Here is a 126280-nt window from a genome sequence, read left to right as displayed (position 1 = left end):
TGCAGAATGCTTCGTAGTTTTGAAGCATACAGAGGCACTGCAATTCTTTCTTATTCCTTGATCTAAAGTTTTCTGCAAGTTTTTTTTTTTTTTAAATTTATTTATTTATTAAAATATCTGGGTTGGCACACATACAAATTTTGTATAGTGACTTCAGATGTGGATAAGTTTTGCGAACACTCGTTTGTTTTACTGGCTTCGCTGAATTTTGCGATGAATGCATCACATTTATTGCCGAGTCTTCCAAATTTTTCATACTGTTAATGCATCAGCAGTGAATTATTCTCCTCTTTCCTCAAGTACACTACGGCGATAAACAACTATTCACTAAAGACTTTGCTTAAATTTCCACTCATAATAATTTAAATTGCGAAAATCTCACAATTAGTACCCAAACTCACTAATCAACACCACAATTCTTTCGAAAACGCGCCGTAGTAGTCAAAAGTGGGTGAAACTAGTCGACATTTCCGTGACGTCAAAATTTCGAAAAGTGGGGTAGGGTTTGGAAATACGCGATCCAGTCCAATCATGGACGTAATAATTTGACAGTTTCATGTGATTTTAAAATTTTTGAACTTCTTTATAGAGTTCGTAACAAGACGGTAAAGTCATCTCTGTTCGTTAAATCAATTCCTGTTTGTAAAAATAGCCTTTGCTGTAGTTTTGCTGTTTGCTTCGTGTTTAAATTGCAACAGAGTCTTGCTGCTGCTCTTAATTTTCGATAAAGATCATTAATTCAACTCAGAACTCACCGGACGTTCAAAATAACAGGAGCTCCGGCACCTAACCGTGTTACGGGTCTCTGAGCAAACCAGTCTGCTGAGGTTCTCAGTATAACCACTCAGAGAAATGAAAAGTAAATTAAGTATATATTGATTATCACAGATCCTTGTTGGGCACTTCTTTTTATGAAATTAAAAAATTGCAGCAAAAACTTCTTTTCATCTCATATTCAGTGAGAAGGAAGACTTGGAATTCGAGACTGATTACTGATATCATCCATTTTCTTCACTGGAAAACAAATCTGCAGATACGAGTTGAGGCCCTTAAGGAATAAAAAAGCTGTTTCCTCTTCCCAAAGTATTATATATGTGTCTATATATATGTATTATATATATGTCTCCAGACATAGTAATGCATTTACAACAACTTATTTTGGAACGGGTAAATTTCTTGTTCACGAAAGTGTAATGTGCTTGTTTAGTAGAACTATGTTAGATACCTGGGTGCCTGGGCTCAAAGCCTTAAACCAAATCGAATATACTTAAATTTTCGAATGGGTGCAAGGCAATAACTTAAGGGCATAAGAATTGGTGGAAAACAATTAAGTGATTCCGAAAAAGCGATAATAATTTTGATTTTTAAAACTGGTGATGAACAAAAATAGGTTAATGCTCTGGTCGTCTTGCGTGGTGTCGTATCAACAACGACCTAGAGTAGAGAGTCAGTGACCAAGGTGTCGATGGTTCCAATTAACTGCGATTTATAGCACGATAGAGCGCGCGCCATGTGCCAATATAACGCTGCTCAAGATCGTCTAATTCTTAGACCATAGAAAAATCTTCCTATGGAAAAGAGCACTGCAAGAGTTTTGGACTATAACGTAACCAAATATGGGGCTCGAAAATGGTCACTTATAGAGAACGTGTTATGTTTGTTCTCAATTTACAGATCAGCCCTTGAATTCGGGAAATTTTTTCCTCTGCTACCCATAGAGTTTAATGGCTGTACTTATGTCAGCCTGGGATCATGGTTACTCAGTGTTTGATTCTTCTCTCTATGCTCTCATGCTTTTCTCTTGTCTCTTTGCGTGTTTCTAGTATTTTTTGTTCTTATTAGCGTTGCTTAAACCATATTATCTTTTTGCCCTTTTATGCTTGTAAAAGAATAACTTTTTCTTGCTGTCCCTTGAAATAGTACAAAAATATGCATCTTGCACGAACTGCATTGTATTCTTCCTTATTCGTAAGTACTAGGCAATATGAAGAATATTTTGAATGACTTAGTTTACGCAGTATAGCCTACAGTATACTTTATTCTATAACTGTTCCATTTAAAGTTAATTATATTTATGAATTTTGCACTAATATTCTGTTTTATATATAGTATTTAGGGCTTAAATTCAGCAAGAAACCAGCTCGAGTTTTTGAGTGAAACCGTAATATTCCATTTGAATTTCCTGATAACGCGAAATCAGGTATTTTCCTGTGTAACTAGCAAAATAACCAGAAAATTTATCTTTAATTTTACTTAAGTGTTGAATATTTTTATTTACTTTCTTCCATTTAAGTTAATTTTAATTCTCGTTATTTAAGTGTTTTATCTACTTAAATTTGATTAAATTTAATTATTCGTTAATTATTAGTTCACTAAATATGATTTTATTTACTCTTTTGCAAGAAAATTGAAGCACTATGAAGGAAGGGGTTGGTTTCGATGAAATTGAATATGTGTATAGCTCACACACAGATAATATAATGATTAAAATATCAAGGTCATAGTACCTGTTCACGGCTCACAATCACCCATTGCGTGTTCAAATTAGTAATTGGTCGAACCGCCCCTGGCGTCGATGCATGCTTGAATTCGTCGAGGCAAGGACTGGTAGAGGTTCCTAATGTCATCCTGCAACACATTCTGCCTGGCATTTATCCGTTGTCGCTCCAGATCTGCGATATTTTGTGGTGCCCGTATCTGGCGGCCTACCATGTCCCAAACATGCTCGATTGGCGAAAGGTCTGATGATCTTGTTGTCCAAGGAAGAGTATCTATCAATCGCAAGGAGACAGTCCAGAGAAATGCGAGCGGTATCTTGTTGGAAAATGGGCCCAGGATGACGTTCCGTGAAGGGTAATGCAACAGGCCGCAGGATGGTATCAGCATATCATTAAGCTGTTAAAGATGTACGGAGGATGACTAAAGATGTCCCACTGTCGTAAGAAATAGCGCTCTACACCATCACACCAGGGGTTGTGCCTGTATGCCTTGTATGTAAAACAAACGCTGATTGGGACCGCTGGCCCTGTCCTCTCTCGACACGAACGCGGTGGTCATCTGCTTCAAGAGTGAAGCGGGATTCATCTCTGAACACTACACGGTGCCAATCTGATGACAGACGTGATGATCGGCTGCGACACCACTCCAGACTACTCCGCCGATGTTGTGGGGCCAAAGGCAAACATCTTAAAGGCCTCTGTGAGAGTAATCCCGCCTCAGTAAAGAGCCGTGAGATGGTGGACGGTACCACGCGAAGTATAGACGTGGCTGTAGTGCGTTGAAGAGTCGACAATGATACCGTTGGGGCGGTTCGGGCCTGGCGAACAATCATCCTATGTTGCCTCGCATTTGTGTTCCTTGGCCTTCCGGAGCCATCATTTCGACGGCAATTTCCTTGTAGCAACCATTGCTGCCAACATCTTTGCACAGCAATATCTGTACCCTGCAGGTGGCGGCCTATTGCTCGGTATGACCACCCAGCTTCACGCAAACCTAGAATGCGACCACGTTCGAAGTCGTTTAGTTGTCTGTAAGGCCTTCGATATCGTCGTAATGGCATCTTTAGTTGCTTCTTTACGGAATTAAAAATGGCAGAAACAAAAAAAAAGGTAAATTTTCCGCCTCTGTTACTGGTTTTATACTTTGCGAAATGCGCAATAGAAATACGTGCGTTGATCGCAATTCCTGTTCATTAGCCTTGAAACGTTGATCATTTGCATGTTCGATCAAGACGTTTTTGTATACCAAATTTCATCACAATCGCAAAAGTCCTTTTTGGTGCTTCGATTTTTTTTTTTTTTTTTTTTTTGCAAAAGAGTGTATTTACCGATCGTAATAAATAACCTTTCATAGGACTCTAATATTTCTAACTTTAAAAACTAAGCCTTAGCTCAAATCATTTCTAAAGGATTGCATTTCATTTGACAAAGAACAGGAAATAATGACTTCGAATTCTAAATACATTTCCTTATAATAAGAAAATTTCTGCAGAAGGGGGAGTAAACTTTAACTTCAGCTTTAGTTACAAAAAAAAAAAAAAAAAAAAAATCTCATTTATTATTATCAAAGTATATTTCTCCCAATTTTTAAAAATTTTACTTGAGTTTTTATGTATTGGTTAAATATTACCTCATAAAATTAAGCACTTTATAAAATACCAAATAGAATTATTTCTGTTACACTTGAGTGATTTCGTGTTATAAATCTTAACTTTCTATTTTACTATGTATTTCGTAGATATTTGCGCGGCTTTATACTTGTCATCTCCGTCTCTTTACTTTTTTTTTTAGCACATGCTCTCTCTAACAGAAGTAACTGAGCCCTCAGCAATAGTAATTTCTACCCTATTTCTATAAAGCGTAAAGCTGAAAACTCATTCTGGCAGGAAAACGTAGGTAGGAAAATAAAATCTTATAGGAAAGGCTATCTTAAAATAAAAATAACTATTAGAAAAATAAAGTAAGACACCTACAATGAAATATAATCTTTGTAATTTTTCTATAGAAAAATAGTTAAAGAGCTTAGCTGTAAAGAAGGGATAATAAATATTAACTATTGGCTAGGTTAACATTTAAACTTGGAAATCTGTTAAAATTTAAACTTGGAAACTATTCTAGAGAAATTTTAAAATTTTGTGAAAAAACGTACTGTTTGCCTTTAATTTTCATTAATTATCATTTCACTGTTTTATCAAGTATCTTTTGATTTAATTTTAATTATTCACAATTTTTTCTTTTACTAGATACCTTTTATTACTGTTAAGATATTATAATCGATACTGAAGTTTTCTGAAGTTACTTTATGCTAAATTTACTTCCTCTTCCGTAGAAATTTTCCCTCTGTAAGGAAAAGTATTTAGAATTCCAAGCTGTCATTTCCTGTCTTTTTATAAATAAAATGCAATCCAGTAGAAATGATTTGAACAAAGGCTTAATTTGTAAAATTACAATTTACTATTATTGTCAGGAAAGTATTATACTATATAGAAATGTGCAGTTTTTAGTTCAGAAATAACATTATATTACAGTGAATTATTTATATTGCAGTGTTTTGTCATCTATGTGCCTCTATTTGACTATTTTCGAATTTGACTCGAGCAATTTCGAATGTCAACAGAGCAGTTTTGAGTTTTTTTTAATAATGCAGTAGTTTTAGAAATTAGAATGCACGACTAGTTTTCTTTGGGTAGATGTGTTTTTCATGTTTATTAGAAATTAATAATACTACATTTAATCTATTATTTTAAAATAAAAATCAATTAATTAAAACATTAATTTGTTCAGCAGTACGAAAACTCAGTAATTAAAATTTTGATTAAAGATAATTCGTTTATATACTCATATAAACCTGAATTTGACGATAAAGAGTAACTGAAACCAAGGCTTTAGAGCAGCGATTCTCAACCGGTGGTACGCAAGAAATAAAGTGTTTTTAACTATTAAATTAAAAAATTAAATACCCATTCATAATGTTTAATTTTTTTTCTCTCTAATAGTCGTAAATTTATGCAATCTGAGCTTTGTTCAAGGTCAAAAGCCGCTCATAGACTTTAGTAAAATAATCCATTTTTATTTTCACAAATATTCTTTTAGCCTCAGATATAACAAAATTTGTTATAAATGATGTTTTTAAAAGGAATAATAGAAAAAAAAATGTTGTATTTAATAGGAAATTAAAATAAGTTCCTCTAAAAAGATAATAGTATCTCATTAGCACTTTTAGAGTTGATCGATTTATTAGCATGTCTGCACTTTATGCTTCCATCATTTCCGGGCTCATATTGCTCTATTTTCAATTACAATAACTTTTTTACGTCGATTTGCTGTATTTAATCCTTTGAAGGGCACCAGTATATAATATATACCGGTTGTTTGTCAATTTTTTAACCTCAGAAAAAATTATAATTTCTCTACACCAAAAGCTATAATCGTAAGTTTGTAGTGTTTCCTTTCGATACTAAATGGCAGCACCACCCTATGAATGCTCAATATTTTGCAGTTATGAAATTAATATACCTCGTTCCAAGGTATCAGTTTAAAGATTGATAAATTATATTGGAAGGAAAGAAAAAATTCAAAATCTGTAAATATATGACGTGCACATGCTGATCCTTTTGTATTTACTGCATTTCAATCAAAACTGATAATAAAAAGATTATGTATACGTTTTTAATACCGGTATACAATATATACCGGCACCCCTACTGAGGGTACCTTGCCAATAGATGGCAGCACCAGGCTTCTCTACTGTGAGAGATGGCAGCATTTCTTTACATTATAATAGTTTATGATGTAACAATTTGTTTATGATTAATTTACAAGCTGTTTAGGATTCAGTATTATGTTCATGAAGGGATGGGGAGTTTACTGACTCTGCACTAGGACTGAATACAAGTATATTTGTTTCTTTTTATTCATTTTTTACTCTGCGCGAGTTTCATTCCCCTCTATTTAGCTAAAATTTTAACCTCAGCAGTTGACCCTTTCTCTAGAGAAAGACTCACCGATTTCGAAATTGCCATCTGGGGTAAAACTTTTACACAATTGTAGGCGTTAGATGTGGCATGTTAGTCCCCAAAAGACATCCTTTGCTTCCTGTTTTCCCAAATCCTAGAATGCAAAGAAAATGAAAGGTGATTGACAACTGATTTGTCATTGACGCATGCAGTGTCAAGCCTTCTTCCCTTTGTGTGGTGTGATAAGATCACACAAAGAGAAAGCTCACTTAAAAATACGGGAAATGGAATTGCACTGAAGGTCCATCTCTTAGTGTCATCACAAAAGCTGCGGATTTGAAAGCATGCTTTTATTCTGATCGTCTTTGTTAATTTCAGATGAAAGACTAGGGAACGCAGGAGGAATTTATTGTTAGGTTGTTTTTGAAATAAATTTCACAGTTTGTGAAATGAGGCAAAATATTTCTAAGGCCCGTTGTAGATGCAAACTAGAATTTATCCAAAAGTTGAGAAGGAGCCCCTAGGAGGCCAAAGGGGTTGAAAACCGAAATAAGAGCTTTTAGGTGTATAAAATAATAAAGTTGTTTAACGGCGTTTCTTCCTGAACAAAAAGATATATTACAACCTATATTTACAAAAAATAAAAAAGGGGCCTTTACGGTCCTTGATAATCTAAAGTGTGTGTGCGTGGGGGCGATTCTTCGTATCATAGCCTGAACCATGGTTTTTTTTTACATATTATCTAAAGCATAAAATATAACTTCAAAAATGCAACATACTTTCTCATGTGAGACCTACTGTTTCATTTTTTAATTTTTAAAATTTTTTGGCTGTTATATCTCTTTGTAATATTATACTAGTTCAGTTACAGCATGGTATGATTTACGCATGCAGTGTCATATTTATTAATTTTTTTATAAAATAATAATATTGAATTTAAATCAAGTTCAAAAGCTTTTTACCCATATTTTACATAAGTATGTTCAGCCGGGTTGCATCATCAAAGTGCATAAAAACATAAATTTTATTTTTAAAATTTTAAATTTCTACCGAAATTAAAAAAATTTTCGTCTTTAGACTTGCATAACTATATTCAAGCACCCATCTCCACAGATGCACATCAAAAAATACGCAAAATTAATTTGAAAATCAAAAATTAACAATTGGCACCTACCTGGAAAAAAAATGTCTTAGAGGGGCGCCGGTATAAAATATATACCGGCTCTCAACAAAATTTAGGATTTCGCTCTAGATATTTTTTTAAGTTTCAATTTTGTGTCTTTAAGGTCCATAAGTTATAGTTCATGCAAAATTTTACTACAATTTAAATTATTTTATATACCGCTCCTCAAAGGGTTTTAAGGAACAAAGGACATACTTTGATTAGATACTCAATCATCGCAAACAACATATTGAGGTTGAGGGTCCATTTCATCTCCATTCCAAGTAAACCCAAATTACAAATAACTTTCATTATATTTTCTATAAGCAATTTTTCTTTTCAGTTGTCTCAGTGCTGGTAGACAGTCCTGGATCCATCACCCGGGAATCATCACTTTTCCAGTCAGTCAAACCTAGTCATTTTTCGATTTTGAAAATCTAGGTTTGTTTTATTTGTTTATTTTTATTTATTTTTTTTTACAAATATTTAAATGCATAATGTATTACAAGTTCTTCAAAACCAAATGACGATATTCTCAAAATCGCGTAGAAAATTAAGGAATACAAAGCAACAGGAAGGCAAAATACCTGCTGTTAAAAGCCATCCTGAATCTAAGCATACCAATTTAAAGGAAAAAATCTGAAGAATATTTTAAGAGGAAATTATCGGAGTTCAAAAATAGTAAGCAAGTAATGAAAGGTTTTGTTACTTCAAGAGAAAAAGCCTTGGAAGCTAGTTACTTAGTAAGCCTAAGAATTGCGAAGACTGTACAGGCTCACACTATTGGAGAAAACCGCATATTAACAGCAGCTAAATGTATCGTTTTAACATTATTCAATGAAAAAGCGGCTAAACTTAATAGTATTCTGCTATCAAATTAATACAGTAAGTCGGCAAATTCATGAAATGGCAAATTCAATAAAAGAAACACTTTTTCAAAAAAATAAAACATAGTATTTCGAATTGCAGTTGAATGAAAGTACTGATATAACGAACTTTGCTCAATCATTAGTTTACATGAGTTTCGAAGAAGATAAACGAATTGACAAAGAATATTTATTTTGTGAATCTCTTCATGATGCAGCAACTGCAAATGAAATTTTCAAAGTAATTGATCATTTTATATCTGAGAATGATATTCCTTGGAGTAAGTACATTGCCATATGCAGTGACGGAGCTTGGGCTTTAACAGGAAAACATTCCAGTGTTATATCTCAAATAAATAAAGTCGCACCTGAAACTAAATTTACTCACTGCTCCATCTATCTTAAAGCTTCAGTATCTAAAACAATACCCGAAAACTTGAAAATCATTTTGAATTAAGCTGAGAAAATTGTTAATTTCATTAAAAGTCGAGCTTCAAATTCAAGAATATTTATGATATAATGCCAAGAGATGCGCAGTGAATCTGAAACGCTTTTGTTACATTCCGAAGTAAGCTGGTTATCCAGAGGCAAAGTTTTAAATCGTCTTTTTGAATTTCAATCAGAAATTCAAATTTTCCTCTGTGATTCAAAATTTGAATTGGAAAATTGTTTATTAGTGAATTATGGTTGGCACGTTTAGCATATTAGCTGATATTTTTGATCCTAAAGTTAAATGAATTAAATTTACGATTACAAGAACAAAGCGTTCATTTGATAAAAAAACTTGAGCTAATAATTAAAGAATTAGCTAATAATATTTTAAGCTTTTTACCAATTTAAAAAAGTTTCCTAACCGAATATAATTTGAAAACAAAACAAGAATTAGCATCCGACATTAAAAATCATTATTTTTCATTGATAAGTAATTTCAACATGTATCTTCCCGAGGATTATGAAAAAGAAAATTGGGTTAGAAATCCATTTTGTTCAAATGTACCTGAAATGTTATCTCCCGAAGAAAAAGAACAACTGATAGAAATTTCCTGTGATCGAAATCTAACTGAAGATTTAAAAAATAAAACACTTGTTAACTTTTAGATGAACCGGAAAAAAGAATTTAAAGGCATTTGAAATAAAGCTATTAAATTTTTATTGCCTTTTTGCACAACCTATTTGTGTGGACAAAGATTTTCTTCTATGTTATATTTGAAAAATAAATACAGAACAAAATTAAAAGTGGATCCTAATTTACGGTTAAAACTAACTGAAATAAGATCAGACATAAAGAAATTCATCTCTCTTAAACAGGCCCAAAGTTTACATTATAACTCAAATTTTGATAATAAAATGGTAACCAATTTTTAACCGAATATTTTTTATGTGTGCATATTTAATGCAAATAGCCACTATTTTGTGCAAATTGCAATATATGTATATATATATATATATATATTACTTCTATTGAGAAACTGAAAAATAATCATTGTAAAATACAGTGGTGGTGCTAAAGTTTATCAATTTTTGTTTAGATGCTATGCGTTAGTCAAAAAAAAAGTTCAGAAACACTATTGAGGTATTAATCTTGGGGATTCCGAGGATGGACGGCGAGGTAGACGGTCGCTCGTCTAACGAGCTCCCGCCAACGCAAGGCAATTCTGGGGACTTTTGTGAAAATAATGTTGTTATTGATCAAGATATGAGTGAAATCAGGGATCAGGCTCCCTCTGTGCAATCAGCGTCGCCAGATGACGAGCGCATGAATCTAGTGATACAGTTCTACGACCTGAAACAACAATTTGAGGCAATTCAACGGCAGAAGAGCTTCATGAAGCGAACTCCTACTCCGTTAGATGCAAGTGGATACGACCAGCTCGACTGGGCGGGTAAGTCACTTTTTCACAAGATTAATGACATTGCTAATGCTCTAGATGTACCCATTTTTCACCTTCCCTCAACCAGAGAGGAATTTCTAAATATATTGGAGAGCGAGCGCTTAGCCAAGATGGCTGCCGCTCAATCCGCAGAAGATCCTAGAAAGCAGGACTTAGAGAAGAGAAGGGTTAGCTCATAGAGCTTTTCCCCCTGAAGCAGAAAGTGAGAAGTGATGACGTAGCCATGATGACACTGATCGCGCCAATATAATTCACAGCTTGGAAATTAGCGTTTTTGAACCAGCGTTTAAAATGCAGTGGCGTAGCGACGGGGGGTGCATGATGCCCCGAGCGCTGCTCCTAGAGGGGCGCCAAATGGTTTCCAAACAATACTTTCCGGAAAATTTCAGTTTTTATTTTGATCGATTTCTGGAAAATATATTTAAAATTAATAACTATTGTAATATAATTAATTATTTATTTTCTTGATTTGTCTGATAAGATGTGTAATAAAATGTTTGCAGTACATCAACCAAAACGTTCTTTCTGACCATTTTATTTCTCCAAAGTAGAGATATATTTTTATTTTTTTAAACGAAATGCAGGTATATCTCCCGCTTTTTATTTTAAAACGATAACACGACCTTGTCCCGAATTTCTCAAACATATCCAGTTTCCAAAATCCGATTCCATAATCTGGAAATAACATTTTTTGAAAATCCTAACGCTTCCGCTACAATGGATTGCGTTTGACTCTCCTGTAAACGACTGATGGCCTTCCAGTCTACCGATTCAACTAAGTCATCTTGCTAAAACATCGGACTGACTGCTACAAACAGTCAACTCTTTTTCAATTGTTGCCCACCAGCGGCCGAGCGGTAAAGTCGCTGAACACTGGTAGTTCGGTCCGAGGTTCGAATCCCGCGAACGGGCTGGCTACATGGGTGTTTTCGTGGTTTTCCCCATGTGTAACGTGTATACGAGCCAGTTTCCCTTAGAAAGTCCTCCACGAAGGCATCCCTCCTCTTAGGCAGATAGCCCTCGTGTGCTTTGCCATAATTAAATACACCACCACACCACTTTTCAATTGTTTTTAAATCTCCTACTACAAAAGGAATGCTGCAGGTCGCTTGTCACTCCTTATCTTAAACACATAGTTTTCGACGTCACAGACTAAATTTGCCTATTCCCAACTTTGTAAACAAAATAATTTTCCTTTATAATCTATTCTATTTCCTTTTGTTCAAAAAGATTGTCGATTATATGGTTATTTCATACCGAACCCACAACATCCCCTAATTATTTTTGAGCAGTGAATGTGACTGCATGACGTTACTCCGCAGTAGAAAAGAAACGGAACCTAAAACTCCACTACAGATCTATAGAGAAAATGTTTTTCCAAACCTAAGAGTCTCACTTCAAATACTACTTACTATTTCATTATCAAATGCTAGCTATGAACGTTCGTTCAGCTAATTAAAATACATTTTCACATATTTATAATCAACAATGGGACAAGATTCCCTAAGCCATCTAGCATTTTTAAGTGTGGAAGGAAAAAAATTTGAAAGGATCGACTTTGATGAAGTAATGATAAATTTGCTTTTCAAGACTTTGATGAAGTAAATGACAAATTGGTGGAAGATATGCTTTTCAAGAGGGTTTGTAGTTCTGAATCCAGGTGTTGTTCATCCGCAAGGGCAGCAAAGTTTATTCGCGAAGGAACGGCTAGTTGTTCAATACGAGACAAGGTGTCTGCAACAATATTCTGCGAACCCTCAATATAACGGATATCTTTTGAAAATTGCCCTATGAAGTCTAGGTGTCTCATTTGACGAGGAGAAGCTTTATCCTAACGCTGTTGAAAAGCATAGGTTAAGGGTTTGTGATCTGTTACGATCATGAAAACGCGTTCCTCTAGCATATGTCGAAAATATTTGACATCTTCATAAACTCCTAACAATTCGCGATCGTGAGTGCTGTATCTGGTTTGTGCTGGTGAAAGTTTTTTTTAGAAAAATGTGAAAGTGGTCTCCATAATTCTTGATCTTTCTGTTGTAAAACTGCTCCTATAGCTGTTGTTGATCCACGCTGAGCAACGTCAACGTGGAGAGACATTAGGTTATTTTTGGGAAGCAGAGGATATGAAAAATATGCTACGCCTTCGCCGGGAATCGAACCGCGGACCTCTGGAGTACCGGCCCAGCGTGCAGAACCACTACACCACGAAGGCAGGCTAGGAAAGAGGGAAAAATACCTTATAAACGTAGAGTGATAATAGTTTAGATGCGGAAGGATACTGCAAAATTTGTTGCCGAAATTAAATCATGTTTGCATTTTTGGAACACTTCGCGGGATTCTGTGGTCCAGGTTATGTAACACGTTTATCGTTTTTCTTGCTCCAAACCAAAAAAGAATTTAGAGGAGCTTGTATGGTCGCTGCATAAGGTAAGAAACGTTGATAAAAATCGAGCATAGCAAGATTCTTAAGTCCTTCACTGAAGATGGTACGGGTATATCGGGGATAGCGGTGACTCTGTCTGGAAGCGGTCGAACACCATCAGCGGAAGTTTCATGACCAAGAAAGGATACTCTCGGTTGGCCAAAATTGCATTTAGAAGGATTAAGACCGACACCGTACCTTTGAAAACGTTCAAAAACTGTTCTCAAATGTGGTAGGTGTTCTTGCTCTGAAGAGGAGGCGATTAAGATATCATCAAAATAAGGTACACAAAAGTCGAGGCCGATTAACATCTCATTCATGAAGCGTTGGAATGTTTGAGCAGCATTGCATAAGCCTAAAGTCATGACCCGAAACTCAAATGGTCCAAAAGTCGTAATAACCGCAGTTTTTGGAATATCAGCTGGGTTAACGGGCAATTGGTGATACGCCCGCCCAAGATCAAGGGTTGTAAAAATAGCTCTTCCCTCTGAAACTTGCATACAGTCTTGAATGTGAGAGACTGGGTAACGATCAGGAATTGTAGCTGCATTTAACCGACGATAATGGCCACACGGGCGTCAGTTACCATTTCGTTTCCGAATTAGATAGAGCCCATAAACTTTTTGAAGGACGGCAAATTCCCTGTTCTATCATGTATTGAAATTCTTCTTTGGCAGCTTTAAGCTTTTCCGGAGGTAAGCGTCTTGGTTTAGCTGCAATTGGAAGTTCGGTGGTTTCAATATAATGTAGTACATCGTGCTTGGGTTCGAAAATACCTATAACTGGGCGCGTATTTGTAGGGAATTCTCTGAGGAGTTGATGCCATGGGGAGTTACCCGAAATCAGTTTAATGCTCAAATCTTGACTAATGCGAATTACTCTCGGAATATATCAAACGGTGATTCTTAAGATCGACAAGCAGAAAATTTTTGAAAAACGTCAGCGCCACTAATAGGACTTGAAACAGTAGCAATAATGAATGGCCATTGGATGTTGCGGCGCAATTCTAAATCAACAGATATCAGGCGTTCATCAAAAGTTTGAACAGGAGTTCCATTTGCTACATAAAGTTGTAAGTTGGTAAGGCGCTTTTGTTCGTGAAAATGTGGTGGAATGACAGAAACATCAGCCCCGGTGTCTACAAGAAACCTCAAGTCCGAATTCTTTTCGATAACGAAAAGGCGTGCAAAATTCCGGCCGCTAGCGTTCACAACTTCGAGCAACGGCCCTTCTCGTTTCCCTGGTCGTTATAACGACACGGTGGGCGGCATTTGTTTGCCTTGTTTCCAAATTTGTGGTGGTTAAAAACAAATACTCGGGTTATGAATACCCGGCTTTCATAACGTTTCCTCAGTGGGCTACGACGCGTATTTCGACCACGTGATGTGGAGCGGTTGCGCTGAAATGTTTCAGCTTGATGGCTACTAACTGAGCAACCTGTTTGGACAAATCATCAATTTGAGCCTGTAACGCCACAATAGCAGGAGCCTGCACTGCGTTTATTTGAGCTGGAATTGTCAGCTCGTGAATTTTATCAACGGTTTCGGGAAGATTTTTAAGTGGCTTCGTACTGGCTGCTAAAATGGTTTGCATGTTAGATGGGAGTCTATTCATCCATATTGTTTTGAGAATGTTATCCGTTAGGTTACCGGCGGCTAGACATTTTACATTTTAGACAGCGATTGAGAAGGCCTCATATCACCCAACCGTAAATCGTGCAATAACTGCTTGATTCTGTCTCGGATTCTTCATAAACAGAAATTAATTTTTTTTAAAGATTTGTATTTGTCCGTCGCCGGTGAATTCAGAATTATTTCACGAGCTGATTGCAGTACCTCTGATTCTAACGCGGCGATCGCTGTATAAAATTGAGTTTCGTCGGCAGTAATGTGACTCAACTGCGCATAAAATTGAATGAACCATAACGATGGGTCTCGGCGACAAAAAGGCGGTGGCTTGCGACTCGCGAAAATTGTAAAGCAGCATCGTTGTCATCCACTTTAGATCAATCAAATATGCACAGTAATAATATGTATAGAAAAATAATCACTATGTATATAGTGACACAGTTTCTTGGTACTTGAAATCAGAGAAATTGGCGGCTCAAATACAGTAGACGATACATATATCCGCTGAAATTATGACAGAAATATGTTGAATCGCCGGAATGCGGCACAACGCTTGAAATGACATGTGAAATGTCTTACTTGCATCTCATCACACTGGATAACTTACTGCTGCTCAGAATTTTGACATATAAACTCCATATTCGTGCAACATTGAAGGTTGCTATTCGTAATAAATAAGTGTCACCAATTATGGTAGTACAATCTTTTGAGACAGATCGTTAAATAATTATAACAATTGAATAGAATAAATATTATTTTGTTTTTGGTTGCTATGGGTTACCAGACTGGCAGAATTGAGTTGTAGTAGGCAAGTTGCGACATATCTATTTATCTATAATGTATATTAAACATTTAATTGTTTAAAAACTGTACTTTTTAAAAACACTTATATAAATATGTAAAATAAATAACACCTTTTTAACTAATTCTAGATCATCGTACGTCTGATTTTTGTGCCGACACAGATGCATTTCCTAATCCAAGGCTAGTAGTTAGGTAGTGATTATTCTTAATATATTTTTGAGTATTTTATGGCAGATTCAGCATTTTATTATTATTTGCATTATTTTCTTATTGAGAATATATTCTATATATTATATTACTGAAAGTTTTTAAGGGGGGCGCCAAAAAAGGTATTTTGCCCCGGGCGCCAGTTATACTTGCTACGCCACTGTTAAAATGAGCTGTGTGTGAAAGATAGCTATAATTTGGAAGAGGCAATGTTACTGCTTTATGCATTTTAGACTGAATCATTAAAAAAATTAATAATGCTTACTCAATTTTAAAATAATAGATAAAATGTGCTACTCTTTTAACATAAAGTTCCGTGGTTTTTTTTAAATTTTTTTTGCAGGTTTTTTTATTTAATGCACGTTTATTTCTAATCATTTCTTTATTTGCATGCTAACTGAGAGAATTTTTATACTGCTTCTAAGATAACTATAATAGCAGCTATTTAAATTTACTCAAAAAACAACTTTACATTGACATAGGTTTAAACATATATGACATATATGGCAACATTTCTGCTAACCTACGTTTGATTTTTTGCCTAATTGTAAATTTTAGATTGTTATAATTCTCTTCCGATTCAATATAATAGATATTTTTAAAATAATTTTGTAATTTATACTTATATCTATATTACAATTAAATAAATGTATATAAGATTGTTACCTTAATTTTGACAAAATAGCTTTATTCAGAGTACCTAAAACAGTTATTTAATTTTTCAAAAGTGTGAGTAAAGGAAGCAAGTCTTTTTATGCCAATTAATTTGATGTTTTATACTATTATATTTTATCTAGAATACTAATCTAACACAAAATCTAATCAATAATTAGTTACAAAGGATACAATAAGAATAACTTTAACGAGTACTTAACAAAATTAGTTTGTTAAATACTTGTTATTCTTGTTGGTACTATTCATAATACCGAAAATATTATCGATTAACTCATAGAAGTCAGATGCTTCTGATTTCCTGTGGGATAGAGTATACCTTTTGCGGTACTTTTTGAAAATAATGTTTTCTCTGGAGCGAATTTTTGTCTCTCGTTTCCCTTGACCATTAAATAATTTGGTTTTAGTTTGTGACACAATTTGATTTCTTCTCAATCTCTATTTAAAACCTCTTTAAAAATATCAAAATTTAAAACAGTTACATCTTCTAAAACAAATCCTCTATCTAAAACGCGGTTTCTCAGTAATTTGAGGCAGAGCGCGAAATGAGACCTCTGATTAAAACAAACTGCACATTTTGAAAAGAACCAACTTAGTCCAGTTTAGAGTCATAGCAGAGTTTTCAATCTATATGCATTTCGTCGAAACAGAGAAGGCATATTTTTTCTACAGAATACAAATATTCGCCTCTTTCCTTCTTTAGAGTAAGAACATTACTTTGAATTCTTGGACTACACTAAAATTTAGAAAACACTATCAAAAATAAAATAAACACCATTTCTTTAATTTGATAATACTAGGTAAAGATATTCCTAGATTTCCAAAAATCATAGCTTTAAGATGACAGAGCTCTTATGACGATGCAACCTGAAATATTTTCACTAGTCCATCTGATTTTTTTCTTCTTTTTCAGTAATGCATTAATCTGTGTCTTTATAAAAATAGGCTTTAGACATTTTTCCAAATTCTCCGATTTGTGCTCCCCCGACGCCCAAATTTCGCTATTTGAGATTTTAATTTCTGATACCAATTTCTGTCTAGATGTCGTCCACCTTCTTTGTCGCTGAACAAACATTTTAAAATTTTTTCTCTATTTTTCAATACTTTAACACAATTTAATACAATTTTCTAAGGATATTATTTTGTTCTTCAAATTATCAATGCATTCTTGTTTATCCTTAAACATTCAGGATGATCTACATTTTCATTTGTGAGTTTTATTTCAAAATCATTAAAATTTGATTTATTATTGTCATCATCAATTTCGATTTATTATTGTCATCATAATTTACTTTCGGCACAGCATTCCATTTCAACAGTTTCTTTTTGTGGCTATCCAAACAAGCGATTTTTCATATCATCTTCATAAACACTGCATAGAAAATGTTCGCTGCAGATTTTTCCGCTCTTCACATTATTAGAAAACAGATATATATATTATTAAAATTAATTTGGGATATGTAACCTCTAGAAAATCGTCTCGCAGCTCAATGAAACTACTGTTTTAAACGCGGGAAATCAGGACAGGTGGCATCACAGTGACGTCAGATTATTGCCTGTTACGTCCCCCCATTAGGCTCGCGTCGGCGAGGAGTCGAACAAAGAAATGAGCTAGCCCTTCTATTTATCCCTGATAGAAAGCAAGAGGCATCTATTCCCACGCACGAGGTGCGAGGGAAACCGGTCCAGTCGACGTCATCGCGGAAGCGAAAGACGCAGACAATCGACTCTGACGGGTTTATCACCCCCGCGGCTCGAAAGCAAGGGAAGGCGCCTATTGTGGATCTCACAATAGATGATTTGGCTCAAAACGCTAAAGAAGCAAATGCTAATATTCCAAATTCCAAATTGACAGCCACTTCAAAAAATGCTACTCCTAAAAAGGAGAAGAATACTAACAAGTATGAAAAAATTAAAAATTCATTAATCAGCGATCAAACCAATGACGCAGAAATTGCTACTGCAAGTACTAGTGAGGGAGTTAATTCCGAGCAGGCACGGAACGTACCCCCCCACCGCAGTCTGAGATTCCGGCAATACATCTCAAAAGCAGCAAAAACTGGAAGACACAAGTGTCTTTCATGAGAGAAATTGCCCCTAATTTACGGAGCATCCTGACTGGACCCTATCTCAAAATTTTTGTTCAGACAGAGCTGGAGTTCAGGGAGGTCACCCGCTGGATGAAGCAAGCCGGCATTCAGTTCAAAACTTTCGATCTAAAGCAGGACCGGCCAGTCAAAATTGTCATCAGAGGCCTCTCTGTTGAAACAGACGTCGGGGATATCAAAGAGGAAGTTGAGGCGATGGGATTTAAAGTGCATCGCATCGTTCGGCTTACTCAGCCTGGCTCGAGACACCCAATGCCACTTGATTATTTACAAGTTATCCCACACCCCTTCCTCGACCATCTGTTTGCCGTCACTGACATGTGGGGCACAGAGATCAGCATTGAGCGTTACCGCTGCCGCAAGAGCCCTACTCAGTGCTTTCGGTGCCAGGGCTTTTTCCATTCTTCGGAACTCTGCACCCTTCCAATCCGTTGTGTCAGATGCTCTGGACCCCATTGGGCACGTGAGTGTATGAAAGGTTTAGATGTACCTGCCACTTGCTGCAACTGCGGTGGAGATCATCCTGCTTCATATAAATCTTGTCCCCGCTACCCAGGTAATAAACGGGCTCGCGGTAAAAATTCCGCGCCTAAGACTAGGGCAGCTGCTCAGACAGCCCCCCCCCGCAGGGTTCTTCTAAGCCCCCAGCAACTGCTGAGACAAGACGTCCCATGCCTGCTCCCCCAAGCAACGTCAGTTCACCATCTTATGCACAGATGGTGAAGAACACCACCGAGCACGGATTCAAATCCACGGATCCAAGACTGCCGGTTGCAGAAGCCCCTGTAGCCCCAGCAGTGTCAGCCACAGCAGAGTGTAGCAATGATTCAGACGATGTCTTTGCATCTACACTAAAATGCTTAATTGAAATCTCCCGTGACCCAGCGGTAGACAAGCATATTCTGCTCCTTGCCTTCAAAAAAGCAATGCCTAAACTCAGGCAAGCAGATGCTTTAATGAGGGCATTTTATATTTATGAAAGCTGTGTTGAGCTTTCAACCTAATTTGGCTTTATTAGACCCATGTCTTTTGTTTTTCAGTGATGAACATTTAATAACGGCTTAAAATTCAATTTTATGAATAACAGTTCAAACACCACCAGAGAACTGACCATTTGCACGTGGAATGCCAATGGATTAACATCAAAAATTCACGAAGTTCGTGATTTTGTAGTAGAGCACGATATTGACGTGTTTTTAGTCCAAGAGACTCACCTTACCCCAGGGAATACTCCCAAAATTGGGAATTATGACATTTATTGTACTGACAGGGTGTCACAGGGCAGAAATCCCTGTGGTGGCACTTGTATCTATGTGAAGCGTTCGTTAAAGCACCACATGATACCGTCCCCTGATTTAAATTTTTTGGAAGCGACAATCATCAAAATTTTCCTTCAAAATTCCTCCCCGCTGACAATAGTCTCAGCTTATCTACCTCCACTGTCTACAGCACGTGGAAGGCCAGCTTTTCCTGTCAGTGATTTTGATAAACTTTTGAATATTTCAAATCACCTAATAATTGCTGGTGATCTAAATTCACGCCATACCGCATGGTTTTGTTCTAATAGGAACAGGTATGGTATTAGTCTAAATTCATGGTGCCAGAGTAACCATGTACAGATCATAGCTCCTACCCTCGCGACTTTTTACCGTGTTAGAGGGTCCCCTGCAGTTCTTGATCTGGCTGCCTTTTATAATATATTTTTTCGGCATGAGATAAAAGTGATTCAGGAATTGGACTCTGATCACTACCCCGTTTTGATAAACCTAGATATTCAAAATCGATACTCAAAATTAGAGGAGCAAGACTCAACAAATTGGGACGACTTTAGATTTATTTTGGAAAAAACTTCACTCCCTCCCATCAAAATTTCCAGCAATTCGGACTTTGACAGGCATATCAAAAGTCTGGAGTCTTTACTGAAAGAAGCGAGAGCTGCGGCTTCAAAACAACGCAAACATCCAGGTGCTAGGCTCCCACCTGAGACTAAATTCAAAATTAAGCAGCGAAATTACTTGCGAAGAATCTGGCAAAGGTCACGAGATCCCAATATCCGTGCCCAATTTCGCAAGATACAGAACGAGATAAGGACCGAAACCCGCTTATTGAAACAAGCGGAGTGGAAAACATTCATTGAGTCCCTAACGACTGAAGACAAATCGATTTGGCGCGCAGCCGCCCGATTACGCAAACATAAAACACACATTCCGCCCCTTCAAACGGCCGATGGCGCACAGATGGCCTACACTGACTCAGAAAAGGCGAATGTCATAGCCGACAGCCTTGCAACTCAATTCACAACAAACCACGACTCCTACTGTAACCGCCCGGTTACAAAGGGGCGCATACAAGCACGGGTTAAAGATTTTTTAACACTACCTACCACATCTGAACTCAGGCCAACGGACCCTTCTGAAGTCATGGTTTTCATAGACAAATTGAAACTTGACAAGGCACCTGGCATAGATTCTATTTCGAATCGCATGATCAAAAACTTCCCCCCTATGTTTATCGTATGGATCACGGTACTCATAAATTTAATGCTCAGGAGAAGCTATTTCCCCGACTGCTGGAAAATTGCAGCAGTCGTCCCCATTCCAAAACCGGGACAAAATTTAAACCTGCCCGTCAATTACAGACCCATCAGTCTGTTATCTTCTCTCTCTAAGATCTATGAATTTGTCTTACTTAATCGCATGAAGGAATTCTGTCGGGATCAAAATTTACTAATCCCGGAACAATTCGGCTTCCGACCTAAACACTCCACGGTACACCAGTTACTCCGTGTAGTGGAATTCATTCATGAAGGCTTTCGTAAGCGAGAGAAAACTGGAATTGTCTATCTAGACGTTGCCAAAGCCTTTGACAGGACTTGGCATGACGGGATTATTTACAAGCTCATGCGGCTTGGTTTTTCGGCTCATCTCATTAAAATTATTAACTCGTACTTGACCGGACGCAGTTTCCGCGTGCGAGTTAACCACGAATTCTCCTCTCCACGCCCAATCTATGCTGGGGTGGCTCAAGGAAGTCTCCTCGCCCCCGCAATCTTTAACCTTTATGTAAATGATATTCCTAAGGCCCCAAATATCGATCTTGCGTTATACGCAGACGATACAGCCATCATTTCACAACACTCCAACACTCTCCAGGTAATCTCACAATTGCAGAGTTACCTTTCGACCTTAGAACTCTGGCTCGGTCTGTATAAAATCAAAATTAATGTCGCAAAATGTGCTGCCACTATGTTCATCCGAAGAAACATCCCAAATTTACCTAATTTAATGCTCTTCGGTGAACCCATTCCCTGGGTCTCTTCTTACAAATATCTAGGTGTTTTACTAGACTCAAAATTAACTTGGCAGCCTCACATCCGCAAAATCATAGCGGGTGCGACTGCTGTCAAAACCGCCCTACGCCCCCTTTTAGCTAGTCATAGCGACCTGTCAACTGATAACAAAATCTTGCTCTACAAATCAATGATTAGGCCGATTCTTACGTATGCGTGTCCCGTATGGGGCCCATGTGCACTGACTAACAGAAAACATGTCCAAATTTTTCAATCTAAAATGCTTCGGCAAATTCTAAAAGCTCCGTGGTTTGTACGGAACGAAGAGATTCATAACGACCTCAAAATTATGCCCATTAAGCGCTATATACAGCGACTTTCGGAAAAAATTTTTCAAAAATATTCAATGTGTTGCAAATCCTGTGCTTCATATGCTACCCGTATACGATCCTGCTGTTGCTTCTTCCCGAAAAAGACCCAGAGCGGTTCTTAACAGGGAATATTCAGCTCTGACATTTAAACGGGCTAGATATGAGCACACTGATAGCCACGTGAATAACTACCTCTCGTTCCTTAACCCCCCCGCCTCTAAAGTTCTTTAATGCACACGGCATTAATTCGAGGAACCTCCTTTAACGTTTCTTTAATAAGAAACATCACAGTCAAATAGGACTGATTTAACATACTTTAATCTATCAAATGCAATACAACTGAAAAAGACTTTTTAAACTTTAACTTCTTTCTTCCTTCAAAAGGAACTTTCTTAGGCGCTTAACAGCGTCCTTTTGGCTTTTAAAAACCGCATTGAATAGCGGTCAAAAATGAAACTTCTCCCTCCCAGCTGATCACTGGCAGAACTACTTTTTCGACCTGTAAACAGGTTCCCCCCTACCTCCCACCTCGAAGAACGCGCATCGGAATTCCCCTGCGTATTCTTCATCTGACGTATGCAAAGAAAATGATTATCAAGGTTCAAGGAAACTTCACCTTTTATTTTTCTAGTCAAAATTTTTCTGTCTGCCCCTATCTAAATTATTCTGGCCCTTTTTCGGCACAAAATTAAGACCTGAGTTTTTGGCCTTTTTTTGACTCAGTGTGAAGGCACTTACTCCAAGTCATTTGGCTTATCAAAATTCTTACCCTATTTGACAATCCCCTCTTTCGGATGATTTAATTTCCTTTGAAGATGTGGAGGTAAAGGCGTAATTGCCTATGAACTCCGTAAATTGCACTTCCTTGATCCTTGAAACACTATTGAAGAGTACTATTGCTTTGGAGTGTCGCACGAAGTTGAATATGATGTAATGGATGGGATGGCATCCAAGGGCGCAGGGAAGTGCATTTGCAACCCCCTACACGAAAGAGATTCTTCTTCTTATTATTATTAACCTATAAGAGTCAGGCGAAAAATTAGATCTCTCCAACTCCCGATGTTTACCGCGATTAGCATGCAAATGTGCACTCTCTTTTAGGTTATCATGATATATTGTGCCCCAAAGGCAATTAAAGTATGCAAAGTCCTATCTGTGGCTCTCCGAAGGGTAAAGTGGAAAAGGGGCCCAAAAACTTTACAGGTCAGAAGGAAAAGTAAATATAATAAACTTGTTTCGACTTTTGGACACCGTGTGAGTAGGACGTGTTTTAAAGGAATTCCGTTGTGAGCACATGTTTTCTATATTCTGCACTTGTAGTGTTTCGTGGTGAATGCCTTTAAATTTGCTTTCGAAAGTTTTTTTTTTTTTTTTTTCGTGTGTCTGTGTGTGTTTTGTGATATAAGTTACGGAAAATCAGGATGTGTATGATTTAGTTTCGGACAGTGACGATTATTGTAGTGATCTAGAAATACTGTCAAAACTGCTATTCCTTCTAATTGCCTTGGGAAACATTACTGGAGTCCTGAGTAGGAACAGGGAACTTATTCAAACTATGTTCTTGTGTGCGTAGAAGAGACAACACCAATAAGAAGGGTTAACTTTACCCTTTATTTCTCACAGCGTACAGCTGCTCCCGCACTTCGGGATACAGAGACCAGCACTTTTGGTATAAAACGTAGAAAATAAGAAATAAACTAACTTAACTAAATAAGAACTATACTTAAATGCTTTACAGAGACTATTAACGCGAAGATTGGCCTTTTGGACACTACGTATTTAGTGAGCGAAACGCAAATACTAAAATACATCTTAGTAAACAACAGCAGCAACTAAGTTCTGGCCTTAAAGGTAGACATGAATTGGCTGAAAAGCACATGCGTGGCAGGGCCACAGGAAGGCTCTCTCTCGACTGAAAGCCGCTACTTAAGTACCTTTATAGTTTGCAACTAATTAACATAATATTCCTACTCGCGCTTATTCTGGCCGGAAATGGAAAATCAAAGATGATAGCAAAGTTTTAAAATAAAATAAACGCTAGTAAAACTTAAAATCCTTACAATGGAATCTTCAGATCGCTAAAAAGGAATTCGACGCTGTTGATTTTCTTAATGCTAGTAGATTTGTAAAAAGCACTATGGATTTCTGTGAAAAACTTCATAATATTTGTGAATTAGCTGTTAAGGAAGATCATAATGTGGATACTATGTCTCAAAGACTCTTCCCTGAAACTCAAATTAAGGAAATGGGAGTCAAACGCAAGAACTTATTAGGTAAGTGCGAACATTTTAAGGCACGTAATTGCACTATTGTCGATTCTGTTGTTGTAAATTCTAATCTTAAGGGAAGTTGTGTTTTAGGTAAAATGTCTAATGATAGTGATAAGAATACTAATAATGTAGTGAAATGTGCTAGTAAACTTAGTACCTCTAATGAATTACTGTTCTCTGATGTTATTAAAAATGATAAAGAAGTTGTTATTCGAGAGTTAACCCTCTGACTGCCCTAAGGAGGAAATTAAAGATGAGTTGCAGAAAGCCTTAATGTTACTAATGTGAAACAAACGTTCAGATTTAAAACTTGTGTTCCACTACCTTTATTTCAAGTGCAATTAGCTAATGTTGAGGGCAATGATAAAATCTGTGAAAACAACAATTTACTATGTTTTTATGTTAAAATAGAACCATACAAATACAAATGTGGTATTGCTCAATGCCAAAATTGCAAACATTTATAACGTTCATCGGAGGAGTGCAGACTTGCTCCGAGATATGTTAAATGTTCACTGCCGCATAAAACTGTGGACTGTGAAGCAAAATTCATTGAAAAATCGACGTGTTGTAACTGTGGTAGTGACCACTCAGCCAACTTTCGTTTTCGTCACAAAAAAGCAAGTAATTCGAAGAACTCGAATGTTAAGAAACAGAATGTTTAGTCAAACAATTCCTACCATATCACTTAGAGTGATAGGAAAATTCGAACTTAATACAAAGGACCACACACAATTTCCACCGCTCCCTAGAGCAGTTAAACTCAACACTAGAAGCCAAAATAAAATTCTTACAAATAATATCTCCTCTACTTTTAAGAACATTTTTCAGGTCATTAGTGAAGTAAACAAAACCTTTAGTGAATTTTCTATTTTTGATGTAATTAAAATAATCACAAACCGATTGGATGAAATTCATGCTGCACCTACTCCCATAGACAAAATTTTTGTCTTCTTTACCACATTAGAAGAAATTTTTAATGGAAATTTATCTAGTATAAATGGAAAATTGACTTTTCGCATTTTCGACTTCTTTTGAACCATCTTTCGACGTGTATATAATTTAAATTTTGCTCTAAAACTTTGACTACTTTGGGCTATCAGTTTATGATGTTATTTTGTGTTTATTATGCTAAAATTATATATATTATGTGCCCTATATTTTCGTAATTACCTGTGCTTGTATTTTTCTCATGTTCATCACGTGTCGCTAGCTCGATATTTTTACCTACTCGATATACATGATTACTTTATGGTCTTCTGACTTTTATGAAATGTTCTTTACTTTTATGGACTTTTGTTTAAACCTTAGAACTTTTAATTTTGTATTTGTATTGATATATAGACGGAGGTAAGGTCATTTGTCCCTAGGTACTCCGGTGATGCACCTTTCTATTCAGGAGGCTATCATAAACTTGAAGAGAAGCACTTCGCAAGGATGTGGCGCATTTATCGTGTCCAAGTGTAGTTGAACGTTGAACCAATCGTTGTGCAGTAGTGATCTGAAGAATTAAACTTCGAAATAGTCAAAAAGTTTCTACAAAACACAGTGCTAATTGTTGTTTTTCTTAAATAGATTTCAGTTTCTTAAACTGAGAGATAAAGTTACTAAAAAATCCAGCAAATTGACCTTCGGCCTTGGATCGGGGGTATACTTTTTTTCATGATCAGTCACAGTGTTAATAATAACATCTGCGCAATTTTCTTCATTGCTAGCAGAAACGTAGTGCCAGTCCATCTTTTCCACCGCAGGAGAGCTTGCATCAATTCAAATTTATTCACTGTCTTGGCAAAAGGACATCCTTAGGAGGGGTGTCAGCATGGCTGGATTCTTGGGGAGAGCACAATCTGTATCATCGGTTCCTAGTAGAGGCAGCAGAACTTCCTCTGGCGGGCAAATCATCGTCATCGGCTTCTTGGAAGGAGTTCTTTGGGAACTTTCATTCTGCTTATATCTGGAATTCTTTTCCCCGGATTTTAGGAGGATGAGCAAAATCAGGATCTCATTCTTTACGGTAGGATTCTTTAAACTGTTTAGTTTCAAGTTCCTTGACTAACCATCATTTTAAGAAATCCAGATTCCGCTTTCTGCAGAATAGCATGTTCCCCAGGCTTTTGAAGGCTCAAGCGACATTTGAAGTTGCTGTTAATTTTAGCAAAAATTTAAGTATCAGAAAAATATCGTAACTTCATCATCATTACTAGGCTACTTTTCACTATACCAAGACGAGCAAGGAGATTTTGCATGACGAACATTTATCGGAAAATACACTGAAGTCATGTTAGCAACAGTATGCACGAGGCAGAAACATCTCAGGACACAACACCGCAGGTACGAATACAACGCGAGAGCGTAAAGAAACACAACGTATGGTTTTGGTTTGGTTTATGTGAGTATGGCAAAACCTCGAGAGTAAGGGCAAGGATGCCATCGTGGAGGACTTGCTAAGGGAAACTTGCTCTTATACATGGAAAACCACAAAAACGTCCATGCAGCCAGTCCGTTTGCGGGATTCGAACCTCGGACCGAACTACCGTTGTTCAGCGACTTGGCTCGGCCGCTGGTGGGCTAACTTTCACGTATGAAGGTAGCCGTTTGAAACGAATCGATTACTAACATGAAATTTGTTTTTTGTCTTATTATTCTTTTAAACTACCACTTTTTTATGCAAAGTCTACTGGGCAGATAGTTTTAATCTTTTATGCCCTTCAAAGACTCCCATAACTTGTCGCGCAAATAACCAACGACGGAAGAAGGAATGGATTTGTTTTACACCATCTGGGTTGGAGATGTTGTATATAACGAGTTAATTATTTATTATTCCAGGAGTTACCTGTACACATTGAGCGTCTTTTTATCAATACTCTTAGGCCGAAAAGAGTTCCCCTCCTGAATCTTATGTAAAACTAGCACTGACTTCGTCCGAAAGTTTTAGATGCCTTTCTTAGAAACGGAGAAGTGATGAGAAAATTGTTGAGAGATTGTGATGAGAAAATTCTTATTTGAACGAAGTGATTGGTAAAACTCTTAGTGATAATTACGGAACCGAAAGTTGGAAAAAACAATAATTCGTTGAATTTATTCAAATATTTTACATAATAGATTAAGGAAGTCGACAGTGTTGAGGTTGCCAAGCTCAGCTGCATATCGCTCATTTGGCTCAAGCTACACGTTCCTTTGGCTTCCTTATTTCGGATCTAGCGTTTCTCCAAATTTGGATATTTGGATTATTTACAAAAGCAACCTAAAAAGAAGTTATCAGTAAGGGCACTTTTAAGATAATACATTATAGTTTTGCACTGTGTGCATGCCTATTGCCAGCTATGTGTATGATGCATTAAGAAATATTAGATGAATCTTTTAAACTGTAAGTTTTCAATTTCTTTATTAATAAAAAAATCCCTTTCTATACTGCCTGCCCATGTGATAAGATCATAAAATCGTGATAAGATCATAAAATCTTCGAAACAATTGTAGCTATAACCATGTTTTCAGTTTTACAAAGATAAAATTTAGTCACTCTTATTATTTAAATATTACTATTGCAAATTTTGAATTTCTCTTAACAAAAAAATTGTCTAATTTTAAATACTCCACATCAACAGCACATTGTTAATATTTACCCTTTGTCTGTCGAGTAATTTTCTAAAAATGCCTTTAAAATTGTATAAAATTTTCACCCAACTCCTCGTAAAATGTCGCGAAAATTTCCATAGACCTTTGAAAAATGCCAGCTACTCTTTTTGTTATATTTCCTTCTCTCTCAGAATTTTACGTCAATGATACCGACTTGTGTCAGATGTGGCGGAGGCCATTCAATTAAAGAATGCCCTGACAGATAAAATCCTGATAAGCCCCTAAACTGTGCGAACTGCGGGGGACCTCACACATCTAGCTTTAAGGGTTGTGAAAAGTATCCCAAGAACAATAGCAACACAAATAATATTGTCAAAAACAAAACATACTCAAACCGTATCATAGAAGGTAAAAGTTATGCACAGGCCATATTATCAGGACTCTATTCGGAAACAATCAATGAAGCAAAAACAGTTTTTGGTAATCTAGCAGAGCTAGTAAAAATCATTAAAGGCGCTGGCTTCTTGCAATTAACACAACAAACAAAACAAACAAAACAGACTATTCAAACCAGTCCAGAAAATGCTAAAACACAGACTTTAGATCATGGGTCAATACAGGAATAGTCGGGCCCCTATTCAGTTCATGACCTGGAACGCGCATAGCGTCCAGAATAGAATTACGGAAACTTTTTACTTGTGTATGATATTGACGTTGCACTCATCACAGAAACGTTTGCGACTCCTTGTTACAATATGAATATCGCAAACTACAGATGTTACAGATTGAGTCATACAGGTGGGGGGGGGGGGTCGCGATTTTTGTGAAAAGCACCCTACAATCTTGCCTCATCAGCGAGGATCGCGATAACGGATATGAAGCAGTTACAGCCTCAGTTCTACTCCCTTATTATGGAGTTGTCTATTTTATTGCACTGTATAATCCTCCGAATAATCTACTTGACATAGAAAAACTTGCTGAGCTTCTCCCAAATAATAAACATATCATCCTGGCTGGAGATCTGAACTCAAAAAATACAGAATCGGGCTGTCGAAGAACTAACAATAATGGCGAAGTCCTGCTCGAGTTTATTAATAACTATCCTATTTATTTTTATGCACCTGCAGACTATACTTACCTCCCAGATAATCCCAGAAGAGGAGACATTTTAGACATTGTGCTCACAAATACCGCCATTCCAATGTATTTAGACGTTAAGTTTGAATTAACCTCCGACCATGTGCCGGTTATTGCAATTTTAGGAACTAACAGATGCGAAGAAAACAAGTTTAAAAGAGTCACCGACTGGCAGCAATATTACACCCAATTGTTAGAGAACCCCCCAAGTATTAGCTCACTTAAGAATAAAGATGACATTGATAATGCGATTGAAATTCTCAACAATAGTATCCTCGACACTTACAACAACGCTACCAAGAAAATCCCAGTTGATAGAGACCATTTCCGGCTACCCAGAGAAATCAGAGATATGATTAAACAGAGAAACCGATTGAGAAAGAGGTGGCATATCTCTTGGGACCCAGAGGTCAAGAAAGAACTTAACAGACTTAATAATAAAATCAGATGCAAGATTCGGAAACATCGGGATGAGGCCTGGAATAATAAAATTGAGAGTTTCAATGAGTCTGGAAATGACTTCTGGTCTTTCGCGAGAAACCTTAGACGCAAGCTTCCCTGCAATAAACCAATTTATAGCAACAGCAGAATCGCGCTTACATACAAGGAAAAGGCCGCCCTTATGGCAGAGCACTTAGAGCAACAATTCGTGCCGAATCAAGACCCATGTGACCCACTTTTCTCCTATAATACTAGGCAATTTATCAAAGACTGGCTGGAAGGATCCGGGGCCAAAAATCGCACTGAATATACATCTCCGATGGAGGTTAGGAACATTATAAGAAAGATGAAAAACCGGAAATCCCCTGGTTATGATGAAATTACAAATGTTGCAATTAAGAATATGCCTATTAACACGGTCACAAAATATGTTAGCATTCTCAATGCCTGCCTGGAAAATAACTATTTTCCCGAAAAATGGAAAAAGGCGAAAGTCATTCTTCTACCAAAGCCGGGAAAAGACGCCACCAAACAGGAGGGATACCGACCGATTAGTCTACTCCCAGGACTAGGTAAGATATTCGAAAGGGTCATCTACAAAAGAATTGAGCCGTATATGGAAAAGCTCCCAATGGAACAATTTGGTTTCCGTAGAAATCTATCAACGACAAAACAACTTGCTCGTCTATGCGAATTCATCGGATCTGCTTTGTTCAGACATCAAAGTGTTGCCTTACTCATGCTAGACGTGGCGAAAGCTTTCGACCGCGTCTGGCATGAGGGGCTCATTTTCAAGCTCATCACACTTGATTTCAGTAGAGATCTCATCTTACTTATCAACTCCTTCATACGGAACCGCAAATGTTTTGTAAATTTTAGAAATGAACACTCTGAGACTAAGTATCTGAAAGCCGGAGTAGCACAAGGTTCTATTCTTGGTCCTATTTTGTATTTCTTTTACTTCCCTTCTTTCCAAAGAATTAGCTATCAGTTAGTTATAAAGTTGCACATATTTTGCAGAAATTTAACTTTAGGGTCGTTTATTCTTCCACCAATAAAATTCCGAGTTCCATACTCAAGGCCCCATTCCGGATATGAATTCCTGGGGTATTTATAGGATTCCTTGCCAGTGTAGTTTAATTTACATTGGCCAAACTAAGAGAGCCTTAAAATTTCGCGTCAAGGAACATGAGGCGTATGTTACAAAATAGGAAACACAGAAGTCTTCTGTTGCCCAACATTGTTGGTCCGAAAATCACACTTTTCTGCTGCCAAAATTATTAAGTGAACAATTTTTCTGCTGCCAAAATTATTCAAAAAACATCTTTCATTGGAGAAGATTTTCTAGAGGCATTTCACATTCAAAAAAAAAAAATCTTTTTGTTCTAGTTAACGATCCTAATTCCAATCCATCTTTGCCTTCGGCCTTTAAAGAAATTATGTTTTAGTTCTGGTTTCATCAACAGATGATGCCACTAGCTTATTTTCTGTCCAGGCTTTCTTATCTTATCTGATCATTATATCCTATCTTGTTCATTTGCGCTTTTTCAGCAGAGGATGGTGGTTCGGTAAAACCATCGAAACTAGTCCTGTGAAAATTTGAAAATATAACGCTGATTTTAGTTGTTTGACTTCTGAATTAATATTTGTTCGGCGTGTTATTGTGTCTTAATTATAAAAAAAATATTTTTTTTATGCACATCCTATTTCAACTAATCTTTTGAACAAAATTTTAACTTATACTGAAAACGCGATCGGCGATTATCAGTGCAATTTTAGGAAAAGATGGACTATTGAGCAGATTTTCAACCTAATTCAGACTTTTGAAAAATGCAGAGAATTAAGTCGAAATGCACAATCTTTTTTTAAACATACAAGAAAAACTTGTTGCACTGGTGACTTTGAAACCAAGTTACAAATTAATTTAAAAAACTGACCTTACAGGACATCTTGAGGTCAAGAATGAAGTGAGACAGGGAAGGCATTGGCATGCATCCTATTTAATATTACACTCACAAACATTCTAGGATTAATACTAGACGAAATATGTTTAATACGATATTCAGTTACTGGCTTATGCAGATGACATTTGCATTGTTACCTGTACTGTTTCTGCTCTTAAACAGGCATTCATGGCATTAGAAAAAAATACAGAAAGATTTAACTTTTCTGTTACTTTAAATAAAACTAAATATATGCTTCATTTAAAATATTACTTACCACCTAGTCATTTAGAAATTAGCAGATATAGATTTGAAAAAGTCTACTCTTTGTTTTCTCTGGGAGCAGAGATGAATTGCAAAAATGGAGAACATCTGAAATACTTAAAAGAATCTCTGCTGCAAATATATGTTTACATGGCCTGAAGAGTTATTTAAAATACAGCTTTTTCAAGGTAAGAACTAAATCATTACTTTACAAGTCTTTAAAGTTCTGTTCTGACTTAAGCGTCAGAAGCTTGGGCGTTGATTTTACGTGATGAGGAAACTTTGGGGATTTTTGAGAGAAGGATATTGTGTTGCATCCTTGGTGAGGTCTGTGTGAATAGATTGGGGAAAATATCTAATTTAGGCTACACAAGATCTACCGACAACCAATTCTTTAAGCTAGAGAGATTTAAACTGGCTGTAATTCGGCCAGAATGCATGAAGATCGGTGTTGTAAGAAAATCTTGGAACCACATTTCAGGGTAAACCCTCGGCGAGATGGATCAATCGTTTGAAAATTACCAAAACATTCTAAAGGTCAAAAGCTGGAAAAGCATTGCAAAAGTAGAGATGCCTGAAGAAAACTTCTGGAGATAGCCAGGGCCCACACTGGCCTGTCGAGTCAATGAAGAAGAATAGTGAACTATTTCTCTTAAAGTTGTCCTCCGCGAAGATCTTCCTCTCTTTAAGCAGATAATCATTGTGTGCTTTACAATAATTCAAAAATCTTAAGCATAGAAAACATTTATCATAGCCGAAGTGAAATGACGACGACAATATGTTTTCCATTTGATGCATCAAATTTAACACATATCTCTTTCTATAGAACACTATTTCGCGCATATTGCCCTATGATAATAATAATAATAATAAAATAAATAATAATTAAAAAAAAAAGACTCAAATTTATTTTTACCCTAAACAGTATTTTCAATATTAACAGTATTCTCAATATTAATCACAATTATGTATTCATATATACAAAGTGTCTTAAAAGGTCGTTGCCAAACTTAAACAACTGGTCTGCCATACCATGACAAACCAGATTTACATAGAACTTGTGTCCAAAAATGCGAATGGTGACCGCTAGAGGGCAATGTTCGCAGGCTTATGGGACAGTGGGAAGTGTGATCATTTCAGGTCAGAATGTTGCAGGAGAAAGATGAATCGGTTTACTAATTCAGTTTTTTATGGATATTTTGTGTGACATTTCATGTAAAGAATGTTGCCAGTTCTAATAGTTTGCGTTCCAGGAGCTATGCACTGAAACCTCTGGTTTCAGCATGATGGAGTGCTTGCACATTTTAGCAGCACTGTGCCGAAATACCTTGAGAGAACATACCCTGATCACTGGATTGACAGAGGCAGACCAGTAGCATGGCCACCGCGATCCTCCGACCTGACTCCCCTGGATTTCTACCAAATTTAACATGCTGTAGGGATACATGAAACCCATAGTGTACAAGATGACAGGAACATCGGACATGGACCACATTGCCACGTGTCCATAACACACCTGCCCTATTCTGAACAGGTCTTTGAATCCATGCGAAACACGTATTGTGGCGAATGGAAGGAATTTTTTAAATATATTTTCTGAGATTTAACCATGTTCTTTAATAAGTTTAACACTTCTTTTGACAATCTTTTCTTTCCTCTCCTCATTCAAACACTGTCCTCTAGCTGTCAGCGTTCGCATTTTCGGACATAAGTTCCTATGTAAATCTTGTTCGTCATGGTATGACAGACGAGCATGTTAAATTTGGCAATGACCTTTTGAGACACCCGTGTATAATAACAAAGGTTGCTGCTAACGATTATGATTCATTTTTATATGAAATTTTATATCATCCAAATTTATGTTAGCATTATTTACCACAAAACATTCGGAAATATGCCTAAGAGGAGTTTCTGTCTGGTAGAGAGTTAAAGAGAAACAATTCGAGAAAAATTTAGAAATTGAATAATTTTAAAAATGTAATGAATCATAAAAGAGTAAAATAATACTTCATGCTCTTTTATGGGTGTTAAAAAAAAACAGACTCATATTTTTTTTTTCAGCTGTGTTCGTTCGTCAGAGAAGAAACTTTCCATATGAAGCTGGTTTTTAAAATGTTTCACTATATTGACAAGTAATATGAAAGCAATGTGGGATTTTTTTTCCATCACATTCAATCGAAGAGCTGGAAGGATGATTAACACATAATGGGTGGCTGAAATTATTCTGCTTTACCTACCGTGAATTCTGCAATGCCCTGTAATGAATACTTGCTCGCTGCTTTTATTTTTCCCATACGCATGGGAAATTTGCCAACGAGGTTTCTTTATCTTCACCACTTTTATTTTACTCATATGCATTGGAAATTTGCATTCAAAGTTTTTTTCCTTCTCAACTACAGTGCTCATAATTCTAGCATTTGTTTGGCCACTCTTTGTCAGGCTCACTGTCCCCTAGACTAGTATTTTTGTGATTTTCACCGACTGAACATGGTTTGTGACCTCATGTTCCATGGTAATTTTTCATTGTCTTGACACCTATTATCACCCATCTGAATTTGTTTGTCGAATTCAGCACCATCCTGCACACATATTATAATTAAGCATTATAAGAGATATAAGTTTTGCATTAAAACATTCGATAACATATAGCATTTATTTTTTATTTTATTCATTCCATTGTAATCTTGCATTCAGTATTCCTTTAATTGTTATAAATATAATAATAGCTTAATACATTAATAGCATTTTTATTCATTTATTCTTTATACGAATAGCTTAATCAAGAAAACCTTTGTACGGAAGAACGTGTTTAGAAGATCACATGTAAAAATATGGTAATTCCTTTATTGCAATGTGATTGATGAAAATTCAAATAATTGAACTTGGTAAGCATTTGTTACAAACTCTCTGTTAGTTTAGGTGAGGAATGTTGGGAAACACCTATAAAGCATGCACCATTACTGTGTGTGTCTGTGCAATATTTGAAATTATTGATATGTCCGTGTATTATGAAAATGTTCATGTAGTATTTGAAATGTGGTACACCATGGAAGTGATTCAGCAGAAGAGTGAGGATAAGTTGTACGGTAAGTTGTCATACAGTATTGTCCCAAATATGTAAATTTGACAACACATTTTTCAGAGTTATAAGCATTATAAAATAAGTTATAAGAATTATAATTGTTATAAAAATGAATTATATACCATAAAAATGATTTGAAACAAAAGTGAGGACAAGTTATAACAATTATTTGAAAATGATGTTCTGCAAAAGAGAGGCTAAGTTAAAAATATTATAAGTGATTTATGTTATCATCCGAAAAGTAAATATCCTCTAAAAACAAATCCAACAAATATAACTATCCTCAAAGACAATCAAAACAATTTGTTCGGTGGTTCGGATTTAAAACAATAGACGATAAAGGTCTCACTCTAAACACACAACAATTAATTAATTTACAAGTTGAGGTTATTGAAATAGAGCTCTCTTGACAGTAAATTATTAGGGCCGGCAATTCTCTTACAGGTATTTTAAATATCTGGATACAATCAAAATTCTAATTGTAACTCGGAGATGCAGGGAAGGTAGAGAGCCATCTATAGGCATTTTGCAACACTCCCCACCTGAACTCTTAACAAAGAGTTTATAACAGATACTTACCAATTTTAATTATTTGGATCAATCACACTGTAATAAAGGAATTACCATATTTTTATATATGATGTTCTAAACAAATTTTCCCATACAAAGGTTTCTTGAATAAGCTATTAATATAAAGAACAGATGAATAAAAATACTATTAGCACATAACAGTCAGTTAAAAGACTACTAAATGCAAATTGCAATGGAATGAATAAAGTAGAGAATAAAAAGAAAGATTCAATTTTATGAACAACATATTGTTAATTCTCAAATTCAGTCATTGAGCTTTAAATTTCAAATTAATTTAACCGGTTTTCTTATATAAGTCCAGTGTCAGTTTTGAACTCAAACACGAGAGAACTTTGCCGTGCCTTCAGTTTCGAACATTAGAGAAATGCCTCCCTTCCTCTTAACATATTTCTAGCTAACCTAGAAATATGTGGTTCCCAGCGACCACATATTTCTAGGTAAGTGCTCTTCATAGAATAACATTATGCCATATAGTTTGAATTCAGTTGCCTTTGAATTTTGCTGGCACATATTAGTGGACCTTAAATTTAGTAAATATTGAAACCATTTTATTTTAGGCAACATTTCCAAAAAATTTAGTAAACATTTTGGGGCAACATTTCCAAAAATTTTAGTAAATATTTTGCGGCAACATTTCCGAAAAAACTATTTAACACGTTTGGTTGATGTTTGAATTTTTCCAGGATGGATTTTCTCGATCCTGATGAATCATCCTTAGTTATTCTAGCTGGAGGAAGGAATAGCTAATGTTTTGCCAAACAAAAAATGTGCAGAAGTGAGTGGAGAGTGTTCTTAAAGTTCACTATATAAGCAATGGGCCTATAATTGATCATGGCTTCAGTCTCACTGAATACTGTTTCGAGTTCATTGAGATATAGCGATGAATGACCTACGATTTTTTTATAACTTGTTTTGATCATTCTGATCATTTTCATCCAAAATCCCCCCATACTCCCCTTTCATCTATATATTTCCAATGAATACTGTAAATAAAGAAATTCTTTATGGAGGGATCAGAAATAGAGTTCCACAGTTTTTTAAGTTTAATGTCTGCGCACTTGTATGATTTTGCATTAATGCTGTATACTGCTGAACACAGTCCTCTTGGAGATATAAATCGCCTGAAAGCTAACACGAATGCTTCATTATTCATGGAAGGTACCAGTTCTAAATGGATGGCATGAGTCACTGCACTAGTAAATACTAGTATGTGATGTTTATTATTGCTCTCTTTAGAGAAAAATGGTCCGGTGCAATCCAGTTATGGTGAACGGCGATGTCTGAAGTTTTCATTCCAGAAGGAAGGCAGCTATGTCTTGATCTCCCAGGCGAACACTATATCTTTTGCAAATCACACATCTGCTCAACAAGGATTTAATTTGTTGTCTCCCTTTGATGATGCAAAATGTTTCACGCAGATGCATCAGAGTGGAATATCCTTTTATGTGCTTTGAAAATTTAACATATCGAAGTTTGACAGCAGTATCCATAGGTGCTTGGCAGATTCCAGGCAGTATGCAAATTGTATTCTGTTTTTTAACGTAGAAGTCCATATTGGTTGATTTCTGGATTCAGCGAAGGATTTCTTTTTTGAAATATTGAAATTGTTTTTAATTCAATATTTTTCTGCATTCATTATTACAGAAGTAGCTAATGATCTACAAAGTCTTTTGGATGTAGGGTTAGAACTGTTAATGAACCTATATATTCACGCCGTTAATTTGGCATACCTTATTTAATTTGCTAAATTGATTTAAATTGAGCAATTAATTAGAATTTTGTATGATGTTCTTGTTGTTGCTGGTAGCTTGCAGGATACTGACAGTTCTACAGACATCTCTTCCTCATTTGTCTCCATTCTTGGTGTCTCAGGCCAGAAATTTTCAGGCTCCAGAAGTCCGTTTTGTCATAATGGACTCGAGATGATGGTTTCAGCTCATTATCTTCGAGACAGTAGGTTTGCAGTGTTATCTTTTTCACTGCAATGGGACCACAGGCTAGCATTGCAAATTGCCTGGATTTCTGCTACACGGTTGCCAACAAATGGCTTCAAGACATTTGGTGATTTTCTTATCTAATAGAGCGTTATTTGGGAGTCACTCCAAAACATAATATTATTGCTTAACATAAGCAGGATGTGTTTAAAATATTTAGCAACTACAATGGCTCCCATTAGCTCACATCTAGGAAGTGTTAAAGATCTGAAATGAGCTATTCTTCTTTTTGCCATTATGAAACTGGTTTTAATTTCCTTATTTTAATCAGCATATTCCAAAGGCTCTGGATGTAATGTTACTAAAATTACACTCAGCTATGTGTAATTAATGTCATGGAAGAATTTTCTATGGAAATCAAGAATTTTTAAACATTTCATTTCCACACATCAGGCCATTCACCTTTTTTAATATCGGTGGGAAGTGTAACATCCCACTCTAAACCCAGAAGACAAATGTCTTGTAACATGAACTTAATCCAAACTACAAATAGCCAACAGGGTCAAATATTTTGCACTCTTTTATTGTTGTTTTCACTAGTTCGAAATGACTCCTGAACTGCTTTCATGTTTAACTTGATTATATCATTACTAGGATCTCAAACCATGTCCAAAAATTTTTTTTTGTTTATTGAAATTATCTTCCATTTTAACTTCATCCATAATGAATTTGAATAAAATGAAAACAAGTGCAGATTTAAATACTTATTTACAATTCAAAATGTTCAATTTTCAATGAATTCTCATGATCACACAAATAATGAGTTTACAAAATGAGAAACTTTGGGAAAATATTACATTGTATCAATATAAGAAATGAACTTTTGAGGATAATATTGCCATAAATAATATAATAAATATTTCAGAAAATAAATTACATATTTTTTATCCAACACACTATCTTTCCAGAATTAATATTACATTCTCTCAGTATATATTGTCATTTGAAATTTCATTAATCTTTATCAGATGCAAGTTTTTTATTATATTTCTGAAAAGCAGTGTGAAATGAGGAATCTTCATATTCAGGCCAGGAAGAAAACTGGTTAAAAAGCATGAGGATCTGTTTTGGATTCAGGTCTCCAAATCTGGTGAACACATTCATACCTTCTTTTATTAATCTTGGTCCACAAAAAGGTATCCATTTCCTAAATTAAGAAATGAATCATAAAAATTATGCAAAATGTTTCTTGCCTAAATATGGAATGTCTAGATAAATATCTAAATTTTCTAAATTCGGAGCATACATATTTTCATCATATCATCAAGTGTAACAAAGCCTCCTTTCTCCCTAATTAAAGTAACAAAAATGTTGTAGAATGAATAGAATCAATAGCAAGAAACAAACAGATAATTCTATCTCTCAATCTGAATTGGTCACTTTCTGTTAAAACCACAAGAAATGTGGAATCTCTGTTGACTAACATGACTTGCCATAATGAAAGAGGGCATCCAATTTGGAAACTTTATGGTATGATGAATAGCGTGAAATTGTTGTGCATATTTAATATACTTCAAAAAAGGCCTATTATGTATGTGAAATGGAGATTTTTTCAGCCTGTTTCTAGTGTTTAAAAAAGGAGTTGATAAAACACATAATTATGAGGAAGTCCAACTTTAATGATGATGACAGAGAAAAGTTATATAATGTTTTTCATGTAATGATATTATTTTAGTTACTACACAATATATAGTACATATACAGCATGTTTCAAAAAGAATATATGTATTTTGAATGCAAATATTTATTAAACTGTATGACAAATGTATACGAAACTTTACACACATATGTACGAACCTCTCAAGTTCAGATTACAGACGTTCAATATGTCCTCCATCAGCGACACGAACCATATCACATCAATACTCAAATTCCTCCCATACTCGGGCAAGTATGTCCATCGTCACTCATGTTATAACAGTACGGATCCGGTTCCTCACCTCTTCCTGGTTCTATGGGAGTGGCGGTACATAAAAGTTTTAATGAAACCCCACAGGAAGAAGTCACAGGGTGTCAAATCCGGTGACAGTGAAGGCCAGCTGAGACAAGCTAAGTCACCAGCTCCTTGACGACCAATCCAACGGTTCGGTAGAGTTTCATTCAGATAATCAAGCACTTGGCGACTCCAGTGAGGGGGTGCCCTGTCTTGTTCAAAAATGAAGTTGTCTTCGTGCAGCCTCAGAAAGAAACAGTTTTGTAACATAGCGAGATACTGCTGACCGTTAATCGTGTTTCCATCAAAGAATGGGCAATAAACAGATGATTTGGATATTGCACAAAATACACTGATTTTGGGCGAATCTTGTACATGTTCAATAGCTGCATGTGGGTTCTGTAGGCCCCAAATCGAACATTGTGTTTGTTTGCATGACCACTAACAAGAAAAGTTGCTTCATCACTGAACACAATGCGTTGTGCGAAAGTGTTATCATTGCCAAAGGCATCAATAATCTTGTTACGAAATGCCACATGTTTGCGTTTTTCATCAGGACGCAGAGCCTGTAACAAATGTAACCTGTATGGCTTCATAACCAACCGATGTCTCAAAACATGCCAAATTGTTGTTGTAGGCAGTTGTAACTCCCGACTGGCAATAGCAAGAAATAGTTGATTTTGAAGAAATAGTTGATTTGATGTTGAAACGAGTTGATTTTGAAGGACTACGTTGGAAAGCAGTTTGAATTCGTGCAACATTTTCGTTGGAACACGAGGGAGGCCAGGACTCATTCGGAGGATCAGTTTGGTACCTAAACTTGAAACGTCTTTGCACTGTAATCATGGAATTGCACTTCACAAACTCGAGAACACAAAATGATTTCTGCTGTGGAGTAACCATTTTAAACATGTGACGGTTACCACACAAAACAGAAGACAACTGACATCTAGCGGCTATTAACATAAACTATTTATTATATATTTGTTTCGCCAATAGTAGAGCCGAAGCGCAGTGATTGATAGTTTGAACAAAATAACACTTTGTAATACATATATTCTTTTTGAAATATGGTGTATTTTATTGTAAATTGCCTGGAGTTAATAGATAGAAAATTTACAATTGACCATAAACAATATAAACATATAGGTTGTAGCTATTAGTTACAGCAAAGCACTCTACAATTACTACAGCCAAGATACGAAAACAGATTTACTAATATAGGCTTCTGATACTTAGAAGTTTATTGACGGTAATTTCTATAAAACATTCCATTTAACTTTATGTTTTTCAAGTTTTCTTTTGTTTATCACAATTTTTCAAAAGCATATATTCCTTCATTTGTTATTGTCAAAGTCAAGTAAACATTAATTTGCCAACATCTCTTTAAAGAAGCCAGATGAAAAAGAAAACATGAATTTTAATTCAATCACACAGCAGAAATTAAAATAATTTGAGTATTAAATTCAATAACACCTCAGTTTAGAAAAGTCTCAGTTAACTGATGACTCCTACCAGTCTCTGACTTATATCAAAGACAGTGAGGTAATGTTCCTCTTTTACTATAAAAATTGAAATCAAAAAGCAGTTCTTTATATTTTAATTCAAATTTCATATAATTAACTCTGTAAATGATTGCAGTTTAAAAAAAAAAGTTCTTGAAAGGCTATATTTACAATGCATTTCTAAATCATGAGAAAATGTGCTAAACATTTTCTTTTATTTAAAAGAATTAAAATTATGAAGCAAAAGATATAAAGTAGACACAAAGCTTATGACTAGATCAAAGTAGCCACACTATTCAAGCAAATTAAAATGAAATTTTTTTTCGTCCCTTCTACTTTTCTTTCCTATTTATGTAAATTTAATTTTGTGACTTCCATTTCATCGGAAGTAATGACTGTAGCCTTTTCTTACATAGAATTTAATTAATTCATCGGCTGATCTTGAAATTACTTTTAGCCATTGGATTTTTAAAAAGTAAATATTCCTAATTTTTCAATTTCTGCAAAGACATTTTAATGTTAAATAAAGCATATATCTAAACCAATTTCAGAAAGAAATGGACCAAGTGAACTTATTTTAATAAATATCTTTCAACTAAATAATTTAGGGAAGAGATTGTTTTATCTTTGAATTACTATTTGCAAAATTATATGAAACAGTAAATATTTTTCAGATTATGAAAAATCAGAACTAGCACATATTCTAATAAGAATTAATTATTAGTAGACATACTAAGAGAAAAAAAATTATAAGTTGATTCTTAGCTTACTCCATAGTGGGAATAACAAAGGCTGTCCTTTTACCAAAATGATTGCGAACAAAATAGTAGAATTCAAGAAGTTTATTATTGTCAGTGACTAATTCAGGAAGATCAGATACAGGTGTAAGTTTTACAAGGTAAAAGTGCTGCAGATCACGCATCTGAAAGTAGATAAACATGGGATAAGGCCTGATAAAGTACTAATATAAAACTCTGAATATCAAATGATTTTTCTTGCATGATAAAATTATGAAGAATATATTATTAAATAACAAAATAATTACTATAACATAATCAGGAAATAAATATTTTAGTTCCCCTGCCGGCTTGGAGATACCTTGAGTAAAATCATTGGCCCAGTTAGGTGGGTGGTGTAAGTCGTAGAACAGATGGTTCTGTAGCTAGGTGCAGGACGACATCAAGTTTGATAGGTAATGTCCTGATGTGACATGCAGCCCGTGTAGTACTGGTGGGAGCATTTTGAGGACCAGTCAGATCTTCTGGTGATCAGATCATGCCCCTCACCAAACACCGAGAAAAGGGAGTGGTGACCTCTTGGGCCTGGCAAGTAGGTGGGGGCTTTTGGAGCATTTAAATGTCTAAGGCGAATATTCAGAGTGGTACCCAGATTTCCAGACATACGCCAATTCACATTCTTATGAACCAGGTTAACGGTGTATCCTCTCGCTGACTAACAAGGGGTTCTCAGTAGCAGGGCTCTGGAGTCGGTAGGGAAAATGACCAATTCCAAACATATACACATGAGTTAGAGTTTATTTTTTAATATAAAAGAAGTAATAGATGCTACAGGGAAAAAAAAAAAAAAAAAAAAAAAAAAAAAACTGATGGCACAGCAAATTATTTATATTAATTAACATTTATAATGAAATGGAAAAACTGTCATTAGTTATTTCTAAGAAACAGTATAGCTTCAGCAAGATCTTTGTTGGAGGAGCATAAACTGAATTTGATAAACTTCAGACCTGAGAAGAGTCTTTCCACACTCACTTGAGTAGGAGGAAGAGCTGTTACTATTAGGGCTACTTCTTTTAACTTTTCAGGATAGATTTTTATAAGTTCTAAAAGAGGTGTCTTGCAAGAGCAAACATATTTCTCTATTTCTTCAAAGGCCCTGTAGAAATCTTGTTTTTATTTCTTCAGTTTTATATCTAAAGGGTCTTGGTTCTTTATTTTCATTTGTGTTGCTTTTGCCTTTTCAATATTATCCAAACATATATCTCAAAATCTGAAATCTCTAACATCACTGAAAGAGGATAATAGAGACTCAGTTGCAATGTCTGCTGTTTGATTGTCCTGATTTGAATACTCCCAATTGTTATGAAAAAGTTCATATATAGCTTTCTTTGTCTTCTTAATTTGTTCATCATCTAACCATATTCGATGTTTTGGATCTACATATATTGAACGCAGCAAGATCTCATTGTTTAGCACACTAGTTTCTCTTTTCTTCATTGAAGAAATAATTCCTTCTGCAACAAACCCTCCCTTTCAGAAAGAACAAACATCACATTCTTCCATTCTCGCCTCCTGTTAATTCTTCAGATTGTAGCTTTTTTGTGGCTATATACAGTGTAGAAAGAAGAGTTTCCAATTCTGAAAGATCGTTCTACATTCTTTCTGTTAGTGAAACATTAGGGTTATCTACATCTTCTAAAAAAGTTCTTAATTCTAACAACCTTTATATCATCAAATATGTACTTCCTCATTGTGTTGCTTGATCAATAATTGCTCCTTATCCTGCTCTCTTCCTAAGAACAGCATCAATTTTGGGAGTTCTTGCTGCTATTGCTGCTTACCTAAATTTAGCAAGCAGATTTGTAACTAAATAAAGTAACTAAATGAATCAGTCTAATCACTAATGGCAAATATCACATCCATCCTCCTCCCTTAAATTTATTTATTAATATGTCAATAAAATAGAAAATAACTATTTATTAATGTATATAGTCCATTCATAAAATAATAACTCAGTTTGTCATTATTTTGTTTTTTAATTCACTTTAATTTCATTTCAAATTCAAACTGTCCAACAAAAACTGGAGTAGGAGTCTACATGTTTTTATCGACTCCAGCTCAAACTCCTTTTATCCCAAAATCTGCTCAACTCCAATTCCGACTCCACAGCCCTGCCCAATAGGCTGTGGCTCCCTTAGTTGCAGGAAAAATGTACAAATTTTGATTAATATAATGTGTATCATACCAGGTAAAAATTACATATTTTCTAATTACAGGCATAATACAAGAGTTAAATTCTGTGGGGGGGGGATCTGATTTTGACATACAGATTTCAGTATATTATTTGAAATGATACAGAACTGCTGTAAATATTTTATCCTTTTTGACTGTATTTTTGTTTCTCTATATTGCTGTAGTATTTTGTATCATATTATTTATTTATTTTACTTATTTATTAATTTTAGAATGGTAGTTTTATTATTATTATTATTATTATTATTATTATTATTATTTTGCATAGAATTGTAGATACTTTTAGTTCTGAAAGCAATGGCTATGGAATTGTACAAATAGCTCAACGAGAACTCGAGATATAGGAGGTTTCATTCCTAAAAGACTTTGCAACATTTTTTGCTGCCAAGGTGGTGATTCCTTGTCAACTTGGTGACTTTGGGAAGATTCAGAAAACACATTTTTAAATCCTTATGACTGATTCTTCCAGAAGTTTCCACAGCCTATACTGCAAGTTATAAATACGAGTTGGGAAAGCTAGGGAGCTTAGTTGTGAAACTTGAGGCTGGTTTACACTTATCCAAATGAGCCTCGAGTGACTTTCGATGAGCTCCTAATCCGAGCATCTCAAACTGAGTGAACAGACCTGCACTCTGATAGATTGGAAGTTTGTGAAGCAGTTTTACTAATTAAATTCCTAACACACACACACACACACAAAAAAAAAAAAAAAAAAAAAAAAAAATTGTTTGGGCATTGTCGCAGGAGTTATTACTCAAGTTGCCATGTGTTGATAAACATGCAGTGATGAAAGCAAAATATAATAAATAATGATTCACCAGGTTGATGTTAGGGATATAAAATGTTAGTAGGTGTAAAATTAATGATGTTTCTATGTAGAATGTTTCGGTTTGAGATGTATGTGAAGCAGATACGCAGTTACGAAGCCAAATTATTGATCGCACAAATTTATGCTAAATTAATTTTTCTTTGGTAACAACAAAGAATTAATTAGAAATTAAGAATCGGGACTCTCAAGATGTTTTATTATTGGAGGAAAAATCAAATGTGCTTGCGTAAACCATACAAAAACAAACCAAAAAAAAAAAAAAAAAAAAAAAAAAAAAATATTGGTGGTGGTTTTGAGGTCCGGATTTTAGACCATTCCGAATATTGGACATCCAGATTTCTGACTTTGTACTGTATATATAATGATAAGAAATATTTATTTTCATATGCTTACTTACTAAAAAATCTTAAGAACTCTTATTTTGTTATAGAAAAAGAACAAACAAAATATATGAAATTACAATATTTGGTTGCTTTTATAACAAAAATGAAAAAAATGTCAGATATTTAATAGAAAAAATGAAAAATAGAAAAATTTCTTAGAAAAGAAAATTGAGACCTAATCTTAGCAAACCTACAATTGATAATTAATTCTGAAAAGTATTTTGGACAGAAACACATGGTAAACATTACCTTCTTTGCTTTTCTATACACAGGCGATGGAAAAAATGATTCAGAACTAAACTGAAAATAAAACATATTCACATTATTATTATGGACTATATAAAAAAGTTTTAATTAAAACTTACTGGTGTTGTAATACTTTTAATACTTTTGAATTTTCTAGAAATATAAATATGTTAAGTTCAAAATTTTAAAAATCAAGTCATATTAATAATAATAATTTTACTTAATGTAAAAGAATTTTGATTTATAAGAATTGTTTGAAAGATAAAGCTATGCCAATCAACAATATAGTAAAATAATCAACAACTAATTTTAACAGTTAAAAATAAATTTAAAAAAAAAAAAAAAAAAAAAAAAAAAAAGAGGAAAAGCATGCAGTTTATAAATGTACAATAAGGTAACGTAACCCCCAGAGAAAAATGCTTTTTATACAAAATTCTGGGAATTATAGGAACCATATTATACAGGATGATTCTAAATTATTTTTACAAATTAAGAGGGGTGATAGTACTCACCCAGATGAGCAATAATTACCATAGAACATAGGGGTGCATTCCACTCTGAAAGTCAGAAAAGAGGAATATCAGAACTGAACTTACAGCAGTGTTGGGAGAGTGAATGAACAAGACCAAAAGTTGCACAATCAGTTTAGTGAAAAACTCACAGAGGGTGCACAAAACGGATAAAACCAAAACTTGGCTTTCGAGTGTTAATTCGAGCTCGGACTTTGATAGCAAACACTCAAATGCACATCTTTGGTTGGCAAGGTCTCAATCTCGCAAACAATTGCAACAAGTTAATTTTCTAATCAAGTGCTGAATATTATCAACTAGCTCCAACTTCCGCTGTATGACGAGATTAGCATGAAAAGTTCATGCTGTGTTCTGGCTGTCAGAACTTCATGTCCCATAGAAGAGCGCTTCAAGTAGAATGAGCACAGCAAATTAAGTCCTGCAGGACATGATAAAAGATGGCAAAGGGAAAAAAAACTGCTACCTTGATACTTGATATTGAGCTCAAATTAACACTTGAAAGCCAAGTTTTTGGTTTTATCCATTTTGTGCACTCTCCGAGATTTTCACTAAACTGATTGTGCAACTTTTGGTCTCATTCGTTCACTCTCCCAACTCTGTTGTAAGTTCAGGTTGGAATTCTAATATTCATCTTTTCTGCCTCTTAAGAGTGGAATGCGACCTTATGTTCTATGGTAATTATTGCTCATCTGGATCAGTACTATCAGCCCTCTTAATTTGTAAAAACAATTTAGAATCATCCTGTATATATAATCCTTATTAGACTCTTTAAGCATACTACTTCCTTGCTTTATTCACGATGCAATATAACTGAAAACAGGAGACATTTATCTGTTGAACTGTTCAAATATTTTACAAATTACCTGAATAATGGAAGATTTTCTTTTACAATTGAAAAAAATTGGTTAGTAACATATGTCCCCACTGGCAATTTTTGAAAAACAAAAAGTGTTGCCAAACACTATGATTTAGTGCCAATATTGCATAAGTATGATGCACAGATGTGCTTACTTAAATCAAAAGACTACAGGGTTTGGCAAAATGGTGCAATAATCACAAAGGAGATAAATGCAACTGGGGACTTGCTATTGGAATGATTGGTGAGTTTTAATGATTCTAATATAACTCAAATAATATTTTTTTGATATGCTATATTCTCATCGTTTAATTTTCTAAGCTATTATTTTAAATGCCTTTCCTATCAACCTCAGTTTATTTCCCAGCCAGAATGCAAATTTCCAGCATGCACGATATTCAAATTAGGTAGAAGAAGGAAGTATTTAAAAGAAGGTTTTGGAGGGTGAAATCAGACTGTGCTCCACCTGCTGAAGGCCTTTGCTAACTTCGTTTCTCTAGCGATTAGAATTCTGGGGCATTGAGTTATTCTTGCCATTAGGCTTGTTTATGCCAACTTCGAGGCAGAGTCAGCTTGCACAAAAAGTTAAACTGTTAAGCCATTAATTTTTAAATTATTCATTACCTTTTGATTTAAACCAAATGTGTTGGCATTTGCAAGTACGAGTTGGTGATGTTAAACTTTATTTGAATTAATAAAGGGTTCTTTACACTCTTCTCCTGACTCTGCAGTACTTTAAAGGACTCGATGATAATTCACGAAACAGTCTTCAAAGTTGCGTACATTTTATGATAGCTAAGAAAAACACATGACGTTATATCCAAAACATGTGTCTGTCTAATAAAGGAACTCTTCATTCTAAATTTTCGTAATAGAGGAACTCTTCATTCTAAATTTCACTCAGAAGGATTTACAAAAAGTATGAGCAGTTTTTATTTATGATTTTTATATGCCATATCTATAATTTGTATCTTTTGATTCCAGGTAAATGAAGAATGATCTGTTCCTTCAGATTACTGGCAGAATGATTGGCACAAGTTTGATGAAATCTCTGCAAACCTTCAAAAAGCACCTAAGTATTTAAAAAAAAAAAAAAAAAAAAAAAAAAAACAGAAATGATTTTGAAAAAAGGTTACATTACGCTCTAAAACTGGCAGCTGAAAACTATTACTTGCCTCTAACAAAAGATTCTCGTTATATTAAGAATATATAGTACTCTAATTTTCTCATAATGATAATTAATTTTTATACTATTATTAAAACGGATATTTCGCAAATTACCTACAGATTCTTAAGCAAAAATTTTAATACAAGAAAGATTCCAATGAAACTAGCATATGAGAGCATACAATAAAGTAAAAAAAAAACTATTACCTTCATTCTCTACATTGAAGCAGCAACATTAAGAAAAAAAGTTATGTAAACTGAAAGGATTGCAAGTGTAATTAAAGCCTACAAATTATATTTTTAAGTGTCCAGCTCTAATCAACAGCATGTGAGAAGAGTTTAAATGATATGAAAGACTGATCAACAGCAAGTTTTTTTTTAATGCTATATGATAATTAAGAAATTAAATGGTCTTGTGGTTCGGTAGTGCAATGTCTTGAGTTTCTAGAATGGTGCACAGTGATGCTTACACTATGCCAAGTGAATTTAGATACCATATACCAAGTTCAAGAGATCTAACAGTACCTACACAAACAATTAGAAGAAATTAATTAGAAACACAAACAATTACCCAATCAATGGCTACAAGCCAAATAATCAACAACAAATTTTCAACAAGCCACTATTCTTGAAAGCTAATTATAGTGTCTCTATGCAGCGATACATACTAGACAAGAAGACAAACCTTTTACGCGATGAATCTAGCTTTTGTCTCACGAGTACAAATGATCAGAGATTAGTTTGGAGACCATGTGGAAAATGTTATCAACACATCTTCATGAGAAAATGTCACACTAGCCATGCTTCCAGAATAATACAGTGAAAAGTCGTTAATTCGCACACCCATAATCCGGAATGATCTATAATCCGGACTTCAAAGCTACAAACTTTCTGCGCAGACGCATGCGCGTAAGACCCTTACGGCTGCGAATATGCATGTGCGCGTGCACAAAATACGTTTACGAATGCACGTTTAATGTGTAACGTACGGTATAAGCTAAGCTAAAATTATCTAATTCAGTTAATGTTGCACATTGCGTTGTTCCTTAATCTTCGAATTGGATTTGGCTTATTATTTTTTGCACACTGTTAGAGCAATTTTATAAAAGTAAGCTTGAACTTTCGATTATGTCAAATAGAATTTCTGATATATATTTACTAATATGTAAAAGATCTACAAAGTGAAAGTATGTTTCGAAAAGCATTAAACAAAAAGTGGAATTGCTGCAAAAAAATGGATAAAGGCATATCTTTTGTTTATCTAAACTTTAACATTTGTTTATCTAAACTTTGTTTATCTTTAACGCCGCGGCGCACAATTTATTGGAAGTTGGTCTGTCAGCACTATCCTTATCTTCAGGGCAGATGCTTTTATTTTATTTGGCTTATAATTCCTTACTAAATGTAGTATTTCATCTCGATGTACTCCGTCCTTGATACGATTTAAATCAAATTCCTCGTCATTATAATTTGCTTCCGATAGCGAAGAAAGTGACAGAGGTTATTGAAAACGAAAAAATTTCGATTCACAAATTAATCGGTATTCTCGACACAGCAATTATAGGACTTGAACAGCGGAACATTGTAGCTGAAGAAGAAATTATGTCTGTTTATAGAATTAAAGAGAATGTATTATCACATAAAAAACGAAGCAACTTAAACAACTTACATTGAAAGAAATGTTTAATAAAGTAAACAAATATTAAGCTTTTTTTTTTTTTTTTTTTTTTTTGTAAATTTTGATACCCTTTAGATCATAATTGTTCTTTATTTCATAAATTACGGTTTCATATTTTTAATTTTATAATTTCTGCATGCTATCTTACCAGATTTAAACTAATGATCTATAATCCGGAATCGCCGAAGTCCCAACGAGTCCGGATTAATGACTTTTGGCTGTAGTATGGGATGGCCTAATATATGGTAGGAAGACCTTTTAAGTCTTCTTCCAAATACACTGGCAGCTCCATGTTATGAAGCTCTGAGAAGGGAGCCAATGGTATGATCATTCATACAAGATATCTCAGGATCCATTTTTCAACATAAAAATGCTAGACTACATGCTGCTTATTAATCAGAATTATTAGTATACTATTTCTACTTCAATAGATTGATATTCTGCCCAGTTATGCATGTACCATTTATTGCACTGCAAATTCCTTTTATGCATAACATAAAATGTCACATAGAAGAATAACAATGCCCTATTTCAGGCATATCTGAAAGCTAATTGCCTAAAATTAATGTTTAAAGTCCATACCTTTCAAATATACTTTTAGAGCTTGTTGCTACTTTTTGTTTTGAAAATAGGCTTAGCAACTACCGGTTATTTTACGGACATTTTTGTGTTGTGAGTAAATTTTTTAGAATTTTTGAAAAATGGATGTATAACAAGTAAACAATGGGAGTTTTTTTTAAGTAAGCACAATAGAAATTTCAAGTAAGTGTATTTCTTAATGCATGGGATGCATTAGAAGTTATAGATCTTTTATGAAACCTGAAATTGCTACTAAAAATTAGGAAATAGAATAAAGGTAAAAAACTGCTAAAATCTTTGTTATTACATTAGGGAAGAAGCCTTTGACAATTATAATGAACTGTGAAAATTTTAGTTAAATAAAAATTAAATTGCGTGGTATAAACAGAAATGTGCAAACTCCATTTATTTAGAGCAACTTGAATTTCAGAACTACTGATGACACTGCTATGTATATCAGTAACATAAAAGTCTTTTATTCATTGTTTAGCTCAATCAGGAGAATGCATTTCAGAAAAGATGGTAATAATAATTATACAATGACTATAATAAATGAATGAAAATAGATATTTTCATGCTTGGGTTTTAATGCCTGAAATTTAAAGAACTAAACCTTGAACTTAGCTCAATAAAAATGGTAAAGTAAACTGATCATGGAATCAGTAATCTATATGTCAATAACTGTAATACAGTGCTTGTAGCTACTCAACTTAAAACTGCAGTAAAGGCAACTAAAGGAAATAACAGTTCAAATTTCACAGAAAAGAACTTTCTAAAATGTGAACTGTAGAGATTAGAATGACAGTACACATCTTGTTAAAATGAAAATGTCAAACACCCAAAACTATTATTATAGAAAACATGGTCAATTAATGATTGAAATGCTTTTACTGTGAAAAAACAGGCCACAGAATGAAGAACTGTTTTGTTTATAAGTAGAATTTAGAGAAAGTGACCCCTATAACTGAGAATGGGGATTTTTGGATTACTGATTTGGGAACAACTCATCAAATATGCTCCATTGAATATTTTTTTTATCATATAATGCTTTCGCCTAAAACCCTCAGAAATGGAATTTGCATGTATTCTAAAGGTATGGGTAAAATAAATGTTGAAATCTTGTTAATGGAAGGTGGAAATGTAGTGATCCTAAAAATGTATAATATATACCTGATAGTGATCAAAATACTTTTTTTCAAGGCTCAGCTTTAAGCCATAATTTTATTGAATATGCTTTTTAAAAAGTTCATGAACTCAGAACTGCAAATGAATGATTAGGTCATCAACATTAGAAGCATGCCCAGAAAGTACTAAAGAAACACAGAATTGAAGCTAACAGACGTCATTTAAAAATATAACACATGGAAATGCAACAATATATTCTAAATAAAAAACAAATGAGCAAAAACTTGAAATTTATGGATAGCACAACTGTATATAGTAGATGAATACAACAGTAGACACAAAAGTTTATGCAGTATTAACCTGATGCATGTAGCTGCTACATTAGTTTCCTTTTAAGTACAAAATATTTTCTTTTATGACAATTCTATTACCTTACCTTCTTAAGGCATTTGATTTCAAAAAAGAGACTGTATAAAACAGTTGACCATCGATACATAGAGAAGTTTTCTTTGGGTTCTGCTTGCATGCACTGTTGAGAGAAATGTTCACAAATAAATATAAAATGCTTAACAGAAGATTAGTATCTAATACACTGGAATTCAAAAGTTAAGCAATAAATGGGAAAATTCTGCAAAATTAAGATTAGGCAGCTACAGAATTTGTGTACTTAACAGGTGTGGATATTTGGAAACTACCTTGCAGAAAAAATATTACATATACTGAAACATTTTATTAACAAAAAGGTTTTATGTATAAAAATGATGTTCCTACATCAAATTTCAAAAGGAAAACTGATTTTGCCACATTGTGAAAAATGAGCACACATCACCATTTGAATAATTATATATGAAAGGCAACAGCACATTCAGAAAGTGGTGAGTGACAGTCACAGGAATATGGCCCCTTTTTTAAATATTGTTTCTAAATTCCATACCTGTAAAACCAATAGCAAACAGAAGCAACTGCATCATGAGATCACCAGATGGATGTTTAAGGATCCTAGCTATCTGTTCTGGTTACAGTGCAGTAGAGAGATCACATTCTTGCTATACATGTTCCTTCATTTTTTGCAACTATAGTCTTGGTACTATCTTTATAGATGGTAATGCACAAGATTAAAGGGCTATCACTATCAGCCAGTAATTAGAATAGGATGGAATAGCCACTGAGATCACACGATTTGAATACCATCAAACATGCAAGGAACATGTTTAGAATTTGTTTCATTTCCTTCCGTGACTCTGCATGGGATTTTTATGAATTAAGAATATGCTCTATGAATGGGTATGAATATCCCAAATCACCAAAGATCTTATTTTTGGCAGGAGTTGATACTATACAGCATGTGTTTCCAACAGAGTTTATCAAAACTACAGTTCTCCATTAATACATTTTATTGTTTAATTATTTATTTTCTTTGAATTTCTCATTGCTAGCATCTCTCGTTTTACCCTATGATTTCCTTTGATCTCTTGTTTTACCCTATGATTCATGAAAGTACTTATGATTCAGTCTTATCCTATAATTCATGAAAGTTTCACTGAATTTGAATACACACTTGCTTTTTTATTCACTTTTTTTTCCCTTTGATGCTTAACTTCTGGACATAAGTGTACATGAAGATCTTATGATATAGTAGATGAATATAATATATTATTATTAAGATGACAGTCTTTAATTAAATGATAAAGTAAAACTATTCTGTAGTATTTATGCAAAGAACACCTAATTGACACCATTTTATGATTCATTTATTTCATTGTATGTGGATGTCAGCTTTAAGCTTCCAAGATGATATTTTCCTCTAGGCTTAATGTACTTTTTATTAAATGATTATATTTATATTAATTATCACACAAATTTGCAAGTCTGATTAGGTCATTCAAAACCTTGATTATTCACTGATTTTTTATAATTAAGATACACCTTTATAAGAGTTTAATTAAATATTATTGAAACATACTTTTTGGTGGGGGGAGGGAAGAAAAATACTTATATTTTCAAATTTTAATGAGTTAACGAATGATTTATCAATTACTAAAAATTAAAACATTATGTAAAATGTTTTTAATACTACGAGAATAAATTTCCTAAATATCTCAAAATATATACAAAGTGTTTCAAAAAATAAATTATAAACTTTCTGGAGAGGTAGACTACAACTAGACAAAGGAAAATCACACAGCAATGTAGGGTCGGACATACTTTCCTTATGCGGAAGTGGTGACACAAAACACAAGAAATGAAAGACAAGAAAAGGGTGAGAAAACATGTTTATTATGCTTAGTACAGCTAAAATGTTGGGAATGTTAAAATATTGCATTGGCCAGCAAGATCTCCAGACCTCCCCAGCATTGACTACTTCCTCTGGGGTTACAGCAAGACACTGGTGTACAAAACCTCCATTAACAGAGCTCAGGAACTTGTTGCATGCATCATGGCAGCTGCTGGAGAAGTCTGGGACATGCCTGGTATTTTCCAGAACATCAGATCTTTCATCCACAGGAGATGTGAGCCTGCATCATGGTTATGGGAAGTATTTTCACACACGTTTCGTGACAACGATTTTTTTTGTTCTTACTGTCTACTGTATTAAGCCAAATAAACAAGTTTTCTCACCCTGTTCATGTCCTTCCTTTCTTGTGTTTTGTGTTGTCACTACCATGTCAAGAAAGCATTTCCGAACATGCATTGCTATGTGATTTTCCATCATCTAGGAATACATTACCTCTTCTAAAAGTTTGTAGCCGATTAGCCGGAACACCCTCTATATATATACCTAAATAGATAGAGGAAGCAATAATTTCAGTATCATTCGAAAAACAAATTTACAGCCAAATAACTGAAACCGACTTTAATCAATAAGTTACCTACCCCCCCCCCCCAAAAAAAAAAAAAAAAAAGAAAGAGAAGTTTCCAACATCAAAAAACTAAAAACCTTTTACTACAAACTTAAAATTTCTACTCCACCTGACTGAACAAAATGCTTTAATATTTCTTCTCTATATAAACTTTAACCTATATGCTTTAATAAGACATTGATTAAATTCAGATTTATAGCAAAAGGAACCAAAACTTATACGAAAAATACTGACTACTTATTTGTGATACAACTTAAAAAAATTAGTTCTTTTATTTTTAATTCAGATGGCCTAGATCACAGTTTCTGTTGGATTATAAAAAATAACCTCCCCGTTATTTCAGCAATTAAAAATATCAAAATTAAAGAAATTAACTACCATGATTTTGAAAACCTACATCATTCTTCTTCTAAAAGAAATTTATAGCAGGATGATACTAATTTAAAACTATTTGCCACTATCTAGAGATACATAGACGATGCTATTACTTTCAATAATTTTGTTTCTAATGAAAAATTTCAAACATACCCTTCTAGCTTTAAATGTAATAAAACAAATACAAGTCAACAGAAATTGATTTTCTTGATCTAAAAATTATTCAATACAATAAAATTAAAATGTTTAATAAAAGAAGAGAACTTTCAAACTTAATCTTTAGTGTATGTTGGTTATTTTTAGGCTATTAATAAATTAATAAATTAAATGTAATAAAACAAATACAAGTCAACAGAAATTGATTTTCTTGATCTAAAAATTATTCAATACAATAAAATTAAAATGTTTAATAAAAGAAGAGAACTTTCAAACTTAATCTTTAGTGTATGTTGGTTATTTTTAGGCTATTAATAAATTATGATGGACTTTTCTTAAAACTGTCAATAGAGTATGAAATTAGAGTTTTTTTAGATTTGAAGAACTGTATATTTTGTATTTAATTGTAAATTACTCTAATGTAAGTAACTTTGGTTACTTTCTTTTTAGTAACAAAAAGCCATTTAATTTCTAAAGCCCCCAATAATGCTGAAACTAGAAAATTAATTAATTATATATATAACAATAATAAGAATGAAAGAATAATCTTATTAAACTTCCTATACTTCAAATAACATTTCTGGACTGCGCTATTTTTAGATAAATCTATGTCGCATGGCTTGAGTAATGCTGATGACGTAGCTAATCGGGAACTTGAACTCAAACTTTTAGGAACTGAAACCTTTCGACCTAAAACAAAACATTCCACTTTGGTGAGCTGCCACATTGGATAAATGCGCATTTCACTTGTATCTCTGTTGCTACTTGGATACAATTTTCCTATCGCAATAGTATTAAAAAATTTAAATGTTCAAGAAATAGACACGATTAGAGTGCCAAGTAAACTGTGGCCACAAATGTCAATTTAAATAAAATTGGAATTTAATCTGCCTTGACTGCCCAGTTTCCTATTCATTTGGATTAGCATCTTACACAATCAAAATTCTTCCTCTTCAATATGGATCTATGTTCTACTCCAAAAATCACTGAGATATATTTCTATATCTCAGTTTTCCTACACCAGTACTTCTCTAATTTTGTACGTCTCAGCCTCTTTCTTATTACAATGAGCCAGTAGGAATGGATCTACAGTGCTTCGCAATCAGTATTTCTGCATCAAGCTGATTAATTTACTTCTTTTGTTTCACTGACTCCTGATGCAGCAAAAGATGTAAATTTTACTCCGCTTCTGATTTTGGAATAGTTTGCCCCCTTTTTCTTGCAGTTTGCCACTGTGTTTCTGGTATTCGGTTTCTGTATATACACATTCTGAATCAAATATAGGATGAATTTTTAATGTATTATTTTTTAATTTATTTTGCATTATTACCAACATACTTTAGCACAAAATTAGATTAGGATTTGAACTGCTTTTTATTTTGTATTTATTCATTGCATATATATATATATAACTTTAACTGTAATATATAGATATATAACTATATCACTTCATTTTCCTTGTATGTGACTGATGTTATTTCTACAGCATTACTACTGATGATTTTACTGAGATGTTTCCATCTGTACTATATGTATAAATCTGCACTTCTGCCTAACAGCAGTTCAATTTTTGTTCAATTCTCTATTCCATCAAGCATGTTCAAATAAAAATTAATTTAAATTTTTTAGTCTTTGCATACACAATTCTCCATCTCTAAAATAATTATTTAACAGCAGCAGAATTAACACTACTCAACCAAAGAAAAAAATTATTTTAAAATTTTTAACTAACTTTTCAATTTACAGAATTAGTTTACAATGAGGAGGGGGGGGGAAACGTATACTAAACTATATTACAAGATTTAATAATGAAATTTCAGTTAAAATGTAGAAAATAAATGATAATAAACCATATTTATTATATTTATACAAAATACTTTACTGAATAAAAAAAAAAAAAAAGGGGGGGGGGAAAGACTTATGCTTATATATGAATAATATAATTTTTATGTTTAATTTTTCTTTTGTTTCTTTTCATTAATGCTTGAATACAGTTCTGTTAACTGAGTTTGTTTTTCACAAATATTTTTTAACATTTCATTAGATTTATTTAAATGATTAAAGTTTTTTGTAATTTCAGCAAGTTCATTTACTTTATTTTCAAGCACTTTAATTTCTCTTTCAAAGAAAGTTTTCTTTTCTTTTAGAAAATTCATCTGTTTATTCTGCTTTTTTTTTTTTTTTTTTTTTAATCTTGAACAATTTTTATTTTTGCCCCCTGCTCTTCCAAATATAACCAATTCTGTGAATGAGCTGATGAAGCTCCCTTTTTCTCTTTTGCAATTCATACACTGTAGATCGCATCAGCACATAATCACAAACTATGCACTGGGTAATGTACGGATTTTCTCTAACATTTTCGGTTTCTTTAATTTTATTGATACTAAATCCTTGTTCAACAGATGCTTGCCCATGGGTAAGAACAAAAATCATTTTAAAATGTTCCCTATAACTTGAAGTAATTTTCATCAATGAATGTGTGCAAAAAAGTATCTAATCTCATTTTCCTGACATCATAGGTTTTAAATTATGTAAGGTACGGCGGGACAACATTTTTGATGAAATCGGAATAGTCCAAAAGAATATTATAACATTCTTTTGCAATCTAACCATTCTGGAAAAATAAATCAATATAATTTTCATTTTCCTGTATGCTTTTGTGCTGTTTTGGGCCATATACTTTGGATCCATAGAACAGCATTTCAAATTAGTGAATAATTAACATTTCTTTATAAGCTTTTCAAGTAGTTGTAAAACAAAAGTTTGGGAATCGCATTTAAGAGAAAGATAATCTGTAGCTGCGATTTCTTTTTTGCAAGTGCTTATCAGCCCTAAACTAATTTCGCTTATTTCATTGACAATAAATACCTTTCTCAAAGAAACCAAAGTTACATAAATATTTCAGTGATGAATTGATTTTTAGTATGTAGTCTTCTTTTTATCATTTTGAAATGTTGCAAAAGTTGCTATACTAATTTTGTATAAATAAATAAAATTAAAAAAAAAAGGGTTCATCACTTTGTCTTTAATTGCATCTCTTATTACTTCATACAATTTTCAAGTTATTTTTACATATTTTCCACTAGTTAAAAACCTCAGATAAATACTTAACTAATTGAAACAAAGAAATGTTATAATATTAGATCATGTTTACCATAAAATGTGGTAAAAATGAAATTCAAGAAAGCTGTATATATATATATATATATATATATATATATCTAAAAAGAAAAGAAAGTCGCAGTAAGTGGTAATGGTCTTGCACTGCTAAAATGACTAATTACTGTTACAGCTACATTCAAATGTGATCCACAAATCTTTGTGATTCTGTGATTTCTCAGAACAAGCATAGCTGTATAACAAAAATACCTCACATAGCATTCTTATAATTATTAAAAATTACAGTTTAATTTAGAAGTAGTGAGAGCAAATTCAAAAGTTTTGAGAAATAAAACCCTATTCTCAACATCTGAGGTAAGAAAAAAATATTGAAAGAGAAGTTATAGTACTGAGACATAAAATAGCCTAAACTACAAAATTATACTTGAAATTTCACTTTCTAGAAATTACAGTTAATATTGGTTTTTCATTTCCTTGAAAACCATAATTTATTTAATTACTTAAATTCATTCAAACTTGCAGCAATTTTATTAGTATTGTTTTATACTGAGTGGCCATAATATAGAGACATTCCTAATAATCTACTCGTCCACACTAATTTTGTTCAGATTAAGCGACAGGATTTTCAAGTTCTGAAGTGATCTTTTCGCTTTGTCTTAGGAAAACTGAATCAGGGCCGGATTTATATATAAGCTATATAAGCTATAGCTTAGTGCCCTCACTTTCTTGGGGGCCTGCCAAAAAATTAAAATGTAGTATAAATAATATTAAAATATATTATAACAGACTTATAAAGGGCCTCATATCTCAAATAGCTTAGGGCCTTATCAAGTCTAAATCTGGCTCTGAACTGAATAGAATTGAGGTCCGAGGGTTGAGCTGACATGGAAGCAATATGAACTTGAAAGCATGCTCTTAAACAAACCAATTTGATGTTTCCAGTAAGCTTCTACATATGCTAAAAGCTGTTTCCAGACATATCCAAAGGACTCCCAACAGTTAAGGAAAACAGTTATTTATTTTCATACTACTTGCAATGATAACTAGTTCTTTTCAAGAGCAATTTCTAGCTGTTATGTCACTGGCAGACTGGTCCACATGAAACAAAAAACGGTCTTTCTAATATTCTGGCTGCTCAGCATATGTATATAGTATTTACAACTTTTTAGTTTCTGTTCTGTTTAAAATTTTTAGACTATTTTACTTACATTTAAATCATTCTGTAAACCTGTGACATATAGTAATATAAAATTGTTTATTAGATTAAGATTGTACACTTTTAGAAGAAAACATGGATCTGAAGTAAAATTGCAGAATAAGCACATGCACATACACACACACACATATACATAGATAGACAGAGATCAATTTTGTTACCTGATACTCTGCTTTAGACAACATCAGAAATAATTCACAACGTCCATATGAAAACAACGAAGACTGTGCAGGTAAAGCAGTAAGTAAGTACCGCAGAAACTTAATACCCCTTTTATTTGATATTATAGAAAAAAGTCGAAATGGAACACCTAAAAAATTGTTTTTCCTCATATCTTATTTTATACCTTACATAAAACATGCAACATAATTAATTCACTTAAAATTTAAAAATATCTACTTTGAATGAAAGTATCATCAGTTTATAAATTTTTTACATTTTTAGACTTCACATGAAAGTTTATAAATATACCAAATAATTTCTAAAATTTAATTAGTTATACCCATTCAACAACAAACATTAACTGATTAACTCTGCTTTGAAAATTAACTGATTTTACTAAAAAAAGACATTACTGAGGTTACTATATAATCAGAAAGAATGCTGTCATTACACATTTCTTATTTTGTTAATAATTAGATTACTGAAATGGTAGTGTGGTTGTCTTATGTTCAGCTGCATGTGGCGCAGTACAGTAGACAACTAAAAATCTATTAACTTATATTCTATGCAGCCTATTAGATATCGACAGTGAACTGTTGATGGTTTTGTCAACTTTCAGCAGCATTTCTCTCTCTCTGTATTGAAACAGGTTGCCATATTTTATAAAATACCACTTGCATAACTGTCACCCAAAACTGCTTAACTTGTACCAATTAATTGAAGAATAAGCATATGCTGTTTCATTCGAGCAAGATTACAAAAACTGAAATTTTTGTATTAATCAATGGGCAGCAGATATTTAGGATAGCTATTTCAGGCTATATTTTGTGCAAATATTAACATTTGATAACATGTTAGACAGATACAAGAATTAAAATTTTTCATTATGAACTAGAACTTATAACATAGCACTTTTTTAACAAAAAGAATTTTGGAAAAAAAAAGTCAATCTGAACAGATCAAGAAAAGTTTCTTAAGTTGCTGTCAGGGAAAAGGGACTCAAAATTAGAACATCCCAAGTTTTAAAACAAACTATTGTAATCCTGTGGTTGAAAAATATTTAAAAAAAAAAAAAAAAAAAAAAAACATAATATATTTTCCTATATAAAAATCAAAAGAAATTAATTGTACTTTTATTTATTTATTTACTAGTCCTTTTTTCCCTCCAGTCTAAATCTAAAGATTTTACATTTTTATTACAACCCGAAATCCAAGCATCGCATCTTCGTATTGCATAGATTAAAAAAAAAAAAAAAAAAAAAAAAAACAGTATATAAATCTAATGAAAAATCATCAGCTCTAACTAAACTCAATTTTATAAATAACACAGGTAAGAAAATACAAACAATAAATACATACGATTCTTTAAAATATTTTTTTTCATTGTATGGTTTTGAATCATATTGTTATCACTATTATACACAATAAAATCTACAAAAATTCAGAAGTAAATGGTTTTCATGTAGTTGTTTTTGATGAAATGAATAACAAATAACCATGCATGGTCATCGACTCATCATTGGTTGCAAAACAAAATTACATAAGCTTCTTCCAATATTAATGCTATAAGAGGTGATTCCAAGCCAAAAAGTAAGATGATCAAACAGAAAACTAGAAATGGGACAAATCTTAAATTTTCTCAAATCTGAGTCTTGAAAGGTTTTTGAACATCCTGAATACTTCGTGTAATAATAATAATAAGATGAAGAAGAAGAGGAAAAACCTTAACTTAATATGCAATAATAAATTAATTAGAGCAAAACTTAAAATGTGCATTTCTTAAAACATTTTTTAAAAAAATATATCTGTATTTATCAAATGATATTTCCCAAAATATAATTAAAATTCTTGACCTCTTTTTAGCATAATTTTACAGGAAGAATTAATGGTTCATATTTTTTAAAAGTTTTGAGATTCTTTTCAAATCCAAGCAAATGTACAGATTTGAGAATGATTTCAAGAGTAATGGAGAAAAATACTAAATATGGAATGGTAAATTTTCTAGTGCTATACGCTGAAAACTTTTAGGATACATGATGATTTTGGTAATCAAAGTACTACTGAAATAGCAATAACTGCTTTTTCTTTTAATGAATGTCTATCAGATAACACTAAAACTAATTTTCCTAACGTTTTGAGTTAAAGTATTTCAATGATTTTTTTAGTTAAGGATTCAAAAGATTCAAATGAAAAAAGAATAGATTCAAGTTTTGAATTGAAATCCTTTTCCAAGATTTGAATGTCTTTTCTCTAATGAAATCTAATTCAGACATCAATATTTTGATGCTTTCCCATTTTTTATAATTTGATCTCATCATGCAATTCCTTCATAGGAAATGAAATCTGCATTCTTCACAGACTCGACCAAAGCTGGTTTACATTTAATTTTCATTGGAAAAAACAAATTTTTTTTTTTTTTTTTTTTTACATCTAAATAGCTATTTGAAACAACTAGATCCCTCAAAGTATCCTAAAGCATGAAGACTTACATTCTTGATTTAACATTTACCACTTAACACGGTGAGCGCGGCGTCGGTCCCCAGTGAACTTTCCGTGCAGCCGGCGTCGGTCCCTGGAATTTTCGTTTGTCTGGCACCGGTCCACAGGACCGACAGTATTAAAGTTAAAAAATAAATATAGTCTCAATGAAATGAGATCAAATTTAGTTTTAATGAAATGTATTGAAACATTCTAAACAAAAATACGGCTTAGCTCGCTGTTGGCTGAACGGAAAGGACAGTAAATTTGACGCCACACTCAACGTGTTAAAAGAGCACAATTCAAAATAAAATAGTAGGGCTTTGTGAATCTCATATTTGACATGAGTGGTGTACTATGATATATAATATGAATAGGACACAGATTTCTGAAAAATTCAAAAAACTTTTTATTTTCTATTTAAGTTAAACTAACTTTTACCAAGTTCTTTTCATGCTCATAATATTGCAATACTATGAATAATTATAACAATCTCCTAGGGTCAGAAGTGATTTTCTTTTTTTTTAATATATGATCTCACCCCCCAAAAACTTTACTGATTATGAGAGAATTAATTACCTTTCAGAAAGGAAAGACAGTAGTAAACAGTTGAAAAGATAACAAACACATCTTTTTGTAAAATCTGTTCTTTATGATGAAATCACTAAATTTATAATTTAAAATTCCAGGAGTTGAGAAACCAAAAATCATACATAATACAATAATGAGGGATATACACTGCTTACATCAGCAATCTGGTTAGTATGATGTTAAAAGAACTCATATGAAGATAGTATTATATACTTTATTAAACAAAATGTAGTTACAATATATGTTGGTTACCCAGTATTTATCGATATAGTGCCAAAAATGCCACCCATAATTTTGATTCTTGCATGTATTTGACAACCCTAAAATATTTCTGTAATCTTCAAAAAAGATGAGAATTTTGTTTCTTTTTCTTTTCTTTTCTAGTTATTGTTCTAGTTTTCTTTGGGAGGGGATAATAATGAAAGGTGGAGTTGGCTTCTTTTTTATTTCAATATATCAACCTCAACTTGAGTTTGGCATCCACACACAAATAATACAATGTGTCTAAGTATCAACAGAGGGGAGGAATAAGCAGCAACATGGAACAATTCATTATCATTTATCTTTTTACTTGTTAGGTTGATACAGATATGGAAGTAGAGACAAATTGCAGAGTATAATAATCTGTTTGATGTCACTTTGAATGTGATTTTCAGAATCAGATTTTTAACATTGCACCAGAGGGTTTTTTGAAACACTCACTACCAACTATGAGTACACTAGTTACACTAGCAACATACTCATAGTTAGCAAAACAAGTTTATGTCAGCTATGAGATAGCTCATTACTGACTGCTATACTTGAATCACCAAGTACGAGTATTGCCATGGCAAATGCTTGCAGTGTTTAAGCGTTTAGCATATAGGAATGAACTAATACACTTGGTGAACTGAAATGAATCATTTATTTCTCAAAATGTAGATACAATTAACTAAATGTTAAAAATTCAAATCCATTTATTGGGGAGAGTCATTATTTACTTGGGAGATCTTATAAATAGTCTGCTCAAATTCTTATTCAGCAATTCTTGGAATATAATGCATTACATGTGCAGGAGTTTTGCATAAATACGCAGGAGAGATGAGTATTATTTATCTAGTCATCTTGTATTTGATACAGGGAGCAAAAATATTATATGCGAACTATGAGTATACCCAAGTGAATTTCTTTACTGCTAAAAGTAATCTGCCATATCTATAGTTAAATAACAATAAAAAAATCAAAAGTATGAAAATGTATAAAGGGTCATGGCACATGTGAACAGACTCATTCATTTCAGCTTTGACAGTGGCTGTCTTAAGTTTTTTAATGCTCTTGATGAGCTCACAGTTTAACAGTATGCTTTTGAATTCACTCCAGCTAACACGACTTCTTTTTTACTTTTATTATTAAATATTGCATTCTTCTCAGTTACACCACATAAAATTCAATAGTGAAATCATAAGACTTTTAACATCAGAAAATTTTTAGAATTTCTGATTGAGTGTTAAGTGTTGCTACACTTTTTTCAGTCTTTCTTGAGTTCATCATGTCAATGTTAAGTTTTCTTAACAAGACGAACTACATTTCTTTTTGTCTTTTTAACATTATTACTAAAAATTACTTTCTTCACATTTATTCTACATAAAATTTAACACTAAAATCAAAAAATTTTTTAAAGTAGCACATGTTTAGAATTCCCAATACAGTGTTAAATAATGCCGTTAATTTTTTTCCAGTTTTTTCTCAGTTCTTGATACCAATGTTTAGTTTTCTTAATAAGATGACTTACAGAAAATTTTTTTTTTTGTCTTTTTAAACATTACATTTATGCCACCTAAAATTTAGCAACAAAATCACAAAATATAGAAACAGCACATCTTTAGAATTAATGATACAGTGTTTTTTTTTCTTTTTTTTACATTTAATGTACCTTTTTTAATATTTGCCATATTATTTCTTTAAAAGTAATACATTGTGATATCATTTGGTAGCAACATACTCTTATTTGAAAAGTAATACAGACAAAAAACGTGAGGACTGAAATTAACAGCCATTCATCACCAAAAGACACCTAGAGATTGCTTGCAGTGTATTGAAAGATACTAGATAACCAATAATGCAGGTACTTAAAGCTCTACCCAGTATCAAAAACTGAATCGAAATATAAAAATCAAATTTGGAATTCAGATTTAAATTAGCACACAGAACCTAGAGAATTAAACATATACAAAAATAAAACAGGGTCACCTTAAAGTCTAACATTTGAAAATCCAGTAATTCATAGAATGACATAAAAATTGACACAACGCTTGAAATGACATAGGGTTTTATTTAAAGGGGAAAAAAAGGCTGACATATGGCACTGGGCAGCAAAATGTCAGTGATGCTGTATGAGAATCATGTATGAAATGAGTTGTAGTGAGACAGGGAATCAGTCTCTTCATTACTTTGTCACTTTTCTATCCTTGCCTCCGGGTGTTGGTATGGTTTCATGTGGATTTATCACATCAATCGTGATTGGACCCTTTTTCTTCAAGGAAACACGTGGTTCTGCTATTCAAACTGTCAGTGTGACATGTGCGAGGTACATTAATGTGTTGCAGAATCACATCATCCCTAGTCTAGCTGATAAACACTGTTGGGAGGTATGACTTTTACGCAGGATGGCGCTCTATATTGTTACACGACATTTTGCCACCCCATATTGCTATATGTGTGAAAGATCGTTTGATGAGGATCACATGCTGAACCACCACTTCCATCATGCTTGGCCTCTCAGGTCTCAGATCTTAATTCATGTGATTATTGGTTGTGGGTTACTTTAAATCGCAAGTCTACTGCAATCGTCCGACCTCATTAGGGATGCATCCAATTGCAATTTTTCACCATACCTACAATATGATTCATAGTGCTGTTCACAACACTGTTCCTCCACTGCAGGTTTTGTTGATGAATGATGGCCAACACGTTGAAAATTTGTTACAAAGAACACAGTCTTTGCTAAAAATCAATTGTTATGCTAATTATGCCTTTTATTATCATATAAAATGCCATCTGTTAGCTGTTTTAAGACCCTTTTTTTTTTTTTGCTTTTGCTTTCAATAAAATTCCATGACATTTCAAGCATGTATGCCATATTTAAAATTTAAAATGTACTGCAGGCTATTAAAAATTCAAATCAATATTCAATCAAAATTCTATTAAAAATACAAATAGCCATCTTTTCAAAAACTTATTCTATGGTATCACTGAAAATAAGTACCATAAACATAAAAGAGAGGAGAGCAGTACTTAAAAGTGTACACTGTGCAAAAAATAAGGGACAGTACTATATCTCCCCTTCTATTGGGCAGATTAATGAAATTGAAATTATGTTTTTCATGTCTCGAAAGTGCAACCTAGGATACATATTAGATTTATATATAGAATTGTTCTAATATAGGTATTTTGACACAAAATTGGACCTTTTTCTGAAATGTCATGTCAATTTTTTTTCAATATTTCAATTCTATGACTCAAATTATGCCTAGATATTAAATTTTGTAAAATTTATCCTGGGGCATTTTGTTCAGTTTGCTATAAATTAAGAATAACACTTAGTGAACTTCTTAATTTATAGCAACCTGTTTTCCTTTGCTTTTTTTCATATTACACGAGTGGAAAAAATGTCATTGTTCATACTTTCAAATAAATTTAACAAAGTGCATAAACCACATTTGGCATTATTATCGCTTATAATGAATATGCTAACATTTTATAGGTTATAATACACAGTTTTTTCCAAAAAGTTTATAAGAATTATTGAACAATACAAATTTTATAAAGAAATCATAAAAAAAAAAAAAAAAGGCCGAATTTTATTTGAATGAACCTAAATTTTGAAATGTGAAAGGAAGAATCAAATAAGTTTACTAAAAAAAGGGATATTAATAAATATATATATAGCATTCAATTAACACAAAAAAGCTAATTTTTTTAAAAACACCTCATGTCATTTTTTACAAAACTGGCAGTTTGGCATAATTTGAGTCGAAGTATGCGGGAAAAAATGGCATGTCATTTCAGAAAAAGTCTGATTTTATGTCAAAATACCTATATTAGAATGATGCTATATATAAATCTAATACATATCCTAAGTCGTGCTTTCGAGACATGAAAAATGCAAATTGAATAATTTAATTGGCCCAGTAGAATGAAAGATATAGAATTGCCCCCTTTTTTTGTGAAGTGTACCTGAGTAAATACGTGTTGATTACGATAACTACCAAAGGGATTTAAAGAAATATATAATTGCTACAATTTGCCAGTCATCACAAATTAATATTCACTTGAATATCCATAGCACAAAATGAAATGTTTTAATAAAAACCGTTTAGGTTTAAAACATGTCAATAAAATTTTAATAAATGATACATAAAAGTCATAAATTTAAAAATAGTGATAAGAAATAAAAAAGTACAAAGAAAAGATATTTATCAATAATTATATAAAATATAATGGTACTTATGTATTAACACTACCGCAGCTGCAGATTTGGCGGTTTTTAAGTGAAGCCAATCTACACCTAAAATTTTTGCGACAAATCATAAATTAAAACACTTTATATTTAAAATCAAAGTAATCAATCAGATTTCGGTGGAAAATGGGCGGATACAGTGTTTAACATAGATTCAAAACAGTCTCTATTTTCTTTGACCTGATGCTGTTGCCATATGAACTCTGCTAAATAAGATTCTAAATGATGTCTCGCTGTCCCCCTATGTCTCTTGTTCCTCCATTTAGCACTGCCCCACATTCTCTCCTCGACTGTCAGTATATGAACTCCTGTATCAGGATCAATAAAATTGTATTTATGATTAACTTTAACATGGACTACTCTTTTTGTTTGTCTTTTCTTAAGTCCCACTTGCTGATCACACTGTCTTAAATTACATTTCTAAAATGTACACTTTCCAAAATAAAGTTTCATATCATGCGAATTGTTACATTTTCATTTTTTTGGTAAAATATTTCGCTCCTGAAAAAATAAAATTGCATCTTCTTCTGTGTTTGGCAAATCTCAAAGACGCATTTTCGTAGCACAAAAAAATGGTGTGAAAAATCAGCAAACAACAAGGCGAAAAGGAATCCAAAGGATTAACTGCATGCGAACAACAGGATTGCTCTTTATTGGCACATCAGCACAACTTCTGCTGCAGTGCCGTTAACACGTTAAGTACCAATATAATTTAACCTATATTACATTTCATGCACAATGAGCATGCACAAAAAAACTGAGGAGAGAATCTTTCTTCATATGGATGTTATTTTTATGTTATTTGATTAGCTAATAATAATCAGAATGAAATCCTTTGCAAGAATTCATAATTGATTTTACAATTTAACATGAGCAACATTATGTTTTTAATATGTCACATGTACTTTAAATAAGTTTAAATTCACATTTTATTTATACATCTTATAAAAAAGATTTGAATAAAAATTTAAATGCTGTAATTCTATTTGGTGAAGGGATGCGGAGTAATAATTACCACACATCCCTTTCCCCCTAAAAATAAACTCACCATTACTATAAGAACAGTTTGGAATTCCTTTAAAGAATTTTTCATATTCATTAGATTCATCATATGGCATACGGGCATCTAAAGAAGGCAAAAGCATCAGATTTTCCTTAATAATTTCAAAATTAGAGTAAGTATTTGACAAAATCTGTAAAAGAATAAGTAACGAATTTATGTTGTGGCTAATTTTTTTAGAAAGTAGAGAGTTTACATAGAAAAATAAATATTCATTAGTATTAAAAAATGGGACATACACATACAAATAACTCTACAGACACAATTCCCAGATATGCTTATCAATACTGAAAAGACAAATATTACTAAAGAGTTTCATTTAAATATTACCAAAGAATTGTAGATTCATTCAAATATTAAAGAATACATTTTATACTTTATTTTAAATTCAGCATAGTTGCTAACCATAAAAAATGTACTTCTCTAATGGCACTATAATAACATTAATTAATTTTTAGCCAAGATACAGTTATTTGTTACCAAGTCACAATAACCAATAATTAAGTAAGAAAAAATTGTAGAAAATTTATATTCATTTAACATTTCAGAGTTCTAATAATATATGAACTGATTAAATTCAAATTTTTCTGAAATTAATTTTTCTTCTACTCCATTTTGTAGGATGGTATTATATAAAGCAAATTTTATGTACAATAATAAAACAAAGAGCTAGTATGTATATGTGTCTCACAGTGCAGAGATACAATGATCTAAAGCCTCGAAATCTGCATACAGATTTTCAAAAGAAGGTCCATGTGCATCTTAAAGTTACTCCCCAAAAAATTCAATACACATTTTTTTAATTAAATTTTTATTGAACTCATATTTTTAACCAGTTTTCCCCACATAACTATACAAGTAATCACTAAAAAACAGACTACAAAACAATCTAAAGCTTATTTTGAATCGGCTGTATAATTAATTATGCTGATAATTTTTTTTATCCCTAGATAATGAATAACTTCAACTTCTAACACTGAAAAATATATCATCTATAATGTCCTGAAATTTCTGCAGCTTTGAATACTAACATTTAACTCTCTTGAAAGAAATAACAATAATAATAATAAAGAAAATTTCTAAAAAATTTCTTAATTTCAAAGGCTGTAACAGGAGGAATGATTGTACACATATTAGGGAAGCTACAGTAGCATTTTTGACCCCAATAAAAATTCCTTTTTGACAGGAATATTTTTTATTTTATTTATTTATTTATTTTTTTATTTTTGTACATTCAAAAGTTTAAAAAGTATATCATGTATTTAGGAGGCCCACCAGCGGCCGAGCAGTAAAGTTGCTGAACACTGGTAGTTCGGTCCGAGGTTCGAATCCCGCGAACGGGCTGGCTGCATGGGCGTTTTCGTGGTTTTCCCCATGTGTAACGTGTATATGAGCCAGTTTCCCTTAGAAAGTCATCCATGAAGGCATCTCTCCCTTTAGGCAGATAGCCCTCGTGTGCTTTGCCATAATTAAATACACCAACACCATGTATTTAGGCAATGTTTACACACTTTATATACTGTTTCTAAAAAAAAAAAAAAAAATACCTTAACATGTTTACTGTAGTCTTATTTGCTAGCATATAAGAGCCATGTTGCAACTCAACTCTTGCTGAGATCTGACGGCTGAGTGACGTCATCTCGAACTATGAACTCTTGCTTAGAGATCACGAGAATTCGGAACTGAGAGCGAAAATTTAAACCTTTTTCATTTTGTAAATATTCTGTAACCGTTTACGTCTTCATTAAATATGTTTGTGTAAAGAAAGTATTTATCATTTATGGATTATACCCTTCAAGATTTTGCAGATATTCGCAGAGGAACTTCAGCCCTGTGGCCCTGGCAGAAACCATTGGAACAAGGTAAGCAGTTTTGTTTTACCTTGATTAATTAGTTAGAAGTAACGATAACGATAAGGATATAAATAATAATATTGTTGTGCCATAACGTGGGGACATTGGGTTGAATTTGAACTGAAATTTAATAGATTTTGCTTAAGCATAAACATGGATTTAGAAAAATTAAAAAAGAAACAATCTGCTATAAGAGCGGTAGTTACAAGGCTGGTAAATAAGATAGAAACAGAAATTGCTAATGAGGGGGATAAAAATGTAATTGAAGAAACGGTTGCTTAGTTAATTAGTAAAGAAGAACTAATCTTAGCGGATAATGGTATTGAAGCTTTAATTGATGTAACAAATTTAGAAGATGAAATAATGTCTAGAGAAGAGTATAAAAGTAAAATTATTATTTGGAAATTACGCGCGAAAAGATATTTAGATGCTAATCCACATAGCGCTAATTCTACTTCATGTGGAAATGTCACTGAATCGCAGAACAAAATTAAACTCCCGAAATTGGCCCTGGAAACATTTTCAGGAAAGGACGTGTGCAGTTGGCCTGGGTTTTGGGCACGGTTTGAGACAGCTGTACACGAAAACGAAAGTCTGCATGCAGTAGATAAATTTAACTATTTAAAGTCAATTCTTACTTCCGATGCAGAAACTGCAATACAAGGGTTGATATTAACAGCGGAGAATTACGAGAAGGCTGTGAAAATATTAAAAGATTGCTTCGGACACAAAGAACTAATAATAGATACCCACATGAACAATTTATCAACTCTGACTCCGGTTAAAAGATCTTGCGATGTGACAGCACTTCGAAAATTATATGATCGTTGTGAAGTACAAATTAGAGAATTAGATTCGTGTAATATTTTACCGGATTCATACAGTACCTTATTGTATCTGATATTAATAAAAGTAATTCCGAATGATTTAGCACTAGAATTTAATAGGAAATATATGAATATGATAACCAGACAAAATTACAAATTTGCTAAATTTTTTAAGAAAAGAAATAGAAAGTCGAGAACGTACAGGATTTTTAGTTAAGCCAACAGATTCTGAAGTCACTGAAAAAAAATCCCATTTTGAAAATAAGTGGCACTTTCGAGAACGTTTTCGAGACAGCAAAAGAAATCGGGATTATAATAAGGGTAGAATTCCTTCAGCGTCAGCATTAAACACATCACTATCTAATAGCTGTTTATTCTGCTCTGAAAATCATACGTAAGAATCATGTCAAAAAACTGTGCCAGAGAAAAAGGAAGAGTTAAAGCGAAGTGGACGTTGTTTCGTGTGTCTCAAAAGATACCATTTAGCGAGGATGTGCAAATCAAAACTAACTTGTGGTATTTGCGATCGGCGACATCATACATTGATACACTCTGATGAAATGAATGCATCAGACAAGAGCCCCGTCCAAGGGGCAATAGTCTCATCTGTTTCCGATTGCGCAACAGCAAATCACTCATTTCTTCTGACAGCACGAGCTGAAATTATAAACACAGGCAATTGTCGCCAGCAAAGCGTTTGCTTGTTGTTTGATTTAGGATCGCAGCAAACATTTATTAGAGAGGACATCTGTAAGAAATTAAAACTTCCCGTTATTGGAGAAGACAAAATAAAAATATTCTCTTTCGGTTGCACGACGTCTGAAGCGCAGAATGTTAAAAAAACCAGTCTCCTTTTGCGTAATTCGAAGTATCGATATGAAATCAAAATAGAAGCTTTAAGTATTCCTGTCATTAATGGATCACATATTCATTCCCCTAGAAATGAAATAGGTAATCTTATTAAAAAACAGGGCATACAACTTTCCGATGAATGGGGACAAGGGAATAAACCGCCGAAAATTTCTTTGCTGATAGGAGCGGATTTTTATTGGAAAATAGTTACGGGTAAGGTTCACAGACTGTCTAATTCCTTAGTAGCGGGTGAAACAAAATTGGGTTGGACCATTAGTGGAACAGAAAGGGCTTACGGAATTTTCCCAAGCAATGTGAATACTATGAAGGTTGTGGTTAATAATAATAAAGATACACAGAACGAATCACTGTCTAGTTTGCAGAAGAATCTCTGGGAGCTCGATTCTATGGGGATAAATTATGATTCGGATAAGGAACTCGAATTAGAAGATAATTTAGTTTTCGATATCAAAAGATCTGTGAAATTTGAAAACAATCGTTATATTGTTCGTCTTCCCTGGAATCATAATTCAAATGAGCTTGGAGATAATCTGGAGATTGCTAAAATTAGATTTAAGAGTTTAAGTCGTAGATTTCAGAATAATCAGCAGTTCTAAGACAGATATCGCGATAAAATTGTAATTGATAAATACTTAACAGAAGGAATCTCCGAAGACGCTAACATTGAAATTGGACCAAAAACGTATTTTATGCCACATCAAGCCGTTACAAGACAAAACAAGGAAACTACAAAACTCCGTGTGGTTTTTGACGCTTCGTCACATGTGGAGAATTGTTTGTCATTAAATGACTGTTTACATTGAGGTCTCAAGATGTGTCCACACATACTGGAATTGCTCCTTAAGTTCCGTCAAAATTGAATTGTGTTTACAGCTGACATCAAACAAGCATTTTTGCAGATTTCTCTTGCTGATGAAGACAGAAACGCAGTCAAGTTTCTATGGAACGATGGTGAACTAAATGGAACTAAAATAAAGGCTTTCGTATAACAAGGGTAATTTTTGGAGCAACATCTAGTCCGTTTCTTCTCAGAGCAACATCTTAATGTACACGCTGACAAATACAAGTTACAGTATCCGAACGTATTTTCCATGCTAACTGAAAATATGTATGTTGACGACTTAATCGCTGGAGCAGATGAAGAATCAGAAGCATTCGAGGAATCGGAACATATTAAACGCATACTGAAAGAAGGTGGATTTAACATGCGGAAGTGGAAAACGAATGAAACGAATTTACAAAGGGTATGGGATACATATGGAATAAGTCAAATGATACATTTTTGATAGAAATTAAAGATTTGGTAAAAGATGCCAAAAGGATAGATAACATACCCACTAAAAGAAAAATCTTGAGATTTGTAGGACATTTCTTTGATCCACTGGGGTTTTTAAATCCATACACCATTCGGGCTAGGATTTTATTACAAGATTTATGGGAACAAAAGATAGCATGGGACACTGAAATACCAGAAAATCTCAGAAAGAATTGGCAAAGCAGGTGTGATGAATTAGCTCATATTTCTAGTTTGGAAATACCAAGACATCAGTTTGCAGGTGCTGGGAAAAGGGATATAAAGGAAGGTCTACAGTTACACTGTTTCACAGATGCGAGTCAGAAGGCCTATGGGGCTGTTCTGTATTTTCGTTATTCGAAAAATGGAGTCATTCATACAAGTTTCATTACATCAAAATCACGAGTAACACCTTTGAAAAAATTATCACTTCCCAGATTGGAATTGATGGGTGCTTTGATAGGCTCCCGCTTGTCAAAATACATCCAAAAGAAACTTCGGACATTGATTTAATTGTATATATATGGACTGATTCTAGTATAACGTTACACTGGATTCGAAGTGATGTGAAAAGGTGGAAGCCATTCGTTCAGAACAGAGTGAAGGAAATACAGAAGAATTCAGATGTCTTGAACTAGAGATATACGCCTGGTGAACATAATCCAGCTGATTTGCTAACTAGATGTGAAAATGTCAAACATCTGAAGCAGAATAGCATATGGTGGGAAGGGCCCACTTGGTTAAAGGAAGAAATGGAACACTGGCTAAAACCGAATTTATGTTCCACAAAGAACATTGAAGATTCCAACAAGGAACTAAGAAAAACATCAAAGGAAGTTTTCATAAATGCATGCGTTACCGAACCTTCTGAAGATTTATTTAAAACCCAAAATTACAGCAATTTACATCGAATTTACCAAATTACTGGGAGGTGTTTAAGGTTCATCAACAATGTTAAAAATACCTCGAAATTATCAGGATGTTTGCAGGTTACCGAATTGGAAATGGCAGAAACTTATTGGACCAAACGTGTTCAGGAGCGAAATTTCATAAATGAAATACGGGCATTGAAGAATAATGAGGAATTAAGTTCAGAATCAAAACTGAAGTCCCTCAGTCCATTTGTAGACGAAAGTGGTGTAATTCGTGTTGATAGATGATTAGAAAATTCAAATTTGGAATACAAACAAGCACATCAAATCATGTTGCCTGACAAAGATCATTTGACTGATTTAATTATTCTTCACAGTCATCAGGTGGTAGGGCACGGAGGAATAGCAGATACTTTAAATCAGATAAGAGATAAATTTTGGTTGCTGAAGTCTCGTCGAAAAATTAAAAGTGTTCTGTACAATTGCAATGTCTGCAACATATTTCGAACGAAACCTGTCATGCAAGATATGGCACCTCTCCCACCAGACAGATGCCGAGAAGCCTTTCTATTTGAGAACTCCGGAATAGATTACGTTGGTCCACTGTACGTCAAAGGTGGAAAAGAATTATCTAAGACATACGTTTTACTGTTTACCTGTGCTGTAACTAGAGCCGTGCATTTAGAACTTACGGCTGACCTTTCCACAGAAAAATTTTTGCTTACATTTAGATGGTTCATAGCGAGAAGAGGTTTGTGCCGAATAGTGTATACCGATAATGCCAAAACCTTTAAAAGAGCGAAAAAAGAATTAGAGCTATTGAACGAGGTGATGAAAAGCAACGAAGTTCAAAACGAATTCTCTAAGCAAGAATCAAATGGAAATTTATAGTTGAGAGGACAGCATGGTGGGGAGGCTTTTGGGAGCGTATAGTTCAATCTCTGAAAGCTCTTCTGAAGAGAATCTTAAGCAAATCATCCTTAACATTCAGGGAATTAGAGACAGTCATAACAGAAGTGGAAGCTATATTGAACTCCAGACCTTTAACATTTACATACTCGGATCTAGGAGAGCCAGAATCTTTGACCCCTGGTCACTTCTTAATAGGAAGACGATTACTATCATTGCCACAAGGAAGCTCTAAATTAACTTCAACAAAGGAGAGTCTTACACGTTGATTTAGACATCAACAGATACTGGTAGAAAGAATCTGGCAAAAATGGAGGCAGGATTATTTGATGAATTTAAAATCTGCTCATCATTCCAAACTGGCGAAAACAGGAATCTGTTTGAAGAAAGGAGCTATTGTATTAGTGTATGAAGATAAAATTCCACGGCTGATGTGGAAGATGGGCATCGTAATGAAAGTCTTTCCTGGGAGAGATGGCAAGGTGAGAGCCTGTGCTGTCCGCTTGCCAAATGGCCATACGATTAAAAGACTAGTGCAACTACTATATCCAGTGGAGCTGGAATGTAATAAGGACAATTACAGCAATTGTCCTTTTGGGCGAAAGGATGTTGCAACTCAACTCTTGCTGAAATCCGATGGCTGAGTGACGTCATCTCAAACTATGAACTCTCGCTTAGAGATCACGAGAACTCGGAACTGAGAAGTCGCACGCTGCGTCGTACGAACATTTAAATCTTTTTCATTTTGTAAATATTCTGAAACCGTTTACGTCTTCATTAAATATGTTTGTGTAAAGAAAGTATTTATCATTTATGGATTATCCCCTTCAAGATTTTGCAGATATTCGCAGAGGAACTTCAGCCCTGTGGCCCTGGCAGAAACCATTGGAACAAGGTAAGCAGTTTTGTTTTACCTTGATTAATTAGTTAGAAGTAACGATAATGATATAAATAATAATAAGCCATCCCCTTCCTGAAAACATTTTGAAATAACATACATCTTATACATAACTTGGATGTTTTCAAAGTTTCAGTACATTATGAAAATTATAAAGGTTTATTATACTATCCCCAAAATAGAGTCTTGATGTGCATCTTATACTAGCAAATGGCACACACATATATACCCATTATGAATGTTAAGACTCATAAGTCTAATCTGAATGATTTATATTCAGTGGTAATTTGGTCTAATTTATATACATTTATGTATTTTTTCATACTTTGAACAACATAGCTTTTAAAAACAAATATTTAACTCAATATTACTTTATATTTTATTTTAAGTCTATGCTTTTTGAAATGATTTAGAAGCTTTTCCTTTATGTGTACTATTAAACTATCTTAGAAATTAAAAAATAAATTATTTGTTAATAAAAATATTATTTTATTTGAAACACATGTGAATGTAACTTACATCTTTAATTCCATATTAGCAGCTTTTTTGATTATTACGAGGCATATTCGGAAACTAAGTACCGTTTTGAAAAAAAAAAAAAAAAAAAAAAAGTAAAACAACTTTTTCAAATCCAATTTTATTTTTACATGAAAATGCATGTCTTAAACTATTTTTCAATATAGTTTCCGCCAATGATCAAACAATTGTCATAGCGGGTGACCAGTTTTTGTATACCATCGTCAAAGAAACTTCCTGCCAGTTTCGATAACCACGACTCCACAGCATTTTTCGTTTCATCGTCAGATCCAAAGCGCTTGCCACCAAGCTCACGCTTCATGTGCAGGAACAAGTGATAGTCGGACGGCGCCAAGTCCGGGCTGTACGGCGGGTGATCAAACTGCTCCCAATGAAACTGTCAAATTAACGACTGAGTGACACCAGCAGTATGGGGCCGAGCATTGTCATGGAGCAACACAATTCCTTTACTGAGCATACCTCTTCGTTTGTTTTGAATGGCATGCCTAAGTTTTGTTAAAGTCTCACAATATTGTGCCGCATTAATGGTTTCACCTAAGGGAAGAAATTCAGTAAGCAAAACGCCTTTCCTATCCCAGAAGACAGTGCACATGATATTTTGTGATGACATTGTCACTTTGAACTTTTGCTTTTTTGGAGAATGAGTGTGTCTCCACTCCATCAATTGTTGTTTCGAGTTTGGTGTGAAATGACACACCCAAGTTTCATCATCTGTCACAATTTGGTTTAAAAAGTTTTCTCCCTCATCACTGTACCACGTGAGAAATGTCAGGACACTGCCAAGTCGCTTTGTTTTGTGAACATCAGTGAGCATTTTTGGAACCCATAGGGAACACAGTTTGCGATAATTCAAGCGGTCAGACACAATTTCGAACAAAACCGCACGTGAGATTTGTGGAAATGCCTCTGAAAGAGTTGTCATTGTGAAGCGTCTGTTCTCATGAATTGCTTCATCAACTTTCCTTACCAAATCATCAGTGACAACAGAAGGCCGACCACTCCGAGCCTCGGCGTGGACATTTGTTCGACCTACATTAAACATTCTTACTCACTTTCTCACCATTCCACCACTTATCGCGTATTCACCGTAAACTTCTGTCACTTGACGATAAATTTCGGCCGGTTTAACATTCCTCGTGTTCAAAAATTTAATCATGGCACGAATCTCACATTCAGCGGGAGAACTAATTGTCTTAAACATTTTGAATGTGCACAGCAAACTGAAAACACAACATAGAGCAACCAAAATGGCAACAATTGAAAGTCAGTGAACAAGAAAGACTAGTGCGCATGCGCGGGATGCCTACCACAGCGCTGCGATGGCACTAGAATGAAACGGTACTTAGTTTCCAAATACGCTACGTATATTTATGAAGAATATGAATTTAAAAAAATGCAAAATGATTAGTATAAAAAAATTTGCATTAATATAGTAGTTATTTAAATTTAATTGGTAGTTCATGCACACTAAATGCATAAAAAGGTTAATAGACATAAAAAAAATGAGGAATCATAATTAAAAAAAATATACCTCTAATGTAGGAAATAAATCTACATTTTTCTCAAATACACGCAAATGTGAAACTCCAGTCTCCAAAATAGCTTTCGAAAGCAAACCAGGACCTACAACAGAAATTAAAAATATGCTTTAAAAATGAACTTTTCTAACTATGCAATAATCAATATGTAATATTGCAATTAAATTTTTTTTTTAATTTAATGATACTAATACATGTAAGTTAGTTTTAAGTATAAAAAAAGCTCAAAGATATGGACAAACAATTAACCATGTTTTTGAAATAGAAGACAATACATTTTGAAATTCAAAATGATACAAAATTAAGATGTATAATTATTTTCAATTAACACTGGAGAAATTCATTTTAATCAATTTTTCCATTGTAAAAAATCCAAGTACAAGAAATCGGGTTGTTGGTGAAAAAGAAAATAGATAAAAATGAAAATGAAAGGCAATTAATTGTTATTCCTCAAAAATATAGGGATCAAATGCAGAACTATACATCTTTGATATGGAACCAAACAAATAATAGCGCTAAAACTCAGGGTAATTTGGTCAATACTCACTCTCCTAATAGTCAAGCTTCTGTCAATGCTTCACAGAAATCTGATAGAAAAACTAAGTGTTCACCTCCTGGTATGAAAACTGAAGTGATTGATACGGAACTTGACTCACCTTATTTAACTGGTGATTCACCTTCTATGGATAGTGTAAATGATTATTCCCCTACAAATTCCCCAGTTCACTTTTCTCCAAAAAGCAAAGATGTGTTTGACAGTTTGTTAACAGCAGATCAAAGAACTTCTGATAAAAAAATTCATGAAGGTACTTCTAAAGCTAAGAAATTAAAAATACACTCAGGATCTAAGCACGCATTAGAAGACTTAGCAAAGAGGCATAAACATGATAAAGGATACTCAAAGTTGCCATATTCAATGAGAATGCAAGTAACAAATAAGAACAAAAGTTCATCTCGCAAGGAGCAAAAACTATCTGAAAAGAAAGAACTGATAAAGTGAGCCGATTCTCAGTTAAAAATTCTAGATAAATTGTCAAGTTCTGCAGTTGAGATGCAAGTCAAGGATAAGTTTTTAAAGAAGCTAAACAGACAAGACAAGTTGTTGAAGAAGAAAAACCGTCTCAAGGGCCTATACCACACACACCTGATTTCAATAAGGAGTTTATTTTGCAAACTGATGCTTCAAACTGGTATGAGTGTTATTTTAGCTCAAAAGGATGAACAGGACAATGAACATCCAGTATTATACCTCAGAAAGAAGTTTACAGAAACTGAAAAAAAGTACTCTACCACAGAAAAGGAATGCGCCGCCATATGTAAATGTAAAGAATGTAAAGAACCTGCAATGTTATTTAGGCGGGCATAATAAATTCCTCATCACGACTGATCATAATTCCTTAGTTTGGCTAAAAAATAATGCAAGTCTAAATCCACGACTTACAAGATGGGCACTAGTATTACAACCCTACAATTAAACTGTCGTTCATCAAAGTGGTAAAAACCATAAAAATGTAGACGCATTACGTTGTATTCCCTGGCCTGATTAAATAATTTGTTTTTCTATATAGATACAAAAAATTATTTTGTTCTTTCCTCTCTTCCTCAGTGTATGTTACTATGTTACTTGTTGTATTTCAATTCTGTTATGTACTGATATTGTGCTTCGAGAAACTTTAATTTATAAAAATATTAATTAAAGTTTATCTGGAGGGGGGAGAGGTTGTAATATTTTATTATTTAACAAATAATTATATTTATAATCCTTTGATACTGGAGTGGCAATGCCATATTTATATCATGTAACCGTTGCTCAACAACGTCAGATTGTTTAAAATTGTTATTCTGAAAGTTTTACCAGCTAGTAGATGTATGAAAATTTTGTAACTAAAAGATTGTATTCAAATTATCTATCTCCATAAACTAAAAATAAAATTTATGTTTTACTAAGAAGATCATCTGTTATTTTGTTAAATACTGCAAAGTACGTTACAGTACTTTCAAGTAATTTTGAGAAATGGAAGACACTCGAGATTTCTCTACAGCAGGGGGAAACTATATACGGCTGGACAAAGCACCCGTTCTCAATTTTTAATTCAGCATTAAATTCTTAGTATTGAGAGATCTCCATGAGAGCTCTAGATGTGCTTTCATTATGCTGTTTAATGTTATTAGTAGTTTCAAGTAACAGCTGTACCAGTACTTTTGTGGAAAGTTTCAGAACTATACAGTGTTTCTTTTGGTAAAATAAACTCTATCAAGCTATTATTGATTCTATGTGCATTCAGTCCTTTACGAAGCCATACACAAGTAACAATTTTTGGGTTTTTTCTTCATTACATTGTTTAGTCGGCGATAATCAATGCAAAAACTAGTTAAACCAAACTTTTTTTTTTAATCAAAAATCAATAATTTAAATTTTTTTTTTTTTTTTTTTAAATATTGTTGGACTGACTGGATCAAGTTCAGAGTAACTTCAGAGTATTGAGAGATTTCAGTGTGAGCTTCGGTTTTTAGATGCACTATGCAATGCAGTGTGTTTAACATTCTTCACAGTTTGAAGTGGTTGGTAACTATTGATTGTACTCTGCTATTCTATAGTTGGGACATTGTAATTAAAGAACTCTGTAAACTACTTAGCATAGAACAGGGTTTCTCAAACATTCAGTTGTGAGCCTTTTTTATCACTGAGATTTTTTCCTGACCCCTTGGACCCCATAATGTTTATAAAAATTTTATGGAACCCACAAGTATTGCGCAAATCTAACACACGCGCGAGTCAAACTGTCAATTTCTTCACTTGTACTGTAATATAGTATTGCAGTTTTAGGTCATTAACTTTAATTTTTAATTTTAAGACACAGAACAATGTGAAAATTTTAAATATGTAACAAACAAAATGACAGCATCACGTGCAAAGCAAGGAAAATGACCGTTTATATTATAAAAAGAATGCATTGAAATGTTTTCTTTTCCTTATCTTTATCTATTTTCAGATACATTGCATAAAAATATTCGGTAATATTAAAATTATTATAATAAGTTAACGAAATATCAAAACTGCTAAAATTTTTGGCAACCCACAATTTAAGAAACCCTGGTATAGACAGAACACGAACGACACCTTTACATCCACATTCAGACGGCATGGCAGAGATGTTTCCTATTTGAAGATTCTATTAAGTTAATTATGGCTAATTATAAGTAATCTAATAAAAGATTATCTAGAAGTAAGTATAAGACTATCAAGAATCTAATACAAGTTTATTCAGTTAAATTTTTATGCCAATTAAGTCAATTATGGGTTTAATGGAGGCTAACGACGCATGATTTGTGCGAAGTACAATCAGACTTGAAGATGTAATTAGCAGAGACTGGCAGACTATAGGTTCACTTACAGCAGGTCACTGGAGTATATGCTGCAACCACTTCGCTTTTCCTAATGACTCGCTTTATGCAACATTCACAGGGGTGACAGTCTTCATTATGTCAATGTGTACAGAGGCTACTAGCACTTCTTTCAGGCTGTTACAGTTCTTGGAATATTCCATTATGCCATACATGAAATTTATGTTTTAAGTTATGGATCCTGGAAGTAAAATTCCATTCTTGCTGGTACTGTGATATTGTCTTGAGCTATAATTTGATGGATGGGTTTAACTCCTTCATCTTTAATTCCAGAGTTATATCCTCACAGGCATAATAATACAGTTCGTTATTTTTCAAGTCTAGGGAAAAATTGCATATCCTTAGAAAGTCTAATCTGTGTATGCAAGGGCCAGTAATATCATTACATATGGCTGTGTGATAGTAGAAGGCACCCTGAAAGGAGATGGTTAATATTTAACATTCCATCAGTTCCGATTTCATTAGCGGACACAATCTGGAAAGGACTTCAGGATGGTGTCCAGATGAGTGTACATTCCAGTCATTGAGCCAGATCTTTCAGATGATGGTAACATTGGCTCCAGTATCAGTGTTCATACTGCAGGGAACTTCATTTATATTTCCAATCATGAAAAATCCATTACTGCTGCCACTCATAAACAACTGAAGCACTTTAAAATGGGGCTTCTCAGTGTCTTTCAATGTCCATTTTCTGAATAGTGGATATTAAGGTTATAAAAAGGTGCTTTGGCATCGTGAAATTCAAGGCAGCTTAGCCAGCAAACCATAGAGACCGCCATACATCAGAGTTGCTCGTGTCCTGATAATGTGTAAAAACAGACTGCTTGTCAGGTTGATCCAACCAGGAAAAATCAATGCCTTGAGGCAGAACAGGACTGAAAACAAACTGACCCAAAACTGCAATTGTGAAGGCCGCATATGAAGAAACCGCAGGCACGCTAAGGGATGGAAAATAAGCCTGCTCCCCAGCAAGGAGCAGGAAACAAAATAGTGACTATCTTGCAGAGCGGAGGTTGATAGATATTGAAAATCCTCATTTTAAAGCACTTCACACTTCTGCAATGAGCAGCGGAGGTAATAGACTTTTCATTATGTGACATATAAATGGAGATTTTTGTGATATGACCATTGATACGGAGCCAATGTTACCATCACCCGAAAAGATCTGGCTCAACAACTAGAATGTAAACTCATCTGGGCAACGTCTCGCATTCTCCCTCCAGATTGTATATGGTGATAAAATTGAAACTGGTGCAAAGTTAAATATTAACATCATATTTGGGAGTGCTGCCTACCATCACATGACATATGTGGGAGATATTACTGACCCTTGCATGCTCGTATTAGACTTTTCTAAGGAAATACAATTTTTCCTTAGACTTTAAAAATAATGAACTACAATCTGCCTCTGAGGCCCTAACCTTGTACGGAAAAGTTAAAGATGAAGGAGTTAAGTCCATTACCAAATAAATAGCTAAAGAGGATATTATACTACCAACAAGAGTGGAATTTTTACTACCTGGATCCATTGCTGAAAACAGAAATTTCCAGTATGGTATAATGGAATATCCCATTTCCGATATAAAAATTATGAAAATGAATAATGGTTTATGAAAAATGGTTTATTTCTGCAGCCACAAGCAGTTGCAGATATTCTGCCAGCAGGTGTTCTTATAGTATACAGACAGAACATTAATTGAGGATATTCTTTCTAAATAAAATGAAGATTTCAAAATGAATACCTGGATTTGCTTCTAAAACATAACCATTCCAGTCTTCACATAAATAAGATGCAATTGAATCTAGAAAGAGTAAAAATACATAAAATACATTTATAAAAAAATACCACAAGAAAAATTTAAACATCAGTTACTTATATTCTGAATATGATGCAGTAAAAGAAATTACCCTTACTGGGAAAAGCCCCTAGAATGGCTTGGTTTATTTGATTAAGCACATGAGGGTTAAGGATAGGGATGCCTTCATGGAGGACCGTCTAGGGAAAAACCATGAAAATGCCTATGCAGGCAGCCCATTTACCGGGATTCAAACAACTATCAGTGTTCAAGCCCCCTAGAAATAATGATGAAAACATAGCAAAATCCATCACCAAATAAATAGCTAAAGAGGATATTATACCAAATAAATAGCTAAAGAGGACAAGCTTATTAAAATATTAGATGGAAAAACATATGGAGGGGAAGCATATCAGTTTGAATTCAAAATTGAATAAAATTCAAGTTTACAATGATTTTGTAAAGACTATGTACCTCAAGGTACACAAGTTTCGCTTCTTCAAGAAACAAAAAAAGCTATCTCTGTCTATATATACTGCATATGCTTATGTGACACCTTCACATTTTATCTATACATTTCAATAGAAATTTATAGGTGTGGACATTTCACAGGTCCTTTTCCTAAATGTGATAATGTGTACTTATTCACTTATTCTGCTACAGAAAGTAGACAGCAATTTTTGAAAAGTAAAATACACATAAAAGGAAAGATAAATGAAAGTTTTACTTCCAATGCACAAAAAGGCTTCGGAAACTTGTCCTCAGAAAATAAGATTTAAACAAAATATATAGTATGAACATATAGATGGAATTCAATTGCAGAATCAGAATTTAAACAATAAAAGTTCAAAATATCATGAAGAAAGCCTAATGTGATCTCAACCTTCATAACATTATTTAAATAGAGAACCCTGATTTACAGCAGGACAAAGAAGGAAGTGATAACTAGTATACATAAAGGTGGAATTTGGAATGGATACCCCTGACTATCAAATATTCCAATTCTATTCAAGTATGCAACCAAGCAGTCCTGCTCAGCTACTAGTCAGAATGTAACAACTGCACTGCCTTAAGGCTAATTTGATAAATTGTCAAAACCCTTGCTCTAGACTTTGTTTTTAATGAAAGGTAAATGGAAGTACAGTCAAAAGTCGTTAATTCGGACACCCATAATCCGGACCTCAAAGCTAAAAACTTTCTGCGAATGCGCCGCATTGACACATGCGCATAGGCAGGTTTACGTGTGCACGTAAGACCTTTACCACTGCGCATATGCATGTGCGCAAGCGCAGAATACGTTTTCGCGTGCGCGTTTTATGTATAACGGACGGTATAATCTAAAATTATCTAATTATCTATTTCAGTTAATGTTGATGATTACGTTGTTCCTTAATCTTCGAATTGGATCTGGCTTATTATTTTTTGCAGACTGTAAGAGCAATTTTATAAAAGTAAACTTTAACTTTCGATTATGTCAAATAGAATTTCGATTCTGGAGTTCCCAAAGGATCGTACAAAACGAAAGTATGTTTCGATGTCCATCAAACAAAAAGTGGAATTGCTGCAAAAAATGAATAAAGACATGAAGAATATGACAAAGAGGTTAGTGAAAACGAAAAAATTTCGATTGACAAGTTAGTCGGTATTCTTGGCACAACAATTAACGGGACTTGAACAGCGGAACTTTGTCATTGAAGAAGAAATTGTGTCTGTTTATAGAATTAAAGAGAAAGTATTATCACATAAAATGAAGCAACTTAAAATAACTTACATTGAAAGAAATGTTTAATAAAGTAAACAAATAAATATAAAGCTTTATTTTTTTATTTTTTGTAAATTTTGATACCCTTTAGATTATAATTGTTCTTTATTTCATAAATTAAGGTTTCATATTTTTAATTTTAGAATTTCTGCATGCCATCTTACGAGATTTAAACTGATGATCTATAATCCGGAAAAATCGATATCCGGAATCGCCGAAGTCCCGACGAGTCCGGATTAACGACTTTTGACTGTATCAATCATTTAAGTGCTTTACATACGAATTAGATTTCTATACATATGTCTATGCAGCTTTCAGTTATTTTCTTTAAAGCATACAGGAAGTCCAGATATTCAACAATATTTAACAATTACTTTTAAACACATTTAAAACATATTTTACTCTTTATGCCCTCATAACAGCTTGCATTGACCTAAACTAATATCTTCCCAAACAGAAGTATTTTAAAACAAAAGTGCTTATACAGGGATTACACGGATTAAATTTATAGCTTATACAGGGATTACACAGATTAAAATATTATAAATATATAGGGATTACACGGATTCAATTTTCATATTTCTGAACATCTTAGATAACTTTTATCCAAGATTCTAAATTCAAAGATTATTGGAAATTCCCCAAGAATCTTCACATATTAATATTTATCATTTCAAGACATATTTCCACATATTTGCTAAAGAGAACATATAGTGCAGCTGATGGGCCTCAAGACACTAATTGGTTTTTGAGGGTATAGAAGTTGGCTGTCATCGATCTCAAGTACAGTACAAAGTACAAAATCCGAATATCAGTTATCTAGAACGATCTAAAATCTGAACCTCAAAACAACCACCAACGTTTTCTCATAGGCTTTATGCATACACATTCGATTTACCCCTCCGCGCATAATAAAACATCTGGAAAGTCCTGATTCTTATTTACACTTCGACACTAAATAAAATGGCTTGTTATTGAAGAAGCAATCATTTTAGCATAAATTTGTATGATTAGTAATTTGGTTCCGTAAGCTACGTATCTGCTTGGCATACATCTCAAACTGAAACATTCCACATAGATACATCGTTGATCTGATGCCAACCTGGCGAATCATTATTTGTTATACTTTCCTTTCATCACTGCATGTTTATCAAAACATGACAGCTTGAGTAATGACTCATGTAGCAAAGCCTAAACATTTTTTTTTATGTTAGTAATTGAATAATAAAGGAGTGTGGTAACCTTTTATGTTGACATTACGCTTGGCCATGATTACAGATTTAAGTTAAATGCGCTAAAAAATGTTGACGGGGAAAAATTTATCCAAAATTTCTTTCCATATGCTAAAAATAGATTTTGTTGATGATACTCATAGATCCAAAGATTACATTTAGGACTATTTAAATTAAGAATAATTGATTTGTTATTTATATAAACCCAGAACCAGCGCCAGGGCTTGTATGGCCGCATTGAGTCACAGAATTTAGGACCCACAGAGACTGCATCAGGTGGTAAGATATCTAGCCCCGGTCCTCAATAAGACTTAAGTATATGGTAGGAATTTATTTGTTCAGAACTCTGATAAGCCTTAAGCATGTGCAAGAATTAGACATAAATATAATAAATAACTAAACTAATACAATTCATGCTTAATTGTCTCAGTACACAATAAAAGCAAGATAAAATTTAACAACTTGTCGTTACTCGACAAGCTCATGCTGCTTAGCCAAATATGTATAGTGAAGGATAGCTAAATTTGATGATGATAGCCACTAATTTTAAAGGTTTTCGGATATTGCAAACAAAGGTGAAATTTTCCAGTTAACGGATTTTGTAAAGAAATGTGGAGAAGTGGTAATAAATGAAGACCATATAAAAGAAGTTTTTCATTGTGATGACAATGCTTCTCATTCGCCAATCGATTAATAAATGGCAAAATCTGTAGTAAGGTTCTAGATTTAGAAAATACCGCTATCTAGTAAAGAGAAAATACTGTGATAGATCTAGAAAATATCGTGAAAGAGAAATTACTGAAAACGAGAAAATTTCGATTGACAAGTTAGTTGGAATTCTCGAAATAGCAGCTACAGGACTTCAACAATGTAACTAAACAGGAGATTATGTCTGTGTATAGAATTAAAGAGAATGTATTAGCACAAAAAACAAAGCAACTTACACAACTTACATTGAAAGAAATGTTTGGCAAGGAAAACAAATAAATGTTAAGCTTTTTTCGTAAATTTTGAAACCCTTTGCATCATAAATACTTCATTATTTCATAAATAATGATCCCATATTTTTAATTTTATAATTTCTACATGCCATCTTACTAGATTTAATCTGATGATCTAATATCCGGAAAAATCCCGAATCACCGAAGTCCCAACAAGTTCGGATTTCGGACTTTGTAGTGTATTGGTAACTTTGTCACAGGAGTGCTGCTGCATAACAAGCATATTTTCTTATCAGCACGGAAGCCATCTCTCCCTTTGTACAAAGAACAGCAAATTCTGGGGGGGGGGAAGAGACAAAAGCTAAAAGCTTTCAGATTTTATACTATGACCAAGGAGGCATTTTTTTCATTTAAACACCCATACACATTTCAAGAACATTTAGACTAATGTCCCTCAGGGATAAAAATATTTAAAAACAGCTTATCTTTAGAATTTCCGATAGACAGTCTTGCACGCTGGGGAGAAAAAAAATGTTTTTTTTTTTTTTTTTTTACAGTGTTGCCATTGTTTGCTTTGATATCACTGAGTTTGTTTATCAAAAATTCGTTAGTCTTACCAAATACAAAACAGACCCCCCCCCCAAAAAAAAAAAAAAAAATTTAAATTCCAAATTCAGCTTTCAGATGCCCATATTCGGGTAGAGGAGTAGGTTATTCAAAATTTCATAGCTCTAGGTACTGTTTTTTTTTCCACCATGCAAGAAACATGCATGTACTCATGCAGATTCTTCATTATTTAATTTCTTTAAATATAATAAAGGGCAATAACATTTGGCGGCAACAATCTGAAAAGTTAAACGGACATTCATAGTTAACCGACGCATAATGGCATTTCGAGACTAATAGCCCTTTTGAGCTAATGGCCGTTTGAAAACAGAAAGAGGGTCGTTAATGTCATGTATGCCTTCAGTAATGCGGTTGATCTTTACATTATGGTAACTTGGCGATTTTTTGGCGAAAATTTGGCGACCAACTCTCCTACAGCAACCCTCTATTTTTTTTCCCCGCCGCCATTTTGTCTTCATGAAGTAAAGACATGTTTCTTTTCTTTTTATCTACTGAACACTTCTTCCAACAATCTACTAGCCGAATTACACTTATGCTAGAAATTTTATCAAACAAAACTGCTTAAATCATGACAAATATTCACTGCAAAATTAGGAAAAACTGCACAATACCATCCTCCTTACGCATTTTTCAAAATAACACATACACATAAACCATGTACACGCCGACTTATTTTTACTTAAAAAAACATCCCAGAATTGCACAAAAATGGCATTGCGCACACTCTTCACTATATCCATGTACACTGCTTTTTTCTCATAAATTAAAAAAATTTCACGAAAATACATGACAATTTTCTCAATCTTTAAAGCCGGTAAAAAGAACTTATATGAAATTACATGATCGCGAAAAAGTATTTACCCTTTACAAATATCAACATTTCCACATATAAAATAAATAGAATATCCAAAAACTTTTACCTCTAAATCATCTATTACATTATTCACGTCACCAACGAATTCATACCGCAAGCATTACAAATACTTAATATCAAATATTTAAATTATTTCCATGCACGTTTATTTCAACTTAAACGTATACCAAATTCCTACAAGCATAAAATTCACAAAATAACTATAATTTCATTACAATATCACTAAACCATGTACACGTCGACTTATTTTTACTTAAAAAAACATCCCAGAATTGCACAAAAATGGCATTGCGCACACTCTTCACTATATCCATGTACACTGCTTTTTTCTCATAAATTAAAAAAATTTCACGAAAATACATGACAATTTTCTCAATCTTTAAAGCCGGTAAAAAGAACATATATGAAATTACATGATCGCGAAAAAGTATTTACCCTTTACAAATATCAACATTTCCACATATAAAATAAATAGAATATCCAAAAACTTTTACCTCTAAATCATCTATTACATTATACACGTCACCAACGAATTCATACTGCAAGCATTACAAATACTTAATATCAAATATTTAAATTATTTCCATGCACGTTTATTTCAACTTAAACGTATACCAAATTCCTACAAACATAAAATTCACAAAATAACTATCATTTAATTAAAATATAATTAAATTCAAAAACACTACTTAAAATATAAATGAGCACATACATTAAATTAATAAAAATTACCTTACAATCCTAATTACTTTAAACTAAATCATTGCTAATAACAATTTTCCCAATAATACCAAATTCCTTTCCACCTTACATTTACAACAATGCATAAAAATAATATCCTCAAATAATTAAAAATACTAACTTACCTAATCTTCTTCAGAATCTTGATTACGTGGCGGATACACTTTTTTTCCTTCTGTTTCAGAATCTTTAAAATCATACTTATCTTTCAAAGCAAGATACCAGGTAAAATAAATAACATAATAAAACATCTTTATTTCTCTCTCGCACAACCTTAAAAAAACATTTATTACTATCCTTTTCAATACCACTAAATACCCATTTCGAATTCACTTTAGTTACGGCCATGGGATCCAAAAATTCACAAACACTATTTCACACAACACAGAATAAAGCCAAATACAAAATTGTCAGATTTTTTCCCGATTAAAGAACAGTAATTCGTCCATTAATATCACATGACATATCCCATGATCTCTCATTTCCGCCACGCAAAATAATGCGTAATCGGAACTGAGTAACTCACATTATTACCAAAGTCCCAGGTAGTAACCTTTATCGCCTCCAAAATGTCGCCAAACTATCAGTTACCATATTGTAAAGATCAACCAGGAATGCCTATAAGGCTGCTATCACACGGTGGTTTGTTTCAGAAGAACAACTGTTTGGAACAATTTTTCTGCTTTGTCACAACAGCTAATCACCATAGATCACTTTGGGGTTAACACAGGGGAAACTGGTTCCCCATTACAAACAAGCTGATATCATTCAAAGCTGATAGCTGATTGGTTGAAAACGAACAACTTGCAATTTTTTTGGAAAGAAAGGAAAAAGTCGCACAGCATTCTTTCAATAGTAAACTAGTGAAAAAAATTGTCCGAAACAGTTGTTCGAGTTAAACAAATGTCATGTGATATGGGCCTTACAGAATGCAGTGGAGCACTGGTTCTTCCACTGCACTCCATTAAGGGTCTGGCATCACATATATATGTTTTATTAATATGATCTGATATAATATGAAGATGATTATCATTTACAATACAAATTAACAGCAAGAAAAATTATTTCACTTATATACTAAGAATATACTTATAATTATACTTAGAATATATTAGCTTAATTCCTAGTCTTTGCTTCATACCTGCAGTTACTAATGAAATATGCTCAATCTGACTCTTTGGATGTTTTTATATAATATAGTAATTAATCCTAATGTCTTCTACAACTTACCAGCAGTAAATTTTCAAAACTGGATCATATGCAAGCATCACAAAGACATGTTAGTAACAGTTGTTTAATCTATAAGGTATTTTATCCCTCCATCCAGCAAGCTTTCAAGGTTAATGGTAGCACACTCGGTGGTAATTCGAGAAGTCCAGGCTCAAGTCTCGACGCAGACATTGTCCATTTTTCACAGTTTGTACTTCAAAATAGCCTAACGACTGTACAGTGATGCCCAAACTAAAAGCTAAAGGATAATAATTCATCATCACCAAGATTTGGCAACTGGGTCCCCTAATGCTCAGTTGCCGTTTAAAAGGGGAAGTACAAAGCATTTCATTCCTTCTTCCAGCATGCGTTTATGGTGTAATGGTAGCACACTCAGCACTTATTCGGGAAGTCCAGTTTCGAGTCCCAGTGAGGGCATTGCTCATTTTGCACATCTCTTGCTTCAAAATAAACTAATGACTCTACATATCGAACTTGAAGGTGATTGTTTTAAAATAGAAATGCCTAGCTATTCATGAGTTAATGATTCAGTTAATGATGGATTATCTTGGTGAAAATGTTAATAAATTGAAATCTGTAATACATCATTATCAATTTGGCAGACCTCCAAAGCTAAACTGCTTGCATGAAAGAAATAGCATGTGCAGGTTTCAAGTTAATCCATGAATAAGTGCATCTCATGACTTAACCCTTTATTTTCCGATGGACTTTCAAACCCCAATATTAAATTTAAAAAAAAAAAAAAAGCAATGAAAAACTAATAGCATTTTCGCAAGTTTAATGCAACATGTTTCTTATGCATAAAGGAACATAATAGAAAGTAAAATAATTTGGGACATAAAGAGTTACAAACTGATTACGACATTAAAATATCAACTCGAGTGGCAAGAAATGTCATTAAAAATGCAAGTTACAAAGGATGTGGCCTGTAAGAAGCCTTTTATAAGTAACAGGAAAATGCTTTTTTCTCTAACACGCTTTTTTTCTCTGTATTAGGAAAAAGCAACTCAGATTTGCAAAGAAACATGTAACACATTCAAGATTTGTCAAGTCTTTATCTTTCTGGGAAATGATTCTTTTTAGCAATGAATCAGAATTTAACACCTATGGGTCAGATAATCTAGTTAAGGTGTGGAGAAAAGCAAATCAACACCTAAGAATTTATGTGAAACTGCCAAACACCGTGATTGAGATGCCCTGGTTTAGGGGTGTATGGGTGAAATCATCAATTTGCCTTCATAGAAGGAAATAAAAATAGGTACATGTATCTGGACATTCTGAAGCAAAACATCTTAATTCGTGAAGAAAAACTGTGCTTTGGAGCTACATTTACTTTCTAGCAGGACAATGATCCCAAACATACTGATTAGATTTATCAAAAATGGTGGTTCTGTCATGCTAAACAACAGCTTCATACTCCATCTGTCTCCTGATTTAAACTCTATCAAATATTTATGGGAAGGAATTGGCCATGAACTAAACAAATATATATTAAAAATAAGGTTGAATGAAAAAGTGCCACTTAGGGCATTTGAAGCAGTATTTCGCATGAAATAATGAAAAAATTCATAAGAATCATCCACAAGGTTCGAGAGAAGTAACAAAGGCCACAGGAGGGCCTATTTAAATATAATTTGGTGAACATGAAAAAGATCTTTCATAAGCTATTTGAATACCGTACGGAAGCTTTTCTGTTCTTCGTTAGAGACATTCTTTGTTTATTTAAATTTATTATTTAATTATCTCAATATCTTCATAATATTCACCAATGATATATAACAGGCGTTGAACCAATTTGTTACAAATTTGTGACAAATTAAACTTTTATTTACGGTCATGCCTGCGTACGGAAACTTTTTTCAAACATTGTATATCATGCTTCCCATATCCATTACAGTATTTCTTATAAATAGCTTAAAAAATAAATATTTTGTCGCTCCTCATTAATAATCGGAAGAATAGGAGAACAACGAAGAACTATACGTACCAGCATCTTTTGGATTACTAACATAAATACATTTATTCTGTAGATGACGACACTTCAAATTCCCAACGAAATACTGTGTAAACGTGTTATTGACTAAATTATCGGCTTTTGAACACTTTTTGCTACAATTTAAAAGCTTTGCGTCAACAGATAAATAAGTTCTGCAATAAAAATAATGCAAATTAAATATGAATTTATATTTTCCAGATCTTAGAAACCAAAACATTTCTTATTCAAAACTTATGAATTCGTGCATGCTCAGCGCCATTTAAATAAGGTAAAAAAAAAAAAAAAAAAAAACCCAGAAAGGCTAGATTTGCAACGAACATATTAGGAATAACATTTCAATCTTAATAAGGTAATGCAATTTTTATCCTGACAACAGTTTAAACGTACATACACGACCGCGCTTCATCATTCGGCGTAAAAAAAGTAAATACAGCGTTTCAAGCCTCATGTAAGTCTTTTGCCAAGGTTCTTTAATATACTAAGGTTAGGCCAGGAACGGAAAAAGCGTGCCATTGGTTGCTGGTAGTGACGTCACCCGGGAGACAAGACGCATCGGCCGACGCGTCTGCTACATGATTTTGGTAATGGAAAAAATGTAAACTAAAGCAAAATGATCATTTTATATGTGGTAGATACACCTGAAGAACCTGAACACCTGAGAAAATGTTTATTTTATGCACAGAATTCGTACCAATGCTGAAAATAATTGTAAACATTAAATTCTTTTCGTAAAGGAAAGCATTAGAAAATGAAAAACGATATTTAAGTTAATTAAGGGAAATAAATATTGTAAAACAAGGTATTTTTCAATATTTTTTCGTAGTATTGTTTGCACTAAATAAATCTTGTTGAACAGAACACATGATGGCATAACTGCTAAGACCATGGTAAAAACATAATCAAAAAGTATTATTCTATTTATTTTCATTGCTCATGCACTTTTTTTAATACAAATGAACTTTGACATTCCATGAGAAATATATGATCGTGATTTCAGTTTAAATTACATATCTCAAGCAAAAATATATATAAAAAGATTTGACTTAACAAATTCATATTTAAATACTACAAAATTCTACAAATTTCTTAATATCCGTCATTATACTTTTAAATAGTATACTTATCTCATTCTTTTTAAAGTGAAAAGTCACTTCATACTGATTCACTTCAGATTTTAGCAGAAGTGCGTATATTTTCAGTATAATCTAAAAGTACTCTTATAATCCCTTACACTCAACAAGATTTCTATATAACATTTATCCTGACGTGATTATTTGCTATAGTAAATAATCTTCGATATTGGCATCCTATTCTTCCTTCCATACATTAAAAATGGAACAATTAAAATACATTTTCTTACACATATACGCACAATTATAATAATAATAAACTTGCCCTACATCTTAGTTTCGGCCCACCAGCGGCCGAGCGGTAAAGTCGCTGAACACTGGTAGTTCGGTCCGAATCCCGCGAATGGGCTGGCTGCATGGGTGTTTTCGTGGTTTTCCTCATGCGTAACGTGTATACGAGCCAGTTTCCCTGAGAAGGTCCTCCACGAAGGCATCACACCTATTATGCAGATAGCCCTAGTGTGCTTTGCCATAATTAAATACACCACCACATCCTAATTTCAATTCAGCCTGTACACAAATTAAATATTTTTAATTACTAATGTATTTTTATCAGGTTATTTCTTAAAATACTTTTGTTATACTCGAAATATGTATTCAATATTGAATTATTTTTCTTTCTCTTATAATTAAAAACAAGTTATATGGAATCAAAATTAAAACATATGCAGCAGTTAAATAAAATTGAACCGAATATCTTACTTACTCTTTCGCTATTTGTATTCTGGCATTATACACAGATTTGTTTTCCTTCAGGTTCAAGCATGTGTAAGTTATATCAATTAAATTACATCACACATACCTGTATGCATCAGTTAAATAACACTGAAGGAAATATGTCACTCACTCATTCGATGTTTGCATCATAGTGTGGTCGAGAAATTGTTCTTTCCTCACGGTGAGGCATGTATCAGTTTACTTAGTTCGCAAAGCTTAACCCAGACGCTGCTTCAATACATAGAATTACGTTTGGGATGTAAAGAAAGTAACCAAAACATGTGAATGAAGTTGGATACTCGAATTTATTAACTAATCATTCAGGTACTCAGTATTGATAAACATGACACTGAGTTTAAATATCTCACTACGATGTCTCATACACAAAATGAAGATTATGATAAAAAATTATTTAAAATGAGAAATTTTTCAATTTAAAGGTAAAATAGCAGTAAAATGAAAAATAAATGTAAAATTACATCACAGTTATGCATGAAAACTACATAAATTCATTAAAAAAATAGTTATTTTATCTGGTTGTAAAGAGTGTTTTCCGCCAAGAAACGTATTAACGTGTATAATTCTGACACAACGCTATAGCACAATTTGACACTTCCGCCTAGGTATAATAGCAAATTAACAACACAAATCATATCAAACTGTTGATGCAACGAAAGTAAACAAACGCCAAGAACTAACGCTGTCACCCACATGACGTCATGCGCATGTGGCATAACTTTCTCCCTGCAATGCGCATCGCATGACGTCATGTGGGTGACAGCGTTAGTTCTTGGCGTTTGTTTACTTTCGTTGCATCAACAGTTTGATATGATTTGTGTTGTTAATTTGCTATTATACCTAGGCGGAAGTGTCAAATTGTGCTATAGCGTTGTGTCAGAATTATACACGTTAATACGTTTCTTGGCGGAAAACACTCTTTACAACCAGATAAAATAACTATTTTTTTAATGAATTTATGTAGTTTTCATGCATAACTGTGATGTAATTTTACATTTATTTTTCATTTTACTGCTATTTTACCTTTAAATTGAAAAATTTCTCATTTTAAATAATTTTTTATCATAATCTTCATTTTGTGTATGAGACATCGTAGTGAGATATTTAAACTCAGTGTCATGTTTATCAATACTGAGTACCTGAATGATTAGTTAATAAATTCGAGTATCCAACTTCATTCACATGTTTTGGTTACTTTCTTTACATCCCAAACGTAATTCTATGTATTGAAGCAGCGTCTGGGTTAAGCTTTGCGAACTAAGTAAACTGATACATGCCTCACCGTGAGGAAAGAACAATTTCTCGACCACACTATGATGCAAACATCGAATGAGTGAGTGACATATTTCCTTCAGTGTTATTTAACTGATGCATACAGGTATGTGTGATGTAATTTAATTGATATAACTTACACATGCTTGAATCTGAAGGAAAACAAATCTGTGTATAATGCTAGCGAAAAAATAGCGAAAGTGTAAGTAAGATATTCTGTTCAGTGTTATTTAACTGCTGCATATGTTTTAATTTTGATTTCATATAACTTGTTTTTAATTATAAGAGAAAGAAAAATAATTCAATATTGAACACATACTTCGAGTATAACAAAAGTATTTTAAGAAACAACCTGATAAAAATACATTAGTAATTAAAAATATTTAATTTGTGTACAGGCTGAATTGAAATTAAGATGTGGTGGTGTATTTAATTATGGCAAAGCACACTAAAGCTAATTGCGCAATAGGTGTGATGCCTTCGTGGAGGACTTTCTCAGGGAAACTGGCTCGTATACACGTTACACATGAGGAAAACCACGAAAACGCCCATGCAGCCAGTCCGTTCGCGGGATTCGAACCGAACTACCAGTGTTCAGCGACTTTACCGCTCGGCCGCTGGTGGGCCGAAACTAAGATGTAGGGCAAGTTTATTATTATTATAATTGTGCGTATATGTGTAAGAAAATGTATTTTAATTGTTCCATTTTTAATGTATGGAAGGAAGAATAGGATGCCAATATCGAAGATTATTTACTATAGCAAATAATCACGTCAGGATAAATGTTATATAGAAATCTTGTTGAGTGTAAGGGATTATAAGAGTACTTTTAGATTATACTGAAAATATACGCACTTCTGCTAAAATCTGAAGTGAATCAGTATGAAGTGACTTTTCACTTTAAAAAGAATGAGATAAGTATACTATTTAAAAGTATAATGACGGATATTAAGAAATTTGTAGAATTTTGTAGTATTTAAATATGAATTTGTTAAGTCAAATCTTTTTATATATATTTTTGCTTGAGATATGTAATTTAAACTGAAATCACGATCATATATTTCTCATGGAATGTCAAAGTTCATTTGTATTAAAAAAAGTGCATGAGCAATGAAAATAAATAGAATAATACTTTTTGATTATGTTTTTACCATGGTCTTAGCAGTTATGCCATCATGTGTTCTGTTCAACAAGATTTATTTAGTGCAAACAATACTACGAAAAAATATTGAAAAATACCTTGTTTTACAATATTTATTTCCCTTAATTAACTTAAATATCGTTTTTCATTTTCTAATGCTTTCCTTTACGAAAAGAATTTAATGTTTACAATTATTTTCAGCATTCGTACGAATTCTGTGCATAAAATAAACATTTTCTTTAACAAAATACTTAATCGGAAAGTATATACCCGGTATTTCTGGTGTATCTACCACATATAAAATGATCATTTTGCTTTAGTTTACATTTTTTCCATTACCAAAATCATGTAGCAGACGCGTCGGCCGATGCGTCTTGTCTCCCGGGTGACGTCACTACCAGCAACCAATGGCACGCTTTTTCCGTTCCTGGCCTAACCTTAGTATATTAAAGAACCTTGAGTCTTTTGGTCTGCTGGAAAAGAAAATTAATAATTAAAAAAAGAGTGGTATATAATGCTCATTAAATTCAAAATTTTTTAGAACATTTTTTGACCGTTATATCATTAAAATAACAAAAATTAACTTTTCCATTGCACTAATTCTGAGCTTAAAGTGGAAGGATAGTTAAATTCCACCGTCTCTACTGAGCAGCCATTCTCTTAATGGCAAGGTTCTTTGCCATTATCTAAAAATAAAAAAATTCATTACATTCGTGGACCATTTTTCTCTCTTTTTTTTATTGAGAAGGCTGCTTTCTGGATACTATCCTATTTTTGGCATCCAGCTTTCAAGAAAATTTTCGCACTTCTATAACAATTCCGTCGTATATAAGAGAGTTTAAAAAAATACGTACTTATTACAGATTAATTAGTGTAGTAAACCCTTACCGAACTTGCGGACTTGGGACTTGGGATTCGCGGAACGCGAATTTGGTCTCCACTTAATCTGCCCAAGGAGAGAATTTCAATTATACTCAGTACGATGCAGAGCATTGGCCCAAGGCCAACTAGATATCTAGTTGGCCTTGATTGGCCGCGTTGCAATAATCCGCTTTAAAGATTGATTTGAAAATTCATTCTAAGGAGTCAAAAATTTCTTAAAACAGCAAAAACCTGAGTTTTAAAGTTCTCCTAATTCTCGGCAGTTCTCCAGGACACGGTTTTGAAGCAAAGAACGTGAACGTACAAGGGAGTGGAAAGAGAAACCAAGACGGGAAAGGCGGTGGTGGAGACTATCTCTGAAGGTGTGACTAAAAGAAAAGTCACCGGAAAAAATTTCATTGACATCGCTAAGGCTTTTGATCATGCGTAGTTGGATGAACTCCTTCCCAAGTTACTCCCAAGGAGGTTAGAATAGACCTGTATAGACCTGACAGAATCTATTCTAACCTCCTTGGTTACTCCAGTGTTTCCCAAGCTTTTTTGTGCTGTGCCCCAACAAATCTCTCTGAAAGTTTTATGCTCCCCTAGCATATAATAATTTTTAATATTTCAAAATTGAAATGTTCACGAAAGAAACTTGAATGATAGGTTTCAGAAAGAAATCACTAGGAAATTTTGTGAGCAAACACTGTAAGTAAATTTCAAAACACATAACGGTGAACTGAAATTCAAGTACAAAATAATTTTATTGAAAGTTTTTCTATAATATTTTAAGTATTATTAATTATTTGTTATTTAGTGAGATCCTTGCGCATGATGCTTGCTGCAAAGAGATTTTATGTCAGGTTCAAATGTACTTAACTTCAGTCTGAAATCTTCTTGTTTTATTAAATATCCAGCCTATTTCTTTCTTTTTTTCTTTTCTTTTCTTTTCTTTTTTTCTTCTTTTCAGCTGCAAATCATTTATGAAATTAAAGCCGTACTCAGCTAAATATGAAGAGGGAAACGGTAACAATAGTTCTCTTGCGCATTTTGTTGCATTTGGATATTTGATTTCGGTTTCCTCACAAAGCCATGCCATCGTTTCTTTTGTATTAAGAGGACATATGACATAACAATTTTCAAATATTCAATTTTGGACTAAAAAAAAAAAGTAGCCTGAAACGATTCCAGAAACATATAATTTATCCATGTCTAGAAATTTTAAGACCGAAATCTTTCATTAAATTGTAAACAAGCACTAGCAAGCTCACCAGTTCAGAAGGGACAGATGTCGTGTGGAAACAATAAAGCCATATCAGCTGGTAAAAAGTACGTTCATATTCTTTGTTCTTCATAAATATTCTTTGTTAGAATCTGTTTTATTAGCTGAGAAGAAGTCTTTAGAAGTGTATGTGACAAAAACTACTGACAAATTGCATTTATGGAAGAAGTCAAAACCCACCGCTCAACCGGTATACAGTGGTGGCCAAAATTGTGGACACTTTTGAAATTTTTATGTTTTTGAACTTTGTATGCTTATAGAAAACGTTACGCAAAATGCAAACTTGTATATATCATTTTAAAGAGAATTTATTACTGAATTCAATACAAAACACAAAGTTCAATTATTTGCAATATAAAAAATGTTAAACGATAATAGTTATCGATATACATTAGATAGTGATGATTGCAGTGAGTTATCAGTACTTAGTAGGGTACCCTTTATTTTTGATTACAACTTCACATCGACGTTTCATTGAGCTGACAAGAGTTTTAAGCTCTTCTTTCGCTATTACATGATGCCAGGAAACAATTATAGCCTCAATTAGTTCCCTTTTATTTGATGGGCCCCTCATTCGGACAAGAGTTTTCAAACGGTGCCACAAATTTTCTATAGAATTGAGGTCAGGACTGTTTCCTGGCTATGACAACAATTTAATGCTCTTTGTACGAAACCACTCTTTCGATATTTTGGCAGTGTGGCAAGGAGCAGAATCCTGCTAAAAAATAAACGAAGCATTCTTGGGAAAGAGATCTCTGATGGAAGGTAGAAGTTTTGGTTCTAGAATAGTGTCAATGTATTTTCTGGCATTCAGTGTCCCATCGATGACATGAAGGCGACCAATACCATCTGCTGACATGCATGACAAAATCATAACACTAACTGGGTTCTTCACAGTTGCTTGAATGCAGTCAGGATGTAGCTCTTCTCCTATTCTACGTCTTACATATTTTCGCCCATCACTACCGAATAACGATATCTTAGTTTCATCACTCCACTGATCATGTGTCCAATTAATGTGTTCCTTTGCCCACTCTAGTCTTTTTTTCTCGTTGCTGAAAATTAAGATAAGGCTTTTTTCGTGGAATTCTACCTCTCAGTTCAACATCTGTTAAACTTCTCCTGATTGTTCTTGAACTGACAGAAACACCAGCATCATTCAGATCACTTCTGATGGCCGCTGGTGACATTTTTCTATCTTGGAGACATAGTCTTTTTATTCTTCTGTTATCAATAGATATGGTGCACCTTTTTCGGCCTTTTCCTTCATTGAACCACCCACCTGTCTTGCAATTTCAGCATAGGAAAGACCAATTTCTCGTAACACAATAATATTACATCTCTTTCTAGGTGGCCAATCTAATCTTTTATTTGATGTCTTTGCTTCTTGACTAAATATTAAAAATTTTTACAAAAATTCCTACTTGTAATTGCAGCGTATAAGAAACAGGTTCTCCTTCTACAGAACAAAGCAAAATAATGAATAATTTCAAATGTGAACATGATATCAGCTTCTACTGGCAGTTACTAACATTTGATTGGTTCTTAGAACAAGAACAGTGATTGGCCAGGAAAGCTAGACATTACAAACCACTTCAAAATTGTGTTTTTATTTGTATTAAAGTACATATATCTTTTTTTGTATTGCAAATAATTGAATTTTGTGTTTTGTATTGAATTCAGTAATAAATTCTCTTTAAAATGATATATACAAGTTGCATTTTGCGAAACGTAACATTTTCTATAAGCATGCAAAGTTCAAAAACATAAAAATTTCCAAAAGTGTCCACAATTTTGGCCACCACTGTAGTGGTTAGCGACGCTGATTGCCGTACCGAAGGGCCTGTGTTCGAACCTCGGAGAAGACACATGTTTGTAAATGTATAATGTCCATGCGGCATGGAAGCACCCGAAATATGCGGTGAAGCGAAAGTCCTCTCGAGAGGTGGGTGATAGGGAAAGAAGGGTGGGACACCTTCGGACCCGTCCTCAACTAGGGTGCTCGCCATCAAAATTGGGGGCGAACTGAGCTAAATCGCACTGTAACCTGGTCAACGACAGGTGCTTCTTGCGGTGCTGTACGTCAGACAAGTGAACAAAAACAACTCAAAACCCGAATGAAGGTTTTAATAACTGCATCCGGTCAAGAGTACCAAAAACTGTTCTTGTGAGTGTCATCACATTAAAATTAAGTTTATTAGATGCGGTAATATGTTTTAATGATGGTGTACAAAGCCGCAATAAATAATGGAATTATTGGGAATACAACCAGAGTTTTATACGGTAAAGTTTTTGCGAAAATAGAGTGGAGTAGAATTCGTGAGGCCCATCACGCTTAACAAAAGCTTGTGATAGAATTTGTGAGGCTCATCTCGCTTATCAAAAGCTTTTTAAAATGGCCAGAAAGAAACGTAAGTTAATAGAACAAAAACAACTAGATGAAGAAATGCCAGTTCAAGATGATTATGGTGCAGGAAAATGTTAAACGATTTTTCAAATAAATTATTAGTGTTTAAATTGTGTTTTCAGTTTTTCTCAAAACATGGTTGTTGTTTTTTTAACTTTCGGTACACTTTTCTTGAAAACTATTCAGCCTAGAAGGTTTAAATTTTCCACAGTTGTTTTATCTTAACTATTTCTTTGAAAATACGCAGGATATAAAACTTATGATCATTAGTTTTGGACATATGAAAAATTTAATACAATTTTTTTCTATGATTTTCAAATCATTTTACTAATTTATTTTTACTATGTTTTCTTTTTAAGTAAAATATAAAATACTTCTTATTGTTCTTAAATGATAAGTTTTCAATCATAATGCAAAATTTGAAGGAGTTTGATGGAGTATTTTTTATGAAAAGTGTACCAAACTAGCACACTGTCACAAAAGATTCGTCAAAAGTAAGAGATATTAAACAACTGGTTTTTGAAAATATTAAGCTTTAAATTTACATTTTATGTGTTCAAGCAGTCTATTTTAAATGAAAAAAGAATTTAGAGTATACATTTATTTTGAGAAAAGTTATACCGTAATTAATAACCTTTGTCCCGAAATAATTGCATTTCGCCAGTCGATGTGTCCACATGTGCCCTTAAATCAAGTTTTAATTGATTCACTATTTTGCATGTCTGCGAGTTCTTGATATTGCATATTTGAAATATCAGTCAAATCCACTAATATTGACTGCATCATCCAAGTTGGAAAATGAATTTGTTTCAAATCAGAAAATTTTCCTTTTAAATCACCCAATAAAATTTTCAGATGATCGACAATAACTTGTATTTGGAGCCATTGAAACATTTCAAATTTTTTTTTTGTAAATATATGCCTGACACCAATAAAGGTAATGAAACCAAATATCTTCGCTTTTGCATCGACAAGAGTTTTATTTGCTCCTTGAAGTTTTTTATTTAATATATTTAATTTATAATTTATAATTAAGATATCCGCTAAATAACTCACAAATGCCTTACCATCAACCGTTAACAGATCTTTCATTTCAAGTTTGTCGCTTAAAAAATAACTAAAAGTATCAAATAGTTCTATAAATCTTTTCAAGCAGTGCCTTTTCTAAAACCATCTTATTTCTGTGTCAAGTCTCACATAGTATTCATTTTGTACTTCACAAAATAACTTGAGGAGACATTCACATTTGTCCCTAGATTTAATGGCATTGATACGCTTTATAACTGAATTTAGTACTTCATTTAGAACAGGCGAAATGTTTTTAGCTACCGGGTTTTCCTTATGAATAACAGAATGCACAAGAAGCATTTCTGGATTCTCATCTTTCAATAATTTTAATCAGCCATTTATTATCCTCATTATATTAGGAGGACCATCTTCAGCACAAGATTTTATATTTTTCATTGGTATATTTTTGACATTCTAGTAGTTTTTTAGCTTACTATAAATATCTTTGGAAGTAGCGGTGCTTTCTAATGGTTTACAGAACATTTGTTCGGCCTCACTGTCTCTCACAGTTGATTCAGCCATTTGCACCGAACGGTTTCTTGCTTATAGCTTTTCAACAATTACTGTAAACAATTGTTTTCAACAATTGCTAATATTGTAATTCAATACTCTCGCTCATTTCATCTGTTCTTCTGCTAACAGTGTTGCTACTTAGTGGGATAGCTTTTACCTCTTTGTCATTTTTTTCTAGAACCATTTTAAGAAATACTGATATTGATGGTTTGATTAAATTCTCCCCTATACTATGAGTTTTCCGAGATCTAGCGATGAGTAAGGAAATTTGATAACTAGCCTCAGTACGATTAATAGTTGCATTACGTGCAGTAATAAGAGACTTTAATGTTACTCATTTTAAAAATTTTTCTTCAACGTTTGAAAATAATTCAAATCTAAATTATTATAAGCATTATGTTTCGCCTTCAAATGTGCCTCAAGACGACCTCATTTTATGCCTGACCAGGGAGGTCAGGCATTGTTGGCATAAAACGAAATAAAGGGGGCCCGTTTATTGTGCATAGAAGGTATGAAACCAAACTTCAAATATTCCACCGAATTGGTGAAGACATTTTTCTTGCTTGCACCACTCATTTCACTAATTGGAAAAGAAATAAATATAAGATCAATTAGAAACTTACTCACACCGCTAAACTAAGTTGAAAGTAGCTGCTGTTGCCATTCAAAGGAAACATAATATACTGTTGCCGTTCCTACAGTGAAGAATAAAAGGAATTCGTTGGCAGAGATGCGCGAAAAACATCAGGAAAATGTAATATGTCAGCTGTTTAAATGCCCTTTAAAGGCATTTAAATGTTTATGTCTAGAGCGAAAATTCTTTGTAAAATATTTAAAATGCACTGCAATTTGAAAACTTTTTTATGTATGCATCACTTACATTATTCTTTGTCTTGAGAATAAAAAGGAAATTTCGACTTCTTGAAGACCATTTGTAAACCTGAACATTCCTTGTGCCCTTAAACACTGGGAGATTTCATTTCCGAATTCTCCCTTAACAATCGAATTGCCCTTTTATGGGGCGTGTGCCCCACGTTGGAAAACACCAAGTTACACTGTCTGGGTTTCCCAGATTATACAGTAAACATTATAAAATCATACCTAACAGGTAGAAAATTTGCCGTTCGTATCTCTTGCACATATTCCACCCTTCTTGCCATCCAAGCCGGTGTACCACAAAGATCCTAACTTGGATATACATTATTTAACTTTTATACGAACGACATCCCTAACACACCCAACATGACACTTAGAATGTACGCTGATGACACAGGGATCCTATCACAAAGTGCATTTCTACGTCCAGTCATCCAACGGTTCCAACTACACATGGAAGCATTAGAGACTTGGTTCACCAAGTGAAAAATTCTTGTGAATATCGACAAGTCCAAAGTATCTTATTCACAAGAAAAAAGAATATGAAAAAGAAACTCAACTTTTATGGAGCTACTCTTACCCTGGACTAAGCAAGTCCTTTATCTTGGGGTGATCCTCAATAACACTCTCACATAGACCCCACACATGACATCTGTACAGAAGTTTCGAGTGGGTGAAGCTCAACTTTTCTCCTAATTGCTCGAAACAGTGTTTCATCCTATACTTCACTCCTGTTTTAGTGAACTTTTCTCTCTTAACGTGCATGTTCTTAGGCTGAAACCTCACAGCATTGCATCTAAATGTAGATATTGTTACGGATTTTGCATTTTTTAGCTATTTTTAGTAGAATTGTAATGAGATACTTTCCGCAAAAGAAGAAGAGAAAGAATGACCTTGCTGTTTACATTAGCTATACATAAGTTATTTGATCTTTGAGGTCATCTCCATTGTTTGTTCACATTAGCTACGCATAAGTCACGTAATCTCTGATGTCATCGGAATGTATCTCATTAAAAGTGTTTTATTTCTCCGTGCAATGCAGCGCGTGAGGAGTTTTAAGAGAAAACTACGTCGAGAAAGTAAAAATACAGGTGCTCACGCCTTCAATAAGTAGATATCTCGTAATTGTACTCTTTTGCTTTCCAGACACCTCAAGAAAACGAAAATTACCAAAAGCTTCTCATGACTAATTAAAAAGCCGGACAGAAACATCTGAGTTCAGTCGTTTATTTTTTTTTATTGTTGTTCACTGTAGCGAATTCGTGGTTAGATCGGATTCGCTTTCTCTAAGCTTTGAATTGTGTTCCATTTAATGTTTTAGTAGTTTAAAATATAGCTACTGATAGTATTGCGTGATACTGCGATATTGTACGAATATCTTTGAGGAAAAAATTCCAGCATTTCATTGTATGTTATTGTGATAAGAATAGATTTTGTTAACTTTTTATCGGACTTCTGCATTCAACCTTACGAAAACGTACACACGCAACACTTTTTGGTGTCAGGGGTGGGGTTTGAAAGCCAATAACAAGAGCGATTGAAGAACAATTAAGGCAGATGATAACTGCATTTGCTGCATTCCAAGAAAACGTGGAAGGTGTCATCAACTCTGTTAAAGAGGAGATGAGTGTTGGCCAAGCTAAAATGAAAGCTGGTCGAGAATTCCGTTAAGGAAGAGATGAAAGTCGTTCAAGCTGGCCAAGAATCTGTTAAGGAGAAATGAAAACCGTTCAAGAAAAGATGGAAGAATCTGTTAAAGGAGAACTGAATGCTGAACTGAAGTGAGATTGAAGCAGGTCAAGAGGAGATGAAAAGAAACATTACCTGCGTAATAGAAAACAAATTCGAGGCTATGGAAAGCAGAACTGAAGCTGTTAAAAATAAAGATGGATACATTGAAGAAAGAGTTTCTTTTGTAAAAGATCAAATAGAAGAAAGAGTTACTTATGTAAAAGAACAAATAGAAGATAGAGTTTCGACCGTGGAACAACAAAATGATCACAGGGTTACTGCGGTCGCCAAAGAAGATGATACCTTGAAGAAATTTATAGCGACGGCAGGGAGCAGTAGTGATAGTTTTAAATTTTTATCCATCCCTCTCTGAAGCTATTCACATATGATGGGAAGACTTCCTGGAAAATGTATAAGATACAATTTTCTACAGTGGTGGAAGCTAATGAATGGGATTCCCAAGCTAAGACCTGTCATCTCGCCCCTTTTCTAAGATCAGACGCAGCGGATATCCTTCAGACTCTTTCCGAGAACCAAAGGCTAGATTTCGAAGCATAGTCCGGCGCATTGAAGCTGCGCTTTGGGGAGAAATGTTTGAAAGATTAGAGCAGGCTTCATTTAAAATCCCATCAACAGAAGTCCACCGAAACACTCCAGAAGCCCGCCACGGATGTTGAAAGGCTGTCCCACCTTGACATTTCGGAGTGCTCGACAGAAACAAGGGAAATCCTGTCCCTGCGATATTTCATCAACGTCATCCAGGATCCTGAAATACAGAAAGCTTTACGAATGGCGGATGTCAAGGATTTAAAAAGCGCGCTAGTGTACGCCATGAAATTCGAGGCAGTCCAGCAAGTAACTCGTAGAGATCGACATCCAATCAGACCCGCGCATGTCCAAGAGCCAGTGGATCAATTGATGGCTCGTTTAGGTGATTTATCCAGACAAGTCGACGCTTTGATACGGAGTAGGAGTTAGAAGGCCTCATACAACGGCGTTGCAGTACATCCCAGGGCACGGAAACTAAAACGGATGATTTGACAAGACCAGTGAGTGCCTTAAAATGGAATAGGAGTGAAAAGAAAACAATCCCAAAGTGCTGCAACTGCGGTGTTGAAGGCCACATACGAAGGAACTACAGAACATCCCAGAGCAAGGAAAATAAGACAGACGATATAAACAGACAATTAAATACTATGAGAAGGTAAAGGAGTGACAAGGAACCAAAACGCTGGAACTGCGAAGCTAAAGGTCACGTGCGAAGGAACTGCAGAACACGGTCACGGAAATTAAGACTATTTCCTAGCAGCGACGGAGGAAACAAATTAATGACCATATAAGGTAATTCTCCCACCTTTTTGGCGAGCCTTCGTGGTGTAATGGTTTTCACACTGGGCCGGTATTCCAGAGGTCCGCGGTTCGATTTCCGGCGAAGGCGGTTGCTAATTTTCATCTCTCCTGTTTCAAAAATACCTAATGCCTCTACAACCACATTAAGGAACTGAGGTTGCCAGATAATGAAAAACGCCGTTTAAAAGTGCTCAAGATTTCTGCAGTGAGTGGCAACAATAATGGACTACCCATCAATGGGCATATCGATGGAGTTCCTTGCAAATATTATCATTGACACAGGAGCTAATGTTACCATCATTCGGAAAGACTTAGCTCAACAATTTAAAGATGAACTCATTTGGACGATATCCTGTGTTGCGCTCCAGACTGTGTCTGGCGATAAAATCGACACAGATGAGAAGTTAAACGTGAACATCACGTTTGGAATTGCCGCCTACCATCACAGGGCATACGTGGCAGAGATTACAGATCCTTACATCCTTGGATTGGACTTTTGAGGTAATACAATTTTTTCTTAGACTTCAAAAACAACAGACTGCTTTCAAAATCAGAGGACATAACTATCCATCATCAGAAGGAATCCTCAGCTGGAAACGCCGACGCCTTGTCTGAACGACCCCGCTCAGAAAGCTGTCAAAATCATACTAGGGTCGAAGAGAAACGCAAGACTACTGGCAATTCTCTATCTCAGACGTTCTTCGGTTGTGACCTTCGTTTGCCTTGTGATCTTGTGTTTGGTCGCCCTCCGGATCCACCTTCATCGCCTGAGGAATACATCCAAGATGTCCAGGCTCGTTTTGAAGTGATGCAAGAGCGAGTCAACTTGGCGACGGAGAAGGTGAAGACCCGATACGACACAAGAGCTACTGGAGATCGATTGAACAAAGAATACACGGTGTGGTTGTGGAAGCCGACTCGACGGAAAGGACTCTGTCCGAAACTACAGTGACCTTGAGATGGTCCGTACACAGTTCTAAACAGGACGAACGACGTTGTGGTTCGGATCCGTAAGTCATTGAACTCTAAACTTAAAGTCGTTCATTACGACAGGTTAGCTCCTCACTATGGCCACAGTGAGTAGTGTATATAATTGCAAATAGTATAAGACCATGGTTCTTTTTGTTTCTAAATGTGTATTTGATTTGTTTTAAGTTACAAATTGCAATTATTGTTTATGTTATTTGTTACTGTAATGTAATGTTTATTATTGCACTGACCCCTTAGTTGTAAGTTTTGGTTCATGTGCAGGGATTGAACTGCCCAGGACGTGCAGTTCTTGGGAAGGGGGCAGAGAAGTGGGATAACATAGCTACTGTGAGATATTGCAATGTTGGGAGAATATCTCTGAGGAAATTTCAACATTTTGTTTTATTTATTGGGATAAGAATAAATTTTATTAAATTTTTATCGACTTGACATTCAATCCATTACGAAACCGTACGCACGCAACACTTTTTCAAAACCCGTAAAGTATTATTTTATGTTAAAGGAGAAACTATATATACTTTCAAATAAATATGAAATTTACTGTGTAAAAGTCGAAACTGATTTTTCTGATAACCAAGAGCATCCCAGAATAATATTCCAAATTTCAGACTATTCAATTTTTTCTAACCAAATTGCAGAAACATCAATAAAAGATACAGCATCCTACAAAAAATATTAGCACTTTTAGGCTGCATGATGAAAAATGTATCTAAAATTATTCTTTAAGTAATGCAGAATTGAAGTAGAATTATAAAACTGACTCAGTTTTATCATTAAAGTATTATTTGTTATTTAAATTTATACAGTAATGTATCTACAGGATCTATATGCTGCTTTAAATTTTTTTACAGAACTGCTTTTGTATAAAAAATAGAACACTGATGTATATTATTATTGAACTGGATGATTATTATTGATATTTGTGCATCATTGTGTTTTATTTATTATTGCATTATTATTGAGATATTTATGCATATTTTCTTACACCATTTAATACTAATATTTGTACATATGCGGTAGAGCCATGCCTTTTAAAACTGTAATGAGCTAAAAATATATGGGGAAACATCTCTCTCTCTCATACAGAAACAAAAAAGGGACTAGTGCCACTGAAACAAAAAATAAATTTTTATACAGAGTACCTTATATCTTCGGGTATGGTGTCAAAAGACTTACGGCAGATATGTTAAACATGAATAACAACAAACACTATACATAATAGTGTATTCATGAAACACACATAATTGCAGTATAAGTTAATTGATAAATTATGCAAATGAGGGATTACTAATTTTAATTAATAAAGCATTTTGTGTGTTGGAACGCGATGCATATTCCATTCCTAAATAAAGTAATATAAAATATTACATTGTGCACTAAGTATATTTTCTCTCGTTTTTATAAATGTAAAAGATTCTGATATTTTTACTTAATACACTTAAAACAACTGAGAATTGATGAAATGCAGTTCTTGTACTGTATAGCACAATGTACCGTTTCAATTAGCACTAATAGCATTCTAGTAGTTTTCAAGCATTTGTAGCATCATTAATCTTATATTTTAGGGCCTTTGTGGTAAATGAAAACTGTTAGCAACAGAGGTGAGATAACAAATTGCGAATGAGAATAGGTGAATGCAAAAAGCAAAGGTGCAAGAAAGTTTAAAAAGAATAAGTACACAAGCAAACATAATTCAAATATTTTCTGATCATTGTATTTAATTGAAATATCCTTCAAAATGATTTTATGATCACAATGTTGGTGTATGAAGTCAGAATCTGAGAGTTTTTTGGTAAAATCTGAGGCTACACGTTAGGTACGGTACAGAACATTTCTATTCCCTGTATTTAATTACATCGACCTAAAACAAGTGTGTAGATATTTGCAAAGACAATATTCGGCATGTTTGAGATTTTATTATTCACATGTTTGGTTTTATTACAAACTGATGTCACTATGATTGCATTTAGTTAAATCAATTTTAAGTAAATAACAAGAAAATTGAGTTAAAAAAAAATTTCTGACTTTCATGAAGAAGTAGTAACTAATGTTCATCATCTTAAAATAAAGGAGTTCAGTTTTAAAACAATCCTAGCAAATTTTAACTGTTTGGACAGAATGTTATCGAACAGGAATATACACTTATATATGACAGTAGTGTTTAATGCGTTATAACTATGTTCATAATAAAGAAGCTCCGAATATCGTTGTACAGTTGAGACTATCATGTGCTGAAATAAATTTATTGCTCATGATTGATGACATATCTGCCAATACCATTTTTCTGATGTAAATTATTAAATTCTGAACTCATTTGTTTTAAAATAAAAGGAATCGAGAGTAGTTTTTTTATATGAAGTTTGTTATTCTGGGCTCACTTTCTTAGAGGCATATGTAAAACGAGGAACAGAAAAATCATTTCTTTAGTAAATAATAATTCATTCTCATCTCCAGTCGTACATGTTTATAACGTAAATATTTTAAACTAAAAATAAAATACAGCAAATAATTAAATTTCCTTTATCTTCTTAAATAACCTTTTTTTTTTTTTATTTCTGCATGGTTCTAGAAGATTTTCACATGAATCATAACAATAGTTATGAATAACAACCCTCCAGCTCTTCAAGAAATAAATTCTCAATTTTAGCTCAGTATTATTTTCACTTTTAGGTAAGTTTTAAACATTAATTTCTTCAATTGCTGAAAAACATTGCCATTGCTGTTTGTAAGTCAATAAAGTTTAGGTAGCATGCAGTTTAAATGATAACTGTCCAAATCTCCTATAATAACTATAAATCATAGTTATGATAGTATTGCATTGGTTTGTCTGGGAGAAGTATTTCATTTGTAACTTCGTAATTCTTTAGAGAAAAATTCACAGTAAGCAGTAAATTTTCTTACTGGTAGATGATTTCAAATGTGTTTATTGAAAACTTTTGATAGTTTCTGCTAAGGGATTTACATAAGTACCCAAATTTATTATTCAAATTTAATTAACTATTTCGTTATAAGGAAAAATAAACAAACAAACAAAAAAAATTAATACAATAAAAATGAAACCAAAGAAATAACTGAAAGCACAGTTTTTATTCAGTATACATGCTATTCTTCTCCTTCTGGTTGTTCAGTTTCATCACTGGATGGGTGGCATTTTCCGAGGAATTTCTGTAATAAAATTAAGATCATGAAATATTTTGCACTATATAAAAGCAAGTTTTTTTTTAATACAGAAACTCAGAGCATTGGTTCTAAGTGCACACTTCCACAATCTGATAGGTGAATAATGACGGAGTTGCACTTTGGTCAAGTCCTGTCATAGAAGCTTGAGCAGCTATACAAACTTTCATTTTCTCATCAAGCTCCTCTAATTTAGTTTGTTTCAGTTCCGCAACCATATTTATCATGCAAAAGCAGAAATAAAATACTCATGGTCAAAGTATATATTTCAAACAGTACAAATAAATACAAACTGAACCTTCATTAAGGATTTTAAAGCAAGTGAAGAATTCATTAATTTTTAAAACAATTTAACATTTAGAATGGAAAGTCGAACTCTTGTACTTGCGGTACAGTTTTACAAATGATATAAATTCCATAGTAATGAGGTCTGGAATCTGAACAGACACGTGGTTGCACAATTACCGTCTTGATTACACGTGAACAGTTACATAATGTCCAACAGTTTGCAAATAAATACTTTATGCTTGGGATTATCGTTCTGATGAAGTTCGTAATACGGGAATGTGTCCAGTTTTGAGTGCCTTGTTTCAAGTTTTGTTTAAAAATATTTGAATATTTAAATTAATTCATTTAGTCATCAATAAAATGTAGATTTCCAATGCCGCGAACAATCGTACAATGCCAGACCATTTGGCTATCTCCAGCACGTTTTCTTAACGGAATAAAACTTTTAATTTGAAATTCAGTATTGGTCTTTGCCTTACGATTAGCTTCCCCTCACTCCCAAAAGCATTGGATGTACTTTCATTATATAACCAAATTCTAAAAATTTTGAGTCTTTTTCATATAGGTTTTCAACAAATTGTAATCCTGTCCTTCGATTTGCTTTGGTGAGAAATGATTATATTCTAGATATTCGGGCATGAAAATTAAATTTCCTTAAAATATTTGCTACAGTTTTTACACTAGCTTACTTTTAAGCATTTGTTAGGCTTATAATGTCAGTTTGACAACACTGAGTTTTAGGAGTACAAATACTATTTTTAATGACCCAACTTTCTTCGCATCCAGTGAAACGACTTGGAGCTCAGTTCGTGGTTTGCCCTCAATCAAATTTATTCTACGGTATTTCGAAATTACATTATGAACTCCAGATTTACTTATATTCCAGAGTTCAGCCATTTTTTTTCAGTAATTTTCGATGATGATTCCAACAAAATGTTGTAAGTTTCCTCATATCTAAAGAGGTCTCATGATTTTTTACACTCATGTTAACTACGTGGCGCTTTAGCCTTTAACATCATCTTTGTCATTTCCAAAATCCTTCTTCCAGGCCCCTTACAAAAAAAAGTGATACAGAGTTTGGGTATTTATCTCATTTTTTACTACAAAACCTAAATTCTTTTTTTTTACTTTAATAATCATGTTTAGACAGCGTATTTAAAACATCCCATTTATTTACTAATGTTATTCAATTTTATTCATCATAATAGATTTATCATGATAGTTACGGGAAGCAACGAAACAATATTTGATTCTGGGACAATAGGTGATAGGTTATCACTGAATATCTGAATATTTCCTATGCTCAAATAATTTGAGTCACTGCATTCAAGCTCAGAGAAAAATTCTGTTAAGTCGTTAAAGTTTCTCAAGTTGTTATATTTCAGCAGAAGTTATGAGAAAGTGTTACTGGTTTTGATACCAATAATGTCTCTTTCGTAAAACAGATGTTTGGCTTTCAGTCTAGACCGAATCTCGGCATTAATATTTAAAAAACGCTATAAATGTGTAATAAGAAACTCCATGGAAAATAGGTATTTTATTTATGCCAAGAAAACTAATCACTGATTGCTGCTTGATCATTCAAATTAAAATAAGTGTAGTGTTCATTGTTATATTTGTATTTATAGTACGATATCTCAAATACTGATAAGGAGTTATTGTGCTTCTTTGCCATTATCAGGCAATGCAATAAGATGCTGAATAAAAATACAGTTTGAGAATTTCAGATGACAGTTTAGCAGCTATAAGAGGTTATTACGAAACCTTTAAGAAATTACACTTTTTATAATTATAAATATAAAAAATGTGATATAAAATAGTAATTGAAATTTAAGCTTAGTAAACAGATTTTAGTTTAATATCTGAAACAAAGTAAGCAGTTACGATAGGCCTATCAGCCTACTTATTCCTCAAAAGTTAAAAGTTGTAGAATATAAGAAATGAATGTAAAATAATTTTGCATTTAAAAGAATCACACTAAAAGGGCAAAGCTAAATAATAGAAAAGTAAATTTTGCTGTGACAACACTTCATTGTAAATTTTTGCAACGTGGAGACTTATCCACTCATTTAATAAAGAAAAGACTTTATATTAAAGATGCAGCAACGCGTTTATCGCATTTTATCTCTTGCGCATCTGTTCTGCCTGGAACCCAAATCAGCGAACAGCGTTTCTATGACTTCTAAGCTTTACTAAATTTCGTAGGAATTGTAATGCACTTCAAGAATTACGCATTTTTCTTTATTTCCATATCGTTTACGCAGCAATAGTAAATGGACACAATGCGTTCAAATTTATGTAAACTAAGGTTGTATGTTTATAGCCTCTTGCTTACTGACAATAGTACATTCTTTTTATAATAAAGCATTAAAATACAAGACACAGTATGCAAGTATTAAAGCCTTTCATAAACTTCTGAAATCTACAAAAGGTAACTAAGAGTAAAAAAAAATAATTCTTTATATATAAGATATTTAAAGAATAGTATTAAACTTACTCCAATTACTCCTCCTTTACTGGAAGAGCATTTTAATCCTTCTGAACATGGACATCTATTGACGTATGCATGCTTCTTCAGGATGTGTGTAATTGGTTTCATTTCGCAAATCTCGTCTATAAAATTCACAAGAAATAAATACATTTTAGTTTATGCATGCACTCAAGTATTATTATGCATACCTAAAATTCTTTCAATACATGACTTGATCGCAATTTTGAGTTAATGTCAGACAATGCAAAGGAAAATATAGGAAAACAAATTTAAACAGGTTTCTTTAAACAATTAGCTCATGAATATCTCCAGTTGTAATTTATCGATGCCATCCCCCTTCAGCAAGAATGAAAGCTGAGGCTTCTGATAGTCAAACAAAAATTTATTTACTCTCTTTTTATATGAAAATTTTCTGCCGCCTCAGAAATAATCCTAATTTCTTCTATGAGTTGCCGATTGGAAAATAATGTGCGCAGCAGTTTTTGCGACTTTCTTAGCAAGAAAAAAATTACAAACCGAAGAAGCACTTAATTTAAAAGATTAGTAGTAACTATTTATTTTTTAGACGTTGAGCTGCTTAGTTATATGAGTTTTATTACTCCGAAACAAAATACTGTTCTCCGAAACAAAATACTATAACCGAACTGTACTCCGAAACATGATACTGATTATGCTAACTTAACTACGTAGGAAATATTACAATTAATAATTATGTATTTTCAAGCATGAATTTTAGTCCGAGAATTCATTTTTTACAACTTTTAAATCTGCTTACCTTGAATAGAGATTTGCTATCTAATGTTGATTATGTGAAACGATTTTCAATACAGGTTGATTTAGAATGATGAATCCGTTTGAAAATGGACTAATTTCTAAAATTTATGTACATGTAGAGATGAGTAAAGTATGTAAAAACTCTTAGAATATTTTTTTGCTTTTGAGCAATCTTTTTCAATAATATTAAGAAGATATATGTATATAATAGATTTTTATCCTTTCAGATGTGGCATTACTGACTGGGGTCACTAGACAGGGAAATCACAAGTAGCAAAAATTACATTTCATAGTTGTAAACCTTGTTCAGATAGTTAGTGATAGACTAATCTGATCAGCAGTTAGTGATAGACTAGAATCTGAATTTTTGCAAGAAGGTCAGTTTTTGTTGATTGATAAAATAAATACCAGGCTATAGTTAACTTCATTTTGAATACAAAGCGCTTTCGCACTATCTGAGCTAGCCGGAATTTTTCTATGGCAAGATATAAAAATATTTTCACTTTCTGTATATTTAAACTGAGAATTTTTAACAAATTTTTTATTACTGAAGTTTAGATGTTGACTCTTATACGAATTCAAAATTATTCATAAATAATTAGATCCTGAGAATGATATTACAGGTTTAAAAATTACAAAAATAATTTTTCTTATTTGATCTCGTCCCGTCCAATTTCCTCTTCACTTAATGTCATAGCGAATTTCGAGGATATCTTGGATTGAAAATGCTTTATGTTTTTCAAACTTTTTCCCAGAATTTCTGAAACTTTCAACTGAAAAATTACTAACCCTTAATTTTATGCTTTTCTCTTGCTAGAATAACGAAAAAACACTTTTAAATTACTGTTCTTTATTTTCATCCTCATCTTTCTCAGTGCTCTTAAAAAAAAGGGCTTTGTGAGCATTCAGTTCTAGGAATATAAAAACACATAATAAGCATACCTTGGGAGATACTGTTGTAACACTAAGCCAAAGAGCAATTGATCCATTGAGACAAAGAGTTTGAATAGGTCTTTTGATTCTATTCGAATTCTTTAACTAAGTGCAAACCTTTTACTTAAGACATGTTAAATCATAATTGTAAATGCGTATTTTAGTTACAATTATGTAACTCTAGGGAAGGATTTAGACTTTTATTCTAAGTAATTTTTCGTATAAATTTATAAACGTTTTTTGAAACTGAAGAAACAGTGGAAAAAAAATTTAGTAACTTTTACATAACAACAATTGTAACTGAATTTTAATATTTTTTTCTTTTTAATTTAAAGTACAATCAGTCCCGACGATAATCATTTCGCAGTCTGTGTTTTTGGCAATCCTTGGAAATCTCTGCTGGTCTTGAATTCTGCTGCCCAGTGCTTCCCTGAATTCTAAACAATTTGCATCCCTGCTGATTTTGCCTCCTTAATTCTAAAAGTCTTTTGCCCTGTGCATCTCGTATATTCTCAAAATTTTCTTATCTCTAAATTTTGACGGCTGGTGATTCCCCAAATTCTTAAATTTTTGCCGCCCTCGGGTTCTGCCGCCTGGTGTGGTGGCAAAAGTTGCATCGCCAGCTGAGCGCTATTAACATCTTTTGGGAGATGAGACAATGTTGTCATTCTTCCTGTATGATCCGTTAATCAAAGTTTAATGTATTTTATGAGATTATCCATTTTTTTTAGTCATCAAATCAAGACTACTGCTTCTTCTAATCTGTTAAGTGTCCTGAAAAGAACAGTGAGTCTTCTGGAAACTATGTTCTGTAAATTGTAGATGAGAAGGGTTTAATTACCCTTTATTCTCCACGAGTTACAGGTGCTCCCGCACTTCGAGATACAAAGACCAGACACTTGTGGTCTGAACGTAAGAAAATAAGAACTACTAGCTAACTAAATTTAAATAAGAGCTAAACCCGGATACTTTACATAGACGAATAACACTAAGATTGGCCTTTTAGATATTTACGTATGGTAGTACGCAAACTGCGGAAAACTACAATACGTCTTAGATATCAAGTGGACTAAACCTCTGGCCTGAAAGGCGGACAGCAACTGAATTGAAAAGCGCGTGAAGTAAAGTGGCGAGAAGGCTCACTCTCTTTCTCTCTTAACTCTCTTCTTGGCATAAAGCCACAACTTAAACAGTTAAGCGTTAGGAAGCACAATTTGCATAAACAGGTTAAGACGTTTATTCTGACCGGAGGTGGAAATAAGAGAGGACAGTAAAGTTTTAAAATAAAAGAAAAATAAAAGAAACGTTAGTAAAACTTAAGATCCTTATAATCCGATCTACTGATTCGTTATGCACTTGCCACGCATTTTGATGGAAGTGAAAGAGAGGTCAAACACATGCGATGCCATCGAATGTGTGTGCGTATATTTAATTGTAAACAATTTATAGTGTCATACACACATGCCTTAAAATTTGTTCACAATTAGAAAACCCATCAAAATACGTAGCAGGTGTGTAACGGAAAAGTACCTAGATCGGATATAGCGAATCAAACTTTCAGACACTTGAAGTTCGTTATAATGGATTTCAACTAATTGGTATTCGATGATGAATATCTAGAATAAAGCAGAATAAGTTAAAATTGATGCGATTGAAAATTCATAAATTCATATTCTTCCGTTTTGGGCCACAAATGATACTACAAAAGGTAAAATGAAAATAATTTTTTAGTTTTCAGTATTAGAAACAAAATATCCCAAATAAATCATTACTATTGTTTGGAACATTAGTTCGGAAATAGATTGCGAGATCAACAGGACTTAGGTCATTATCTTCAGTAACAATAATGTTAAAAAATTAAATTTTTTCTTTAATATCAAAATGATAAATCTATTTAGAACGAGCCAATTACAATTGGAAGAGTTTCTATCTACTTATCACAGATGTTTAGAAAAGAATATCTTTGTTAACTTAAACAATGCATGATTAAACTACTTTTTAAACTATTTAGATTTTTAAGAAACACGGTTTTATCAAAGTAAATTGTTACACATTGTCACTAAGATTTATAAAAATAAAAGAAATTTCATTTTCGTACCTTCACCCAGACGTGGTTTGCATTTATAAATGTTCGTTCTTAAGATCTGTGCACAGCACTCTTCAGGACCGCACTTTTCCTCGTCACCAAAACAGGTTAAAGCCGCAGAGGCAACCTAGAAAATTTTAAATTTTGGATTATATAACACTACTCTTGGGAGATGAAATATTATGAATAATCTTTCTGAAAATGTGCTATTGCAAAGTAATAAAAAATCCACCTGGAATTAACTGTTTCGAGATGGTCTTTTAACAGCTTAGCTACTGTTTCAGTTAAAATTAATACTTAAGATATTCGCTTCTGTGTTCCATTAGTCCTTTTGTGCTTAATTTTAATTTGATTTTGGCTTGCTTTTCTTCCAGTTAAAAAATGTATGTGTTTGCAGCTGAAAAAAAATATTTAAAGAATTATACATTAATTTTTTCAAGTGGTAAATAAAACAAATGAGTTATCATCAAAAATCAGAAAGTGATTTATTTAAATTAATTTTCTGATTAATGTTCTTGTTTTGGATTAACAAGTAAAGATTTATTAAAATTATTTCTTCATTCATTTTTCGATATGCAACAACGGTTTGAAAATTCTGTGATTAATTATTTTTAGAAGGTAGGTAGGTATGGCGCTGTCCACCTTCATCAAAAATCTTTTGTTGACATTTTAGTGACAGATAATTACTGAAAACGTCGTTGTTAGGTGGCATGCAAATGGTTGTCTATATCCGAGGTAACTAGTATAGTGTTAGAAACAGTTTAAAACAATTAAAAGTGTTTGTAAAAATAACAAATTGCGTCAGTTAAAATATTATTAAAAATGAAGATGTACCTTATTAAGAAAAATGTGTATTGATATAAAATCTCTCAGTTTGTTGCGTAATATGAAGTTTTAATTTGAAAGATAAAGATCTTTTGCTTGGCAGAATGACAATACTTTTCAGAAATAGAAATTTGATACACTTTCTTGAAAATAAAGACAATGGTGGACAAAGGTGAAATAAATACCAGAGCGTATGGGAACTAATAATTCATTTGGTGGCGTTTATAATAAATGTTCTAGTAGTGTAATGTAATGCAGGAAATGTAAAGATTAGACTAAGACAATTTTATCATCAGTAATTACAATATATACTTGAATTTGTACGTAATTCCTGCTTTAATAAAATATAACAATATAACAGTTTAAAAATATGTTAATTCTTTTATATTTAACATTAAAATTACTTAATATTATATAAGAAATGCATTCGAATGAAAATGAAGTAATATTCTTCATTGACAGCCGAGCAAGTCACTAAAATTAGTAGTTCAGAGAGATAGCGAGTAATTTTTATAGGTGCTTTCTCACTTGATATCTGCTTAGTTTTGGGAACTCACCTTTGGTCACGCAGTTAAACACTGGGCGTTAGAGTAAGGTTCAAACCGCGACGAATGTTGTGGTTGCATGAAAATTTTCATTGTTTTCTCCCCCACGTAACGCGAATGTAAAAAAGAATATGACAACAAAAGTGAAAGGATGTTGCCATCAAATATTATCTTCATGTATTATTTAAAAAAAAATGTATACTGTTTTAAAAAATTGAGCGATTTTACTGTTGAAATTTTTGCGGCGTAAGTGCAAAGAAAGGGATATTTAATGATAAAGTTAAAAAGACCAGAAAAAGTTGTGTCAGCAGGAGTGGATCCAAGAGCAGAGAAACTGCGGGCTTAACAAGATCATTAAAAAAAATCCATTAAGAAACCTACGGCATGACGTTAAAATCTGAATCCTTTCAGATTTCTTCTCATTTCTTTTTTTAAATTCATTTATATTTTATATTCAGAAATTAATATATATTAATAGTATGAATTAATTACACGTGGGGAAAATATATCAAGGATTCTGAGTGAAAACGGTATGTAGGACAAATCGCAGCGAAAAGTAAATTTATAAACGTTCGTGATCCCAGGGTTGCCCATTACTGATTTAGAGATTTCACTTAAAGGATGATATATTTTTAACTGAAAAAACTGATGGCTAAAAATGCTGAAGTATTTAAACAGCAATTACTAGTTACATGCGCAAGTTTTTCCTTCACTCAAAAAGGTAGGAATTTTTATATTGTGGTTAACTATATTTCGAATGTGAATACTTGAAATTTTTACTTACCATTATGGTAGCCAAAACGACAATGCAAACCAAAGCAAACTTCATGGTGGCAATTATGTGCTGTGAGTAAACTTGACTACAGACTGACGCGAGCAAGAGAAATCCACTCCATTTTATAACCGCGAATTTGTCGAAGCCTCTAAGATATTAACTTTAAGAAAATATTAAATAAATCAAGAATCCATTTGCTGCGTTCCCACGAGTTGTTGTACTTTTCTCTTCTGGTATCATAGTTCCTGTTCAATTCCCAGCTTCTTAATCCCAGATAAATCTAATCAGATATTACTATATTTGGCGGAAAAAATGTTTTTCAACCACTCGGAAATGTGACAGATGTTAAATTATTTGCAAATTTCAACAGTTTTTGATCTGACGTATGAGTACTTTTGACGCGTGTATATAAATGGATATTATATTACTCGTTTTTCTGCAAAAGATTACGGATAAAAGATAACGAACTTTTTAACTTATGCAGTTTTTTTAGTATAAAACTTCTACAATAATCGTTATTCGGGGTGTTATTTTAATCTGAATTTATGAGATGTTTGCGAATGTTAAACATTAAAAAAATTGTTTTTGATTTTTTAGAGCATTTTTATCTTAAAAGGGCTATTAGTCTTGAAACACGATTTTAAGTTATTTCACTTTTTATTTGAGTCTGTTACCATTCGAAAAAATGTAAGTTATTTACCTTTCAAATTTAGTCTGTCTGCTGCAAATTGACAATCAAAATTAATAGTTGTAGTTCTTAAGAATATTATTTTTTTTACTTTTTAAACTGATTGATTTAAATAAAAGCGCATTTAATTTACGATATATCTAGTCAAACACATTAGTACATTTACAGAATTACGATATACATTTTTTACATTTTCTAATATACAGATGATAGGAAGAGTTTTTTTCTTTCTTTTCTTTTTTTTTTTTAAACTAAACACTACTTAGAGCCATCTGTCGCTCATCTATTAGTTGGAATGCTACCAAATTTAGTAGGAAGACTAATGACGACACGAGAAATATAATTCTTTCGAAGGAATTAGTTTTGAAACTTGCCGATAGTAGAAAATGTGGCACTGTTCTATCTCTCACAATTGAAAAGCTGGATGAAACGCAGGTAAAATTTGAAAATGAAAATACTGGGTTATGTAAATGACAGCAGCGTCAGTAATTCAATCTCTTACTTTAACTCAGCGCACGCTACTTTTCAAACTGCTTTATGTTGATCAATAGAACGCAACCTCCTCTCTTCGTGAGTTTAGAAGTCGTAACAACCTACGTAAAAGTCCTCTACCAATTAATGCATTGAAAAGCCCGATTCAGAATTTTGAAGAAACAGTATCCATAACAGTTCGGTTTGTTAGAGGGTGGAAGCCCGTGTAAGAACCAGACAGTTATTTATATTACGACTGCAATCGTCGACGACACCCGTAGCACCATTGCTGGTAGTAGTACTGCTCCGAGAATTGCCCAACTATAAAACATAGTGATGGGGTAAATCTTGCAGAACGTTCTTCCCAGACAGACGTTCTTGCAGAACCCATACAAGATAAAGCGTGTTCAGAAATTAAACACAATGATTAGGATAAACGGGCAGCATTTACTCTGACATTTCTTGTCAGATGGAGTCGACAATGTTTGACATGATGGATAACTCTGTGGGAAGATGAGGTCCATTTTTACCTAAATGGTAGCCAAGAGGACAGTTCGCCTACAAACAACTCCATGTAATTTAGGAAATCCAGTTGCATTCACAAAAACCACTATTTGTTGTGGATGCACAATAAATTTCATCAGCGAAGCGTTCTTTTGTGAGAACAATTACGTTAAAAGGGCCACACTTATGTATTATTACCAAGCAGAGAGGTTATAACATGCTGACGGGTTTTGTCATTCTGCAACTTCAGCAGAGGCAGCTGCTGTATTAGGGAACTTTTATGGGGATTGAATAACACCGCACATTATTCTATCGGTCGAGGTTGTTGCACTATTACTTTACAGAAAGAAGGGGTCATAAGTCGCTTTTTTCCTTTTCACGGCCGCATCTCTCCCCGGATCTATCCCCATGTGGTTTTCCCTGCGGAGTTATTTGAAGTTCAAGGACTACCTTGTTGTAACCTCGTCCTTGACGACATATCACAAGCTATGCTGAGCACTCCAGGTGACATTAGGCTCTACTGTCGAGAATGTTATGTACAGGATGCAATGTGTGATCCACGAGAAGATGGTCAAGAGACCTGTGCACCACCGATGAAGTTGTTTTATGGAATTAAGTGCTGTGGTGCGCTGAAATATCACATTTGTAATACTTTGGGGCAGTTGCTTTGTAGCATCAAAGCGGTGTTGCACTGATGTTTTTCTTTTATTTTCTTTTTCTTTTTTTTGTTTTGTTTTGTTATTGATTTATCTAGTTCTCAGGTACTTTCTCAGCTCAGACTAGAACTGTGCCACATTTTCTCCTATCGGCAACTTTCGAAATTAATTTTTTTTTCCTACGAAGTCTTTTTTTCCAAATCATTAATCCCGCTACCAAAATTTAGGTATAGATGGTTCAGAGTAGTGTCAGTTTAAAAACAAACATCGTGTATAACGTTTCCATATTAGCCTAAAAGTATATTCATATAGTATCCTATAAACTGTTTCAGTATTCCTTACGGGTAATCTTTATTCATAAGGGATTTTTTTTAGTGAGTGATAAATGTTAAAAGAGCCCTTTTTTGGGCAACCGTTAAAATCCGTTAAAATCTGAAGCTCTCTAAATTTATTTATTTTACTTTTTGTCATAATTTCTTTTTCGTTTTAGAAGGATACTTCCCAAGTTGAAAATTTTAAAATATTATCGCATTAGTTATAATGAAAACTGATTCTTTCACTTGTGAATTTTATAAATTTGTTAGCATAGTAACAAACTATTCAAATAAACTTCGAAATTTCAAACCGAAACGAAGTAAGCTAAGTCGATAGGCTCAGAAACTTGTTTAAATGAACTTTGTTTAAATGAACTTTTTTCATTATTCGAAAGTAAACACATATTTTATAACGCAAAAAGTAATAGTATGTAAAAATGGTAATACATAAAAAGTATATAAAAACTGACAGTGTAAAATATTTACATTATAGTCAGCTGTGAAATCTCTAGCATTTGGTAGTTCGTTGATGAAGCAAAGTACATGAGGCTATCTGGGCAAAGTATTCGATGACTATCTGCCTAAGGGGACGGATGCCTTCGTGGAAAGACTTTCAAATGGAAATTGGATGCTTATACACATTACAAATGAGGAAAACCACAGAAATGCCCATGTAGACAAGCAGTTCGCTACGATTCGAAAACCGGACCGAACTACCAGTGTTATTGACTTTATTACTCGGCTGCTTGTGGGTTGTCCTGCTTAAAGGAAGAAATATGTTCGTGGAGCACTTTCTAAGGAAATTGGTTCTCATTTGCGTTATGGAAAAACATAAAAAAAAAAAAAAAAAAAAAAAAAAAAAAAAAAAGAAAAACATTAAAAAAAAAAAAAAAAAAAAAAAAAAAAAAACCGCTCTCGAGACCAATTTTTTTACTGGATTTTGAACCAGGGCTGAATATCCAGTGTTTTAGCGGTAGTAACGCATTCGATTACCAGTGAGAGATCCACTTGAGGATTTATGTCAATTAAAATTTGAGAAGAATCTTAAAGCGAATCAACTATCAAAAATGGCAGCACCAAAGACGTTAATAAATTAAACTTTGCTGGGTATCAAGAGCGGAAGTATGCTCCCTTTTTGAAAATAAAAACGGAAGAAAAAATCGCTAAGTGCTGCTTCATCCGGCTATTTCCATATTCATTTTTTTTTATTTGTATACTAGTTTTTAGAATTTTGTACTGACTTGAAGATAAAGTGTTTTTGTGTCAAGAGGTAAATAATGGAGATGTGCAGTATGAAATAAAAAAAATATGTAAATAATAATGTTCTGTGCATTAAACTTCCATGCTCCATTCGGTCGTATTATTACGAAGAGTTGAAACACTGTAACAAGTTTTATCTTTAATCTCCATCAGGTGATACAATTTATCGCAAATTGATTAATGTTGAAACTGACTTTCGAGAAGTCAGTTAAAGACAAATCACATTTATAACTGCCAATAATGAAGATATTTCCTTAAGGTTCATTTATAATGCAGATATTATATATATTTATAATGCATATGTAAAATTATAATTTAAATGATGCATTTTTATAGTACAGATATCTATCAAGAACTTCACATTTATACTGCTCATAGCAAGTGCTTTCTTAGGGAACATATGTTATCTCGTCTGAAAACTTTATTATGAAAATATGTCTGAAAATTTTAATTGCGCGGACCAATTAAAAATTAAGAATCGAATAGACCAGGGGTTCTTAAAATTTTCAAACTTTGTACCACGTAAATATGAAACAAAAATACTCTTTATATTATTTAATTATATTCGTAAATGAAACGTTTACATTACAATAAAATACATTTAAGTACACCACGAGTATACTGGAGTGCCGCTACGATTCTTGGAAATCGTAACGTCGGGAAATTCTTCGAAGCTTTTGCGAAGGGTAAAAAAAAAAAAGAAAGAAAAAAGTCAGATTTAATTAGAAATGGCTTTTAAATTTTTTAAATCTTGGAAAAGTCGTCATTTCAACATTAAAGCTAGAGTCATAAAAGTAAAAAACTTGAAAAATATATGTGTTTCTGAATATTAAAGATTAAAACAAAATGTTATAAGGGGCGCAATTTTACATTCATTTTGAATAAATTGTATCACTGAAAATATTGTAATGTACTACCAGTGGTACATGTACCAAAGTTTGAGAACCGCGGGAATAAACTATTCGAGTAAATCTTTTTTGACTCTCAGAAGTAAAACAATATATTAAAATCTATTTCTTTGTTTTTTGCTTACTTCTTGCCCTTTTCCTTGAAAAATATGATACCATACAAAATGTTTAAGCAATAACGACATAAACTCACTTGTTTGTTTGATATTTAATTCACCTCTTTATACCGAAATATTATACCTATATTAGGAAATCAGCTTATTTTCCAGTTTCGAATGGCTACTGCTTAATAAAAATGTGATAATTCGTGCAAGTATATTTTATTTGCGTATATCTATATCTATATCTATCTATATACATATACACACACAGTGAAAATTTTGATGCGGCTGACGTAGTAAATGTGTGATTGCAATCACAGCTGGTTGAACACTTCTTAAACTTGTACGGTTTATATTTATTTTAAGTTTAAACTATCTTTCCTGTCAAGCCTTACTTTCCCCTGGAACTGCCAATGCCAGAGTATGTAAGTTTTAGTAGAACGCGCAAGGATTCAAATTATCAGCGGAAGTATTCTGAGTTAAATAGAATGGAAACGAGTTCGAGGTGTGCTGTTCTTACTTCACGAGCGCGGAGGTAGTTAGCCAGAAATTGAAGAATCCCGCGTTTCGGCCTGTGTGCTTGCCTCGGAGAAGTGTAATTCGTTCAACGTGATATTCAAAGTTTGCTGAATTAGCAGCGGTATTGTAAAACGCGGTGAGGTTAGTTACGTTTAGAGAGCCTCGTAGTTAGAGTCTTGTTATTATTTTTTTCAGGTTCTTATTATAATTTTACCGCCGGGTCGGCGTAGTTTGTGAGCGTCAAGAGCACTCAATTGTAATTTCTTAAGTTGAATAAAAACTGACTTAAGCCCTTAGCAAGACTCTGTCTATTTTCCAGTTTCAACAGTCACCTCTTGGTTGCGTGCAGGTTGGAGGCGCGCAACTCTACATTGGCGCCCGAACACTTATCGAACTGAAATGGCGGAAAATCGGATGAAAGCCGCGGGACAACACCAAGAAATGGCAAGCCAATTGGAAGGATTTGGATACCAGGTCCAGACTTTGAGAGCGTCAATCAAGCCAAACGTCAATTTCGACGGAAAAAATTCTGTGGCGATATTTCTAGAAGGCCTAGAAAATCACTTTCAGCTCTACCCTGTGCCTGAAAGACAAAAAGTTGCCATCGCCACATCTGCACTAAGAGGACAGGCCGCGCTATGGTGGAAGAATATAGGCAAATTTTTATTAGGGGAATTTGGAAGCCAGACATATACATTTGAAAATTTCAAAAAATCGTTAGTAAAGGCCTTCCCCATAGTGAAAGATCGAGCAACGCTGGAAGCCGAACTATATAGTTTCTATCAACGGGATATAGAAGAGTTGACGGACTTTATTTTGCGAAAAATTAAGCTGACGGATATGCTGTATGGGAAGAAACCCGACGTGGAGATTATTGAAATAATCTTACCAAGATTGTTACCTGCTGTTCAAGACTACTTCGAAATTAGAAACCCAAGCACATTACAATTACACATTACAACCAAGCAATTAGAACAGGAGCTCTTCGAATTGGCGGTGAAGTTTCAAAATCGCAGAATAGCGGAAAAAGCTAGAGGGGCATAGTATTCTCAAAGTACCCGAAGGAAATCTTCAAATGAGCAAACCAGAAATGCAAACCGCTTTTATCGGGGAAAGAGCTATCAAGCTACTTCATCGAACCTCGAAGGTCAAGGCCCAAAAAGAAAATTCGAAAACAAACATCCGCGTACCCAGAAGGCAGAACTTGAAAGGAAAGCTTTAAACGAGTAGAGGGGCCTGTGAAAGGCAGGGTCCAGACCCCGGAAGTTTTAAAAAAATCCTAAAAAAAGACACTTAAATACGGTCATCGTAAAGAACTCACATCTACCAATTATACAAGTCCTGGTTGGCGATGTACCAGTAGAAGCCCTCATCGATACAGGAGCAGAAGGAAATTTTATGAGCGAAACATTCTTCAAAAAGAATTTTTATAGGGTACGATTATTTAAAACCAAAAATACGGAAATTATAGCGGCGCAAGAAAAACCTGTCACTGCATCGGGAAATTATCATTAAACATACAGGTAAAAGAGGAAAGCCTCAAAGTATTAATTTTTGTAGTGAAGAATCTGCAAAATCCTCTTATTTTAGGTATGGAGTTTTTAAGGGCCGCGAGGGCCAAATTGAATTTTCAAGACAGTTCAGTTGTGCTGGAGATGGACCAGAGGGTGGTGGAACCTGTGGAACAACCGCAAGTTGACCTTAGCCATCTGAATGACCATGAAAGTCAAGCCATCCAGCAAGTGGTGAGTAATTTTTCTAACTTGTTTTCAGAAAAGCCTGGTAGTTGTCAAATAGTTACGCATCAGATACAATTAACTGCCTAAAAACCTTGTAGGACTAAACCATATCGTTATGACAAACAAAAAGACGTAATCATCGAAGAACATA

General features: G+C 33.6%; 2 protein-coding genes across 6 annotated transcripts; both read right to left on the bottom strand.

Annotated features, from left to right (window-relative positions):
• Positions 1-37680: 37680 nt before the first annotated feature.
• On the bottom strand, positions 37681-92208 carry mtTFB2 (mitochondrial transcription factor B2). 5 transcript variants are annotated; one of them, XM_085815797.1, is made up of 9 exons: positions 91708-92203; positions 82260-82319; positions 77106-77197; positions 67500-67644; positions 58884-59032; positions 51431-51523; positions 45063-45113; positions 41382-41533; positions 37681-38320 (listed from the first exon to the last, which is right to left on the bottom strand). In XM_085815797.1, the coding sequence occupies exons 1-9, from the start codon at positions 91931-91933 to the stop codon at positions 38128-38130; spliced, it is 1161 nt and encodes a 386-aa protein (XP_085671923.1). In that variant the 5' UTR covers positions 91934-92203; the 3' UTR covers positions 37681-38127. The 5 variants fall into 5 exon arrangements, with proteins under 5 accessions (XP_085671923.1, XP_085671925.1, XP_085671927.1 ...); XM_085815799.1 differs by having other exon boundaries at positions 92104-92183; XM_085815801.1 differs by lacking the exon at positions 41382-41533 and having other exon boundaries at positions 91708-92208.
• Positions 92209-110143: 17935 nt separating this feature from the next.
• LOC118197528 (uncharacterized) lies at positions 110144-119135 on the bottom strand. The gene is made up of 4 exons (XM_035369046.2): positions 118979-119135; positions 116837-116951; positions 113038-113153; positions 110144-110240 (listed from the first exon to the last, which is right to left on the bottom strand). The coding sequence occupies exons 1-4, from the start codon at positions 119021-119023 to the stop codon at positions 110178-110180; spliced, it is 339 nt and encodes a 112-aa protein (XP_035224937.1). The 5' UTR covers positions 119024-119135; the 3' UTR covers positions 110144-110177.
• Between the last annotated feature and the right edge of the window lie 7145 nt (positions 119136-126280).

The sequence above is a fragment of the Stegodyphus dumicola genome, chromosome 4 (genome assembly GCF_044657685.1).
Source record: "Stegodyphus dumicola isolate Sdum_Otavi_A_Nest chromosome 4, ASM4465768v1".
In the NCBI taxonomy this organism is placed as follows: Eukaryota; Metazoa; Arthropoda; class Arachnida; order Araneae; family Eresidae; genus Stegodyphus; species Stegodyphus dumicola.
This window is presented reverse-complemented; position numbering and strand designations above follow the sequence as displayed.

Bases quoted from the DNA above. Each gene is read 5' to 3' on its own strand.
- mtTFB2 (XM_085815797.1), bottom strand. From the start codon at position 91,933: ATGTTTTGGTTTCTAAGATCTGGAAAATATAAATTCATATTTAATTTG. The intron at 67,645-77,105 runs GTATATTTTTTT...ATTCTTTTACAG, and splicing joins ATTTATTTCCTACATTAGAG to ATTTTGTCAAATACTTACTC. The intron at 51,524-58,883 runs GTAACAAAATTG...TTCTCTCAACAG, and splicing joins TGTCTAAAGCAGAGTATCAG to TGCATGCAAGCAGAACCCAA.
- LOC118197528 (XM_035369046.2), bottom strand. From the start codon at position 119,023: ATGAAGTTTGCTTTGGTTTGCATTGTCGTTTTGGCTACCATAATG. The intron at 116,952-118,978 runs GTAAGTAAAAAT...AAAATTTTCTAG, and splicing joins TCGTTTTGGCTACCATAATG to GTTGCCTCTGCGGCTTTAAC. The intron at 110,241-113,037 runs GTAAGTTTAATA...ATTTTATTACAG, and splicing joins GTAAAGGAGGAGTAATTGGA to AAATTCCTCGGAAAATGCCA.